Source organism: Tenrec ecaudatus, chromosome 9, assembly GCF_050624435.1.
Source record: "Tenrec ecaudatus isolate mTenEca1 chromosome 9, mTenEca1.hap1, whole genome shotgun sequence".
NCBI lineage: Eukaryota > Metazoa > Chordata > Mammalia > Afrosoricida > Tenrecidae > Tenrec > Tenrec ecaudatus.
In genome coordinates this window covers 1896993-2039886 of record NC_134538.1, presented here as the reverse complement: position 1 = coordinate 2039886, position 142894 = coordinate 1896993, and the positions used below count along the sequence as shown (strand labels likewise).

General features: G+C 50.5%; 2 protein-coding genes and 2 pseudogenes across 3 annotated transcripts; 2 read left to right on the top strand and 2 right to left on the bottom strand.

Moving 5' to 3' along the window:
- Positions 1–24900: 24900 nt before the first annotated feature.
- Positions 24901–25040, bottom strand: LOC142457567 (small nucleolar RNA SNORA3/SNORA45 family; annotated as a pseudogene).
- Positions 25041–47006: 21966 nt separating this feature from the next.
- AEN (apoptosis enhancing nuclease) lies at positions 47007–60348 on the top strand. Of its 2 annotated transcripts, none has more exons than XM_075557852.1 (4): positions 47007–47085; positions 50525–51102; positions 56905–57105; positions 58202–60348. In XM_075557852.1, the coding sequence occupies exons 2-4, from the start codon at positions 50590–50592 to the stop codon at positions 58427–58429; spliced, it is 942 nt and encodes a 313-aa protein (XP_075413967.1). In that variant the 5' UTR covers positions 47007–47085; positions 50525–50589; the 3' UTR covers positions 58430–60348. The 2 variants fall into 2 exon arrangements, with proteins under 2 accessions (XP_075413967.1, XP_075413966.1); XM_075557851.1 differs by lacking the exon at positions 47007–47085 and adding an exon at positions 47267–47458.
- Positions 60349–63489: 3141 nt separating this feature from the next.
- ISG20 (interferon stimulated exonuclease gene 20) lies at positions 63490–77308 on the top strand. The gene is made up of 4 exons (XM_075557850.1): positions 63490–63726; positions 63923–64173; positions 75132–75332; positions 77084–77308. Exons 2-4 carry the CDS (start codon positions 63946–63948, stop codon positions 77198–77200), a joined length of 546 nt encoding a protein of 181 aa, XP_075413965.1. The 5' UTR covers positions 63490–63726; positions 63923–63945; the 3' UTR covers positions 77201–77308.
- A 57143-nt stretch (positions 77309–134451) lies between these two features.
- On the bottom strand, positions 134452–135919 carry LOC142457042 (RING-type E3 ubiquitin-protein ligase PPIL2 pseudogene; annotated as a pseudogene).
- Positions 135920–142894: the final 6975 nt, after the last annotated feature.

The window sequence follows — 142894 nt, the reverse complement described above, 5'->3', positions numbered from 1 at the left end:
ACCCAGAAGGGGTCACAATGAGTCAGCATTGACTCAATGGAAGTGAGTGATTTTTTTTGAGGCAGATACTATTAAAATTATTTTAAAGTAATTTAAAATTATTAATAATTTTAATAATTTATTTAAAAATTAATTTTAAATCCCATATTTAAATTTTCCATTCCACCACAATATATAAACTAACAAATAAGTTTAAATGCACACATAGATATTCCTGATATTAACTATGTGTGCACACACCAAGAAAACAAAATACAGTCCCAAGTGAGCTTAATTGTAACTTGAAAATGTTACAAGTCAGAGGCAACCTACCTGAAGAGGCTTTCCCACTGGTGGACAAAGTGCTACCTGTTTAATTCCGTGTTCCCACATGCTTTTCAAAGTCTCTTCATCTTCATGGACCACGGAGGATGTTTCTTCTGCCCACAATTGCTTCTTGTGAGTTATTTTTATGGTTTACACTTTGTTTTGCTCACGAATCCTAAAGGTTATATCTCAAAGCTGGAAACAACTGTCTACCAAGAGGGAGCTGGTTTTAAACAAAATGCAGGTGGGCCTATCAAGCAATGCCTAAAAGGTGTAAGGTGGATGATGATGTGTTAAGATATGTATGCTGCATGACCTCTTGTGACGGCATCATAAACTGGACCCTCCACAGAACACAGCGATATCATCTTCCCTTTCTGGAGGTTAGAGGCCCAGAGATACCTTCCCGGCCTCTTCTGGATGCGGTGGCTTTGGTGGTTCCTTGACAAGTGGCGACAGAACTCCACGTCGGCCTCCATCTTCATGGGACGCCCTTCCCTCTGCATCTCTCTCCAGTGTCACCCCCACTTCTTGAAAGAATGCCAGTCACGTGTGGCTGGGGCCCACCCCACCCCATCCCAGTATGACCTCTTGTTAGTAGAGCTGATTACATCTGGAAAGATCCTATTTCCAAAGCAGGTCCCCGTCCCAGACACTGGCAGCAAGGACTTGAACATATCCTGTTGGGAGACACCAATGGAGCTACCGGGATCAGTAAAATTGGTACAGGTCCATATAGGTAAAATGTTTAAAATAAGAATAACAGTAAAAGTTATAACTTTGGGGGAAAATAACTGAATTGTCATGTATTTTTAATTCCCCCTTTGCCCTGAGAACAATGTCATTGGTGGGCAGCCCTGCAAAGACAGGTTTTCTTTCCTCGGTCTCTTGCATGCTGCTAAGTGCAATTCCACTCAACAATCGGGAGGTCACCTCGCTCGGCATTAGGGGCAGGAATTTGTGTGGGGAGTTTCGGGGAGGGACAAGATACACCTGGTCCTCAGTGTGATTGGAGGCCAGGGTGTAGTGCATGGTCTGGGTCGTCCAGTGCGGCTTATAACAGAACCACAGTGGGGGACTTGGACACCCAGACATTTCTTTTCTTGCAGTTACGAGACTAGAAGTCTGACCGCAGAGTGCTGGCTCTCAGGAAGGCGTTCTCTTTCCGTGACTTCTGATTCCAGGAGGTTTCCCAGCACAGGGACCCCGGGTCCAAAGGATGAGCTCCACTTCTGGGTCTTCTTTCTTGGTGGTATTAGCCCCCTCTGATCTCTGCTAGCTCATAATCTCTTTCACATATTGCAGATCCACAGCTGAATCCTGTAGATGATGTCCTGCTTCATGTCCCTAACTTCCACTGATCCTGGCTCCTTCACTTTATAGAATTAAGATCCACCACACAGTGGATGATGACATCAAATCACAAACTAGAGGATAACCACACAGTGCGGAGAATCCTGACCTAACCAAGTTGGCACATACTCTGAGGGGACATAATTCAGTCCACAACAGAGAGGACCCTAGAGAACTGTGGTCATCAAGACATGTGGCTGAACTTTCGGAGAGGCTGGAAGGAGCAGCTGTCTTCAGAGAGGGAAGGCAGGGCCAGAGTGCGATAGAGTCAGCGGTCCCGTTAGGAAGAGCATTCTGAGAGTGGTGTCAGGACTGGAAGCGAAGGCGGAGACTGGGAAACGAAGGAGCTGGGTCATCATTCCGGATGATGAAGGCCAAGCCAGGGAAGCATGGCAGGGAGCTTGCTCCAACTGGCCCGTAGGCTTCTCTTACATGTCGCTGGTAAAAGACAGGGTTCTCTCTCTCCCTCTCTCTCTCTCTCTCTCTCACGCACACTAACACTCCTCTCCAATGCCCAAAGAAGAAGGCACTCTAGGATAGTGGATCTCAACCTTGGCTGCCCAATGGACTCCACTGGAGAGCATTAAAAATGCCACGTCTTGGGTTCCACCTCTGGATATTCTGATTTCTTCGATCTGAAGTGCAGCCTGAACACTAGGATGCTGAAGAGTTCTCAGGAGATTCTGAGCTGTAGCCAACACTGAGACTCACTTTTCTGAAGGAGCCCTGGTGGCATGGTGGTTACAAGGTGGGCTGCTACCACAAGGTCAGCAGTTTGAAACCAGCAGCTGCTCCAGGAACAAAAGATGAAGCGTTCTACTCCAGGGAAGACTTACTGTCTCAGAAACCCACAGGGCAGTTTCACCCTATCTTACAGAGTCTTCAAGAGCCAGAATTGACTCAGTGACCATGAGTTTGCCTTTTCTCGGTTCTACATAACTCTGGAGCTCCAGGGTTCTACCCCCAGGCCAGCTCTTACACTGAGAGCAGCCAGCCACTCTCTCTGAATGTAGAACTGTGACGGACAACTGTGTCCTTGATAGATCTGCGTTTACTTCCGCTCAGTAGAACCGCGGATGCAATCCACCGCAATTGCTTCCTTTGGGAACTTTCTTAATTACTTAAGCCTTTCTTAATTACTTAAGTGGACTTTCTTCCTGTGGTCCTTCTTGTAATGGGTCAATCTCCTTCCCCATGTAGTTGTGAGCAGAGTAGAAGTTGTGTGTTCAGTGTGCCACCTGCCCTGGAAGCTCCTTCTGGGAACAGGAGAACTGTGGGGGAGGGGGGTTGTACATCCTGGGACACCAGCATTTCTGGTGACTCAGTGGCTCAATATGGAAAAAGGATACTCTCTTAGGAATATTCCTAAAGAAGCTGGGCTCGTCCCTGAGACAGCTGGGCTGGGCACTGGGCATGGAAAGGTGGGATTTGTGGTATGTAGCCAGTAAGCAGAGCCCTGGTGGCATGACGGCTTACACGCTGGGCTGCAAATCCAGGCCTTGGAACCCATAAGCCACTCCGCAGTAGAAGGATGAGACTCTGCCCTGCCATGAGTGCCGCCTAGGAAGCCCCGTTTCGCTCCATCTTATGCCACTGGGGGTCACCAGGCGTCCAAGCCAACTTGGTGGTAATGGGAGTGGTTTGAATTTTAACCAATAGCAACTCCCCCCTCGTCTGTGGCTCCTTCCCAATAGCAGTGACGTGTGTCTTGCTATAGTGATGGAAGAGATGTGTCCGATATTTCAAACAGCAGGATCACCCCACCAGAGCTCCCAGACTGAGATAAACCTGGCACCCTGTTTCCAGAGTCTAGCCAGGGAGAAACCCTGTGGCTCCCAATAGAATGCTGCCCCATGTAATGCTGACAGATGAGCCCTGCGGGCTAGAGGGTGTCCTACAATAGCTACAGCAACGAGCTCAGACACCCCAGCCACCACAAATACACGCCCCAGCAATGTCTCCTTCCATCGTCTGTGGGATTGCCAGCATTCGAGAAACTTGACAGCGATGAACAAGCAGTCACCAGAGCAGATGGAGATGAAGTCTGCCCACTGTCCCAAGAGTGAGACCATCTAGAAGTACTCGTCCTCCCCATATCCCTGGTAGGGTAGTGGTTACGTGTTGGGCTGCTAACAGCAAGGTTTAGCCGTTCAAACCTCCAGGTCCTCCTCGGGTAAAACACAGGGCTTTCTACTCAAATTAAATTCACACGGACAGTTCTTCTACTCAAGTGAAACTCACAAGGGCAGTTTTACCCTGTCCAATGGGGTCGCAATGAATCAGCATTGACCGGGTGGCAGTGAGCTTGGTTTCTTTTAGTCCCTTTATCCCCCCCCCCCCCCCAGCATCGACGAGGTGGCCGGAACGACAAGGTTAGAGGCCTGGGCACTGCCAATGAAGAGCGGGCTGCCAGAGCCCAGATGCCAAAGCGTGGGAGCTAGACGCTGCCCTGCTAGTGACTCCATCAGCCTGAGATGCGATACAGACCGAGGGGACGCTGCAGCTAAGACCCGCTGCAGGGTTCGCTGACCTGCTTGAGGCAAGACGAAGAGGTGGTAGGCAAGGGAAGGGAGCAGTGGGCTGCCTTCCCTGCGCCCTTCACAAGCCATTAAAACCATTAGCAATTGCTGGGCGGAGGGGGAAGGAGGGGGCAGCGCGCGCACCAGGGTACATCTGATAAGGTTGTTAAGTCGGCGCTGGAACACCTGCTCGACCATCTGGCACTTTCATCCTCCAAACAGGGCCACGCAAGTCCTCCTAGCCCATCTCCTTGGAGCCTGCTGGCTCCAGGGATCCCGGAGCCTCTCCTAGGGAGAGGAAGGCACCCCCAGACCCAAGAGTCACAGGCTGTGTGCTACCCTCCCAAATGATGCTTAGGCAATACAATGCTGATGAGGGAGCCGAATGCTGATGAGGGAGCCGGCTAGAGAGCCTCTCTAAGACACTGGGGAGTTTAGTTGACTGGCCGCCCTGGCCCTGCGCGAACAGCAGTGTGGTGGTGGGGGCTGGTCCAGGGAGAGTTTACACAGCGCGTCCTCTCTCCCTATCAGACAGAATCAGAGCAACAGCCCGAGCTCATTAATCAGCACAAATGCGGGGCTCCAGGGCTGTATCTGCTGGGCAGTCACCTCCCCCCATCCAGCTGGGACTCTGGAAACCACAGCATTTGGGGAGAAAATGCATTCACACATGTTAGCAAACCTTGTGAAGCTGGAGCTAGTGGTGCATGACTCATTAATATATATGCCTAGCTGTTCCCATAGAACTCTGGTGTATGCTAAGGAAAACACATCGTAGTGGCTGGAAATGCCCTGGGTGCTAATCGGGGTGGTGGAAGGACAGGCAGAATGGCGAGGTGCTCAACGTCAGGTTTAACCACCTCACACCTGGCCGAGGCTGCCAGTGCTGGGAGCCCGGCTTGCTTGAGGCGCGGAGGCAGCAGGTGGACAGAAGAGAGGTGGGCAGTGCTTGGGCCTTGGCTCTGTTCTCACCGGGCCCGCACTCACACAGACCCCAGGCACAAGGGAACTAGATGCCACCCAGTCCTGTGGCACCCCCATTTCCAGTTGTGGATTCGCCCCTTGCCATCCGGGGGGCTTTTCCTGGCTGATTTGGGGGGGGGAGGCGATTGCCAAGCCTTCCTTCCCAGCCTGCCATAGCCTGGAAGCGCAGCCGCAACTGTTTAACATCACAGCGGTAAGCAAGTAGCCGGCTGGGACTGGGCCGGGAGGCGGAGCCACCAAGAACTGGCCCGGATCCCCCACAAGAATCCTACAGCGTATGGGAAGAACACGCTATAACTTATCAAGGGTTCGTGAGGGAGGGCGTAGAAATGGGGAGCTGATACCAAGGGCTCAGGTGGGAAGAGAATGCTTTGAAAATGATGATGGCGGCATATGTGCAAATGTGCTTGACACGCTGGAGGAACGTATGGATTGTGATGAGAGATGTAAGAGCCCCCAGTAAAAGTGCTGCAACATCCAGGACCTCTTTCCCTTTAGGAAGCGCTTCTCGCCAAAACTCGCTGCCATTGAGTCAGTTCTGACTCATAGTGACCCTATGTCCAGGTGTCCAGGACTATAATTTTTTAAACAATTTTATTGGCACTTCATCCACATATCATACAATTCAATAGTTAGATCATAACAAGAAGAGCTGTACAATCTTGACTGCCATCAATTTTAGAACATTTCCTTCTGCCCTGTAATTGTTATTCGTGTAAGACGTTTTTTCACTTTGGGCAAAAATATTCACCACAAAACGCTCTTTGATTCAAAAATGTCTACATGTCTAATTCAGGGTCATTGATGATAGTCTTCGTGTTGTACAACCATGATCGATCTCCATCTCCAAATTGTTCCACCGCCGCTAAACTCAAGGCCCCCGAGCAAAAACATCTTCCTGCTTCACTCATGGTAGCCATATGGCAAGTTTGGCTTCTTTCTTTCCTTTTTCCAGTAGTTTTCTTGATATAATTAACATAGCATACACTTCCATAGTTAAATTGCTTTTAAAAATAGTCGTACATACATCACCACTATCCACTCTAATGCTCCCTTCCCCCACCCACATTCATTGATTGCTTCTCAATTTCCCTCTCTCTCCCCCTCCTCCTCCTTCCCAATAAACCATTACATTAATTAGTGTCTCCAGGCATCCACTCCATCTGTGTTTCTTAAACTGGGAGACCTAACAGAAACGAGGAAGGACAAAACGACACAGAAAGAAGAAAACAACAATAATAAAGATAAAAATAAAGAGTAAGAAAGAAAAGACCACTTACAATATTTGAAAAGCCAGAGAAGAAATTTCAGTCATGGAACAAGCAAGAAATCATTGAGCCTAGAGGAAATTCAGTCTGGGTCAAGCGGGAGATCGACTGTCACTCTTTATGGGAGTAGGAGGTCTCGTCTTTCTCCCTCAGAGTGGCGGGTGGTTTTGAACCACTGACATTTTGCAAACACACTCCTCATAATAAATTCAACCTGGCTTCTCCCAGGCCAGGACCTGTCTAATCCCTATGCTGCACTTCTAGCCTTCAGCTATCGGAAGACAATTGGGCCCCCATCCTCCCAGGAAGTTTCTCTCCAGACGGAAGGTCCCCCTACCCACTCCACAGCAGTGCAGACGCAAACCCGAAACACTGCCGCCTTGCTACGTCCTGCCCGTGTTCCCTCATGGAGGCCAAAAGAGGTGAGATTCGGATGATGTCTGTGGGTGATGTACAGACAGAGACCCTGAAGAAATCACGGCCATTATCACAACAGCTCCCAAGGGCTCGTGTCAAGGCCCCTCCTCTCTGCCCTGACGCCCTTCTTACTACCCTGCGTTCTCCACCCCTCAACCCACCCCTGTGATTGATTCCCTGACTCGTTATGTCTCACTTGGACTGTGGACTTTAACAGCAAGGGGAGCCTACTGCCATTTCTTTCAGGAAACCATGCGAGAGGCCAACCTGCTGCTGGTTGCCAGGCAACCCGGATGCTCCAACAGGAAGGACAAACTTGAGAGAAAGGCGAGCCACTGAGCCTAGTTAGCACCTCTTGGCTGTGAGTCAAGCTGGCCCTCAGAGAGGTGTGAAAAAGGTCTGTCAGGTATTGGCTGTCTTTTTAAAAGGAAGGGAGGGGGCGGACAGAAAGGAAGCTGGGAAAGACTAGTGTTGGCCTTTGAGGTTGAATCATTATGATATCATGTATTGTTCTATGTAATGAAGATAGTGGCAGGATGATCTGTTGGAATCTTATACTGCATCTGTTTACCCTTTAGTTTTCCTTCCTGCCTCCCTGAATCCCACTAGACACCGGGTAGACTGTGTAATTCCTCACCTTGGGGCAGGACAAAGGAGCAGGCAACCTATGGGTCCAGGTCTTTCCCAGGTTAAGCCATGGAGCAAGGGGTGAGGGAGGCATGGCAGAAGGGAGAGGGAGCGGGGAAAGTGTGACGTGGGATATGAGAGAATTCCCGGGGCCCTGGGAGGAGACCTGGAGTCCCTGGTGCAAAGGTAGCATGGAAGGCAGCTAACGGAAAGTGCAGCCAGGGTGACTCAGAATAAAGAACTGCCGATTGATCGACTTTCGAAAGATCGCAACCGTGGAAAGCCCTCGGGGGCCGAGTTCTCCTCTGACATGCATGGGTCCCACCGTGGGGATTCCACACCAGCTTTTCACCCATTTCCACCACCCAAGGGACTCCAGGAGACAGAAGTCAGTGTATTTCCCTGCCCTGGGCCCTGGGCGCTCCCCAGCAGTGATGCTCTCTTAGTCACCTAGTGCCACTAGCACAGAAACACCCCAGTGGGTGGCTTTAACAACAGAAATGTATCCTACCCCAGTCCAGGAGCCTCAAAGTCTGATTCCAGGGTGTCATGTCTAGAAGAGGGAGCCCTGGTGGTGTAGTGGTTACATGTTGGGCTGCAATCCACAAGGTCAACAGTTTGAAACCAGCAGCTGCTCCATCGGAGAAAGATGGGGCTTTCTATTCCTGTACAGAGTCCGACTCAGCAACTCCTGGGGTAGTTCTAGCCTGCCCTCGGGTTTGAAATGGACTCAATGGTGATAAGTCTTCGTCTCTAGAAGAAGCCTTTCTCGCTGTGTTGGCTTTGAAAGGAGGCTCTTGTCTCCTTTCCACATCTACAGGCCGGTATCCCTTAGAGATTTCCATGTCTTATCAGCAATCTTTCCCTGGGCCTAAGATTTCCTCAATGTACGGACCCCCAAATCCAAAGGACGCACTCTGCTCCCGGCTCTTCTTTCATGGTGGTAGTTAGATACCTCCTTTCTTCGTCAGCTGGTTTAATCTCTCTCATATCTCAAAAGAGATTGATTCAAACTACAACCTAGTCCTGTTGGTAATAACTTGCCTCATTAACATAATTGCCTTTAATTCTGTCCCCTCAATACTATAGGGGTTAGGCATTACAACCCATAAAATGACTCCATAATGTCACAAACTGGAGGATAATCACCTCATACTGAGAATCACATACAAATTCAATTCATAACAGCTCTGAAGTGTGTCGTGAACCCCTGTGCTGAGGCCCTAGGCATGACGAAGAACGGCTGGCCAGATCTAAATTAAACCTCATTTTGAATCAGACTACAGCATGACCTAAAAAGCTTTTCTACTGTTGCTCTGAAGAGACAATTCAGCATCTTGTAAAAGTTTAAATGCTTGTTAAACTCCCCAAAGGAGCAATAGCCATGATTTAGCTTGTTCCAGGAATTGTTTGTTTAAAAACATTATTTGTCGGAAGTGCTTGTGTGGCCTAATCCAAGAAGCATGCTTTGGTCAGCGTGTTCCAGGAGGCGAGGAGACAGAGGTAATATTAACAAGGACTGTAGTTTAGCCAAATTAACAGCACACAATAACAAAACGACAGAGCCGGGGACAGAAGGTAGGTGGGTGGGTACATGGATATGGATATGGATATGGGTATGGGTACGTACACGTTGTTGTTGTTGTTGTTAGGTGCAGCTGCGTTGGTCCCAACTCGGAGTGACGCTGTGTACAACAGAACAAAACACGGTGCTGTCACAGACACACACAAATCCAGTAAAACTCTACACACAGAGCGTACAAGGAGCAGTCTCACAAAACTGGCCCTGTCTTAGTTGACACATAAACTAGACAGATTCTAAAAAGAAAAAGGAATCTCTGAACACTGAAATAAAATGCAAAGTAAATACTTTTAATAGGAACACCCAAACTATCTGCCTAGAAGAAGTCTCCTAACTAGCCATTAAGACTAATCTTTGGGGCCCCAGTGAAGGGCTACCTTCAGGAGCATGCCACCTATTCAGACGGCCTCCAAGGACCTCGGAGTAGCAGGGCCTCGTACTTGATGTAATGTTCTGCTGTCCTCACATGGAAATTCTTAATACCTTTTTAACAAGGGGATCTGTCTGTTCAGCTTACACAGGACCCTGAAATTATATAGCCAATTATGTATACCTTCAACCGCTTTGACGGTGGGGTCAACAATTTTAAGGGGTGATAGCCAGGAGCTCTAATCCACTCCAGTAAAGATTTGGTTGTAAGTTTTGAGGTGCTATTGAGTCAGTTCTAACTCATAGCAACATTGGGTTCGATGGAATCAAACAGTGCCTAGTCCTACCCCAGCCTCACAATCACCACAGGTGAGCCCAGTGTGCACATGCTGTGTCAGCCCATTTCACGGAGGGGTTTTATCTTTTTCACTGATTTTCTGATTTATCAACATGATGTGCTTCTCCTCCTGATAACATGTCCAAAGCGAGTAAGATGGAATCTGGGTCTCTTCACTTCTGAGGAGCATTTTGGCTGTACATCCTCTAAGACAGACTTTTTGTTCTTCTGGCAATCCATGATCTATTTAATGTTCTTCATCAACACCGTTAATTCAAAGTCATCCATTCTTCAATCTTCCACATTCTTTACCAGCTTTTGAATATCTACTAGTTGATTGAAAATACCATGCCTTGAGTCAAGCACACCTTAGTGCTCAAAATAATATCTTTGTTTTCTTAATACTTTATTAAAATGTAATACTTTAAAAAATACTTTAATACTTTTTTTTAAAAAGGTCTTTTTGCAGCATGATTTTAAACATTCCATAGCCCCTTGTTTTATTCAAATGACTGCCTCTTGGTCCAGGTCTAGGTTCTGCAAAAGCACAATTAGGTGTTTTAGAATTCTCATTCTTCCCAAAACGATATAGTCAATAAAATGCAGGTAAACATCCATGTTCAGCCAAGTTCCATTTGATGGCAGCAACATCTCTCATCCCATATCCTCTCCTGAGTCTAACTTGAATCTCTGATCATTCCTTGTCAACATCCCACTGCGGTGGTTGTTGAATTAGCCTCAGCCAAATGGTACTTGCATGCGACATTCATGATATTGTTGGATAATTTCCACATTCTGTTGGATCACCTTTCTTTGCAACCGGGGTGGAAGACTAGGGAACCCTCCGGGGCAGTTATTTTCTGTCCAACAGGACTGACCTGAGTCAGGAGCAACAATAGTGCTATCAAGCAAAACCGGTAGCAATACAGAGATGACCGCAATGAACGACTTAGAATCGGACATGTGAACAATGTGAAGAGACGATACACGTTGTGTGACATGGACATTTATCATAAGAAAAAAGAGGAAGGGAATAAAGAATTGTTTAATTGAACACAAAAGACTGGGAGGAATGATATTGGGCTAGGTAAATTAAACATAGGCGTACATCTAATACGAATTCAGAAATGCTGAATGCTTCGTCATGATTACTGCAAAAGATTTCCCTATCTCTCCCGGTAAACAGGCTAAGAGAGGTGTGCAAATAAGGAAAGACAAGGAAGCTGTGGGGAAAGATGAAGCTATGTGTCTGTGTGTAGTTGGTATGAATCGTAAACCTCCAGTTGACCCCTGCTTCTCCTGGAGTCAAAAACTCACAAAGATCACTGAACCCGAGAGCCTGGAGGAAGAAGAAATAATTTACCAAGGGGAAATGTTATTTTAGAATAAAATCTTAGTCAAGGCTGCTCGGGGCTGTAGAACACAACCCCATAAAACCCAGGGTCCATGGAGCACTTAACAAGATTTCCACCTGATGTTGGGAAAACAATGACTTTATTGAGATTTCCCCCCAGGAAACGGGTTTCTCCCAATCAAGTTGAAAGGCTGAGATCCTGTTAGTAATATTGAGGATCAGAAGCAGTCTGTCACCCTCAGACTGTTCCACATCTCCTGTGCATATTAATTAATCCATCAAGTACCTCCCCAAGGGCAGGAGAAGCAGGCCTTCCAGAGCCCCCAGCTTTGCAAGTAAGTCTTCTTGTCCTAGGAAGGTCAAGAGCTCACCTTCATCCCCTTTCAAATGGGTTGGCTCCTAGACAAACTTGCACCAGCTGCCTTCAAATGCTGCCTCTGGCATTTTCCACTCAAAGGCTACTTTGATGGATGGGAGGATAGGCTAGCCAGAGCGATTTATCCTCACCAATGAGCCATCGGCCCTTATCAGCCCTGCTTAGAACACCCTGGGGACACAAGGGGGGGGATTGAGTACCTTATCTTTAGAACCTAATTCAAAATTAGTGTGTGCTCTCAATCGCAAATCCCAGATTGAGCTGCTCTTAGCTTATGTTTTGGCCATTTCATTTTCTATGATACAGCTGCACCGTGCCTTTTGCAGAATCTGTCCTTTCAAAGTGCTGACTTGTGTATGACAGTATTTGGGTCTCAGCAAGACCCTTGGAAGAGAAGTAAACAGGTGTGAGGTAGAGGTGAAAGTGCTCAGTAAGCTCAAGCAGCTCCAGGGCAGCGGTTCCTGTTTCCTGGTGCCCACGTCTTTGTCTTCGAGTGGTGTGCCTGAAGTACCAACACTCATCTCTCAGCCTGTTTCATGTGGTTTGTTTCATGTTGCCATGATGTGGGAAGCTATGGGACTGATTTTTCAAATACCAGCAGGATGGCCCGTAGTGCATAGACTTCGGTGAAGTTTCCAGACTGGCTAGGAAGATAAGCCTGAAGATCTCCGTCTAACTAAAAGTGAGTCAGCGAATAAACTATGAATCACAACCAAACATGGTCCATTATAGTGCAGGAAGATGAGACCCCTGAACTGGAAGAAATCAAGAATCGTCAGTGGTCACAGCGATCATGATCACGTGGGATCGGGCAGTATTTCATTCTGTTGTATGTGAGATCCCAATTCAGCAGTGGCTGGCGGAGAGCAAAAACTAAACCTTGATATTTGGAAGTATGGGGGGGGGGGGGAGTCTCCAACCTCTCAACCTCCTCTTGGCTCTCCTTGCCTTTTTGTCTTCATGTGATCTGTAAGATCACTTTGTGAAGCGTGCGCACACACACACACACACACACACACACACACACACACCCTAGCTTTGTATTACGGCTGTGGACATGTTATCAATTAATTTGGGGAAATGGACATTGCCATGTAATCTCTGTGATCTCTCCATCATTATGACCCTCCATCATTATGACCCTTTTAAAATGCAGTCGCTCCAAAAATTAGCACATCGTTGCCGGCTATCTTCCTAGACACCTCTGAGTTCTTCTTGTTATTGCCAAAGAGTCCATTGATTAGAGGGTCTTTTTAAACCAGCTGTTGCTCATATATAGAAGAAATGCTATTGAGTTTTCAAATTGAGAAATAATCTCATAATATAAAACTCATCCTTTCAAAGCGTACAATTCAGTGCTTTTCAGTACAGTTACAAGGTTGTTTAACCATAACCACTACCCAATTCAAAACAATTCCATCACCCCAAAAAGAACCCAAACAAACCCTGTCATGAAGTCCATTCTGAGTCAGAGAGAGAGGTTCTACAGGACAGGGTAGAACTGCCCCCGAGGGCTTCCGAGACTGTAATTTTACAAGCGTAGAAAGCCTCGTCCTTCTCTGTCTGAGCCACTGGGGGTTTCGAGCTGCTGACCTGTGGTTAGCAGCCTCATGGGTGACCCACAATGCCACCATAGATCTATGAGCACTCAGTATCAATAGCCCTACGCCAACCACCACCGGTCCCTAGGAACCACCGGTCTGCTCTTTGAATCTGATCATTAGTTGTCGCTCTCCCTATCTCCCCGTATCCTTCAGGTCTAAGCAACCACTAATCACCTACAGAGTCCCCTGCTCTGGACTTTCATATGAATGAAATCATCATCTGGGACGATTGGCGAAGGAATTCTTCCACCTCGCATGTTGTAGCATGTATCAGCCCTTTACGAAGGTGGATACAAAAGTATTGCTGCTAGACTTTCAGTTCATATTTGCAGATGGGTTTGTTTGCTCCAACCCAAACCTGCTTTAGTATGTCTCTGTGACCGCGGTGGGTGGCTGCAGATAAGTTCTCTCATTAATACACTTAGCTTCGTCTCAGTAGGTCACCTTCAGCAAAAAACCTCTAATCACACAGTGGTTGCCAAGGGAATGTGCTGGGCCAGTGAAAGCCAAAGCACATAGGTCAGCTCAGAGGCTATGGGGACTGCTGCATTGGTGGGATCCCCAAGGGGTAACCTTGATGGGTTTCCTCTAGGGGACACAGGTGGCCATGGGGGTTTCTTATGAAGAAAATGTTTTTAACAGTTTTATTAGCACTTTAGCCACATGTCCTGTAATCCCATAATTCAGTCACAGCAAGAAGAGTTGCACAATTGTCCATTCTAGAACATTTTCTTCTTCCTTGCACTCACACTAGCTTCAGGGGTTCCTCCACCCTCAATGGTGATGTAAAGCTAGAGGTCATGAGAATGTGAAATTCTGCTCTCCATCTCTCCCCCTGCTGGTCAGGATTCTTCTGCGAAATCTTTGGGGGAAAGGTACAGTCCCAGGTGCCAGGCACCATCTAGTTCTTCTGGTCTCACGGCAAATGGAAGGCTCCTTTCTATAGTGTTGGCTCATTCTCTTTCCCGGCTGGTCGTTGCCTCATTTTGGAACTGGACTTATTATAAGCAGAGGTTTTGCATGTGTCTCTTCTAAAACACAGAAGCTTTGCTTTACTTCAAACCTTACTTCAGGCTTGAGTCTCATATTTCAGCTGGGTATCCGTGCTCTGTGAGAAAGTATAAATTTAAACCTTACCAGAGCTCAGGTTTAGAGATCCGCTTCTCGTGGGGAGGCTTTAAAAACACACCTATGTCTCACTTGGCTATCTCACCACATGCCATTTTATATTTTTGACAAGAGTAAAAATTCTTCGTATGACGATGTTACACGTTAACAAAGTGTGGTAGTCATGAATGCCCAGGTGCGAGGCAAGAGTAATGCTGACTATGATGGTAAAATGCATGTGTCGGCTTGCCTGGGCCATGATTCCCATTGGCTTGGATGTAAATAATGATGCAAATTAGCTTTATATGCTGATGCAAGGTGGTGGTTATGTAAGCATGTGGCCACCGCCATTTGGGGACCATCCTCCCGGTGTGGTCAGCCTGCATTTTTGCCCAGTGCTGATTTTTACATAATGACCTGACCTCAAGAGCCTAACCGTGCTGATAAGTGAGGAGTACGTGTAATTTCTCCTGAAAACCTGAGTAATCAGTAAGCTCCTTACTATTTCCCCGACTCGATAGATTTTCTTGCTCCATTTGCCCTGAAAAAGCAACCATTCCAAGGTCCTAGCTTAACGCTGGCACCTTAGCTTCTGATTCTTTGCCTTCTTTGGGACTTTACCCACCGAGTCTGTTTACTACGTCTCCGTACTCATCTCTGTCTTCCTCAGAATCCGCACAGCGTCAGCTCCTGTGCTCACCATGGGCCAGCAGGCTCGGGTCTAGTTCTAACACAGGTATTGTTCATATCTTGCAACCTTGGCTAAGCACTTCTTCGTTGTCCTTACATTTCACCCACTAATTATGTGTATGTGTCTATTGTGGGGAAGGGGAGTCTGGCCCAGCTCACTCCGCTGTGATGGCTATAACTGATCCCCAGCCAGTCTTACGTATCTTTGAGTTTGAACCCCCTAGTATAGTCTCGGGCATATGCCATGTACTCAGTATTGTTGGAACAAATTACTGGGAAGAAAACCCGCAATGATTATCATTTGTCCACCCGAGTCCTCATTTGGTTTGCTCCCAAAAGAACAATTGTGGGTTTGATAGATGTTACAGTTACCGCCCTTGTAACTTTTCAAAAACACAGCAAGAAACGTTCTCCCACTGGAGACCAATGGTACGACCTCCACACATGACGGTGTTTCTGTTATCCAGGAACAACTCGGAGCCTCTTTTTAAGAGTTGTCCAAGTGAGCTGGACTGCCAAAAGTACTTGGGATACATTTTCACCAAAAAGAACACAATAAAACTTGAGTTATTAGAAACACCAACTCACCAAACGCATTCCTGATGCTCCGTTATGAGATGTCATCTGGATCCTACAAGAACTGTGTCCTTCCGGAAGTGGTGCCGTCCTTGCCAATAGCATGTTTTAGTTGAAAGATCAGCCTTCTCTAATGACCTTTGCTGGGTGTTGGGTTTGTTCTTAATATTAAATTGAAAAACTCTTGTTAACCTGGCAAAGCCAAGGCAAGACTTGGCTTGAGAGGGGAGAGGTACCTAATTCTCTGTGATGCCAAGCATGTGTGTGAAGTGCTCGTACTCCACACTCAGGTGGGCACTGCTGTCATGAGACCAGTGCAGTCTCAGCCCTCACGAAGCAAGAGGCTCTCAGCACCTCTGCTTCGACTGCCTTTCCAGAAAAACATTATGTTGAAATGTCAACCCATTTGGAAACCGGGCACTCACTAGCGACAGAAAATGCCTGACCCACACAGCATCGTCTGGGATCTAGTTCCAGGGCCTGTAAATTCCTAGGAAGGAAAGGGTCAGAGGACTGAAACCTGGCCCTGTCCAGGGTTATTGATAGCCGGTTGATAGCAATGAGGGTTCCAAACCGCACCATTTAAGCTCCTGCAGAGAACTGGTATTTCCACCAGATACACTGACTCAGAACCTGCCTTGGTAAGAAGACCTGAAGGTCTTGTTAGATCCTGTTAGATTCTTCTAGATCCCCAAGTGCTTCTGAAATACTCATAAATGCCTGGATATTTTGTTAGAATGTCGATTCTGATTTTGTATATCTAGGATGCAAAGGAAATTCCCAGCAAGGGGTTGAACTAGAGTGAACCAGTTCGAAGCCCTTGATCGAGAGAGAGGATCAGCTGAGTTGCCAGTCTAGCCTGCAATGAAAGCCGAATCCAAAGGGGAATTGCTCTCCGTAATTAACCTCTTTCCTCCGAAGATAAAGTGTCAAGGGTTCCAGTGGTGGGTGGCTCCACCGCTGTTCAACTTTGTGGTTGCTGCCAGTTACTTAAGCAGAAGTAGGAAGGAAAATACCTATCGCCACACCTGCCATCGCAGAGTTGCTGTGCCAGTTAAATGACATGTTACTTCTGCGTTCGTTGCTTTTTTATTTGCCGTTGTGACCAGGCTGTGTGGAAGGTTAGATGTGAGCACACCGAGAAATGTCAAGCACGATTAAAAATGTAAGGGAAATATTGTGATATTGTTATTAGTTCTAAGTGTGGAAGGGCATCCGTCAGCGAGTAGAGTACTAGGAAAAGAAGAAAGGACCAGCCCCGCTGGGCTGACAGTGTGTATTTACAGCCAGCAGCAACCAAGTGACCCTCAGCAGCTTTTTGCGAGTAAATCGAACCATTTCCTGCTCCCTAAATCCTCCAGGCAAGACTTGAACCAACCGACATCGAGTCAGAGACCCAGTCTCCACACTGTCCCAATAACTGGCTGTTTGAAACTCTACGAGATAAGTAATCAATACCAAATATATACCACCTGCTCTCATAGGCTTTACATACTACATTTTCATGTCAGAAGAATATATACAATCGCCGTGCAGAAAATCTGGAAATTCTGGTAAAAGAGAAGATATCAAAAGCCATACTTTCTCTGCACTTTAGTAGAACATTTATCACAATTTGATGTGCCTTTTCCTCATTTTTCCTACATGCGTTCTCTTCAAAGCCATTGCTAACTACATGCAATTCGGCAGTCAACTATTTTTCTTGCTTAACGTTACATTGTGTGTATTTTCCTTGCTCCTGTATTCAATAGGAACATACATATGAACAATATGACCAATATAGAGTTTGGGAATGGTGGAACACACCATTCATCCAAGAGATGATGTATGAGCCCCCTAATGTTGGGTATCTAGATTGCCTCCATTTTTCAGAAACGTCCAACAATGCTATAATGGAGGCCAATGCTTGGGCATGAGGCTTTTCTTATATTTAAGGTTATTTTATTAGAATAAATCTCCATAAGAGCAATCCCTAGCATCTTGGACATAAACATGCTTATAGCTCTTGATATAAATTGAAGAATTACTTTCCAATAAATTGGACCATTTTACACTCTCCACAAAGTAGGAGCACCCAGTTCACTACACTCTCTCTAGCACTGGAGAGGAGATTTTTTTAAATGTATTATTGACTCAGTATGTGGAACACTGTCCTATTTTCTCTTAATTTTTACTTCCATATATTTTAAATAAAGCTGGACACAACTTCCAACTTTCAATTGTTCTTTACGTGTATATAAAAGTATCTGGTTTTAATAAGACATTTTGATTATGAGTTAAAGGAAACCATTAGGTTTTTCCAGCAAAAAAAAAAAAAAGCACTGAAAACATAGCGTGGCTTAAACTGTGTAAGGTCTGCTTCTTCGTCTATAAAATGGCTTCTAGACTCAGGCCGAGATGTAGTATACAAAATATTTGGTGGAAGATCAAGTGCTTTATAAGGATAAAGTGGATGCAACTCTCATTTCATCTACGACCTAGCTTTGAAGCTCACAAATTGAAGAAACTGTGCGAGTGAATGGGTAAAACCAGGCCAAATGAAAAGGGGTTGGGAGAGCCAGGTACTACCTAGACACTTAAAAGATACCCATCAGGAGACACACAGCCTAGACACCCATTAAGAGATTGGCATAGATATGGCATCTTCTCCCCCTTCTGATTTTCCAGGATAAGCTAAAAATAATCCCTACCGAGTAAGCTTGTCAATCGATCAAGTCAAAATACCTTCTCTTTCCACCAAAATGTGCAGATACTTGGATAGGAGAGCAACTGTACTTGACCAATGAAAGCCTACTTTTCCTAAGAGAAAATTATACTGCTAGGGGAGGTGGGGAGCATCATCCTCTCCCCAATTGTTGCATATATTCAAAACGCATATGTAATAGTTTTCCCCAGGGTGACGGTGTGAGAGAGAATGCACAAGACAAAGTTAAATGGCTTGTTTATCTCTTGGTTTATTTCAGTCGCTTGAAGATTGTTAAAGCTGTGTTTAAGCTGCCAGCCAAACCACTGGACCAAACAAACAAACCTGATGCCATACCATTAATGCACAGTGACCCCATAGGACAGAGTTGCACTGTCCCCTAGGACTTCAAGGGCATAATCTTTATGGAAGCAGATTGCCACATCCTTGTCCCAGAAAGAGGCTGGTGAGTTTGAACCACTGACCTCTTTATTGGCTAGCAGCCAAGTGCTTAAAGCGCTGTCTGTCAGAAGCTGGCGAATATTATTGTGTTCAGGTGGAGAGTCAGAGTGTTTACAAACTGTGTTTCTCTGCCTATGTTTCTAGATATTGATTAATAATCACAGTAGCTAAAAATTTTTAAAGGGAAAGAATGCTTGTGTGTGTGACCGAATAGCTAAATGACAAAACAAAAACATGCTTTTGGGAAAAAAAATGTTCCCTTCCCGAACATTTTGAAATATGAAAACGCAAACACCGGAAGTGAAACAAAGCTGCCTGCCTAGCCGGCAGCAGGCGGCTCCCTGCGTTGTCCCGGTGTGCGACTGAGCAGCGCAGATGTCGTCGTGCCAGTCCACGGCTGGACCTCCAGGCACCAGGCAGGGGAGTGAGGCCATCAGGAGCTCCCACGGAGCAGACACACCATCAGTGGATAGTGTAGGGACAGGGGCAGATCGTGCAAATGATTACCAGGCCCGACAGGTGACACTTAGTGAAGTAAGTTGGGGAGGTAAGGATAAAGGCTTTCAATGTCCTTGTCACTGTAAGACCAAAAACAACAACAACAACAAAGCAGGATGCGGCTGATGGCAAATGTGTTCAGGTGACACAAACAGGAGCGAGAGGAAGCCTGGGTTGGATCACAGACCCCAGCCCTTGCCACAGGGAGGGAGTTTCCCAGTCCTAGGAAGAATGCCAGCGCCATGCTCAAGGGAAGGGGAAAACTGACTTCTGTGTGAAATCTTTGTATCTGTGGCCCCCTGGCCTGCAACGTGCAACCCCTGGATAAGCAGGCTCCCCAAGGGACTGGGTGGGTTTGGAGCCACTCTGCTGTGGGCCAGGGAGGTCAGGGCAGAGGGCTATCTGCCAGCGCTGCCTGGTGTGCCGCTCAGGCGGAGGGTCAGAGTAGAGCAGCTGGAGACAAGGAAGAGCATTCCCATCCTGAGTGCAGGAGAACGTGTCAGTGTGTGGTCCACATTTCCTGTCTGACCTGCGGGGTGTAGCCTGTGGGGTGAGGAATCGAAAAGGTTCCTGTGGGAATGAAGGATCCCGAGGGGTTGTCCTGTGAGGCCTGCAGCATCCACGGGTCATCTTCTTGAAATCAAGGAGCACCTCTCTCCCCATGCTCTGCTCGGGCAGAGGAACCAGAGGGGAGGGCCGAGAGGTGCACCAGAAAATGGCCCTGGGCCTTCCCTAGGGCTGGCATACTGGCCGGAGCCAGGAGTCTGAAACTCGGTGCCCACCGACCTTGAAAGAGAAAGAAGCCACTAGTTACTATCCCGCGGTTGCTGTGGCCACTGGGGACTTTTGATGTGAAGGGTGGTGACAGCCCCCCCCCCCACCTCCTTTCTCTGCATGCTCGCCTTCAGGGTGACGTCATGAACGTCAGTGGAGGGGACAGGCCACCTGTGGGTCGGTCTTGGCTTTAAAGCAGCGGTTCCCTGCTGTCTGCTGCAGTCCCGGCGACTCTGCTCAGAGATCACCTTGCTGGGACTCCTTCCGCACTGAGAGCGCCGCCGCTGCTCAGGACAGGACGGATGGCCCGAGACAGGTAAATATTCAAGGGGACAAGAACCCCAAAGAGTGTCCTTACACCTCAACTCTCATCCCACGCCCCTTCCCTGGGAGCCAGGGGTGGTCTGGGGAAGGGGTTTCCTTTCCGAAAGAAGTGGAAAGCAGCTGTCCTTCCTTGCCTGCCGTGGCGACGCAGGTCAGGTAAAATCGCCCCCAGGGCGCCCTGCCCAATCCCTTCTTCCGGAACCGGGTCTCCAGGATCGAATTGAGGCGCAGCCCTCTCCAGCTGGCTTCTGGCAGATAAGTCTGGGCTGGTAGGGTTTGGGTGGGGGGAGGGAGGGGAGACCTTTGCCATCTGTGCCCCATAGAGGGAAGAGCTTCGAAGGCGGGGTGCTCCTGATGCACAGGTGTTAGCCTACTAGTTGGGGACCTTCGGTTCTCATCCCCACCCACGGGGTGTGGGGGAGGGATGTGGAAACCTGGCTTGCTGTGTGTCACCTGGGTTCTGCGTCCCCTAGGAGGTGGGCGACCGCTCAGCTTCAGGAGTGCGCGCCTTCCTGGCCCGGAGCCGCCTCGAGTCCGCCACCATCCCGACACTGCGTAGTCGAGCCAGAAGCCTCAGGCCTGTTGCAAGCTTGGTATACAGGCTGCAGACCAACAGTCTTCCGGGAGAAAGGGAGGTAAGATGATAAATTCGAGCCGCCGGCAGGCCCCAGAATAGCCAGGGGGCTGAGGGTAATCACGCAGTGTTAAATTCTCTTCCACCGGCTGCAACCACTCAGAGAGGCGGTCGGGGGTGGGGGGGGGCGCCCTGCGGGAGCGTTCGATGGGAAAGTGCACCTGGCGCAGACTGCTCCTAATTTTACCGTTGCACGGGATGAACGCCCGGGGAGCCTACCCTCGGAGCCTCCACTTGGGATGGGTGAGGATCCCGCTGCGGAAGGACCCGCAGACACTCGAGCTTTCCGTTCAGCACCGGAGCGTGGACAGCGCCCACCTGGCTGCCTCTGGGGTAGGTTTCCTGCGCTCCGCCGCCCGCCGCCCGGCCAGCGCTCCCTGGCTGCAGGCGCCCGCAGTCCCTCCAAGCCCACATGGGGAGTTCTGGAGGCGAGCCTCAGCTTTCGTAGAGGAAGAATCGATTCATCGCCTCGGTTACATCGCCAGGTTTAGGTACCAGATCCTAGGAAAACATTCTGCCCTTTGATATAACCAGTAGAAAAATTGGGCGCAGAATGCTAACAGGTCGTCCTGGTGAAGAGGCGCGCCTGTGTGCGCTGCACGCTAGCGGCTGGGCGACTGGCGACCTCAGGTCTGGTGTAACCCCAAAGATCGGCACTACAAAGTCTTGTGCTCGCTCTCGCACGCTCTCTGTCTCTGTCTCCCCACAATCTGGGTAAGTCTTAAAGGGGAGGTGAGTTAAAAGTAGGACATAGGAGTGCAGAGATCATGTGGGAGGCGAGATAAGCATTTTTAGCTGGGCCCCCAACTGTGGATGAAATATGTTTAAAATGAACACCGAGATCCCCGTTTCTAGCCCAAGAGGCTCAAAGGACTCTTTGTATGAGGAACAGAGACCACTGCTTTGCTAGTAGGGCGGGAGGGGGGGGGGTTGCTAGAAGCCGCAGAGGGGAGACGCTATTGCAAAAGGGCTAACAGAGGTGGGGGAGGAGGAGAGCCGACCAGAATGGGGCACTAGAGTGTGGTTACCAGGCAACCAGATGCGAGCCTTGCTTCCTGTTGCCTTGGTTACGGCTAGTGGAGCTGCTTTGACCTCGAATTCTTCCTGAGCAGCTAGCTTCTTTTAAAATATCTGCTGGGGAGTCCCCAACCCCTTCCTGGGGCTGGGGGGGAGACACAATGGTTGCCTCGCGATCCACGCCCCCTCCCCAGGGGAAGGGGCATTAAAAAATTTTGGAAGGTTATATTTTTTCCATATAATTCAAGGTTCAAACCCCAAACAGCTACTTTTCCACGCTTGCAAAGGACTCTTTCTGTTAGAGAAGTAATGGCATCTTCAGTGGAGCCCTGGTGGCGCTGTGGGTTAGGCTGCTAATCGCCAGACGTTCAGTGGGAGTAAGATGAGGCTGTCTGCTTCCCTAAAGATTTATCGTAGCAGAGACTGTCGCAGAGACCTGAAGTAGCTTCTGGAATTTGCGATTTGGGGTTTCCCACAACACACACACACACACACACACACACACACACACACGCACACGCACGCGCACACGCACGCGCACTGAAACTAGTCTTTGCTCCACTTTCCCCCTTTTTTCCTCCAAATGAGGAAAGCCACATTTGCTCTATATAAACGAACAGAAGTGAGCAGAAATTGCCCAGGAGTATCCAGGGTAGAGAGAGGCTTTCCCCCTCCTAATATTGAAGTGGCCTGGTGGGTTTGGGTTCTAGAAAGGGCCTCTTCTCGCCTCCTTCCACAGATTGAGCCAATTGCACGCTCAGGGCAGCACCAGGTAAACAGCATCCGGCATCACCTACATTTATGCTGTTGCGATTCTCACATCTTTTCTTCCTCCCCAGCCCTGGCCTGACAGGACCAGTGCCTTTGCTCTTTTCCAATTCTGTTGATGGACAGTCATTCAAACGGTCTCTCCCTTGGCCAGCCTTGCCTGCCTGTGTCCAGTGTGACGTCTGGGTGGGAAATCAGTTGACTCATAATTTTCAGAAGGCAGCTGTAATGCTTTCAGAACAACGTACGGGGAAATCACTGCTAGCTCAATCGAACAACACTTCTGTTCGCCTTCATTCTATCTGACCAACCAGTCTCTTTGATAGGCGTAGGCTTTGAAGACAGAGAAAAATTATGGGGCACTGTTGAAGCCCAGGATGGTAGAGTGGGTTTTGAGCTGGGCTGCTAACTGCACAGTCCGAAGTTCAAGACCACCACCCATTCTCCTCGGGAGAAAGATGAGTTAGTTTTGGAAATCCATGAGGGCAGTTCTCCTCTGTCCTACAGGGTCACCATGAATCAGAATCAACTTGAGGGCAGTGAGTGAGGGTTTTTTATTTCATCAAGAGAATTTCTCTGTAAGAACAAGAGATTTTCTCTTTCCAAACCAAAGCAGTGCCTTAAATTGAGCTGTCACTCGATAGAGAAGACCCCGTGGCACAGTAGTTAAAGTGCAGTTCAAATCCACCAACCTGTCTTCTGGAAGGAGATGTGGCAGTCTGCTGCTATAAAGTGTGCACCACCTGGGGGACCCTGTGCGGCAGTTCGACTCTGTCCTCGCACACCCCCGGGAGCCAGAATGGACTCCTAGGCACAGAGTGTGGTTTAGGCTTTCACTTGAAAACACAGGGATGGCGGAAAGATCCAGATTCCCGGCAACAACTATTCTTTTTCTGTGATGCCCTTCACCAGCAAACAACCCCTATCTTTCCTCTCCTCTCTTTTGCCTTCTTCCTTCACCCATAACTAGAATAATTTTAAAAATCATTATCATTGTGATGTTAAGTTTAAGACAGAAATTCCCCCTGTGGTCTGACTAGGTATAGTTTTAGGCACATCGATATTAAAATATTTCTCCCCCGGTCATATGGTACTATAGAAACGTCTTGTTAGTTCAGGCCAGCTGGTCTGGTTTTGTTTGTTTTTATATTTTCTTCCCATAAAAAGGGCCTTCCTTTGTGTACTCTCAGGGGCAGCCACTGTGCCCCATATCATGAATATCTCACAATAACAGTGCTGGAAAAAAATAGTATTCCCTTTCTGCCCATTTTCTTTAGGGACAAAGGGCCTACTTTCAAGAAGAGAATTGGGATGTTATTGCCCAGCAGGGAGAAGCACTCTCTCATTGGTTAGTGTGTCCTGCTTTTCCAACCAATCAGAGAATGCCATTTTTCTCTTTCTGAATCCCTGAATGAGCCAGGTATCCAGCTTGATGGAATCTGCCTTATTTCAACCAGCGCCAAAAGGTGGAGCTCAAAGTTCAAGATCCAAGATCTGGGATCTGCTTTGGCTAATTCAGATTGCATTTGATCGGCAGGAATGAAATGTCCACCTAGGTATTTGTAATGTTCTTGAACATACCTGACTAATGCATTGTTATACTAATGCATTGTTAAACACACACATGCACGCACATGTGCGCGCTCCCCTAAATCAGTGCGTGTTAATGCACTGTGTGTCTAGGGGGCTTGGCTGATTTCCCCTAAAAGCGTAAACTTGACCTTCGCCCTTAACGACTTAGTGAAAACTCTGGGTATTGAAGATGGGAGGCTAAAAGGGGGATGAGCTGCTTCTCTTTGTCAAACAAATGTCTCAGCATTTTGGACCCTCTCTGCCTAGCTTTGGGGTCCTCGGATGGTTGCATGTGAGAACTTTCCCACTTACGTTATCTCCCTCTTCACAGCTCGCTGCCCTTTGACATCCATTTCCAGTGGATGGAAGGAGATGATGGTCCTGTCATTCGATATGAGCTGAGCCATCACTTCCCAGACAGGTTTGTGGCCTGTAGGCGTTGGGTGATCCCGGAAACGGGAGATTATCCTACTCCCTTGTGGACTTGGAGTTGAGCAGGTTGGTTTCTCTCCTTGTCCTTGGCACAAAAATCTTAGTAAGGGAAGCTGGCACTGGAGGCTGGTCCGCTTTTTCTTTTTTCCTTTTGATGCTAGAAAAACAAAGAAATGGATTTGTATCACACCACTGCAGGTGCCAATACTGATAGGCACAAAGAAAGATGCCGGCCACTCCCACGTCCCAGAAGCCCAGTCCGGCAGAGCACGTTTCTGAGCAGAGCACTAGTGGAGGCACTGTTTGCCCCCCTTCCCCCCCCTCCCCCAATGATCAAGGCCAGCAGATCCTCTCCGAGGACTCTAGCACACCAAGCCAAGAGTTGTGTCAGGATGTGACTCTAGTCCTCTTTTTCTAAAAGAAAAGAGAGAGAAGGTGCTATCCTTCCAAGACAGGTCATGTGACAGTAGGCAGACAGAACCTTTGCACGAGTAGCGAATCCCCTGGTAGTGGACCAATGGCTTGACCATGCTGATGCTGTCGGTAGCCCCTCCTTTCCTGGTCCATCAGTTCCAGGCCATCAGCAGGATCTGAGTCTCCGTGCTAGCAGCCTAGAAACCCTATTATGTCACACATGGAGTCCCTGAGTGGTGCAAATACCGAGCACACTCAGCTGCTAACCCAAAGGGTGGAGGTTCCACTGCACTCAGGGTACCTCAAAAGAAAAATCAGCCACTGAAAAATCAGCCACTGAAAACCCTACTCTCAAAGCAAGGGGACACCTGGAGTCAGAGTCACCGTGAGGCAAACTAGTTCTTATCTCATAGACACTTTGGAAAGGAGCCCTGGTGGTGATGCGGGTTAAGCAGTGTGCTGTTAAGGACAAGGTTGGTGATTCAAACTGACCAGTGGCTCCTGGGGAAAAAGATGAAGTTGTTGGTCCCCATGAAGGTATACAGATTTGGGACCCCCAGGGAGCAGTTCTACTCTGTCCTGCAGGGTGTCTGTGGAATAGACTTCACGGCAGTGGGTCTGTGGGATACACGTTCAAGTTCATTTTGAGGCAATAGGACTGTCACAGGAGGGTCAACAGGTCTTGGAATTGAACTCGCCTGGCCAGTATTAGGGCCCGTCCCTTCCCGAGAACAGGGACCCCAGCACTGGACCCCATTCCACTGCTGTCTCCCGCTGCTTCGCTTAAGTGTTGGTAGCTGCTGTTGAGACAACGTTTGCTAATAAAGCCCAATCAAAAAAAACCCCTAGCCCTCTTCACAAAAGATCAATGAAGGCTTAGTTAATTGTTTCCATGGTTATGTGGAGTCTCCGCATTGAAGATCCCTGGCACCCATTACCGTCCTGAAGTGAGCGAGATGAGAGGATTGGAGGCAACCATGGAAACAGGATTGCTAAGGGGACAGCTCTAAGTTCAGCGGAAAGGAGCTAGAGGTGGGGAGTGAAAGTGGGTGGGCTTAACATACTTTTCTTTGTGACCCTTGCAGCCTCTGGCTACTTGCAGGTTCTCCACACACAGACAGAGCCCCGAGTCAAAGAATTTTAAAACCTGGCACACAATCGGGTTTAAACCTATCTTCACTGGCTCACCACGGGAAAGGCCACTGGAAAAAGCCCCGCCTCTTAGCCACCCAGTCCCATCCACTATGAGTTAGTGTACTGGACTCTGTGCTAGACACGCGGACAGAGCCGTTAGCCAGCAGACACTGTTCTCGCGGGGAGCTTATAGCAGGACAGCGACTGGTTTGGAGCCGTAGCCAGAGCCCAAGCCCGAGCCCGAGCCCGGGCCAGCTTGGACAGGTCTGCAGGTCAGTGAGCTGCAGGGGACTGTCAGACTTCTCTCCGAATGCTCTGTGGAATACCCTCTGTGCCGGTCTATTTCCAGCTGGCGTTTATTTATGAACTCCCTCTTCTCCTGGAAACCCCAGGGGCGCTAACCTTTCCTGTGCCTCGTCCTTGTTCTCCTGGTCAGCACTGTGATCTTTGGCTCTGAAATGCTACAAAAGGTGTGCTGGTCCTCTCCCTGCATAGCAAAGAGACGACGGCTTATTATCATGTGGGTTTATAGGCTAGGCAACAAATCCTTCTCCCCTGATGCGTTCCATAAGTTTCGGCTTCCTAGCAGTTTAGCGTTTCTGAGCTAGGACTGGGAGGGGCTGTGGAAGGGGGTCCTGAAAACTTCCTGGGCAGCAATAGTCACCATGCCGGCTTCCCAATGCCGAACTTCAGGGATTGTTTAACCTCAGGCCCACCGCAGGTTGACAGCTAGAAGGTGCAGGGCCCCTGAGCGCCACCCCCACCCTGCTACGTGGCTCCCTCTGCCCCTGGGTTCCTCTGTCTCCCGGAGGATGCACCTCCACGCGGGATGAAGGGAACAGATCCAAGGATGGAGGGGCGAGGTGAAAAGGGAAAGCGCTAGCTAGCGATGAAAAGGAAGAGGGACTAAAAGCTGCAGTAACAGGAATGGGCCAATTATCCTTCAGTTGCTGTGGATATACAATTAGGGTTGTGCTCCCTGAGCCGCTGGATAGGGTGGCTTTTGCTAATTAAGGAGCGGATGTGTCCTGCCTGAGCAATTAGAGGCGGGCCCCTTTTGCCTCCCTCCCTCCAGCAGCACCCCAGGCTGGGGACGGTTAGAGGGAAGCCCAGTGAGCTGAGGGCGCAGAGGGGGAGGGCTGAGCCAGGATTCCACCCTCCCTTCCCACCCAACCATTCCCCCTATCCTTCCCTGGATGAGTTAGTTTATCACCTTTCTGTTCTGTTTGCATCGCCCGGGAAGCCCTGTTTAGTAAAGAAAGCAGACCAACTGAACGGGGTACAGATGGAAAAGTGGACGATCCTTTCTCCCCCATCTCGAGCCTGGACTCAGGAGAAGCCCCAGGTGTGGGTGGGTGGGTGTGCAGGGAAAGACCCGAATGTCATGCAGGCCTGGTGGGGGACCGACTTGTGGAAGACCCAAAGCTGGAAGTGGGGGGCGCGGGCCAAGACCCGGCAGAACCAGCCTGGATGGGCAAGTATGGCTGGCCCCATCTGGAAGACTAGTGATTTTGTTGTTGTCTCGCTACTGCTCAACAACAAGTCCCAGTCTGCCGCACGGGGCTGGCCACCACAGCGGCGGCCAGGGGGTGTGGGTGGGGTGGGGTGATGGGTGGGGTTCCCAGGTTTCTTTTCACCACTTTTTTTAACCTTGTATTGTGTACTGAGTGAAGGAGGTTTTGTTAGGCAGATAGGCAGGGATGGGATGTCCATTGACGCATGCCCAGGAGAGCGGAGCATGAAAACAAAAGCCTAGGTTTTCCCATGGTGGGCAGGGGTGGGCGCTAATCCTGGATCGGCCCACCTGGGCCAGGTGAATTCAATCCAGCCAATGGGGTCGATCTGGGGTCTTCCACCACGCCTCCCACTGGAATCCTTAAAAAGGCAGGAGCCAGGGGGAGAGAGGGAGAAACGAGAGAAATTGGAAGAACTGGGGAGAGAATTTGAGAAAGAACTTGAGACAGGTCTTTGTCGGAGGAAAACTTGGGAGAGAGATCTTTGCGTGACCCTGAGCAGTCTCTGCCAGGCCGCATGGTCAGAGGAATCCTATGGGTGCCGCGTTAAACCTGAAGCTTCTTGTAACTCTCAATAAATTCACTTGGATCATGAGCCAGGCTTCGGCGTGAATTCTTTCTCCTGTGGAGCCAAGGACCGAGGTGTAACTCTAGCCCCGAGAGAGAGATCATACAGCTTCCCCAGCAAATAAGCGTTACACTCAACACTGCATACTTTTCCCCCTGTGCTCGATTGCAACCCCCACAAAGTAACACCATGTCCCCCGCTTCCACCCTGTGTCACCCATGCTTCCATCCCCCGCTCTGTCCTCACCCTCCCTACCTTGTGAACGTGGTCCTTGGGCAGATGCCGCCTGTTAGATCTCAAGCGGCGGGCTATTCTGAGTGTATCCTGCCCTGTGCTACGGTTTACCTTACAAGCTGGTCTGGTGTTTGACTGAAAATTGAGCCACAGGGTGAGCTCAGTGTTAGGCCTGATGGACTGTCAGAGGGTGGGCACCAAGAGAGCCCTCACTGCTCGGTCACTGATGCCGGATTACACGACACGAGGTGGATTCGAAAGATTCTGCGTTTCCTCTTGACAGGAATGGGAAAGGAGACCGGAGATCCTCCCTCCAATTGACCCTTTGTTCTCTTAGGATGTAGCTCTCTTCCAGCCATCAGTATAGTTGCACCTTCACCTCTATCTGTGTGTATAGACAGGCTGAGTGAAACCGTTGTTTCAGACAGACAAAAATCTTGGAATGACAGGGACAAGGTAGGAAAGCAAAGTATGTTTTAATAAAGATCTTGTGGTACAGAGTTTCCATGACTTAGGGACCCTAAATCTTGAGGAGACAGAATGAGGATGTAAGAAGTCCTGGCTCTTAGTGAGAGGAGGGAGGAAGCCTGGAAGATCCATTAGCACTCAGATCAGAATTAGCTCATTGACTTGGCTAATACCTAAAGAATTATCCTGCATACTCTGCAGGATCGAGGGGGTTCACTCAGGGTCGCAGGTATGGCGGATTGTTAGCTAAGTTGCCTCTAAGCCAACTATATACTTCTAGTCAGCCCCATTAGGTGGCCAAGAGGTTCCACTCACTTCTGGCCAGTAAACCTGGCTGGTTTGATGGTTATGGTTTTGAGTTCCGTTCCCCTTTCTCCTCCCACCCGCTCCAGCTCCTTCTAATGCGGTCCCTTTCAGAGCACTTGGTCTAGGTAGCCGGGGTCCCACTTCTGATTCTTCTGGTCTCAGAGTCATGGACACTGACGTTAATGTTGTGCCTTTGTTCTTTGGGCCAAATGTTTCTGAGCATCTGTGACGTTCTTCAAGACCCCAGTTGCTACTCACCCAAGTTGGTTGTAAAACATGTTCTTGGTTCATTCTGTTGTGCCAATTGTCCCCCATGGCTTTGGCCCTGTGCCTCTCCACACCCCCGCCCAGAGACTCAACCCCTCGAGGTGTGTGTGGCGAGGAATTGTTCAGAGATTTGCCCCCTGGATGCTCTACTATATTCGTGGGTGTGTTTGCAGATGATGTAAGAGTCTGTGGATCTCCTTGCTCAAAGCCTATGCATATTCGTGGGCAGGGCCCATCCTTCGTCCCACACTGGTTGGGCTTGTGAGTCTATGTTTTCACTGCTAGGTTGTTGTCATTGCAAGGCTGTGAGGATAATAAAAGTCTCCTTTTTCCATTTATCAGGAAATACCAAGAAGAATGCCCCCTGACCACTCCCTGGCATCTGTGCCTCAGATGAATCTTCTAGAAGCAAAGACTCCAGTCTCCATAGATTCAAAACCAATGACTAAGGGGCAGGGAGAGGAAATTGCCCTCCCGCAACCACCTCACCACCATTTGCCCTTTTCGTTGGCCACCTGCAGTGTGAGGTTCTCGTGACCCCACACCTGGGGCTGTGGGGCCTGGGTCTCTGGCTGGCTGGCTGGCTGTGAAGGTCTGGGACACACATACTCATGCTTCAGAGGTCCTGGCAGCCGTGTGGGAGGCATGCCTATGTTGGCTGGTGCCTGTCGGCTTGGGAACAGACTCAGGGAGGCCCCCTCCTCCCAGAAGCATGTGTAGAGGAAACCCCGCTGACTCTTTCTAGACGCCCCAGTGCAGGGCACAGTCCCACGGGGAGACTCTCAGTGGAAATCTTTTTTTTTTTCCCAAGCAATAAACCCAAATTGCTCTGCTCCTTACATGTCTCCCCTCCCACCACAGCAATAGCCAGGGCCATGCTGAGGGCGGTGCTGGGGCCAGAGAAGGGAAGGATTGGTCAGAGGCCTTGGGAAACTGAGAAGGCTGGGAGTGGCTTCCCTCTGGAGTACTAAAGTATTCTCATACCTAAATTGGGCTTAAATGTGGATGCCCCCGCCTCCCCTCCCCCAGTGGCATAGATGGTTAAACACTGGGCAGTGGAGCTGTGATAGTTGATGTTTAAATTCATGTAGAGGCACCCCCCCCCCCACACACACACACGCACGCACGCGCGCGCACCGTGAGTGGGGACGGACTCCGCAGCAGCGAACAGGCACATAGGCATCATCCTTAATGCAGATCTCCCGCCCTTTACCACGTGCTCCCTGCCAGACCTCTCTCTGGTGAAGCCTCTCAGAACCAAGACCACCTGTCACTCTCACCTAGAGGCTGCTCTAGACCCTGGGCTGCTCCCTCACCGCCCTTACCTGGCCCTCTTCCTCCCCATTTCCTGCCTCTTCAATTCCTGTTTGCCCCTGACTCAGCCTGAAACCAGCGGGCAGTCGTTCCTATTAGAAATCTCATTCACACTCCAGGAGACTGCAAATTGGCGTCCCTCTGTGGGTGCCCGCCCCTACGAGGGGAGCGGCCTGGATTTGGTCAGAGTGGGCCAAGCTGGGGCTGTGGCCTGGAGAGGGGCCGAGTCTCGGGACACTTTCAGCCGCCTATGTGGATGGGGGTGGGAGTGGAAGGGGGTCAGACAGACAGCTGCGGAGGGAAGTGGGCACCCTGCTGATCTGAGAGGAGAGGAGGAGGTGCATGCACTAGCCTGTGCCCTTAGCTGTTTCCGACTTTGGGGGCCCCATCTAGGGCTTCGAGACTGTTTAAATATTTACAGGAGCAAATCTCTCTCCCGTGGGGCAGGTGGTGGTGTTTAAACCCACTGATTTTTCTGTCAGCAACCCAACGCCTCGCCCACAGTGGCCCACACCCAACCCAAGGCCATCAAGTCGACCCCAGAGTGTTCCATCGGGGTTCTGAGGCTGTAACCCTTCACAGGAGCAGACAGCCTCGTTTTTCTCCCAGGGAGCACGGGAGAGGCTTGAACCACGAATCTGGCTATTAGCAGCCCAGTGCTCAACGGACTGCACCACCAGGCCGCCGGTTGGAAAAGCAAACCCACTGCCCTTAAGTTGATCCCCAGTCATCTCACTCACCCCCATGGGGCTGATGCTGGCTCCACGTGGCTGTACAGGGCAGGGCAGAACTATGCCTGTGCGTTTCCCTGACTGTGACGCTTAGTGGGACTACAAAGCCTGTCCTTCTCCAGTGGTTTCCAACTGCTGGCCTTGGGGCTAGCAGACCAATGGATAACCACTACCCCACCAGGGCGCCTGATTCTCTCTCAGTCATAGGGACCCTGTATGGGGCTGCTGAGACAATAAATATTTGTAGAAGCAGTCAGCCTGGTCATTCTACCAACGAACGAGCCGTTGGTGGTTCGAACCACCGCCGGCCTCACAGGTCGCAGCCCGTGCTTACCTCAGTGTGTCCCCCACCACCCGGGCCCCTGTTGATAGGCACGGGATGGAGAACAGAGGAGACATGGCAGTCCCAAGGTGGGAGTGAACACACTGAATTCCCACGCTGGCTCTACCACGTGTTAGCTGTGTGACTTTGAGCCAGGTTCTTAACATCTCTGAGCCTCCGATGACCATTGTGAAATGGGGTCTACTGTACCTGCCTTACCTGGAAGATGGGGGGGTATGCAAATAGTTAAAGATTCAGCTATTAACTGAATCCATGCACAGGTGTCTCAGAAGAAAGGCCTGCTGGTGCACTGCAGAGACATCAGCCTGCCATTGAGAGCGCATGATACAGGCTACCCTGAAACACAAGTCAACCTGAGTCGGGCAGACAGGATAGCACGTGGCTTTCGGGTTGCCTTGCTTCGTTGCCACAACAACCAAACAGGAGCCACATGACAACACAATCCCAGGGCCTGCCACACGTGTCCACTGAATATTAGCCTCCCCTTTCATGGCCGCCTCCTACTCTAAACAGCGGGCACCCACAGTCCCTTCCCCTGAAGAAGGAACAAATGGGCGCCATCATTGCCTGTTATCTGGTCGTTTCATCCCGCTGAAGTGTTTATCCTTAGATCAGTCTGCTCGATATGAATTGAAAGAATGAGTACCGGGCCAAGTTCCCTACTCATTTAAAAATTGCAGAAATGTGGGCTCACATGTGACTGTCCTACCAGCGCCAACGTATTACTTCTTATTGTTACTTCCTATGAGCCACGGAGCACAGGAGTTGGCGATCCCAGTGTCAGGGTCTCAGGGTGCAGGGAGGGCTCGCATTCACTGCCTGAACTGAACCAGTCCAGCTGCAAGCCCCCTCCGCCCGCTGGCCGCTCCCTCCATGAGCTAGGGGACAGCGCATTCTGCTGGATGCTCCACGTAGCTGCAACAGCCACCCGGGGTTCCACCCTGGGCATCCCCTAATCTCCCGGGAACTTAAACATTCTCTGCATCACAGTGCCACCTCCACATAAGTTCAATCAGAATCTTGGATCCCGATGCTCAATCAGAGGCTGAGGACCACGGGTTGAAGTATTCATTTTACTTGTACGAGTGAACGAAGCTGAAGTTTCTAATGGAAAAACAGCACCAGTGGAGAAGAGTAATCTGTGGATGAAGTCTCTACTCGGCCATGAAACTTCGACTGTGTTGGACTTGCTCTGGGTCTAGGAATCCTGCCCACCCAAACGAGTTAGGGGAAGTCGTCCAGGTACAGTCCTGGAAACCCACAGGGCGGCCGCTACGAGGCAGTGCGTTTAGGAGTTGTTTTTTAAATTATTTCTCAGAAGTAGATCTCCAGGGCTGGGTGGGTTTAAACCACCAGTCTTCGTGATAGTAGCCATGCATGGACAGTCTGTGCCATCCAGGGACTGGGGGCAGGCGTCCGGGTGTTGCGATTGTCTTGGTGACAGGTTGTGAGCATGAAGGTGCAGGGCCCGTCCAGATGCACCTATAGAAGCTGCTCGAAGGCATCCCTTTGAGGACCCAACCCACGTCTGCTCACACGGAGGGTCCATCAGGACCCCCACCAGGGCTTGTTAATTGCTGGTTCAGTCGGTCTGTTGTGGGGTCCAGCCGTTTCCTTCCCAACATTGCCCAATGACGCCAATGCTGCCAGGCTCTACAAGATGGACACCAGCTTCCAGGCCACCAGTCCCAGCACTGTGAGAATCCCCCCCCCCCCCCCGTGTCCTAAACGGTTCTCAAAGCAGGTACGCATGGCAGGCAGAACGGGATCTTGATTGGTAAGCGCCAAACAGAGCCAGTGTCAGGAGACCGGAAGAACTCCGCCTGTTTTTGAAAAATCAAAACACAAGAAAATAGGGTTTGTTGGAGCAGTTAATCTATATACATACAGAGAAACCATTCTTAATCTGCAGAAACAAGGGACTGCACGTAGGCTGGTTGCGCTGAACCCTTTGAAGCCTAGGTTCCCAAATATATTTGGCCTACCGCCCCTTTTCAAACAATAAAAATTGCTCCACGCCCCCTGGGAATTAAACGCATCTGTACTATAGCCTATAATCCAGGATGCGGCGTAGGTGTCTGCCTTTTCAGTTCCCCCCATCATTCCAGACCGTTCGAGGGGGCGCAGTCGCTGTCGGGAACACTTTCAACGATTTAAGGAGGAGGCTTAAGACAGAAGATTGTCCACGTGTTTAACTGAGTCACGTCCCTCTCCCCTTACTGAGTTCTGCTGGCATGGGGATAACTAGGCTTGAGAGGTCAGGGTGGGGGAGCATTAATTTGGACAAATCTTTAGTGCTTATTCCATGTGGACAGGTTTTCATCATGACAAAGTCTCATGGCCCTTGAGTCAATCCTGACTCATAGTGACCCTGTAGGACAGAGCAGAACTGCCCCTGTGGGCTTCCAGGCCTGTAACTCTATGACAGTAAAATCCTCATCTTAAGCCCTTGGAGCAGCTCAGGGTTTCAAAGTGCTGACCTTGGGGTTGGGAGCCCAACATATAGCCACCACATCACCAGGGCTCCTTCTTGTGACAAAGTACTTACAGGTTATTGATGGAATTCAGGGAAGTTTGGCCCTTTACCTATCTAGAGCTAGGAGACCTCTTGAAATTAAAAATAAGGGTGTATACAATTTTCTTTTTTAAAAATCATTTTACTAGGGGCTCATACAACTCCTATTACAATCCATACCTTCATCAATTGTGTCAAGGACATTTGTACATTCATTGCCCTCATGATTCTCAAAACATTTGCTCTCCACTTAAGTGAGCCCTTTGCATCAGCTCATTTTTTTCTCCTCTCTCCCCACTTTCCCCTCCCTCGTGAACCCTTGATAATTTCCAAATTATTATCTTGTCATCACTGGCACCGTCGATGTCTCCCCTCACCCACCCCCCTGCCGTCCATCCCCCCAGTGAGGAGGCCACATGTAGATCTCTGTAATCGGCTCCCCGCTTCCACCCCATCAACACCCCACCCTCCCAATATCGCTACTCTCACCACTGGTCCTGAAGGGATCATCCACCCTGGATTCCCGTGTTTCCAGTTCCCATCTGTACCAGTGGCCATCCTCCAGTCCATCCAGAACTGCAGGACAGAATTGGGATCACGATAGTGGCGGGGTTGGGGGAGCATCTAGGAACTAGAGGAAAGTAGCATGCCCCATCGTCACCACTCTGCACCACGACTGGCTCGCCTCCTCCCCACGACCTCTCCCCAGGGGGATGCTCGACTGCCCACAGATGGGCCCTGGGTCTCCGCTCTGCAACTCCCACATCCACAACGACATGGCCCCTTGTTCTGATGATGCCGGACACCTCATCCCCTCGACACTTCGTGATCGCACAGGCTGGCTCGCTTCCTTCATGTGGACCCTGCTGCTTCCAAGCTAGATGGCCACTTGCCTACGCCAAGACCTCAGACACTATGTCTCCTGATAGCCGGGCACCATCAGCTCTCTTCACCACATTGGCTTATGTACCCATTTGTCTTCAGTGATCATTTTAGGGAGGTGAACACACAATGATATGATTTTTTGTTCTTTGATACCTGACAACTGATCTCTATGGCACCCCATGAGCACGCAGGCTGGTGTGCTTCCTCCATCTAGACCCTGCTGCCTCTGAGCTAGATAGCGGTTTGTCTACCCACAAGCCTCCAAGACCCCAGACACTATATCCTTTGATAGCCGGGCACCATCAGCTCTCCTCACCACATCTGCCCATGCACTCATCTTGTTCTCAGCGATTGTGTTGGGAAGGTGAGCATCATGGAATGCCAGTTTAATAGAACAAAGTGTTCTTGCATTGAGGGAGTACTTGAGTGGAGGCCCAATGGCCTTCTGCTACCTTAATACTAAACCTATACATATATGCACATAAATCTATTTCCACATCCTCATACATAAATATATGTACATATGTATGTACATGCCTGTATTTAGACCTCTATAAATGCCCTTTACCTCCTAGCTTTTTCCTCTATTTCCTTTTACTCTCCTCTTGTCCCACTATCATGTTCAACCTTTATTAGGGTTTCAGTAATTCCTCTCAGTTATATTACCCTTGGTCACACCCTACCAGGTCTCCTACACCCTCCTCATCACCAATTTGGATCACTTGTTGTTCCCTTGTCCCTGGGTTTGTTAACACCACTCCCTTTTCCCCCACCTACCCCTCTCCCATGTCCTCCCGGAACTGTTAATCCCGTTGTTTTCTCCTCCGGATTGTTCATCCAGCATATTTAATTTAGACAGATTTGTGGAGATAATAACATGCACAAAAACAGAACAGAGCAAAACCAAGCAACAAAAGAAAACAAAACAACAAGCCAATGACAAAAAACAAAACACAACAGCAAGAAAGAAAAGCTTGCAGTTAGTTTAAGGACTGTTTGTTGGCCTTTAGGAGTGTTTTCTGGTCAAGTCTGATGGGGCGCTGAGCCCTGGCCCTAAAGTCTGTTTTTGGTATTCCCTGGGGACTTCGTTGCTCTGTTCCCCTTGCTGTTCTGTTGCACGCCCTTAGTGTTTAGCCTCGGTGTGGTGGGATCAGATCAGGTGGAATTCCCACACTGTGTCTCCGGTGTTGTCCCCTGTAGGGCTATGGGTCAGTGAGGGATGTCGTGTCTCATAGTGGGGATGGCCATGTGGTTTTTCTCGGTGAATTGGCTGTTCTGAGTGGGAATCTCTTCATCAAGGATTGGTGGGCCAGGATGTGCTCCACTCTCTCTTCTTTCCCCTTCATTTGCTCCCGTGTGCTCTGATCAGACAGGTCCCTCTCCTGGAGATGCAGATTCAGTGCTGTTCTCTGAAACAAATTCTTCTGAGGGGAGAAGCAGGTGTCCATGTAGTTGGGATTGGGGCTGGCCCTCAGACCTCTCCACTGATTCCCTACTCCATGCCGGCATGTTGCATTCACACCTTGGAGCACTGGGGTTAAGTCTGGTCCCTCTTTCCCGTGGAGATTTAAACAATACCCTCCCCTTGGGTGGGTTAGTGGCCTGTGCCCCCGCTACCCTTTTCTTTTCTTAAAAAAATTTTTTTTTCCTTTACCCACCTCCTTTTTAGTTGGCTACCATATGTATCTCTGGATTTGGTTTGGCCCCTGCCATACTACCTGGTCCTCACCCCAAGAATGTTTGTATACAGTAGCTTTTCCCCTGTGCCCCTTTTGCATTTTTTTTAAAGCTTACCCCAGTGGACTCATGTTGTACTTGTCCTTTTGTGCTTGGCTTACTTCACTTAGCATGATTTCCTTCAGTATTTCCCATGCAGTGATGTGCTTCATGCATCCATCACTGCTTTTTAGTGATGCGTAGTACTCCATTGTATGTATGTAAAACAGTTTTTTAATCCACTCATCAGTTGATGGAAATTTGGATTGTTTCCAACTCCTTGCGATTGCAAACTGTGCTGCAATGAACACTGGAGCACAGATGTCTGGCCGTGGTTTGTTCCTTGCCTCTTCTGGGTATATGCCTACTAGGGGGATTGCTGGGTCGTATGGTAACTTGATTTCCACCTGTTTTAGGTATCGCCAGATCGATTTCCATAGTGGCTGTACATACTTACAGGCCCACCAGCAGTGGATGAGAGTTCCTGTCTCCCCACAGCCCCTCCAACACTTGTTGCTTTCTGATTTTTTGAATTGGGTTATCTTTGAGGGTGTCAGGTGGTACCTCACTGTTGTTTTAATTTGCATTTCTCTTATGGCTAGAGGTCGGGAACATTTTCTCATATGTTTGTTGGCCACTCGGATGTCTGCCCCTTACAATCTTCTTTTCATTCAATCCCTGAGAATGGATTCATTAGTGACTGCCCTTTGTCACCCAGAAAAGATAAACTAACAATGCTGCAATGCCTAGTGGTACACACACACACACACACAGAGTTTTACACAGGCTTCACTGTGGGTCAAAGAAACCCCTTGAATTTGCAGTCAGATGTCCATTTTGAATTTTGTTTCACACATGTATCTGCAAGTCGAGCAAGGCCTGGGGCCACCAGGAGCCATGGAGTGAGGCAAGGTGCACATCTTCCTCAAAGCCCTCTGAAGAAATCAACACAGCTCAGGCCATCCATCCAGATTCCCAGGGGCCCTGGTGGTACTAACAGCAGGCTCTGCTGAGAACCAAAAAGGTTGGTGGTTGGAGTCCACCCAGAAGCTAGGCCTGCTGTTCTACTCATAAAAGGCCATCAACCAACCAATCAACCAAATTCTCAGCCATTGAGTCCGTGGTGGCTCATAGTTCTCCTGTGGGACAGGGTAAAACTGCCCCTGAAGGCTTCCGAGACTGTAAGTCTTTATAGGAGTAGAAAGCCTCCTCTTTCTCCCTTGGAGCAGTTGGTGGTTTTGAACTGTTGACCTTGTCATCAACAGCCCAACTTGTACCCACCGGGGCTCCTCTCCAAAAGGCTGCAGTCACTGAAAACACCGTGGAACACAGCTCCACCCTGACACACCAGGGTCGCCATGCGATGGGCTCAACTGTCTGCAACCGGTACTCGTAGCTCCCAGGACAATGAGACCACTGCTTTCTGTTCTTTAAAGCCCAAACAGAAAGAAGCCTGATCAAGTCAGGTGGGGGCAGGATGTAGCTCCCTGACCACCCCTCACTCTGAAGGGGTTCTGCTTTAGAGGAGTCACAAACAAAGCCAAACTTGTCGCCATTGAGTTGAATGGGACTCATGTTGATCTGACAGGACAGAGTAGAGCTGCCCCTGTTTCTGAGGCTAAGTCTTTATGGGAGCAGACAGCCTCAGCTTTCAACCGCTGACCTTTCCGTTTGCAGGCCAATCTGTAACCCACCTTGCCACCAGCTCTCCTTAGAGGGGATCGATTCTCCCTCAGTCATTCAGTGAATTCCCTAAATTTGGGTGATTTGGGTGGGGGTGGAGGGAAAGGAAGGACACTGCCTTCCACAGTCAAGATGCCCATATGATGGCATCTTTAGTATACCTGGAAATGTCAACCTTATTTTGCCTGGTAAGATATTCCTATCCCAAGTCTAAGTAGCGATAAAGAATGTATTGTAAAAATTGGCATCTTGGACTTAAGTGGCGAGCAAATGCTTTGAGAGTGATTAGGGCAAAGAATGTATGGATGTGCTTTATACAATTGATGTATGTATATGCATGGATTGTGATAGAGTTGTATGAGCCCCTAACAAAATGTTTTTAAAAAATTGGCATCTTTAAAAAAGGAAAACACTTAAAATACTACCATTAACTTAATACAGTGGAGTTTGACTGTCATCGCAGTTTAATTCGTTTTAAAAGGACATGAAAAACTCATCCTTATTGACAGTGTTGCCTTTTACCTGAGTCCTGTACTGGAAAACAAGGAGACCTGGTGGTGTCGTGGTTACAAGTTGGGCTGTGACCCTCATGGTCGGCAGTTCAAAACCACCAGCAGCTCTGAGGCAGCAAGACTGGGCTTTCTACTCCTGTAAGCAGTCGCAGTCTCAGAAGTGCACAGGGGGTCGCTGTGAGCCTCCATGCACTGGGTGGTGGTGAGTACTAGAAGAGAGCAACGCTTTATATATTCCTCTGCTCCTTTTTGGCCCTGAAACAACTTCTAGAAACAAGCTTTCACTTATGATTTAGATAAGACTCACAGACATCGCTTGTTTACCAAGGTCAAGGTGGGATGCAGATCCTTCTGGTAAGAAAGGTGGGGACCAGGTCTGACCTCTGACTCCACATCAGTCCCAGGCTGATCCCTCGAAAGCTGTCAGGTCTCCATCCTCCAACCTTCTTTACCAATCATCTCTCTGAAACACTCTCTGCTGGGTTCAAAAGGCATTGTAAGGACCACAAAGAATCCAGATGATCATGGGGCTTATTACGTTAACAGCTTGCAATTCAATATCAGAAATGCTCAGGACACAGTGCTTCAAATCAGGAACACCCCTTTTCAACCATCCACCGAGGCACACCTTCATGGTCCCCAACTTCTCAGATCCATGACCCCTTGACCTCTGCCCTGCTTAGGTAATCTTACAGAGCTCTTTCAGCACCGCCAATAAATGTCCGAAGGGCATTATACTCCGCCACAAGCCCTAGTTTGCAGGCAGTCTCAGGTAACTCCATGGGCCAGCAACTCTAATACCCTTTCTTTATTAAGTACCTGAAGGCATTCCCCTCCAAAAGTGAACATCCCACTCAAAGGCTTTCAGCTTCCTTGCGCCATGGGTGAGAAGGTTCTGTTGCCACCCCTTTCCCACCGCATCACAGCTCGCTGTCTCCTGGAATGGGGAGATGCAATGTGCAGGGGTCTCAGGGTCCAGAAGATACGCTCTACCCCTGACTCTTCTTGCTTGGTGGCAGTGAGGACCCCCGTTCTAGTTTCTGAGATGGTTCATTTTATGCCCAATGGGGTGGCAAAGTAGACCAGTCCCTGCGTTCGAGTGCCGCACATCCAATTTGCATGTTTCCAGTCATTTGCTGAAAGTCACAAAGACTCTGGTTACAAGAACCATATCAAAAAATTCACTGCACCACGCTCCAAGTTCGCATTCTTTGCCTCCAATTATGAAGTGAACTGCTTGTCCCCACTGATCAACCAGAGCAGAAGGCTTGTTAGCCAAATGTGGCTTAGTTTCTCTCCTTTCCTAGGCTCCTGAATATTAAACCATGTTGACCCAGAGCCAACGTTCACTTGATCCCTAAAACACCCTCTGATCTTGAGTTGAGTCATGTCACCTCCACGACACAGACAGTCTCACGTCCTCACGCCACGTCCTCTTCCTCCTTTCCTCTCCTAGTAAAAGCAAACCCCTCTGACCTGTGGCCCCATGGTCAGAGCTGTCTTCCTACTGTAATAGTCTCAGCCCCGGCAATAATCTTCCCAAATAAAGGTTCTCCTGACTAAATCTAGATTTTTAAAAATTTTGTGTACAGCGGTCTTTATGCTCCCTGAACTTACCATATACACTCGTGTATATGCTGAGTTTTTCCAGCACATTTTTAGTGCTGTTTTGGTGGTAAAATTAGGTGTCTCAGCTGATGGTGAGTCGACTTACACTCGAGTATATACGGTATGTTGTCAGTCAGCTTCTGCTGTGGAGTTTCACACTCTCAGGGGCTCCTTGGTAGAAAGGCCTGGCCATTCACACCTTTCTTCTTAAAAAAAAAAAACCAATAGAACTTTTTATTGTGTATTAGGTGAGAGTTAACGGAATAATCAGTTTTTACATCCAACAATTCATACACGTTTTGTTTCCACTCATATACATACATAGGTCTACTGACATGTAATTCACACATCACACGCATCACTAGTTCCCTAGTGGGGCCATGCCAAAGAGTTGGACGATCGCCACCACAACCAGTTCCAGGAGATTGTCTTCCTTCTTGTACTCATTGCTACTAGCTCCCCATTTCCCTCCAACTTCCCCTCCCATACCCACAATAAACCGTTCCTCCAGTCACTATTTCTATAAAATTTACCTGTCCTGGATTTTATATACTGGAAAACACATTTTAAAAAGCCAGCAAAACTAACAACCCAACAATCACAAACCAGAGAAAACCCTCAATCAAAAAGAAAGTAAGAAATATTAAAAACCCGAACAAGTTTTAAAGGCGTCAAAATGGAGATCGAATGATAAGGTGCTAGATTTTAACTTAGCAGGTTCTGCAGCCACCCACGTTCCACAGAATAGCAAGGTTCTTCACATCCCTGGTCCGTGGCCCAAAGTGATTCACCAGGGGCTCAATGCCGGTGTATTTCCCACACGCTTTAAAAAAAACAATACAAAATAACTTTGAAGTGGGCTAAAAGGGAGATAAAATGATGAGGTATTATATTTTCACCTAATTACATCTGCCATACTTGAGTTCATCATGCTCTCTGTCAAGAGAAAGGTTATGCACATCCTTAAACCATGGTCAGAGGAGATTCACCTGCGACCTAAGCCACAGGGACCCTGCAAATGGATTGTGGGCTTCCACTGTTAAGCTCTGATACCATTCCCTTCTCCAGATTTGGATGCTATTATTCATAATCCTTACATCACACAGGCTGGCGTGCTTCCTCCATGTGAACTTGGTTGGTGCTTCCCTCAGACGGAGGCATGTTGGGAACAAGTCTTTAAGACCTCAGGCACTGCTCTCTTTGACAACCTGGCAATTTACTTCTGTTCCAGGGAGGGACAGACTCCACATTCAAATGTATTCTGTTGTTGTTATTGTTAGACGCTATTGAAAATGACCCCATGCACAACAGACTAAAACGGTCCCATCCTGTGCCATCCTCACAATTGCTCCTGTGTTTAATCCCATTGTTACAGCCACTGTAATGAGGGTCAATAAAACCCAAAGCCCAAACCACTGCCATTGAGTTTTCCCAACTCATAGCAGCCTCAAAGGACACAGTAGAACTGCTCTACAGGGTTCCTGAGACTGTCAACCTATTTTTTTAAAAAATCAGTGTATTGGGGGCTGTTACAGCTCTTATAACATTCCATGCATCAATTCTATCAAGCACATTTGTACATATGTTGCCATCATCATTTTCTAAACATTTACTTTCTGTTTGAGCCCTTCCCATCAGTTCCTCTTATTTCCCTCCCACCTACCTCCACCCCGTGACCCCTTGATAAATTATAAATTATTATTATTTTAATCTTACCATTGTCTCCCTTTACTCATGTTTCTGTTGTTCACCACCCCCACCCCATCCCCACCGCCGGGGTGGGGGGTGTCAAGTTATGTGTCAATGAGACTGTAAATCTTTATGGGAGCCAACAGCCTCATCTTTCTTCTGTGGATCAGCAGCTGGTGGATTTGAACTTCAGGCCTTTCGGGATCCCTTCATGAGGTCATAAACAGGACAAAGACAACCATCTGGATGAGGGAGACCATCAGCACAAGGCCAAGCTCGAGTCTGATGAATTCAGTGGGGGCCCTGAATGACAGATGGCAGACATCAAAGTGGAGCCCCACAAAACCATGCTTGGTGGCGGAGCAATTCATCAGTGCCTCCGGTGGGACTATAAAGAGGGGAAGAGATTGGCATTGGGATGAGGACACAATTGGTTCTGGAGCTCCCGTTGCTTGGATGTGTAGCGGTCAGTTGGGAAATGACTCATGACCTGTGGCACCAAGTCATAGCCGCCAGTACCCCAGTTTCAAATGGAAACTAGCGAACATGTACCTAATTTTTGAAAACCATTAAGGATGAGTGTCCCAGGGAAAGACAGGTGTGCCTTGCTCGCTCCCTGATTCGTCACATAGACTGGAGGGCAAGACGGATCCTCTCTGGACTTGGAGTGAAATCTACTTTCAAACACACTCTGGCTGAAGGCAAAACTGCCGCACTGCTGGCTGATGGTCAGGAAGAACTCAAATGGAGTCTGAAGTTCGGTCACCAGTCAAGGTAGAGTTAGGGCCCCCACTGTAGATCACAGCCGTCCACAAACCAAGTGCTGTAGAACTTAAGCTCTAGTCTGATGCTGCATAGTGTCCTGGAGCAAGTTTAGCATTATTGCCTGGTCCACCGTCAGTGCTCACGCACTGAATCTGCACTGCTTAGTGTTGCTCTTCTTGATCACAGGGCACGGAATGATATTGCCTTGGCTGTTCCCTCGCCAGGTAGTGACCATTTTCAGTTCAGAGACTGGGCTTCTTCTATATACCTCAGCACTAGGCCCCAAGTGGTGGTGGTGTTAGCTGCTTCCAGTGGGATTCATGACGATCCCATGCATAAGGAACGGACAGGCTGTGCCATATCTGTGACTGGTGGTAGATCAGACTGGTGTGATCCTTTGATGATTACATAATGTTGTGTCCACCTGAAGATATAAAAGTGTAGAGGTGAAGTCTAGCTGGTCACTGGGTATGACCTTCTCATAAGGAGGGTCCTGGGAGTCTCCCCTTCCCCGCCCCCCCAAATTTCACCTTCCTGCTGGCCAACCCTGATGGCAGCCAGAGCCCTGTGAGGCGGCCACCACCACTGGATCCATAAGACTTCGCACCCACCAGCCTGTGATTCTCCTCCATTCTGCATCATTGCATGTGGCTGTGTGAGTCTGAGGAGGGAATTATGGACTAACATCAGACTTATGGAATTGGGTTGGTCTGGGCTGGGATGTTTTCCTGATATATAAAGCTTCTTGATCTAACACTATGTTAGATGTTTTCCTGATATATAAAACTTTTTGATCTCATTTTAAAAATAATTCAATCATTTTGGGGGGCCCTGTACAACTGTAATCACAATCCACACATACATCCATTGTGTCAGCACTTTTGTGCATTTGTTTCCCTCATCATTCTCAAAACACTTGCTTTCTACTTGAGTCCTTGGTATCAGCTCCTCATTTTCCCCCTCCCTCCCCGCTTCCCCTTCCCCTTCCCCCATGAGCCCTTGATAATTTATAAATTATTATTATTTTGTCATATCTTACGCCAGCCGACATCTGTCACTGGATTTGTTTATCTAAGCCAACCGAGCCTAACACAGACACAGAGGGTTTTCAATGGCTGATTCTCAGAGGCAGATTGCCAGGTCTTTCTACCTAGTGTGCCTCAGTCAGGAAGCTCCACTGGACCCTGTTCAGCACAGTCGTAGCGGAGGAATAATCCAACAAGCACAAACTCATGTCATCGACTTGATTCAGATTCAGTGACCCTATAGGGCAGCGTAGAACTGCCCGAGGGTTTCAGAGACTGTAATTCTTTATGTGAAGGAGGAAAGAGACCGACCCCAAATTCAGATATAATTCATAGAGACACATTTATTGTCTTCAATGGGACCAAGACAAGGACAAAGACAAATTGTCTGGAAGAGGGAGACTTCCAGCCCAAGACCATAATAGCGTCCAAGGATTTACTGGAAACTGGCCACTTAAAACAGGACATGGGAGGACAAGGAAAACTGCTACCAAAGTATGATTAGCGTCAGATCAATCCAGAACAGTTGCAGGTAGGTCTACAGGACAGGGACTGGGACCATGATTGGGACATAGGCTTTGTTTAATAAATGGTTTGTTTACAAAGCTGGTTCAGGGGATCTTCAACCAAGGCAGTCAAAATGACTCATGACTATGCCAATTTCCATTAAGGGCATACCTGGGTAAGTCTCTAAGAGCTCTGTCCTGGACTGGCTATGGGAGTGGTAGTAATCCACTTTCTAATTTCTATTCCACATTGCCTGGCAAATGACCAGAAGGAATTCAATGGTGCCTGAATCTGAGTGACGATAAAAAATGGATTTAAGGCTTGCACTGTAAACAGGAGCCTTGTACCGACTTGGTGCTCAGGATTTAAGTGGTCACAGCATCATAACCACACCCAAGCCTCCGCTGACAGATGGGTGACGGCCACCATACCTCAGTGGTATTGGCCAGGAAGCAATGCCAGCTCTCCTAAATGGAAGGTGAGACTTTTGCCACTGAACCACGAGGAGGAGCTTTCTAAAACCTAGTTAAGGCCTGGGCAAAATCTCTCCTTGTCCTACACAATCTCATTTGGTGTCTTCAGGGCAGCCTGGTCCCTTTGTAAAAACTCCCAATGTACCTTTAATGATGTGTTAGTCTGGGTTGACTATAGAAACAAATTCATACACACTCATGTGTATAGGAAAGAGCTTTATATAAAGAGTTATTGTACATTACAAAAACATCCCAGTCCAGATCAAGTCCAATATTAGCCATATGTCCAATACTAGTCAATAGACTCCTCTTTAACCATGCAATAATGTCCAATGCAGGAAGATCACAGTTCAGTGAGTGGATGGAAAGCCTGTGCATCCAGTGCATCTCAGCGCTGGCAGGGACACGTGGCTCCTCCGGCTCCCAGGGTTCTAGTGTAGCTCCATGTGTCTTGTCAGAAGGAATGTCTCAAAGGGAGTGTGTGTGTATGTGTGTGTCCCACTTTCAGTGAGCTATTTATCTCCTGACTGCCTCCAAATGAGGACATCAAGCTGAGACCTGATTGGCAGGCTAAACCCCAACCCTTCACCCTTAGTCTCAAATTGACAACAGATTATGTAACTGTTAGGTAGTTTAGCCCAGGGATTGGGAAGTCCATTGACGCATGCCCAGGAGAGCCAGCATAGGACAAAGCTGGATTTTCCCGCTGGTGGGCACGGATGGGCGTTAAACCTGGATCAGCTCACCTGGGCCAGGTGACTGCAATTCAGCCAATGGGACTGACCTGGGTCGTTCACCACGCCCCCTCCCCACCCAATCCTTGAAAAGGCAGGAATGGAGAGGGAGAGGGGTCTTGTCTGGTCGTCTTGTTTCAGAGGAAAATTTGGGAGAGAGAGCTTTGCGTGACCCTGAGCAGTCTCTGCCAGGCCGCATGGTCAAAGGAATCCTATGGGTGCCGCGTAAAACCTGAAGCTTCTTTTAACTCTCATTAAATACACTTGGATCACGAGCCAGGCTTCGGCGTGAATTCTTTCTTGTGCGGAGCCAAGGACTGAGGTTCAAATTTAGCCCGGAGAGAGAGACCTTACATAACTACCACAAATGGAGATGCACATAGAAAAATACGGCTTTGGCCACCACGCTCTGCTAATCTCAGATTTGTGGTTAGAAATGGCCGATGTTAATGAAATTACGCAGATTCTATGGGTGTTAATCGTGTGACTTTAGTGACTAAGCTATACTCTTGGACACACGCCCTCCTAAATCACCCCCACCCACCGCGGGGAGAGAGCGAGAATACCACTCCTAATTTGCCTCTAAGCCACTGGGACGGGTGAGGAGCCTGGAGAGCTCAGAAAGGTGTGTGGTTGGCAGTCGGTCGGCTTCGGTAAAGGTTACAGTCTTGGAAACCCCAAGTCCTCAGTGGTCACTCACTCTACGTCGCAATCGCTTAGAAGGTGGCTTTTTGCTTTTGGTGGCACGGCCTAGAGAACCAAGAAGGGGGCCTAGCCAAAGCTGGCGTCCCAGACCCTATTAAAGTTTCCCGCCACCGGGGCGGGCGCCGTCGGAGAGCCACACCCCTTCCCAGAATCCCCTCCCCTTGGGCGGTCTCACGCCAAACCCAGAGTGGCAGGTTCCCGGCCAATCAGAAGAGGCCGGAGGCGGGCGGAGCTTTTCAGAGAGCCAATAGGCAGACAGCGGGAGCCGGTTCTGTCCTGGCGCAGGAGCGGGCGGCCTGGGGTCCACGTGCGGCGGGAGGAGACCCCTGCGAGGGGCTCTAGGTGAGTTGGCGGGGCGTTTCCGGTGCCGCCGGCATCTGCGTGGGGTGCCCCCGTGGCCTGAGGCGGGGACGTGGAGACGCGGGGCGGCTGGGGGAGGGCCCAGCTCGGCCCGGCGGGCGCCGGCGTGACGGTCGGGGCCTCTGAGGCACCAGCAGCGGTGTCTTCCCGGCGCCTCAGCTCGGGGAACGCCAGCCACACTCGGGCGGAGGGGGCTCCCCAACATTTCTAGCCCCACGCAGGAGCCTGGTTTTCTCCGATTTGGGTGATTGTCAGAGTTAGGAGTTCAGGGCTGCGACGGCTCTAGTTTAACGTGGATTCTCGGGCCGGCCTATGAAGGGCGGGGAGGAGTGCGTGCGTGTCCACAGTTCCGAAGGTGAGGGCCTGGGAATCGGGGCTTGAACCCGCTTCCTGGTTATTTCTGATTTCCTGCGCTGGTGAGCCCTCGGCCTCGGCTGGGATCAGGACCCTTGCTGACCAGCCAGCAGCTTGGAAGCCCCGGCCTCACGGTTGGCTGGTTCCGGGGAGCGTTTGTAGGCTCTGTGGCTGGGACTTTGCGAGGTGGGGCCTGGGGAGCGAGGGGAGACCCCCCCCCCCGCAAGACCCAGTCACCCCTGATTCCCCCAGCGTGTTGGGTCTCGGCTGCAGGGGGATTCATGCTTGTCCTTGCTGAAACACTTGAGTAGTTTGGGAGAAACTGCTTTGCCGCCTCACCCGGTAATTTTTGCTCTTGTGACATCTGTCAGCAAGTTTCGGGGCCTGCAGCAAAGGCCGCCTTCATCGCTCGAAACACAGAGCTCTTTTCTCCGGGAACCCCAATTTCTCGCTTCTTAGCTTCTCTGCCCAAAGACTTGTGAAGGCCACCATCACCTGTCCTGGTCGCCAATCCTGCCCACAGAGCCCTCGCTTCTCTAATGTACATTTGTGCCCCACAAGCCCATGCAAGGTCAATCGGAGAATCGACGTGGAATGCAAAAGCTTGGTAAACACAGCCTGTCTCCAGTCTGTTGTATACAAAGTGACTGGGGCTGCCTAGCAAATAATGGCTCAGTATATTGCACTTTCTAGAAATTCATATGCCCTGTATAGTCATAAGAAAAACCGCACTGTACTTTTTTTAATGTGAACTTTTCCCTACTGAAAAAGAACAAGCTTACTGCAGTGCTGTGTGTTTTCCAGCTCATAGCGGCAGCATCTCCCTACTTGAGCGTTGTCTTAATATTTTTGTTTGCTATTCTTTTAAAAAATAATTTTATTAGGGGCTCATACAACTCTTTGCACAATCCATACACACATCATTTGTGTCCAGCACATTCGTACATGTTGCCATCATCATTCTCAAAACACCTGCTTTCTACTTGAGCCCTTGGTATCAGCTCCTCATTTTCTCCCCTTCCTCCCCGCTCCCCCTGAACCCTTGATAATTTATAAATTATTATTATTTTATAAATCTTACAGCATCCAATGTCTCCTTCACCCACTTCCCTGCTGTCCATCCCCCAGGGAGGAGGTTATATGTAGACCTGGTCATCTGTTCCCCCTTTCTCTCCCTCACCTTCCCTCCACCCTTCCAATATTTCCACTCTCATGCTGTTCCTAAAGGAGAAGTGTCAGTTTGGAAGTGGAAGGAAAAAATGACCAAACAGGAAGGTGGAAAAATCATTGCTCTGGCTCACAATTGAGGCATGCTTGCACTACGCGGCGTTAACGCGTTAATAGAGCCCCGAGAGAAGCTCAGTATCCGGACGGTCAAGCCGCTTATTCCCGATGGCCATTTGGGATTCTGTATTTACCAGCCCAACTATGACGAAACTGCTGATACATTAAAGGAAGGGCCGAGCTAGGAGAGCATGGATGAGTCAGGATACTACACTGAGTCCGGCTCATCAATGCTGACCTCACCCTGAGCCCAGTAGGTCACCAAGGGCTGCCAGCTCACCTCGCATCCCACCCCCACCCCTTTTTCTCTTAGTGCTCATGATCTTCAGACCTAGCTGCAGGTGGAATCCGGCCCCCTCCATCTGTCAGCCCTTAGAGCAGTGGTTCCCAACCTTCCTCATGCTGCGACCTTTTAATAGAAGTCCTCATGTGGTGACCCCGCCAACCATACAGTTATTTAAGTTGCTACTTCATAACTCATTTTGCTACGGTTAGGAATCGGGCAACCCCTGTGAAAGGGTCCTTCAACCCCCAAAGGGGTCTTGAGAGCTGTAGGCAGGAGGGGGAGCTAGTGGAGGAGCAGCAGCACTGAGCTGGGAGGGCTGGTGGCCAACTGTGGGCAGGAATGGGCAAGGGGGAGGTGGGGTGGTGAGACTGCAGGTGGTTTTTGTGTCCCACTATTTGTAACACAAAGGGGTTTTAGCACATTCTGAGGGAATGGAATGAAGACTGGAATTTCCCCACTTTTGGTTTGAAGCAGCTTCCACCATGCAGACCCAGCACTTACATAGCATTGTTTCTCTGTAGACTGTAAAGGAGGGAGGGATCACTCACCAGGGAGCTGGGGGGATGCCCTGCTTGGTCTGCCTTCACAGCTCTGGTTTTCTGATCTGTTAAAATAATGAACTGGTGAACTGAACCACACAAATGAGAAAGGCCCTTTGGACGATGCAGGCCTTAGCGCGTGGAGTGATCAAACTCAAGTGGACTTCCTCCATTTCCTACAGGCATGGTTGGTCGGAGCCAGGAGGGGCAGCACTTCCCAACCGCTGTCAGGGACAGACCTTGAGCAGTGGGAGCCAACCACACCTGCTGACTCATGGGTGGGGACTCCCCGGGTAGGGGGTAGAAGTTTGCCCTATGGGCAGTGCTGACTAATGAACACACCCAGGATTTACAAGTGTTTGTGGAAGCTGTTGTGATTAATAGATAATAACTCATTTGGTTGATAAGCACCAAAAGTACAGCTACTGTGGGCTTCCTTTGAAATCCCCCTGGCCCTTCCCAACCCCCCACTCATCTACTAGGGATCTTGTGCTTTAATATTTCATTTTAAAAAATTTATAATAGGATTATATGCATGCAGTTCTTTTAACCATCATTTTACCGTAACCATACCTCTCTCAAAACACAAAACAAAATGACTGAGGTGGGGTTTGGCGTGGAGATTTCAGGGTTCAGACATCGGACTGCCTGGGGTCATGCCAGGTGTTTGGTTGCTGACCAAATTTGGACAAGGGAATCTGCCTGTGAGTTGAGGTTAATCATAATGCTTGATTAGTATCGTTGGGAAGATTGAATGATTGGTTGATTCCATGCAAAGCATTTAGAGCAGGGAGCAGGGCTTTGAACATGGTATTTACTGTATATATGTAATTATTATTAAAAATAATTGACCCCCTTCAAGTAGGCAATAAGAGATAAAGTGTGAGCGCCCTGCAGACAAGAGGGCAACCGCTGCCCGGCACACTCCTCCCAGTCCCTGCCTGTGTTCTCTCCCCAGAGTGCTACCTCATTGGAAGATCACCCCTCAGGATTCCCTTGCCCAGAGCCCTGGAGCAGGCTGGGATGGTGTCCCGGGAAGCTCCCGAGGCTGTCCAGTGCTTGCCCCTGCCCCTCACTGGGCTGAATGCCAAGGATGTACTGCGGAGAAAGCACAAGAGGAGGAGCCGGCAGCACCAGCGCTTCATGGCACGGAAGGCCTTGCTGCAGGGCCAGGGGCTGCTTAACACGCCCCCTGAACCCTGGTCCTCCCCACCACCCATGCCCAAGGCCCCACCAGGCTCCAGTGGTGGGGGGCCGAGTCCTCGAGCCCCCTATGGCAGGAAACCAACCCTTGGAAGTGTCACTAGGCCCTTGCCCAGCAAGTTAGTGGCTGTCGACTGCGAGATGGTGGGCACGGGCCCCCAAGGACGGGTGAGCGAGCTGGCCCGCTGCTCCGTGGTGAGTTACCATGGCGACGTGCTCTATGACAAGTACATCCGGCCAGAGATGACTGTGGTGGACTACCGCACCCGCTGGAGCGGCATCACGAGGCAGCACATGCACAAAGCCATCCCTTTCCAGGTGGCCCAGAAGGAGGTGAGGACAGGGTTGGCAGGGCTTTGCCCTGAGCTGGCTGGGCAGCTGGTTTGCTTGGGTTGGTGTGATGGGCTGGAAGGGGAGCCCTGAGTCCGGATCAGTCACCACTACCCTCTGGGGGTGGGGTGGGGTAAAGGGGCTGAGAGACCTGGGGAAAGTTACCGACCTTAGCCAAACCTTAGGTGCCTGCCATGTAGAATCAACAAATAAACACCCCACCCCCATCTTATAATGCAGGTCCCCTGGGTGTGGGCCGGGCTGCTGACCAAAAGGCTGGAGGTGGTTGAGAAGGTATGGGAGGAGAGGGTTATTCGAAATTGGACATAAGTTGACGCACCCGCTCCGCCTGGGTTCGGCCCTGACATACCTGCTGAACTGAGGTGGTGAGGTGTGTTCTTGTGCGGTGTGCCCACGTGGAATACCTCATCAGATGGTTTTCTCTACTCGCCTAGGGTTTTTCAAGCATGACTTTGTCCATAAGCAAAGGTGACATTCTCAGTCCTTAAATGGTCCTCGGGCCCAGTCTGGCTGTCGGGACAAATATGCCCGTCCAAAGCAAGTGCCCAGCAGCACTGGCTTTCTCAGCAAGCTCCTGAGCTGTGAGGTGCTTTGGAAATAAAGCACACAAACAAATGCTGCCATCAAGTCTGTTCCCTGTAGCACCTGTATCGGGCTTGGGTGGTTGTAAATCTTTACCAGAGCAGATAGCCTCAGCTTTCTCTCTAGAAGTAGCTGGTGAGTTTGAACTGCTGACCTTGTGGTTAGCAGCCCAGTGCTCACCCAACAATTCCACCAGGGCTCCAGTTTGGGAAGTCTGAACTCAGTGCTGTCGAGTCACTGCCAACTCATAGCAACCCTTATAGGACAGGGTACAACTGTCCATGTGAGTTTCTGAGATGGGAACTCTTTTTTTTTCTTTAATCATTTTATTGGGGATTCATACAACTCTTTATCACAATCCATACATACATCCTGTGTCAAGCACATTTGTACATATGTTGCCATCATCGTTTTCAAAGCATTTTCTTTCTACTTGAGCCCTTGGTATCAGCTCCTCATTTTTACCTCCCTCTCCCTCCCTCCCTCTCTCCTGAACCCTTGATAATTTATAAATTATTATTTTGTTATATCTTGCACTGTCTGATATCTCCCTTTACTCCCTTGTCTGTTGTCCATCCCCCTGGAGGGGGTTATAGACTGGTCATTGTGATCAGTTTCCCCTTTCTCTCCCACCTTCCCTTCCCCTCCTGGTATGGCTACTGTGTTTCCAGCTCTTATCTGTACCCATGCACATGCTCTGGTCTAGCCAGATTTGTAAGGTAGAATTAGGGTCACAATAATGGGGGGAGAAAGCATTAAAGAACCAGAGGAAAGCTGTATGTTTCATTGGTGCTATACTATACCCTGACTGGCCCTTCTTCTCCCCTTGACCCTTCTGTAAGAGGATGTCCAATTGCTTACAGATTGGCTTTGGGCCTCTACTCCGCACCCCGCCTCATTCACATTATGATTTTTTTGCTCTGAGTCTTTGATGCCTGATACCTGATCCCATTGACACCTCGTGATCCCACAGGCTGGTGTGCTTTTTCCATGTGGGCTTTGTTGCTTCTCAGCTAGATGGCCGCTTGTTTATCTTCAAGCCTTTAAGACCCCAGATGCTATATCTTTTGATAGCTGGATACCATCAGTTTTCTTTACCACATTTTCTTCTTCTTTTTTTTAATCTCAAAGGATTTACTTTCATTGTAGGAAAAGAAAACCCAACCCATAGGCTCAGACTAGTTATTTGAGGTATGAGGGTGCTCCTGCACACAGGTGCTGCTACTGTAGGAAAGTTCTTTTTTTTTTTTACATTTTATTAGGGGCTCACACAACTCTTATCACAATCCACACATATACATACATCAATTGTATAAAGCACATCCCTACGTTCTTTGCCCTAATCACTCTCAAAGCATTTGCTTTCCACTTAAGCCCTCTGCATCAGGTCCTCTTTTTTTTTCCCTCCCCGCTCCCCCCTCCCTCATGAGCCCTTGATAATTTATAGATTGTTATTTTGTCATATCTTGCCCTGTCCGGAGTCTCCCTTTCCCCCCTTCTCTGCCATCCATCTCCTAGGGAGGAGGTCACATGTGGATCCTTGTAATCAGTTCCCCCTTTCCAACCCACTCACCCTCCACTCTCCCAGACTTGCCCCTCACACCCCTGGTCTTGAAGGTATCGTCCACCCTGGATTCCCTGTGCCTCCAGCTCCCATATGCACCAGTGTACAATCTCTGCCCTATCCAGTCCTGCAAGGTAGAATTCAGATCATGGTAGTTGGGGGTAGGAAGCATGCAGGATCTGGGGGAAAGCTGTGTTCTTTATCAGTACTACATCGCACCCTGACTGACCTGTTTCCTCTCCTAAACCCCTCTGTGAGGGGATTTCCATTGGTCGACACTTGGGCCTCGGGTCTCCACTCTGCACTTCCCCCTTCATTCACTATGGTATATGTATATATACACACATATACACATATATACACACTCATATATATAAAAGTCATCATGCAAAAAAAGTATATATATATATATATTTTTTTTTTTGCATGATGACTTATACCTGGTCCCTTTGGCACCTCGTAATCGCACCGGCTGGTGTGCTTCTTCCATGTGGGCTTTATTGCTTCTGAGCTAGATGGCCTCTTGTTCACCTTCAAGCCTTTAAGACCCCAGACACTATCTCTTTCGATAGCCGGGCACCATCAGCTTTCTTCGCCACATTTGCTTATGCACCCGTTTGTCTTCAGCGATCGTATCATGGAGGTGTGCAGCCAATGATATGATTTTTTGTTCTTTGATGCCTGATAACTGATCCCTTTGGGACCACGCGATCACACAGGTTGGTGTGTTCTTCCATGTGGGCGTTGTTGCTTCTGAGCTAGATGGCCGTTTGTTTCTCTTCAAGCCTTTAAGACCCTAGTCACTATCTCTTTTGATAGCTGGACACCATCAGCTTTCTTCACCACATTTACTTGTTCACCCGCTTTGGCTTCAGCAATTGTGTCGGGAGAGTGAGCATCATAGAGTGCCAATTTAATAAAAGAAAGTATTCATGCATTGAGGGAGTGCTTGAGTAGAGGCCCAAGGTCCTTCTGCCACCTTAATACTAAACCTATAAATATAGACACATAGATCTATTTCCCCATCCTCATATATATATTTGCATGTACATGCCTTTGTCTAGACCTCCATAAATGCCCCTTGACTCCCAGCTCCTTCCTCCATCTCCCTTGACTTTCATCCTGCCCCACTACCATGCTCCGTCCCCACCTGGGCTACAGCTATACCTCTTCTCTACGCAACCTTACCCTTGATCCTTCCCCACCAGGCCTGCCACTCCCCCTTCACTACCCTTTTGGGTCCCATGTTGTTCCCTTGTCCCTGTGTTTGTTAATACCACTTCCTTGCCCCTCTCTCTACCCCTCCCCACCCCAAGTCCCCCCGGAACTGTCGGTCCCCTTGTTTGTCCTCCAGATAGTTCATCCAGCCTGTACTATTCAGACAGACCTGTGGAGACACTAACGTGCATGAAAACAAGACAGAGGAAAACAAAGCAACAGTATACAACCAGACAACAAAACAACAAAAACAAACCACTGACAAAGAACAGAACAAAACACTTCACAAAAGAAAAGCTTGTATATCTTTTGATAGCTGGACACCATCAGTTTTCTTCACCATTTTCTTATGCATCCACATTGTCTTCAGCAATTGAGTCAGGAAGGTGGACATCTCAGAGTGCCAGATTATTAGAACAAAGTGTTCTAGTGTTGGGGAGTACTTGAGTAGAGGCCCAATGTCCATCTGCTTCCTTAATACTAAACCTATAAATATATGTACATAGACTTATTTCCTAATCATCATATGTAAACATATTTATATATGTATGCCTGTATTTAGATCTCTATAAATGCTCTTTGCCTACTAGTTCTTTCCTCTCTTTCCTTTTACTTTCCTCTTGTCCCACTATCATGTTCAGCCTTCCTTTGGGTTTCAGTAATTCCTATTGGTTACACTGCCCCGGATAAAGCCCTACCAGACCCCCCATACCCTCCTAGCCATCGATTTTGGATCACTTGTTGGTCCCTTGTTCCTGGGTTTGTTAAGACCCACTTCCTTTGCCCCGTGTTGAATAAACCTCGCCTCCCACCGCTTCTCAACCACCTCCCTGCCCCTCTCCCTTGTCCCCTCAGAACTGTTGTCCTGTTTTTCTCTCTTCTGGCTTCTTTAGCCCACCTCTCCCATCCAGAGAGACATGCAGAGACAACAATATGCACAAACACAAGACCGAGCAAAACAAAGCAACAATAGGAAATAAAACAATAGCTGCTACAACAACAACAAAAAACGACAAGAAAAACCTATAAATAGTTTCGAGGTCTATTTGTTGTCCTTTAGGAGTGTCTTGAGACTGGAACTCTTTACCAGAGTAAAAAGCCCCACTTTTCTCCCCCAGAATGAGTAGTGGGAGCGGCTGTTGGTTTCGGCCTGCTGACCTTGCAGTTAGCAGCCCAGGGCTCCAGTTTGGGTACTAGTATTATCTGATGTCCTACTTTCCCCTGCGTCCAAGCATTTCTTTCCAACTCTGTGGAGGTGGTTTCTCAAACAAGCTACTCAGGAATAGAAGCAGCAGGAAGGAGGGTCTGTGGTCAATCTTGTGGCCCCTTGTCCCTTCTATCTGGCCACTTGCTCTGAAGAGCAGAGCCCCTGAGACCTGGCTTAAAGTATCACTCTCTGTTGCTGGCCCTGGGGTTTGCGTTAGACCAAGTGTCTCCAGCAGAGGGCGTTGGGAAGCCAGTGGCATGCTAGCTGATCAACCTTGGTGGCCTCTCATGAATCTAAGTTGGGTCTAGAGCAGGGAAGAGAGGCACGTGTGTGCAGAAGGCCCTCACTGAGCCAGAGGCCAGGTGAGAGTGTGATGGGGGAGTGTGGCAGAGAAGGAGACTGGGGGGCAGGTGTCCGAAGATGGGGCTGGGGCTGTTAGTTCTGATAGTACTCCCTGTTGGTGTGCAAAATAGAGCGGTGGCCTTCAGAGGTCATTGTCTTCTGGAATTCAGGCCTGTCCTGCACAGTCTCACGGAGGGTGTGTGAGAATCAATCACCAACCTTCGGCTTAGTAGCCAAGCTTTGGCCCATGTGTCCTTTGTCCCTTAGACTCAGGCACGAGTCTCCAGACTTGACCTAGCAGATCTTTGTTGACTGGTCCCCCCCCGGGTGCTGGACTTCCATTGGATCCTCACTAGCTGAGTCAAAGATGGCCCCGTGCTCACAGAGTATGTTTGTAGGGGGTGGAGGGTAGACCAGCTGCCAGCTGGGTGCAGTCGAGGAAGAGGATGAGGGTGGGAGACTGAGTTAGAACACCAGGCATTCTCATTTGGAGGGGCAGCGGAGTCAGAGAGAGGGCATCTGAGGAGGTAACCTTTAGCCCGAGAGCACAGTGTGACAGGAGGCAAGTGGGGAGTGGGGGGTGCTGTCCAGCAGGAGGCCATACCAAGGGTCCATGATTCCCAATCCCTACCTCATCCCCAGGGGTTTTCTCTACAGGGGTAGACAGAGAGTGAAGTGTTGAGAACTTATGCCTGTCTCTGGCTGCACAGCAAGCATGTGGAAGACCTGGGTGCAGACTCTGGACGGCTTGGTCAATGGTCTGTTCTCCCTGCTGGGGGCTGACTCCCACCAGGCACTGAGTGGTTTGGGAGCTCAGGATGGCTTCCTGACCCTGACAGTGGGGCCTGCCGGCTCCACTCTCCCCCCACAGATCCTCAAGCTCCTGAAGGGCAAGGTGGTGGTGGGCCACGCACTACACAACGACTTCCGGGCCCTCAAGTACATCCACCCTCGCAGCCACACCCGGGATACCACTTACGTCCCCAGCCTCCTCAGCCCTCCTGGCCTCCCTTCTCGGGCCCGGATCTCCCTGAAGGATCTGGCCCTGCAGTTGCTGCACAAGAAGATCCAGGTGTGTGGTATGGGCAGGTGGGAAGGTCAACCTGTAGGCACGGTCACAGATCACGGGAACCATAGCCAAGGCTGTGTGACTGGGCTTCCAGCCTCCTTCCATTCTTCCGTCCCCACTCCAGGTGCAGGGCATGGGGCATGGAGCATTGGTCTCTCCCGCTGGTGCAGGCAGCCTGCGGTTCTCTGCCACCTTCCTCCCTGGTGTGTGTCACATTAAGCAATAGCAGTGGTTCTCAACCTCCTTAATGGCGAGACCCTTTAATACACTTCTTCATGTTGTGGTGACACCCCCCCCCCCCCAACCACGAAATTATTTTTATTGCTACTTCATCACGGTCATTTTGGTACTGTTATGAATTGGGTGACCCCTGAGAAAGGGTCATTCGACCCCCAAAGGGGTTGCGACTCGCCCATTGAGAACCGCTGAGCTACAGTGTTTTAGGTGACCCTCCCAGATCTGCCCTTATCCCTCACCTATCAGCCAGGGAGCTAGGAGCTCCTGCTTCTGCAATGCTTCCCATACTGTTCTCCATAGACGCTTGAGTATGCAGTCATGTGTGCATGTTAGGCAGGTGTGTCAAGAGTGCATTTACAGGTGCTGATAAGCACAAATCCAGTGATCAGGCAGTAGGCCCAAGAAGCCATCTTGTGCTGAAACTGAGGTGACACAGCAGGGTGGACATCCCAGCAAGATGTCAATTTCCATGGTTGGGAAGCTCTAGTTTTTATACTTAGGCTAATCAATACTGGAGGCTGATGGTGTTTACTTATGGTCAGCTGACTTAGATGTTAATCATACGTATAAATAGGTTTATAGCCACATTGACCCAAGAACCAGGCCTCGGAGCCTCGTCGGGTTGCTACGTGTGGTTAACATCACATACTGCGGGGGCTTTGGAGCAAGTGTTTGCAGTCAAGGATCTCTTCCCTGTGGTTTTCTTGAGGAGACTGGCTGAAAGACCTTAGGTGGCCTGTGGTGAGGCAGCGATTCAGACTCCTTCCAGACTGACTCCAAACTCTGCATTCTGTTAGGGGGACAGTGTTTGGGGTCCACTCGCTGGAGAATGCCCTTAGTGAGTTTTGGCCCTTGCCCGCAGGTGGGCCATTGCGGACACTCGTCGGTGGAAGACGCCCTGACAGCCATGGAGCTCTATCGGCTGGTGGAGGAGCGGTGGGAGCAGCAGGAGGCCAGCCGCCCCCAGGCCCACCCCGAGGACCGAGAGCCAGACAGCAGTGCGAACTTGGAGCAGTACATGGAGGACCAGTACTGGCCTGAGGACCTGGTCATGGGCAGTGGAGGGGGCTCGGGGAAGACACAGGATTGAAGGCAGACAATGGGGAGACCCCAGCTTCCTTCCACGTGTACACGGGGGAAAAGAAGTAGGGGCCAGGAAGGCAAAAGTGGGGCTGACTATCCTGGGCAGGGTAGAGTGCAGCTGGCCCTTTCTCCTTGGCCCTGCGGTTTACTGACTGGCATTCACAGACACCCCACAGATGTCTGGTGCCCCCTGGACCCAGCAGGGTAGCGATGTGCAGAGTAAGTCTGCCACAGAGTTAGAGTCAGGGTCTCTAAAGAAGCCTGATCTCTCATGTCTTTGTACTAGTACTGTGGGTACAGAGAGCCCTTGTCACTTGAAGGACCCGGCTAGGTCACAGTAGATTGCCATCCGCCCACAGGGCACCCTGAGTTGTTCCCCCTCACATGTTGACATCAGAAGTCTGTACTCTAGAGGAGGGGGAGCGGAAGTTGGCTATGCTTTAGTTGAAGGCTATGACCCCAGCCAGGAATTGCCCTGCCTGGGGACACTAGAAGTTCTTGACTGGGACAAATATTTAATGTGCTTAGCTGCTAATGTAACTGACATCAAGGTGTGAAGGTCTGCATGTAACCTAGAAGTCCCTCAGAAGAAAGGACTAGCAATCTGCTTCCCAAGAATGGGCTACTGCAAACCCTGTATCGTGCATACCTACTGTGACCTATGGGGGTGGGCAGGTTGGGATTGACTTATCCCGTTACCTGGTTTGGCTTGGTTCCCCAGGCCTAGGCTCTCATAAGCAGAGGCCGGAGAAATTGGACCCTGGTCTGGATTCAGCAGATTACGCTGGGGAGGACTTGTGTTGGGTAAGAGTGAGGCTGTTGGGTAACGGAGTCTATGGGCACTCAAGCACTTTGACCAATGGCTACTGTGATTGTTTAATTTCCTCCTAATTCCTTAAAACATTCTCTGTCTGAATCACCTCCTCCCCTTTGCCCCCCGTGCTCCTTTTCTTGTTTCCTGAGGGCCAGTTTGGGGGTGACAGTAGCAAAGAGCTGGGGTCATGTAGATCTTGTTGCGATCCCTGAGTTTGCTTACTGCTTTACTAACCTTGAGACCTTATCCGAGTGTGTGGCGCCCTTGTGCGCCTGCATCCTCGCTGTGAAATGGGGCTGTTCGACCTCTGTGCTGTGGGGGTCTGCTGAGCGCTCAGCACAGCCCCTGGCCCAGGAAGCCTCAGTCAGGGTGAGCGGCTGTTTGTTTTGTTTTTTAAATCGTTTTATTGGGGGCTCGTACAATTCTTGTCACAATCCATACATAACATCCACTGTGTCAAGCACATTCGTGCATTTGTTGCCATCATTCTCAAAACATTTGCTTTCTACTTGAGCCCTTGATATGTTTGTTTTTAAGGATTGGTTTCCACTTCTTCAGCAGGAGGTTGGAAATCCAAACACTGCCCCTCTAACTGGACAGCCTTGGCCCACACAGAGCTGTTCTTCCCAGTCCAGCAGAGGGCCCTGGGCCAGGTGAGAGGCAGCCATGAGGTGTGCTTCTGCTCTCCTCAGGATTTAGAGTACCAGCGTGTGCCTGCAGCCATCGGCTGGCTTCCGGTCAGTGCTCTGTGCTGTGTGCAGATGACAGTGGCCTTGCTGGTGTGAGCATAGCAGGGGTGACCCTGGGCCAAAGGCACTCCTGGAAGGGCACTTGTTCTCTAAGGAGCCAGCTCTGCCCCGAATGTGTCAGGCTCTCCCACCCACCCCTTTCAGCACCAACTAGGGAGCTGCCCGCTGCTGGCTTGCTCCAGGGCGGTTCTGGAGCACCTGAAGTCCAGCTGAGCCTCGGTTGGAGAATGGCTGAATTGGTGATACAGGCGGATGGAGTGGGTGGGGAAGTGGCTTGTACTCGGCAGAAAGTCACCTTTGCTGTAAAACCCTTTGCTGTGGAATAAAACTCAATTGGAAGGTGGGGGAAGTGGTCTTTTCTGTGACCCCTCTAAATGGCAGGGTGGGCGGCTGGCTTGGTGGGAGGAGGGGAGCCTGGGGCACTGAGCATGGGCTTGAGAGGTGGCAGCTTTGGCCTTCTAAGTACATGGTCAGCTGTTCAAACCCACCAGCCCCTCTGGTAGAGAAAGATGAGGGTATCTACCCTTTAAGCTTCACTGCCTCAGAGACCTGAGGGAGCACCTTGCTGGCATCTGGTTGACACGATGAACAGAGGAGCCCCGACAGCCAGGGTGCAGTGTAGCACCAACGGAACACACAGCATTCCCGTGGTTCTTTAGTGCCTCCCCACCCCCACCCACACTGTCATGACCCCAGTTCCACCTTACAAATCCGGCTAGACCGGAGCACGCACACTGATACATAAAGATAAGCACTGTGGACACACGGAATCCAGGACAGATAGCTCCCTCAGGAACAGTAATGGGAGTACCAATGCTGAGGATAGAGGGAAGGTGGAGGTGGGGAGAGGAGGAACCGGTCACAATGATCCATGTATAACCTTCCCCCCCCAGGAGGGGACAAACAACAAATATAGCTGAAGGGATTGGAAAACAATTTTTTTATCAAGGGGTCACGAGGGTAAGAGGGGAAAAAGGAGCTGATACCAATGGCTCAAGTAGAAAATTATGAAAATGATGGCAATGTATGTACCAATGTGCTTGATACAATTGATGAATGGATTGTTGTAAGATGAAAAAGGAGTCCTGATAGCGCCGTGGTTAAATCTCCGGCTGCTAGTGGAAAGGTAGGTGGTTCAAAGGCCCCACTGGGAGTAAGCTGTCCGTCTGCTTCTATCACAGATACAGCTTTGGAAACTCTTCAGGGCAGTTGTACTCTGTCCAGGGTCACCATGAGTCAGAGTGGGGTCTAGGGCACTCAGAATGGTTTTACGTGTATTAAGTAGAACCCACATCTAACTGATGTGTGTGTGTCATAGGTTTATTGTGCCATCAATGCCTCCATAGGAACATGTGGGTGGAGTTCAATCATACACATACATTGTATACATACGTTAGGGGCAGGTCATGTGAAGGGAGTGGTAGCGCAGATGGCCGCTAGCAGTCATTCACTTGGCCCACACCCTGTGTCGGGTGCTGGGGACCCAGAGAAGGCCACGTGGACAGCCTTTGCCCCTGCTGGGCATGGGAGGGAGGGAGGAAGGCCTTGACAGGAGGTAATGTTTGTCAGTAGGCTGGTAGTTTGCTCTGAGCCACCTTAAGTCACCTGGCCCAGGATCTGTGACTGGAGGAAGCCAGTTAGACCTTGTAGGGACCACACCCAGGAAACTCAGAATTGTCCCCAGTTGGACTCAGGTTCCTCTTGTAGGTTGTGAGTCCCCAGGCCCTACACCCAACATGGGAGCATGGCAGTACATCAGAGAAAAGCACACGTAACCTGGGCTGGGGGTCCTGCAGTGCACCAAACACGGGAAGACAGTAAAGGCACACATCAATTAAGGGTTCAGATGGTGTGACTTGTTCGAGACATTGATGAAGGAGGTAAGAAGTACAAGTGTCGATAAGTCAGGGAAGATCTTGTGAGACCTGAGCGAGAAGGAGCAGACCAAGAAGGTCCTTCCAGATGGGGAACAGCAGGTGCCCGGCATGCTGGTGGAGTGAGGCAGCAGGGCGAGGCCCACCACTGCCTGCCTGCTGGCTGCGGACACAGCGGACTTAATCATCTCACCACCCTGAGGTCTGAAGGAGGCCAGGAAGGACCTGCAGGTGAGTTGGGAGGAGCCCGCACAGGAAGCAAGGGCCCTGGACTTGGGTGAAAACCTCACCTGGGGCAGGTGGACTCTGGAAATTGCTCTGGAAAGTATCCCCATCACAGCCACTTCCACATTTACCATTTAGAGACATTGATGACATTTGTCATGTAAAACTGACAAAGGGACTTAAAAAAGCATGCTGACATACATTCACAGGAACTTTACTTTATCCCTTGCCCCCCAGATAGCGTAGCAAACTAATACATCCAAATAGCAGAACATCGGCTCCAAACTGAATATCCAGCAACATTTGCTCATTCCAGGTGGGCACCCAAAAGAAGTCTCTTGAATCTCACACTTAAGCCCATGGCACATCAGGAGCAGTGCCTCCGCTGGAATTTTCAACACTTTGGGATTTGGTTTGGTTCTTGAAGTCAGATGTCCCACTTGGGGACCACACCACATTCCTTCCCCACCACCGCCTACCCCCCAGCCAGCCTAGCAACACAGGCCCCAGGGTGTTGATGCTGCGTTCCTGCCAACCCTCGGGGAGAAGGCAGGTATGGGAGCCTCTGAGTTAGCCCCCGAGGTGGGCTGCAGGCTTGTTCGTTTAGTTTCAAATAGGACTTGGTAAAGCTGAGCAGTCTTCTATTGGGTCTCACCAAGTATGCCCTTGACTGGCACCGGCATATATTTCTGGTTGAACAGTAGCACTGGTCTCCCCGGTAATGGCAGTGGGCAGGAAGGTTCAGCGGACTTCAGTTTGCTCCAGACCCTGTCAGGGACTTGAAGCGCCATCTCCAGACACCATGAAACAAGGCGGGAGGCACCGACTGCTCTGGGAAAGGCTGGTTCAGCCTGGCATTTTCCCCATCGGAAGCTGATCCCCTTCTGCCCTGGTTGTCACTCATCACACGGTCAGTAAGTTCCCTGTGCGTACTGTGTGCCAGGCACTGCTCTAAGCAGTGGTTGTGGCCTGGACGCGTCTGCACCGCAGGGGACAGTGTGGTCTTGGTGCAACGAGGACGCAGGGTCAGCACAGCTGTCGGAGAGCACTTGGGAGCTGCTGTTCTGAGGCCCCTCTGTACTCACAGGGGCCTCGGTCTTCCCGGAAATGTCTCCCCTGGGGCTGAGCTGGAGGCGGGCCCCACCCTCTTCTCCAGCCCTTAACAGTTCCTAGCTTCTGGTCCCCATGGAAGACACCCCCACCCCCTCCCAGCCAAGGTCAGAGTGGTGGCAGCCCCAGAACCTAGGGGACATTCCTGAGCTCCAACCCTGGGGATGTTTATTCGATGGGCGGAGAGGGAGAAAAGAAAAGATGTTGCAATCCATTCTGTCCAGTCAGAGCCATCACAGGGAGGAGGGAGGGGGCTGGGGAGAAGAGGGAGGGGAGAAGGTTCGGAGTGGGTGGAGGCAGGGGCCAAAGGGGGACACCCCAACACAGCCTACCAGCTCTGTCAGCCTGACTCATTGCACCTAGCTCCCCAGATGCCCAGCCTCCCGCCCCCGATTTCACTTCACAGCGAACCAGAAACTGAAACCTGCTCTCAGGATGTGCAGTTGAGAGAGCAACTACAGGAGCTGAAGAGTAGCACGAGACGGGGACGGCGAGCAGACAGACAGCAGCTGCTCTGGAGCACTTCGTGGAGGTAGCTGCGGCAGAGGCGGAGGGAGGATGGCTGCTGGGCAGGGCCCCAAGACTAGGGAGACGCCTGGGCCCGGCTGGGGGAGGCCAGCCACCCCAGCTGCCAGGTGGTGTGTCTGATACAGGGGGCTGGGTCATGGCAGAGGACACCTGGAAGCTGGCTCAGCCACAGTGAGGCCCTCCTGTACCCCTCCCCTCAGCGCACAGGGGGCCTCTGCAGAGCATGGCGCGAGATCTCGAGGTGGTGGCCATGGACTGCGAGATGGTGGGGTTGAAGCCCAGCCAGGAGAGTGGCCTGGCCCGATGCAGCCTGGTGGATGCCCGCGGAGGTGTGCTCTATGACAAGTTCATCCGGCCCGAGGGCGAGATCTCAGACTACCGAACCCAGGTCAGCGGGGTCACGCCTCAGCTCATGGAGGGAGCCACACCGTTCGCCACAGCCAGGCTGGAGGTGAGTGAGGGGCTGAGGCGGGGCGCTGGGGGCACCAGGGCGGTGACCTGGGTTCCCAGCTGTGTAAATGCCCCTAACCCGGCATGGGCGGCCATCAGCGCAAGTGGCCTGTCCAGCACATCCCCAGACTCCCCGCAGGCAGCTGCCTTCAGGCCACCTGGTCTTGGTCTACCTTGCTGCACTGTGGGGGTACCCTCGGGGCTCTGGCCCTGGGCTCCTAAGTGAGGCCTCTGGAGAACAGGCCAGAGTCGCTCTCCCTCCCACCCCCAGAGGGACGAGGTTGCTCTCAGACCCCTGCTCCGGCCCCTGGCAGGCTGCCCACTTGGCTCGAGGCCAGCGTGTGACCCCAGATTCCCACTCGCCGGGCCTTTGCCTTGCTGTGCTCGCTTCCACAGACCTCCCTTTCTGTGATTAGCTAAACAGAAAACAAAACTGAGCCACGCTGCGCGTCTCAGCAGGGTTAGTCACTTCTGGGAAGGCTGAGCAAGGCGCCTGGCACACGGATGTGGGGGCTGCTGGGACGGGTGGGGGGCAGGGTGGGAAATCCAAGAACAGGGCTGAGCCAAGTCGGGGAGGGGACTCACAATAGCCACTATTTGCTGAGAGCACTTTCCAGGCAAAGGACATCCTGCCCGGCACACGCCACTGCCCAACTCACCAAACTTCTGCTTCTGACCAAACTTCCCTCGGCTGCTGCTTTAGAACCCCACCTGCGGCAATCTCTGCTTGAAGCAGCCTCGGTGGTTCCCGCCCACCGTCAGGGGGAGGACTTCCTTCCTTGGCCCCTTCGCAGCCACCTGGAGTCCTCCCAGAGGAGCCTTGAAGCTCTGAGCCAGCAGGAAGGGGGAGTGATACAGGCCGCCCCCCAGGAAGCCTCCTCCCAGGCATCCTGGCTATGGCCGGGGGAGGGATAAGACAGCCCACCTTAGCCCCTCACACCAACATTATATCCGAGGGTGAGGCCAGCGTCACCGAACTGCCAGGCCATGAGACCCTGCATGGGAGGTCAAAGTCAGTCAGTGTGGAGGAAGGGCACAGCAGGGTGTAAGTCATTTTGAGGAAAGTGGATGGGGTTCCATGGAGAATAGAGGATGTGCGATGTTAATGAGGAGAGGTCAGACACTAGGCTGGAGTCACCAGCAGGTGACATACACTGGAGAGAAGGAAATGCTGGGAAAAGGAGGCCAGGGCAGGGTCACCGCAGAGGAGGAGGAACAGGTAGGGGTGGGGCGTGGTGGAGGGAGGGGCAGGTTCCTGTGGGGAGCCGAGGCCCTGAGACAGCCAGGAAGGGCCTGGTGCCCCGTCCTCATCAGAGTGAAGGGTGGGGACCCGAGGCCAGAGAGCAGTGCCTCTCACATGTCCCAGATGAGGCGTCCAGGTCCTGGCTGCCCAGGACTGGCTGGGAGTTTGGACTCCAGGGCCTTGGCCGGAGGCACTTTGATTTCTCCAGTGGGCATGTGCCACGCCCAGTGCTCCCAGGGCCTCGAGGCAGACACAGAGGGCTCTGGCGGGAGCGCACCAGGGACCGAGGTTTCCTACTCAGTCACCTAATGGTGCAGGCCATTCCCAGCACATTGACGACACTTTCTGAGCCTCTGTGCCCTTAGCACTCACTTGACGGCCGACTGGTTGCCGTCACCCCAATTCCAATGTGTAGTGGCCTCACTGTGTTCCATGGCCTCACTGTGTTCTGTGCGGTCTCCGGGGACTGGCTGTTTGGAAGTCGATTGCTGGGCCTTTCTTCTGCAGTGCCTCTGGGCAGACTCGATCCACCAACCTTTCAGTTAGTCGTCAAGCACTAGCTGTGTGCACCCAGGAGGGACTCCTTTCCTGGTCTGTGGGAAAGGGCAGGCACCGTGACCTGAGAGGTGGTCCTGGGCACCGCAGTGCTGGGCCCATGGAGAGAGGGGTGAACACCCCAGAACTTGGGCATAGACCCGTGCCGAGATCGATATCTGCTGCCCGCTGTTCCAGGTGCGCTGCCTGGCTCAAGTTGCAGCCCTCTGGTTCCAGTGTCCCCAAGGCTGTCCCTTGAGTAGCCCTCTTCGCCCAGCATATGTGGTGGCTCTCCTGTGCAGATCCCCCGTTGCCCACCCATGAGCCAGCCACGTCCACACCATCTGGGCCCAGGGATGCTCCCATTGTGACAGGTTTGGGTCAGAGGCACCTTTCTGTGAGGCTCCTCTGCCACCGGTGCCCAGTACAGCCTCTCTTCTACCTAGGTGTCATCGCGCACTTGGTTGTGTGCTAACCCACTCCCACCATCTGCCCGGTTCCGAGGTCCCACACTGACCTTCTATGTCCCCCAGACGGTATCTCAAACCCATTACAGCTGAGTCCAGTCACCCTAAACTGACGCCATCCAACAAACCTCATAAACTTCTCACGGCTGCCATCTTTCTGGAAGCCGACAGGCTGCCACCGTTTTCCACGACCATGTGATAAGCGGCTGAGCGCTTCCCTACTGCACAATCCAGGCTCCGTTAGGTGGTGTCTCCTCGCCAAGGCCTGGTGGTATTGTGGGTTATGTGTGGGGCTGCTAGCTCCAGGGTCAGCAGTTGGAATCCCCCACCTGCTCTGAGAGAAAGGTGAGTGTGCAAGTCCTGTTAAGAGTTAGAGTCTTAGGCACCCACAGGGGAGTTCTACCTGTCACTGTGAGTAGAAATCAACTCAGTGGCAGTGAGGTTTTTTTTCTGAGTGCTTCGTGTATGTTTGTGGGTATGGAGCAGAAAGTGATTGTCAGGAAATACAGGTGCGCTCTGGCAGCCATGCGGGGAAAAATCACCTCTGTCTTCCTGCCAACTGAGCTAGCCTTTGCTGTCCACGACCCCAATCCTAATCGCCAATGGAAACGCCAAACTCACTGCCATCCAGCCAATGCGGACTCCTGCTATCCTGGAAGGACAGGGTAGAACTGCCCCTGTGGGTTTTCACGGGCGTAGAAAGCCGTGTCTTCTCCCGCTGAGCAACGGGTGGTTTCTCACTGCTGGCCTTGTAGTGAGCAGCCCAGCGGGTGCCCCTAAGCCCCCGAGCTCCTCGATGTAGCTGCTAATGGAAAGGTTGAGGTTTGAGGCTACCCGGGGTGCTTCGGAAGAAAGGCCTGGTGATCTACTTCCTCCCAAATCAGCCATCGGAACCCCGTGGAGCGCAGTTCTGCTTGGACCCACAGGAGTTGCGATGAGGGGTACTCAACTCAATGGCTCAGCCCTTCCCACCCGGCCCTTCCCTTCCTGCTCTCTCAGCCCTGCGTGGCAGTGAGCTAGCTTGGGCTGTGGTGTGCACATCAATGCTAATTGGCTGGAGTGTGGCCTGGAGGTGCCATGTCGGGCCCAACTGGTACCAGCAACAAGCCAGTGTGTAGTGGCCAGGCTGCTCTGGGGGGCGGGAGCGGGGGAGGGCAGAGTCCCACCCCCCAGGAATGTTAACAGACTGGTGGGACACTGAGGTTGAGTGCAGATGACACAAACCCAGCCCCACTTCTTTGGTTTGTTTGTTTCAAAGTTTAGTGAACATTTATTATTTGCAAATCTCTTTTCTGGCCACTTAAAAAAATCATTTTATTGGGGGATCATACTACTCTTACCACAATCCACACATGCATCCATTGTGTCAAGCACATTTGTACATTTGTTGTCATCATCATTCTCAGAACATTTGCTTTCTACTCGAGCCCGGGGTATCAGCTCCTCATTTTTTCCTCTCCCTCACCCCCTCCCATGAACTCTTGATATTTTATAAATTACTATATTTTGTCATGTCTTACACTGTCGGTCTCCCTTCACCCACTTTTGTGTTGTCTGTCCCCCAGGGAGGGGGTTATATGTAGATCCTTGTGATCGGTTCCCCTTTCTACCCCACCTTCCCCTTCCCCTCTTGGTATCGCTACTCTCATTATTGGTCCTGAGGGGTTTATCTGTCCTGCATTCCCTGTGTTTCCAGTTCCTATCTGTACCAGCTGGATTTGTAGAGTTGGGATCAGGAAGGAAGAATTTAGGAAGTAGAGGAAAGTTGTATGTTTTATAGTTGCTACATCACACCCTGACTGACTCGTCTCCTCCCCGAGACCCTTCTGTAAGGGGATGTCCAGTTGCCTACAGATGGGCTTTGGGTCTCCACTCCTCACTCTCCTCATTCACAAGGATATGATTGTTTGTTCTTTGATGATGAAGGCCAATTTTCTAACTGCTGATCTTTCTCTGTTTCCAACTTTCAAATTCCAATCATCAGCAATTTTCAGTCCATCTTGATGGTTTATTTGGCCAATTTCAGACTGAAGAATTTGGTTGAAATCCTTGATTCCTTCACCCTTGGCTTTAGTAGTTGGTGTCTACATTTGAACAACTGTCATGTTAAGTGGCCTTTATATGTAAGTAGCAGCCATCCAAACACTGGTTTTGGGGTCTGTTCCTGGGGTTGTGTGGGGTGTTGATTCACAACATGTCATTGGATAGAGGGCGCATCAGCTCTAGTTTCTTAGATATGGTGTTCCACTATAGTTTTAGCTATTACCATAAGTTATAATGATGTATTAATTTATCGTCCCAGGTTTTAAAATGAGCAGAATTCAGACGCACAAATGTCAGGATAAGACAAATAAAGTAGAAATATTGGAAAAAGAATTGGGTATTAAGGAGCTTCCAAGGGGAGCTGCATATGAACCCATGGTGGCTAGCTGGACCCCCATTAAGCTACCACTCATAAGATTACCAATCACTAGTCACTCCGCAGCCTTTAAAAGACTCAAGGGTTTGAAAGCCCAAAGGGCCAGGTCTTCTCTGTCCTAGAAGATGACTGTGAGAATTGATCAGATGGCAGCGGGTTTTCTTTTTGGTACGGGAGGCTGGGCAGTGTACACAGAGACTCCCAGTCGGGTGCTGCAGAGCCAGGACACAGCGTGGAAGAGTGGAACACACAAAAAAAGACACTCAAAAGGGCACATATGTAGAAGGGGTGAGGGCAATGTAGAGTGTTGGAAATGTAAGACTTCATAGCAATTTACATAACTATTTTGAGACTCTTCATGAAATTATGCAGTAAACATTTCAGAACATATTTTCATACATTAACGTCAATGACTAGTTAATGTTAAATATTTCAGAGGTGTGGTTGAGTCCAAGCTTCTTTAGAAGAAAAAAATCCCAACTTTTCTTTGAAGAGTTTCATGCACAGGCGGAGAAATTGTGCCGCCTTACAAGACAAGAACGTGTCACCGCTAATACAGGCGTTTGACCTCTGACAGACCCATTGGGGTTTCAGATATCGGATCTCTATTTATTGTACCCAACTCACTGCCAGGCGGTTGATTACAGCTCATAGCACCGTCTGGGACACAGCGGAGCCCCTCCTGTGGGTCCCTGAGGCTGTACATCTGGACGGGGGCAGCGAGCCTCGTGTTTCTCCTGCAGAGCGGCTGCGGGGCTCCAATAGCCGGGCTTGTGGTGAGCAGTCTAACCCCGAGCTGGCTGTGCCGCCAGGGCTCCGTATTCATTGCACAGTAGCTGATTTCTGGGCCCTTTGGAAGATAACACACTGGAACGGCCTGTTCTTCAGTTCCTAGTAAAGGTGAAGTGATACTTGGGGGAAATTCCAACGTCATGTACTTTGCATTGTTCAAATCTACCTTTTGGTTAAAGGGCACCAAGTATAACCTGACCTCAATATTTATCAATAAAGCTAGTGTGCGTTTCCTCCCTGTCAGGCTAGCTAACACTGCACCACGATAACCTGCTTGTTTGTTTTAAGATGGGCATGCAGAGTGAAGAATGGAACTTGGCATATGTTCTATGTCATATAAAAACAGCCGACAGGGGAAACTGGTGCCACTCTTGGAGTCAGCAAGCATTTAGAAACAAGTCCAACACCGAGGCACCAAAACAAGCGTGTTTTGGCCAGTGTGATGATAAACAGACCCAGGCGTTACTGCTGTCAACTCACTGTCTTGTGACCAACACCCCCCGCCCCCCCCTCTGTAAAACAGGAGAATATTCTCCTTGAGATAAGGAGATCCCCTGGCCCAGTGCTGGGCTGATGGGAGGTTCACGTTGTCCTCTTCACCCCTTCAGGTCTTTCCAGGAATTGGGTGTCTCCACCCCCTGCAGCTGACAGTGACAGCGTCTGACATACCTGCCTCGTGAGTCTGACTCAGGGGAGGCCGGCAGCCAGCTGGCGCCTCCCCGCCTCTCACTGGACACTGGCAGGCTCTCCACCTTAACCTGTGGGGCGCTGGCCTTCACCTTAGGACTTGGAAACTGATACCCCTGAGGACAAACAAGGGACCCCGAGCTTTTTCTGACCAATCCTGAGCAGTTGTTGGTATTGTTCTGCCGCTCATATTTATTCATAGTCTCTCCTCCTTTCATGGTGACGTAGCACCGCCCTCCCCCTTCCCCCCTGCCGCCATCGTGGGCTTAGGAAGTGACCAATCTTCCAGGAACCCAGTTCACAGTGACCCTGACCTCTGACAGGCAGCCTGCGTCTGGGTCTGGGTCAGCTGACGAGGTCCTTTCAGGCTCTGAACTGTGCCTGAACCAAGCCCTGGCAGAGACCACCACAGTGCTCCGAAACACCACTTCCCGTCTGTGTCTGTGCCACCTCCCGGAGGGCAGCCCCTCCTCTGCTCCAGTCTGCCCGGAGGCCTTCCTTCCAGGAGGGTGGGCTGTGTGTGTGTGTGTGTGTGTGTGTGTGTGTGTGTGTGTGTTTCCTGTTCACTTGTCCTGGGCTCACAGCCACGCATCGGCATGACCTGGGAGCCTCCTAAAACAATCATGAACAAATAACCATAGCACCGAAAGAGTTGCTGTGGAGGGTGTGCAGCGGAGACTGTGCTCTGGCAGAGGTTTCACAAGAACGGCAGGCACCTGCTGTGAGCAGCTCGGACCCTTGGTACCGCCCAGGGTGTCTGAGCACGCGCTGGGAGGGCTGCGTCCTCTCCTCTAAGGTGGGGCTGTGCATCTCAGCAGCACCTAGGAACCGGACCGGCTTCCCAGCCTGGAGCACTGTCCCTCAGGTTCGCAAAGGAGCAGGGACTGTGTGGCCGAGCCTGTCAGAAACAGCGCATGTGGGTGTTGGTAACCAACCGAAGTGCACCCCTCACACACTCAGCACGCCAGCTTCCAAGGAAGGTGCTCGATTTCGCTCTCAAAATCCCTCTGTCAGCTCCAGGAAAGGAGAGGGCCTGTGTGCTTTCGACATCTGACTCTGAGCCCAGCCTTCCTCGGGAATCTCCATGTGTCCTAGCATCCATCTTGCCCTGGGTCTCGGGCGCTCTAGCCAGGGACCCTCCGTCCACTCCAGGCTCTTCTTTCTTGGTGGTGGCCAGGTCGCTCGCTCCCTTTTCCTCTCCTAAGATAAAGGGTGACGCAGGCCACACCCCAGGGAAATTCTCACCTTAACTCCCTGAAAACCAGCGAACTTATCACATCAGATCACTGCATGGGGGTGGTTCTATCATTATGTTACGACATTAGGTCACAGTGTAACTGACATCATATCATTACATCACTGCCCAGCCACTGGAAATCACGGGCCAGCCAAGTTCACACATTTTAGGGGGATACACTTCAATCCAAGACAAGCAATCTAGTAGAATGAACTGCCTGTTGACAAGCCCAGTGGACAGTACCGCCCGCCACCCCCCAACACTGTAACAAGACTAGGGGTGGACAGACCTGCTCCCAGCCCTGTAACCTGAGTAAGTCACTTCCCTCTCTGAGCCTCAGCTTCCTCTTCAGTACCATGGCCATAATGACCCTGTGGTCACCCAAGGAGAGGGTATAGGGAGACACTATGATGTCCCAGGAGGCTACAAACCATCTGGAAAGAAAAGGAGGATGCTAGAGGGCTTAACTACCCACAAGTCCCTTTATGGGCAATGACCGGTGCTTGGAGAGAGGCAAAGCTTGTCAGAACGCTGTCCCATGGTAGCTCTGCCCCTTTTCCGGTGCAGCCCACCCTGCTCTAGGTTCATGTCCTGCCTTCCATCCCTCCCACCACCGGCCATGTTGAAGGAAGATCACTGGCCTACTGAGGACAGCTTAGGAGGCTGTCTAGCGGCCACCAGGAGAGGGAAGGCCAGAGGAGAGAGTGCTGGGGAATGTCCAGGGTCCCATTGAAAACTTGGCAGTGGAGACCTGGCAGGCCTGCCTTTCCAGCCCAACATAATGGTGACAAGTGGACAGGGCTCAGCATGCCAGCTGTGGCTGTGTCTGAACCCTGGTTCTGACACGCCACTGCGGGACTGTTCCAGGTGTCTCCCAGTGCTTAGCACATTAGTGGGAAAATGCCTCTATTTATTTTGCTCCCCGAAGCTGTAGTTTAGACAGGGATGGCAGGGGATCGGTTGTCTGTTTCACTCAGCTGAGGTTGAACTCTTGGGTAAGTTTGCGCCCACGTGGGAGGTGCCAGGCCTCTTGGGCATCTCTCCATGTGGCCCCTCCAGCACAGTGGCTTGAGAAGGAGATAGAGAGATGAGCAGCGAAAGAGATACACAGTGACAGAAACAGAGAGACAGAGCATGGTACACACACAGAAGCAGAGATAGACCAAGGCAGACAGACAAGAGAGTGAAAGAAGAGAGTGAGAGCCATGGGGAGCTGACCTGGCCTTGGGGATCACATCACTAAACCAGCTGCCATAGGATCGATTCCTATTCATAGTAACCCTATAGGGCTGAATAGAACTGCTCCATTGCATCTTCAGGTATGTACAACTGAGCGACTAGACTCACGGCCACTGGGCAGGCCAGGGTAGAACTTCCCCTGTGGGTTTCTGAGGCTGTAACGCTTCAACAGGAGTAGAAAGACTCATCTTTCTCCCTTGGAGGGAGATGGCTTCAAACTGCTAATCTTGTGGCTAACAGCCCCATGCATAGCCACTACACCACCAGGGATCCAGCCTTGTGGTTAGTAGCCCAATGCTTAACTTACGGTGCCACCTGGGATCCTTAGGACTGGCACCGACTGCTCCTGCTCCAAGGAGAGTAGGATGCGGTCTAGCCTCTGAGAGAGGCCATCCTCACCGTTGCTCCCGGCCTGAGCCCACTGTGTAGCCACTGTATGTCGCTCCTTAGCAAGCGCCTTCCCCTTTGGTGCTGTGGGGATACGTAGGGTCACTATGGGTTGGAACCGACTTGACGGCAGGCTAGTGATTATGCTTTGGGCTGTGGTGGGCATGGTCAGCAGTTCAAAGACATGAGACACTCTGGGAGAAAGATGGGCTTTCAACTCCCGTGTAAGCAGTTAGGGCCTTGGAATCTCACAGGGGCAGTTCCACCCTGCCTCAGGGTCCCTATGAGTCAGCATGGACTCAATGGCAGTGGGTACTGTTAAGTAGCAACATGTAAGCGGAATGTCAAGGACCTTCTGAATGTGTTTAAAATCGTAATAACTCAGGAATGGTAACTCTTGAGAAGGCATTTGGCCACGTGGACCTGAACAAATTGTTGGTAACAAAGAACAGAAATTCCATAACACTTAGCTGTGTTCATGCAGCACCTGTACACAGCCCAGGAGGACATAGTTTGAACACCCGAAGGGGCTGCTACATGGCTTAAGGTCGGAAAAGTTGGGCATCCGGGATGTATCCTTTCCCGGCACTCGGCCAGGCTGTGTGCGGAGGAAAGCTGCTCAGGTCGCTTAACCCAAGAAGGGGGACTACATGAAGAAAAAGGCATGTCGGGAGTGGAAGGAGACTCACGAACAACTTAGGATATGCACACACAAGTCTTGAAAAACTAAGAGGGCCTGAAGCGTTTACTGATGAAGACGAAAGATTGCAGCCCCCGGGATGGGCTGCACCCTCAACTTCAAGAACACAGTCCCCACTGCTGGGTCAACAGGACACTACCAGCAAGCGATTCAGAAAAGATTCAAGTTGAAAAGGATTTAATTTGGTTGGATCTGCGGTCAACATTCACAGAAGCAGCTGTCGAGGGATGAAAGGATACATTCAGAAGCAAAGACGTCACTTGGTGGACTAAGGTGCACTGGCCCAAGCCAGGGTATTTTCAGTAACCTCGTTTGCACACAACACCTGGATAACAGATAGGAAGACTGAGGAGGAATTGATGCCTTTGCATTACAGTGTTGGTGAAGAATGGAGAAGATACAGCGGGAAGAATGTCCGTGGAAGTACAGCTAGCATGCTCGCTGAAGTGAGGATAACGGGATTTCCCATCAGTCACTTCGGACATGTTATCAGGAGAGACGGGAATAGCATCATGTTTCGGACCCTCTGCACCAGTCGGGCAGTGAAGCCGAAGACAGACCCCCAATGAGAGTAATTGACACAGTGGATGCAACACATTTATCTTACAGGTAGCATTTCTTCAACATACAAGGAGGCTTCAACAAACCCATTTCATGGAAAAACGGAACGAAAGGATAGTGAAAATATCCCGTGGACTTTTCGAAGCCCCCTTGTGGTTTTATTGAGCCCGTCTGGATGATCTAGGGAGACCCGATTTTAAGATCAGTTGATCAGCAACCTTCATGGTGCCAGAAAGGTGTGCTTGGCTGCTAACCGAAAGGCCTGCAGTTTAGACTGCCGCGCGGTCCCTGGGAGGAGGGATCCAATGATGTGCTCTCAGGAGTTCACAGCCCAGGCACCTTGATTGCACTGGTCTACTCTGTCATGGAGACTGCGTGAGTCCCCTTTGCCTCCCCACCCCACGGGCCATGGGGTCAGGGGATCAGGGGCTGGCCATTTCAGGGGGAGACATCATCTGTTGCCCGCAGCGGGATGTTGTAGGGATTAACCGACGGCGGCATGATAAGGGCTGGGGTGCTACCGTTGCCAGGAGAAGTCCAAGGGCTCCCAGATGGGACTCTGGCAAGACCTGAACTAGCGAGTGTGAGCAGGACCATGCGCCAGTCTCAGCCCAGAGAGGGGCCGTGATTTGTGCGGGCACTCTTGCGCATCCATGTGGGTGACGTGTGGTGGGCATGCATCTCTCTGTCCAGATCCTGCAGCTCCTGATGGGCAAGCTGGTGGTGGGCCATGACCTGAAGCATGACTTCAAGGCGTTGAAAGAGGACATGAGCAGGTACACCATCTATGACACGTCCACCGACCAGCTGCTGAAGCGCAAGGCCAACCTGGGCCACTGCAGGCGGGTCTCCCTGCGCGTGCTCAGCGAGCGCCTCCTCAAGCGGCGCATCCAGGTACGTGCCCACCTCCCGCCCACCCCAGACAGCAGGCAGGAGCTCCCCCACCATGAGGCAGAGACTCCTGGCAGAATTTTTTGCTTTGGCTCTTTCAGAAATAGATGGAGAAGGAGGCGCCTTTGGGTGCTTTTGAACAGCCAGTCACTGGGTAACCATTCACATCACGCAGGACCACCCAGTGGATAAGAGTCGCTGAACCCAACTGAGGAGCTCTGGGAAATGTGTGAAGCACACCCCTGGCTTAGTGGGTTCTGCACTGGGCTGTTAACTGCAAGGTCAACCGTTTGAAACCACCAGCCAGTCTCAGGGCGCGAGACGAGGCTTTCTACTCCTGTCAAATTCACAGTTTCAGAGACCCGGAGGCCGTCCTCCTCTCCATCTGCTTCAGTGAGGTCGCAGGCTCGAACGCCCTACCGGGCAGGGCTGTTCTGCACACGCCATGGGTCAGAACCACGCCAGAGGCAACTAATAGCCAGTCCTCGTCGGGCCGCGGGTGACCGAGAGCCAGCCCAGCCTGTCCTTGAGGCTGGCCTTGGCTGGATGGGTGGGGGGTGGTGGCCCCTCACATCATGACCACTCACTGTGACAGTGTCGGGTGGCAGGAAGGGCCTGGGCAGGGCAGAAGGACAGGTGGCAGGGGAGGGGCCCCTTCTGAACCGGGTGTCAGGAGTCTCAGTCAAGCTTCCAGGAGAGGAGCTCTCAGGGCAGGTTTACAGAGCCGGGATGGTCCTCTTGACCTCCTGCCAGTCCAGGCCTTCCCCAGGACCCTGTCTGCCCCACGCCTGTCAGCTTGGGCTGCTGCTGAGCCCCGTGAGCCTGACCCAGGCTTGCTTTTGGGCATGAGCCTCCTTTAAGGCTCTGTCCTTTCACCCCCGGGCTCCTGAAGTCTGGCTGAGCCGGAGCGTCTCGCCCCAGCTGTAAGACTTCTGGCTGCCTGGATGCTTCTAGACCCCTAGCTCGCCCCTTTGCAAGTGGCTGGTGACCCCGGCCAGAGCCCACCTGCAGGACACACCCACGTGACACAGGAGCTAATGTGTGGGCAGGGAGGGGATTGCCTCTACGGCCATCTCCCTTCAGAAGCAGGAAGATGATGGCCCAGCGGGAAAAGAAAGGGCCATCCCACAGCCCAGATGTCCTTGGGGGTACAACCTGGCATGCTCTGGGTCAGCGCTCGAAGGCAGATCTGACCAGACCTGTCTTCTTCCAGAAGCGAAGGCAAGCCCCACAGAAGAATGGTGGGAGGCGTGTCTGCCCACGTTCACAGGGCTTGTAAAGAGGGGAGCTGGGATTTGAACTTGGGTCTGATTCCAAACCCTGGGCTCTTTCTCACCACCCTCTCCCACCCCTGCGGATGATGTCGTCTTGTTCCTCTGGGAGTTCTTCTGGGTGGAGCAGAGTGGGCGAGGGCAGGCATCCTCTCTGTGCCAACCTTTCCCCATCTGTAGCAGTGAGGTGGTAATAAGGGAGGAGTCCCAGGGATGCCACAGGGGAAGGATCTCACTGAAGGCCCACTGCATAGGGCAAGTGCCCTCCCACATGCCAGCCAGGGCCCAAGCTGTCTCCTTAACTCTTAATAGTCCGGAGAGATAAGGCAGGAGAGGCAGCCCAGGTCCCAGGTGTGCCCAGTTAGGAGTGGCTGGAAAAGGAGGCCCTGTGGGGAGGAAGGGGAATCTTGGTGGAGGATGGAGCCAAGCTGAGATGCCCTGCACTGGGCCGCTGGAGCTCACAGTCCGTCCCTGTGCCCGCAGGACAGCCAGCAAGGACACAGCTCAGTGGAAGATGCGAAGGCAGCGATGGAGCTCTATCACATCTCCCTGCACCTCCGGGCCCGCAGGGGACAGCCCAGGCTGGATATCTTCGGCTGAAGCTCAGCTCAGTGCCTTCCACAGGGACTAGAGGATTTCAGGGACACAGTGACTCTCTTGTTTAGGGAAAATACATTTTTAGTAGTAAAATGACTTTATGTTTCTCTACTCAGTTGTCGGCTTGTCTTTTGTGTCCTTCTCCCTGGGCTGGGTTATGACAGGGGCCAGGGACCCGTCTGCTCCACTGGTGCCCCTAGGGTCCGTATCACCCCGTGCAGCAGCTCCTGATGTCAGCCCCGTGGATCTGCTCCAGGACCAGGCCCAGCAGTTCTCACCGTAGAATAAGTAATATGTGGGGGACACAGCTGAGAGATTGTACTTTTTCTAGAGTATATGAGTACGAGCCACAAAATTGTTGTGTGAAGTCTTCATTGAACTGCAGTGTTATTGGTCCCAGCATTATTAGTAACTGATTGGGAACTTTTCCTGATTTGTTTCCTCCTTTTCCTATAACTGTTTCACCCTTAAAAGAAGTTATTGATTATGTCCACAGATGTGCCAATATAATAGCCAAAACACCAGAAAGCACCTGTAGCAGGAACACACTGGCATCTGCCGTGGAGCCAGCAGACTAAGCCACGTGATTCACAGCGTCCTTGTGACCGGCTGATAGTGACAAAGGACCAACGCACATTAGAAGGCTCAAGTGAATTAGCATAGAGTTTTAGTTTAATAAGTGTGTTGATACACATAAGCTGAGCTTACAAAAATGTGCTTGTTGTTTTGACTACTACCAGGATATTTTTATAAACAATAATTAATTTCTGCTGAAATAACATAAAAAGGATTTTATAGAAGGTCATTTTGGTGCCACACTCCTGGACAGTATCACTTGGCGTGGGCTGGCCCCAGGGTTCCCCCACCCCCTAAGTGACATCACTGGTCTGCATTCACTGATGTGCATGCTAAGAGGGGGACGGACTTAGGCCCAAGGAGGGAGGGAGGTATCAATGTCCTCAACATTGTGCCTCCTGGGGGGTCCAAGAAAAAGCTACTGGAATCTAGGTGGCACATGCTTCCCCTTTGCTTTTATGCCAGAGGAGGACACTTTCCTGGATGTGATAGCTGGCCCAGAGGCTCATTTGTCCCATACTGAGATTGGTACCACTCTGTACTTGTGAGTTTCCAATCACAGGTACAGGGAAGGTGCTGGGTCTCACCTCTTTGATCTCAAGGAGGCAAGGCAGTGGATGCTGGGGTTAAGCAGAACCAGGTTGTAATCCTGCATCCCCGATTTATTAGTGGTGTCACAGTGAGTGCTTCCGTTAATATCTTTGTCCCTCTTTTTTCATCCGTAAAGTTACAATTTTAATAATGTGTTAGTCTGGGTAGACTAGAGAAACAAATCCACAGAAACTCATATACGTATAAGAGAGAGATTTGCCTATAGGGTAAGTGTACATTCAGAAAGCATCCCAACCCAGTGCTGTCCAAGCCCATAAGTCCGACACTGATCTACAAAGTCCTCAAACTCACAAAACACACACAATGACATGAATGCACAAGGGTCACAGGCTAGTGGTAGAAAGTCTTTGAATCCAGGTGTAAGCATCTCAGCGCTGGCAGGGGTCTCCACACGGCTGCTCCAGCACCCAGAGCAGCATCAGGGTAAGTCCATGTGGCTTCTCCTCAAGGATGTCTTGAAGGAAGTGAACCTTGCCAGCTAAGACTGGCCCAACCATTAAAGAGCAAGAGACCAGAGAACCAAAAAGGGCAAGGCTCACCAAGCCATTTTTCTCTCCGCCCTTCAATTAATCCCACATATGTTTATCGGTCAGGTTGGCACAATAAACCGTAACGGTCTCAAATAACTCATTGTGAAATCTTGCACTTAAAGCCCAGCTTTGTCTACTAGCTGTTGTCAAGTTGATTCCAACTCGTGAAAACCCTGTATGTATCAGAGTAGAACTGTGCTCCATTGGATTTTTCCAGGAGATGAGGTCTTTCTTCTACAGCACCTCCAAGTGGGCTTGAACCACCGACCTTCTGGTTAACAGCAAGCATGCTAACCATGCGTACCATTCAGAGACTCCAACTTAGTTTAAGCTCATAACGCTGGGTGATTCTCTAGACCACCTGTGGACTAGGGGCCCAGCCCCCTGTAGATAGTTGTGTCCGGGCGGAGAGTCTGCAGCAGAATGTCCCTGCTAATGAACTGACAGCCGCTTTCATTGTCACGAAGCCCCACTGCATATGCACTAGCCCAGGATCTCAGGGGGATGTCCTGGTCATTGTCATTCTTTTACCTTTCACGGGTGTTTTGGATGTAGGACTCTGTCATCGTTTGCCATGTTTAAGTAGCTCTCACGGCAGCCTGTGCCCAGAGACCCCTGGAAGGGTCCTTATAGCACACAGTGCAGGCACTTGTGCATACCCAGAGCTGATCCAGCGGGTCCTGGAGAGAGCGCCCCCAAATATGTGATTCTACACAGTTCCCTTAGAGGCTGCAGGTGCTGCTGGTTTTAGGGACCACACGCAAGAACCACTGCTTAAGCCCCCTGGGAGCCCTGGTGGTGTCATGGTTACTAGTTGGGCTGCGATCCACGCAGTCGGTAGTTTGAAACCACCAGCAGCTCTGCAGGAGAAAGACTGAGCTTTCTACTCCCATAAACGGTTAGTGTCTCAGAAACGCAGGGGGTAGGGTGGGGTGGGATGGGGTAGGGTGGTGGTGTCACTGAGTCAGCATTGACTCCGTGGCAGTGAGTTTGGGTTTTTTTCTGGCCTAAGCCCGGGGAGATTGCATTGTGCAGCCATGCTGCGGGGCCTGGAAGTCTTAGTCGAGCTGATGGAGCAGGCGGGTGCTTTTTAAAAACACTCGAGAGGACTGCTGACAAGCCGAGTTAAGGGGACGGTGGAAAAGGCGTCATTCAAGGTGGGGTGACTGAAGACTGGGAGGGACGGCCATCAACTCCCATAACCAGGACCGGGGAAGGGGAAGTTGGGCCCGAGAAGGATGGAAGAACTAAAAAGACACGCCAAAAAGGAAACCCGGCTCACCTGCTGCCCCGATCGCTGCCCAGGGCACGGCGTAGGGGTGGTCACTGAGGTTGCTGAGTGAGGGGCTGCTGCTTTTGTCGTCGTCGGTGGCCAGGTCAAGCAGTGTTAATGGCGGTTCAAGGTTTGGAGGGACCGACCGTCCACGGCTAGGCGCTGAGGGGCAGTCCCTACTTCTCCAGTGGCCCTGCTGACCGCACGATGGGCAAGGCTTAGTGGGTGGCCGGGATGTGGGCAGTGCTTAGCCCAGTGCCCTTCCTGGCCGCATATGAAGCAGGGTCCCAGTGGTGGGCGGTTAGTTACTGTTGACGTTGACGTTGCTGTTTGCTGGTCTCCTGACCCCTCCCTCCAGCCGGCCTCAGAGTGGCAACTAAGGCTTGGGCTTGCCAGCTTGCCCCCTGGTGGGCTCAGGGTTTGTAAGCTGCCTCAGCCTGTTCCTCTCGGGTGCTTAAAAACTTTAAATGCCATGTTTACCAGGTCACGATGGGAGTCCGAGGGCCATCGCAGCTTGAAGTATCATGTTAAGTGAGGTTGCAAGCCTGAGTAAGGCAGTGGAGCTCTTTAATAAAGGGGATGGGGTTTTGTGAGAACACACTTAGCTGCTTTTTTATCTGGGAGAGGTCTGTCGGGGGAGAACGGTGAATAGACCCTGACTGGCTTTTCTGCCCCGAAACCTTGTGGAGGGGACAGACAAGGATGTGGTGGGAATGGGAGAGGACAAACAGACAGGTGATGGGGATTGTGGAGTTCAGGAGGTTTGGGTATGCTTCAGAGGAGGTTGAGTAGGGAGGTAGCCGGGAAGCGGAGAGACTCTAGGGAGTTTGACAGATTTGGCTTCAGGGAGGGGACAGGTATGGGGGGGGAGGGGGGAAGGGGGAGCTGCCTCAGGCTCTGAGAATTGAGGGGGTCGCCGAGGGAGGTGATGGTGAGGGGCACCCAGAATATGGAGGAGGCTTTACTGGGGGTGCAGACAATGAGTCAGGGGGTTCAGAGAAAGACGATAGGACCTGATTAAGAGAGTGTTTGGCTAAGAGAACTTGAACAGGGTGACAGGCAGTACATAGAGAGGGGCGGGAGCAAAGAAAGAGAGAGACCTGAACATATGGGACTTTTGACCACTTGTGAGTTTGTTGACAAAACTTGTTGAGGTCGTGGAGAATGCTAAAATTAAAAGTGCTATTTTCTGGCTAAAAAAAAAAAAACACTCGAGCCTCTGGGCACCCAGGGTGCTCGCTGTCAGACTCAGAGGGCAGGAGGAGCAGCGTGCGCTTTCCCACCCTGAGCCTTGGGGATGGCGATTCCGTGCCATCTTGTTGGATGGGCTTTTTGAACTTTCCACGCTACGCTTGGCGTCTGCCGCGTCTGGCTGAGACTGGCCACATGGTGGTGCCCAAGGACCTCTGGTCTACCGACCACTGGTCCTCCGTAGTGGAGGGGTAGGGAGCGGGGCGTGGGAAGCACTCCCAGAGACGCGGGGCGCATCCTGAGAACCAGAGCACCGCTTGCTCTGGGCCAGGGCTTTGGGACTTGTCCCGAATCACACAGTGCTGCAGGCTGGCCTGGGAGGGCACCCCACACTGCTAGGTACCCCGGGCCACTCTTACCCCAAGGTGTTTCCTTGAACAGAGAAACAAGCCAAGGTTCCCAACCTCCTGCAGGAGCAGCAGGAAAGTTTTCAGCCAATTCCTGCCCCAGGCTGATGCTAGAGGCCACAGGGAAGAGGGGGCCTGAAGAGGCGCCCTGCCAAGTGTCTACCAGGCCTCCCAGGCACCTGGTGGGAAGCTGAAGGGGTGCGAGGGCCAGGCTCCCCGGAAAGCAGTTTGTGTGATCGGTCCGGGCCCCCCACGGGGCCCCTCTCCTGTGCAGCTGGTGGGCAGGCGGGACTGCGCATGCCCAGAGCGACGGTGGCTCATGTCTGTGAGTGACTGGGTCTCCTGTCTGTGAGGCCCCAAAGTTCCCGCCCATCAGCTGGGCTCTGCACCAGGCAGGGTTGAGCAGATCCCATATTTGGCCAACGAGTGGTGGGGTGGTGAGGGTCTCCCCCCTAACTGTACTGACATTCTAAAAATAAAAGCCGCCCCCCCCCCCTTCTAGATCCCTGACCTAGCTGGGCGCCAGCACCACTGGGTCAATGCTTGCCAGTGCTGGGTTTGCTGAACCATCGCTTTGGGGGAGAAGGTGGCTTGTCTAAGTGCCGCTGTGTAACAGGCTCCGTGCCCGGTGCTTCACCAAGAACCCTGCGCAGGATTCATTCTTTCCCTACTTTGCAGAAGAGAAAGCCAAGCTCCGCCATCCCCAGCCCACCTGCTCTTGCCAGTCTGGTGGTTTTGAGGGGGCAGCACTCAGAAAGCCCCAAACAAAACACAACAACAACAACAACAACAACAACAAAACCAGTTGCCACCAGCTGACTCCAACGGCCTGGTGACACCCTGTGTGCCAGAGTCAAACTGCCCCCATGGAACTTAGAAGGGCAGGTTTTCCACAAGTAGATTGCCAGGCTTGTCTTCCGTGACACTTGTGGGTGGACTTGAACCACCAGCCTTTCAGTGAGCAGCTGGGTATAGGAACTCATTGCTCCACCCCAGGACTCCTCTCAGAAAGTTCCCAGAGCCTAGCTGTGGACCTGGGGACTGGGCTCGTCCATCTCCGTGGGCTTATCTGCAAACAGTCATCTTATTCCTGAATGCCTGAGTGCTTGTGGAAGCATGTGGGCGCAGGGAGGAGGAGCCCGGCCGCTGGAAGTGGAGTCTGCAAAGCCCACCATCCCTTTCCATTCCCTCAGTTCCGAGCGCTGCACAGCGAGCTCTGCCCCAGGCGCAGGGAGGGGGTAGGCGGGCTTCCTGGCACAACCTTGCCCTCCAGTTTCTCCTGCTCAATCCTTTTAGTTTCCTTCCTCAGCTTCTCCGGCTTAGTCCTTCCCAATCCGATCTCTCATGCCCACTGAAGCTGGAACACTTCCCTGGTTCCTGAGGGCCTGGGCCTCCACTGGGAGTGAGGGTGGCAGGGAGAGAGGCCATCTTTCTCACCTGACCCCTTCTTCTCCGTGTGCTCTGCTCCTGCTCCCAGTAACCTGCTCCAGGGTTCCGGACTCCCTGGGTGGGTGGGCAGTGATGGTGTTTCTCCTGGGGGCAGGAAGGGCAGGCAGTGGGGCAGTGGAAGGACAGCGAGAGGAAGGGGGTCCTAGGCAGGAAGGAGGTCTACCTAGCGCCCCAGCTTTACACACTCTCATTCTTACCTGGTCTTACCTGAGCCCAGGTGCTGTGTCCTCCTCCTGCCCAGACAGGCCTCTAGAAGAAGGGAACATGGTCAGGAAATCAACGGCTTCTGTCCCCAGAGCCACACGCATCCTTCCCCAAAGGGCCAGTTCAATAAAGCAAGGATGCACCAGCCTGACGTGTCACTTGGGCCCAGTTCATGGCCACTAGACACATGCTGTCTGGGCTCTGGATGGTCCACAGACCCCTAGGTTGAGACCTAAGCTCTTGTTGCACTCCCACCTGACACCCAACTCCCTTCAACTAGGGGTCATCCACTCTGGCCTGGATGTACCCAATGACAGAGCATTCCCTGCCTTGGAAGGCACTCAAGCAAAGCCCGGGGCCTCCTTGTGCAGACCCAGCAGGGCTGGCCCTTCCTCATTCAGCAAGCCGATCCCATTCCCTCTGAGAGACCTGCCACGTGTCTGGAGCTTAGCCTCTCCCATTGCGGGCTAACAACAGCAGCAGCACCGTGGCTATGGCAGCAGCACCATGCCTCTCTAGAACTCTGTGCCACGGTTTGTTTTGTGCACATTGGACCCATGGCTATGAGTCGTCGCAGAAAACACCAAACGAAACGAACCCGGCTCATGGAAAAGTCTGCTGAGGCAGGGCCCAGAGGAACCCCAGCACCCGCTTACACGAGCTTCATCGCCCCAGTTACAGATGGGGACGATGCTCAGGAAGTGTCCTACGACAGGGAGGCCCACTGGAGCCCTGGGGTTTCCAATGCCTGATTTTGGGGAAGTGGATCACCAAACCTGCCTTCCCAGGCACCGCTGGGTGGACCAGCACCACCGAGTTTTCAGCTAGGGGCCAAGCACATTTGCTGTGCACACCCCCCAGGGCCATTTCCCCGATGTCGTCCACATGCCCTGGAGCGCACTCCCCACTCCACTGTCCTCAGACTCACCACCAGCTCACCCTCCTGTCCCAACACCAGGCCTTTCCTACCCTCCCCAGACACCCCCCACCCCACCTACAGCTCAGCCGGTCCTTAGCAGATCCTGTTATGTCAAAAAGGGGGTTCATGGAAAGAGAATCTAGGGCAGGGGTCCTCAAACTACAGCCCGCGGGCCACATGTGGCCCGCCCAGGACATTTATCCGGCCTGCTGGGTGTTTTTGCCCCATTTGTTTTTTTACTTCAAAATAAGGTATGTGCAGTGTGCATAGGAATTTGTTCATAGTTTTTTTAAACTATAGTCCGGCCCTCCAACGGGTCTGAGGGACAGTGAACTGGCCCTGTTTAAAAAGTCTGAGGACCTCTGATCTAGAGCAATTCTCTCTCACCCCCTCCCCAACCTCGGACCAGCAGGAAGCCCAGCCCGCTCATGGGGCACTAAAGGATGAACTGAGCCAGCTGGGAGGAGCCACTTCTGCCACCTAGTCCTGACAGGCGCCAAGAATAACGTGTGTGTGTGTGTGTGTGTGTGTGTGTGTGCCTGCACCTGAGTCACTTCTGACTCACACCCAGACTCCAGGGCCCAGACTGATGGATAGGAAACGTCTCCTGCCCCCCCCCCCCCCGTGGCCTGCCCTCCCTCCGTCCTCCATCCCAGCCCTAGCCCAGAAGGAAAAAGGAGTTCTGTTAAGAAAAGATGTCCTCCTGCTCCTGGTCCCCTGCTCTGCGGATTGTCTTCATGCCCCTCCAAGGCCCTGCACTCCCACCACCTGCCTGCTGGGGGCCCCATTGTCTTCTGGCCAGGGGAGCCCGGCCAGTCTGGGTTCCAAGCTGCTAACCAATGCTGCCTGCTCTCTGCCCGTCCTGCGGTGGCCCCGGGCCAGCTCCACTGCCAAGAGGCTTACTCACAGGTGGAACAATTTCTCCTCTATATTGAAGGAGGTACATTTTTCCTGCCCATGGAAGAGAGGGCTTGCAGAGATGTGGAGGGAAAGGCAAAGGCTGGCTTGCCCCCAGCACCCTGATTTGGAGTCAGGCATGTATGTCTTGTGGCCCAATGCTCTGGCCTGTATTTCCAGCTCAGGGTGAGGCCCAGGGACCCCTGGGCGGGACCCTTGGTTGTGGACATTGAGGTGGGCCCTCGCTCAGCTCTGGGTGCCCTCTGTGTCTTACTCCTGTTTCCATGTCTGAATGTTAGAGGCCGGGCCGGCAGAAGGGATAGCCCCAGCTGTGCCCATGAGAGGGAGCTGGAGCAGCTGGCTGGACTGACCTCCAGCCAGGATCCTCTCTCTGGGCTGGCTCCTTGGGTCTGGGCCCCAATTTGGGCTTGCTTGGCATCTAAAGTCCCTTTCGGAGGGGTTGACTTGAAATCAGAACCCGTTCCATTCCAGTTAGCCTCTTCCTTCCAAGGGATGTGAGCAGGCATGTAGATGGTGGCAGACCTGAGTCCAGAGCAGCCGGGACCAGGCAGGGTCTTGGAGGCAACAAGGCAGCTGTTTCCCTGCTGGGGGATCCCAAGCAGTCACTGGCTTCTGATTCCTGGTGTGTAGACTGGGGATACCAACCCCTTCTAAGGCAAGGACTTACGCTGGGCTGGGGGGAGGGGACAGGGGTCTTTCCTGAGAGAGCATCTTTTATCCCTGCCCTGCGGTACCTGCACCTTAGGCGATGGCTGGAAGAATCATCCCAACTCCACAGACTCAGATTGTGTTTCCTGGTTCGTGGCTTCTTGTTAGTAGCCATCAATGCCAGTGCACAGCGACTGCTTGGACAGCAGAACAAAACAAGGCCAGCCAGGCGTCACCTCCGCAGTGTGTGGGGCGCCCACGTCCATGGTTGTAGCCGCTGTGTACTCAAGCCCTCCCAGTGAAGGGGCGCGTCTTCTAGCACCACATCAGATGGTATGCCAGAAGGCTTCATGGACTGAATTTTGGAAGTAGATGACCAGGCCTTTCTTCCTATCTTAGGCTGGAAGCTCCATGGCAACCCACCTCCCACCTTGCTGGCGTTTGAACTACCAGCTTCCAGCATCACGGCAACACACAAATCAACACTGTGTGACAAGCAGGTGTGTGGTCAATATACGCTTGGATCCAGGGTAGTACAATGAACGGGAAAGGATCTAGGTCCAATTCTGTCAATTTAAAAAAAGCAACAAGAAGAAGAACAACCCCAAGCAAATGGGTTCACCTCTCCCAGCTCACCTCAGACAAGGTGGACTTCAGGGGCCTTTGCGGCCCACACGTCCGTCCAGGAGAAGAATGCCCACCCCAACAAAGGTCAGCTGTGGAAGCCATTGGGGGTGACGGCTGATGAGTTGACGGTGGCTCGTGGCGAGCTGTGTGTCACAGAGCAGAAGCGCTCCGTGGGATTGTCTTGGCTGAAATCTTCAGCAAGCAGCCCCCACATCTGTCTGTCCACTACTGAGTGGGTTAGAACTGCCAAACTTCAGCCTAGCAGTCCTAGCCAAATGGATTTCTCTACCTAGCTAGAACCTATGAATGATAACTTTATTTGGGGGAAAAAAAGGATTTGAAGATATCATTGAGTTAAAGATCTTGAGATGAAGGGCTCACCCTAGAAGGTAGGATGGTTCCCAAACTTATGGGCCGACTGCCCCTTTTCAGAAAAAAAAAAAATCACTCAGTGGTGTCCGCACGGGGGCAGTATTGCCCACCTTGGGAAGCTCTATAGGTGGGCCCTAAATGCTATCAAAAGTATCCTCCTTATAAGAGATGGGGGATGGACACACACACACACACACACACACACACACACCCCTCCCCCCAGAAGCTAGGAAAGGCAAAGACTAGCTTCTCCTCCAGAGGGCATATGCCTTGCTAGCTGCCAGCACAACAATAAACTACATTTCTGCTGTTCCGAGGCACCAAGGTTTGGGGTCCTTAGTTACAGCAGCCACAGGCAACTGCTACCCCGCCCACACTCCACACTCCCCTCTGCACCTGAAAGCCTGCTTTTCCTGAAGTAGATCCCATGATTTCTCCTCTGCCTCTCTAACCCCCCAAATCTCTCGCTCTCCCTCCCCAGCTTGTTCTAACTCTTCTTCCACTGATGAGGTTCTTCCAACACCCCAGGGGGAACCTCTGTCTCCTGCTCTGTCTCACTGTCTTCGACACCCCACACCCGTCCCTGAAGAGCAGTGTTGTGAGGTTGCTGTTTCACATGGCCGTGGACTAGTTGAGGTGGTTGGGGTGCACAGGTAATGTAACTGAGGTTCCTATCACCTGAGGAAAAACATTGAAAACAGGTGAAACCCCTGCTGACTCCTTCCCAACTCCACCTGCCTGTCTCCCCAGTTGCATTTGCGTATCAAAAATTTACCTGAACTTTTTTTTTTACATTAAATAACATGGCAAGGCTTATAAGAAACCAAAATAAAACTCCTGGACCATGATAAAATATTTCCCATCACCAATAATTTTTACTCAAATGTAGCCAATGTCAAGGAGCCCTACTGGTGTAGTGGTTATGAGTTTGGTTGTGATCTGCAAGGTCAGCAGTTCCAAACTACCAAGGGAGACAGATGGGGCTTTCTAGTCCCGTGATGAGTCACAGTGTTAGAAGCTCACAGGGGCGGTTCCTCCCTGCCATCCGCGTCGCTGTGAGTCAGCATCAACTCTACGGCAGTGCATGCCTGAACCGGCAACTCACTTAATTCTGCTGGTAGTTACCCCTGTGCTGCTGTATAGACCCACTACGGCTGAGTTGATGCTGACTCAGAGAGGCCCTAGATAGGGTTGTGGAGACTAAATATTTCTAGAAGAAGACAGTCTACTCTTTCTCTCCAGGAGCAGACTGGCATGCTTGCTGTGGTGTCTACCTGGGTCCACTTGATGAGCAGAAGCGGGGAAAATGCAACAGGGGAGAGCCAGGCTGAGTTCCTTTGGCAGTGGTTGACCTGGTCCACAGAGGCCAGAGATGAGAGAGATCAGAAAGAGCTGTCTGGCTGATGTTGAAAAACCAAGCTCCAGACTCACGGCCATCGAATCAATGCTGACTCATCTTGTCTCGGAAGACCTTCCACCGTGCGGCCTCTCTTCTCTGTGCCAAGGATTTTCCTCAAACAGCTCACACACTGGTCTCCAGGACCTTCAAATCCAGTGAGCCCTTCTTCCCCACGCTTCTCATGTGCACTTCTCCTTCTTTCCTAACCAAGGAGCCCTGGTGGTGACATGTTGGGTTGCTAATCCCAAGGTCAGCAGTTCAAAACCAGCAGTCACTCCACAGGAGAAAGACAAGGTTTTGTTTGCCTCTAAACAGGCACAGACTTGGAAACGTGTGGGGGCAGTCCTGCCCTGTCGTCTAGGGTCATGGCGAGTCAGCATCAGCTCGATGCCGGTGGTTTAAGTTTCTTTCCTAACCCAGCATTAGCTTTGCTCTCTCTGTGTGCCACATCAATCATTGCTATTAATAATTGCTTCATTTTTCCTTTGATTTAACTTTCTTTTTGTCTATCAGTCTCTTGAAGGAGTAATTTTTAGCTTATCACAGGGAGTAATTGTTCCGAAGGGATCAGTTATCAGGCACCAAAGAATAAACAATCATATCATTGGCTGCACACCTCCATGATACGATCGCTGAGGACAAATGGGTGCATAAGCAAATGTGGTGAAGAAAGCTGATGGTGCCCGGCTATCAAAAGATATAGCGTTTGGGGTCTTAAAGAGGCTTGAAGGTAAACAAGCGGCCATCTAGCTCAGAAGCAACAAAGCCCACATGGAAAAAGCACACCAGCCTGTGTAATCACGAGGTGTCAAAGGGATCAGGTACAAGGCATCATCAGAACAAAAAAATCTTACCATAGTGAATTAAGGGGGAAGTGCAGAGTGGAGACCCAAAGCCCATTTGTTGGCCACTGGAGATCCCCTTGCAGAGGAGTCTAGGGGAGGAGATGAATCAGTCAGGGTGCGATGTAGCACCAATGAAGAATACAGCTTTCCTCTAGTCCCTAAATGCTTCCTCACCGCCCCCCCCACCTACCCACCCCAGCCTACCCCCCCCAAATTCTACCTTGCAAGTCTGGATAAAGTAGAGGATGCACACTGGTGCAGATAGTAGCTGGAGGCACAGAGAATCCAGGGTGGATGATACCTTTAGGACCAGGGGTGTGAGTGGCAATACAGGGAGGGTAGAGGGAGAGTGGGTTGGAAAGAGGGAACCGATTACAAGGATCTACTTGTTACCTCCTCCCTAGGGGATGGACAACAGAAAAGTGGATGAAGGGAGACATCAGACAGGGCAAGATATGACAAAATAATAATTTATAAATTATTAAGGGCTCATGACGGAGGGAGGAGCAGGGAGGGAAGGGGAAAAAAGAGGACCTGATGCCAAGGGCTTAAGTGGAGGGCAAATGCTTTGAGAATGATGAGGGCAATGAATGTACAGATGTGCTTTATACAATTGATGTATGTATGGATTGTGATAAGAGTTGTATGAGCCCCTAATAAAACATCTTAAAAAATGGAAAGAGAAGATTTTAGATTATCCTCCAAGAGAAATGTAATAAAGAATCAATACAACGGAATAGGGAGATTGCTGAATAACACGTGGCTGAATCAAATGAACCAATATGAGTATTTGGTTGTTGTTGAATTCTTTCAACAAAACTGATGGATGCAATTTTATGCCAAATACAGTTTTGCTTTCAGTGACTTTCTTGTCATTTTGATTAGTGAAGGAGTTAAAACATTTCATTAGGGAATTTATAAATATATGGTACAATGGAGGGAAAGGGGAGTGGAGAAATATAATTTGGGTAAATGGAAATATAGTAAAGCCTAGACATACATATACATTTAAATTCTGACAAGCAGATTTAGAGGCAACACATCTCCTAAGAGACAAAGAAACATCCTGTGAATCGATAAAAGGAGCGTAAGTCAGGAAGACATAACAGGCATGTAGATATATGCTTCGAACAATATAGCCCTGAAATATAGAAAGCAGGTCAATCCAATAGAACTTTCTACAACGAGGGAAATGGTTCATGTCTGCACTGTCCCATTTGGCAGCCATGAACAACATGCAGCTATTGAACACTTGACACGTGGCAAGTTTAATTAAGAAATCAAAATTTAAATTAAAATTCTCACATGGCTGAAATACTGGATGGTGCAGGTAAAATAAAGTGGGAAGAATTATGAGGTGAAATTAAGTAACTACAACAGGTGGAGATATATGTGAGGGAGCACCCCCAGCCCCCAAACCAGAAATTATTTTTTTCAAAGCTATGTATTTTAATTTTCTACAGAACAACCTTATCACCATCAAAGTACTCTCCATGACACTCAATACATCTGTCAAGTCTGCGACTCCATTCTTGGAAACATGTTTCAAACTCATCTGTTTGGATGGCTGACAGCACCTCCCTCGGTTTTGGGTTTGTTTTTCACCTCTTCGATGTCATCAAATCGTTGTCCTTTCCTGTCCCTCTTCATTCGTGGAAACAAAGAGAAGTCACAAGGCGTGAGGTCAGGTGAGTAAGGTGAGTGTGAGCAAGAGAGGCATGCTGTGTTTTGGAAAATTTATTTAAAGATCATTTTATTGGGGGCTCTTCCAGCTCTTATAACAATCCATACATCTGTTGTATCGAGCATATTTGTACATATGCTGCCATCATCATTTCTAGATGTTTACTTTCTAGTGAGCCCTTGGTATCAGCGCCTCTTTTTTTCCCTCCCTCCCCACCCCACCCACATGACCCCTTGATCAATTATAAATATTATTATTTTCAGATCTTACACCAACTGCTGTCTTCCTTCCCCCTTGGTTTCTGTTATTTGTTCCCCTGGAGGGTGTGTGTGTGTGTGTGTGTGTGTAGTTATGTGTCAGTCATCTTGATTGGTTCCCCCTTCCTCCCTCCCTCTCCCCACTTTCCCCTACCCTTCTGGTATCACTGCTCCCATTCCTGTTCCTGGATTCCTTGTGTCAGGGGCTCGGCTGTATCTGTGCCTGTGCTCCAGTTGAGCCTGCAGCAGAAGGCAGTACTGGGGTCACAGTGGAGGCTGAGGAAGCCTCCAGGACCTAGAGCATTGTGTGTTTCTCCAGTGTTTTACTGCACCCTGATTGACTCACCCCTTCCCTGTGTCCCCTCTGTGAGGGGCTGTCCCATTGTGAACAGATGGACTTTGGGTCTCTGACCCCTCACCCTATTTCTCAACAACATGGCTTTTTTGTTTGTTTGTTTGTTTTTGGTCTTCTGGTGCCTGTTACCTGGTCCTGGCGACACTTCATGATCGCACAGGCTGGTGTGCTTCTTCCATGTGGACTTGTTGCTTCTCTGCTAGATGGCTAGATGCTTCGCTGTTAGATGCTTCTCTGTTTAACTTCAGGCCTTTAAGACCCCAGACGCGTTCTGTTTTGATAGCCAGGCACCATTAGCTTTCTTCACCACATTTGCTTGTGCACCCATTTGGTCTTCAACAATTGTGCTGGGAGGGTGAGCATCACAGAATGCCAGGTTGTTAGAACAAAGAGAGGCATGCTGTTTTTTGCCCAAAACTGGTACACTGAAGATGCTTTGTGTGGGCAGGTGCATTTTTCCTGAGCAGGCAACAAAATCTCACAGCCTCACATTCTTCTCTTAAATCGGCCCTCACAGAAAACGAGCTTTGAGTGAAACTGGTTTTAAGAAAAAATTCACTGTGACCAGAAAGAACCTTCCCAGGCAATGCCACTGGGTGCACTAACTCAGAGCTAGGTGCTCGATGCTCACCCAGCAGGGAAAAATGCATACTAGGAAAGTTTTGCCTAGTGGAGCTTTTTCCTGTTTTCTTTTTTGGGGGGAGCACCCCTTTTCCACTCTGATAACTGAATTAATGAAGCAAGCAAATGATGACTTTGAGTTGGTTGTGGAAGATTTCGGCACAATAATAATCTTTACGGTCTTTGCTTTTATTTCCTGTTATGACCCCCCCAAAGTTGGATTGTTTACACCTTTTCACAACAAACAGGTGTATTCCACTATTTACATAGCTGATTTCATCTACTGCCATCATGATTCATACTTTATTATGTTTGGGGCACTGAAAAAAATAAACTCATTGGCACTCTGGGTCAATATTTGGGTGTTCCTTTGGATTAAGGTCACAAAACAGTGCGTTCCCAACCCCTGCACCCCTACATCCGTATTTCCTTGACCTTAGACTCTTCCCCAGACACTGTCTTATCTACCTTCCTTTATACCCCATCTTGTCTCAGGAAACCTTTTTCCTGTGTGTCCTCTTCCTCTGCCCGCTTCTCTAACACGCTGGCTCTGTCCTCAGGACATGACTGAAACAGCTACACACGGCGATCTTCAGGACCTCAGGATGGTCAAGTCCAATGACCTCTCTTCAGAGTGTATCCCATGTGGTTTCTCCAAAGCATGTAGCAGTGTGGCCCACCCCCCTCTTCGAAGTGCTCTTTCATTCCTTTTGGTTCATCTCGTCTGATTCCTTCCAGCTCTCTGCCTACTTCTTTCTGGATTGCAATCTACCCACGACTCAGACATTATCTTTCCTTAGTGCTTCTAGTTTTGCTTTTCGACACACTCTTCCTCCATAACTTTGATGCTCCTGCAGAGGGCTGTCCCTTCTAAGGATGATGACTGTCAGCAGCCTCTCTCCTAAACTCGGAATCTGCGTGTTCACCCATACAGTTATAGGTACTCCAAACTCAACATGTCCAGAATTATGCTCAGCATCACCATTCTTATTCTCCTAAGACCACTTCCCACCTCGGTTTTAGGACCTCCAGTCATTCACGCCAGAAATTGGAGTCTTCCTGGGCTGCCCCTCTCCTCTATCTCCCACAGCCAGCCAGTCTCTACATCGCAAGGAGTCTGTTTTCCAAATATTTCCTGCACTCATCCCGACCGCACTTTTCATTGTATTAGCTCGTGGCTCATCATCACTACACACACACACACACACACACACACACTCACACACACACTCACTCACACACACTCACTCACACTCACACTCACACACACACTCACACTCACATACACTCACACACACACTCACACACACACTCACACACACACTCACTCACACTCACTCACACTCTCACTCACTCACTCACTCACTCACTCACACACTCATGGCCAATGAGTCATTCCAATTCAAAAAGACCCTAGGGGGCAGAGTAGAATTACTCCTGTGTGTTTCTGAGGATGTGCATCTTTAGGAGAGCAGAGAGTTGCTGGCAGGTTCAAACTGTGAACCTTTGGGTTAGTAGACAAGCACTTCACCACTGTGCTACCAGTGCTCCTAATCACACTCCTAGGTTATTGAAATGATCTTCTATGGCCCTCTTCCCACAACCTTGCTTTCCTTTTTAATTTATCACACACTGCCTTACGAAAAATCAAACACTTGTCATTGGAAGCAGTTGTATGATAAAGTCGAGTGGCTATTTGTTACACACTATTAACCCCCCCCTTAGAAGTAATACTTTCATGTTTTGGGGCGATAGATCTTCACCATAGTACACAGATATAATGGGCTCATAAATTAAGAATCCCTGACTTTTCCCAAGCCAAACAACTGGTTTCCGACTCCGAGGGCTTGGATCTTGTGTATTGATTCAAGAGCGCAGAGTATCGCTCATTTATTACACAGTGACACTCTCCAATTCCCGTGATCCCAGCGGGGGGCACTTTCCAAGTCCCTGTTCTTTTCCAACCCTAACTTATGAGCCTGTCCCCACCCTCCCCGCCCCCTCCACCTCCGCATTCTCGAAGTCACCAGACAGTGTCACCTCAATCTTTCTTCTGCTCGAATTAGCTGAAATATATTTCTGCTGCCTGAGACTAGGAAGCCTATTCCCAAAGGCAAATGTGCTAACAAGACACCCAAGCCCCTCAATAACTGTTCCCCACCTTCTTTTCCGGACCCATCTCTGGTCATAGACACCATGCACCGTTCCCTCCAGCATGCAGAATGACGTGCTGTGCCCCCACCACCCCATGCCGACAGGACGCCTCCTCTTTCACCTCCTTCTCCATGCCTCAGCTTGTACCTCCTTCTCTGGGAAACTTCCCTTGCCATCCCCAGGTTCCCTACCTCCCAAAAAACTTTGCACACCCCTCTATTGCATTGCACCGAAGCAGCTTCTTTTTGTGTCTAAGCCCCACTGGTTGCAGGTTGGAGCACAGCCAGGCACGCAGTTGGTGGGAAATAAATACCAATCTCAGCCTCAGTTTCCTTGACTGGAAAATGGAGACAGCCACCTCTGCTGTCAGAGGTCCTTCCTTGTAGCCAACAGACATCATCTCCGACAAGGTAAGCAGAGGACATCTCTGCCCCAAAGATGTTGGTACCTTGAGAGTCTGCAAGGAAGGCTGGAGGAAGAGGCTTGGAACGCAGGCAGGAAGGAGTGGGGTTAGCCTCACAGGGCAGCCCAGGGAAGGGCTGGTCAGGCCTTGAGCCCACTAGCAGCAGAAACTGGACACCACTTCGAACCCAGCATATTGACTTCCAACCTCAACTTCCATCCATGTTTCACCTGCTCCTTAGGCTAACATGTTTGCTCTGCTTCCAGGACAGATACTTCCCTGTATCTTTGTCTGTATCTGTACTGTGAGTGAGTGCTGGCATGATCGGGAGAGAACTCAGGTGCTCAGTAAAACCCCAACAGGAAAGTGTCTATCACATGTACCATTGGGCTGTGTTAAATGTGGGAAGAAAAAAAAAGTATCTTGTGGTGCTTCTGAAATGTTTATCCTAGAGATCGAGGATAGAATGTTTGTCTCTAGGCCAGGAGAGATTACAACATTTGGGGTGGGGGGTGCAAGGTCAGTGTACTTTCAATGTGGCTTTCTTAGCCAAAGTCTCTAACTCCCCCCAAACGACCTTCCCCTGCGTGAGTCTGGCAAGGAGGTTGGAGAAGATACTGAGAGGACTCAGGAACCATGCTGCTGGGTATAAAATGAGCCCTCTGACAAGCAGGAAGAAGCATCTCATGTCCAGAAACAGCCGGGAGAGGAGCAGTCCTCTGGACCCGCGATCCCTGCACAGTGTCCTCCTGGATCCAGAAGATCCCATCAGAGGAGCCACGGCAGAACCAGGAGCCAGAGCACAGACGGAGGGGAGTGCTTCCCAACCCGCGGAGCAAGTAAGGCTGAGTGTGTTGGGGCAGGAGGCCGACCTGTGGAGTGTGATCAGAAGAGCTGGGCTTGGCTGAGGCTGTGACAGAGTAGCGTGCCCCTTGGACACTCATTGGCAGCCCTAACTGAGGCTTGTGACAGTGGCCCAGCTGAGGGCTGGGGGAGAAGCCCGCCTGCAGGGCCGGCAGAGAAGAAGCTGGTCTGAGCATTTCCCACAGGATTGGAACTTGGGAACTCCCTACTAGGCACCATACCTGTGAGCGTGCTCTGTGAGTCCCTTACGTCCAGTGCAAGAAATGATTCAAATGCCAGTGGGAGGGACCGTCCATGAAGCAATGCTCTGTCCAGCCTCCTCTCCCTTCACACCGGCTTTGCGCGGATGCCACTCTTGGTGATTCCCCGCTCCCTGGAGTTAGATGAGTCTGGCAAAGGCACCTGGGTTTCATAGGGGCTGACTTGTCAGCAGCCAACATCACTCCACAGCGGAACCATAGCAACGCATCCACAGCACATCACGGTAATGGCTGCCTGATGAAGGGTCCACACCGGACGGGCCGGGAGCTGCCTGGACCAACCCGCTGGCAGACAGAGAGAATGGTCCCTTTGTGCGCCGGAGGATGTCGAGCTTCGAGTGGACTTGTGGGAGAGACAGGAGAAAGCTGGGGGCAGAGGCACTATGGGAACTGGGTGGGGTGTGAGAAAGATGATGGAGGGAACCAGCCCCTGCCAGAGTCCATGAGCAGAATATTCTAGAAGTTCTTCTGTGGTCCGGGGCACCAGCAGGAACTGGGCCCTCTTTGAAGGGGTTTGTGTAACAAGTACTCTGGTGAGCAGTGAGCGGGATCCGGGCTCAGCATGGACCTGCACACTGCTCACCCGGAGGTCCTGGAGACAGTGCCTTGGTTGCTGTGCCTGGCAGGAGCTTGAAGGGGTGGGCAGGCTGCAGCCAGAGGGAAGGGCTGGGTCTCTCTTGGAAGTGCTGCTGAGAGGGTAGTGAGGGCCCTAAGGTGTGCCAGGACCCAGTCTGGGTCAGAGCCCGGAAGGAACCACCCACCCCGTGAATAGCCTGGTCTCCTAGGTGGGTGGTTCTAGAGAGCTTTGTTGCCTAAGGAAACTCCCTGTCCTTCCCAGGCATACCATACCCCTGGAGGAGTTATGGAAACCAGGTCCTGGGAGGCCGGGGCCCATGGAAGCCTGGCCCTATCTATATGTATGTGTGTGGTGGGGGAGGTGCGGGGGTTAGGGTAAACTGAGCCTCCCAGAGCCCCCCATGGTCAGGAGACCCATAAAAGACCAGTTGGAGAAAACTTTCCTCTGTCCAGCCTGGTTAGAGAAGAGGCCCTCAGATTACAGCTCTCACATACGTTTGGTCAACTCACCAAGTGTCTGGAAGGACTTGGGCTGAAGCAGGGCAGTTGTTGACACACAGTCAGGACACAGAACACACTGGATGCTCAGAACTAAGCTCCTTGCCTGCTCCCAGCCGTGGTTTACGGTATGAGCCCTGCCTCTCCATCTCCAAAGGCACAGAGAAGTCAAGCAGCTTGCTTCAGGTCACACAGCCAGGGAGCGGCAGAGCTGGGATTTGACCCTGGCAGTTGGCACCAGGATCATAAAACCTGGCAGACAAGGACCAGGCTCCAGATGCCTCAGACAGACGGTGGGCAAAGACTTTTCACCACCAACTGTCTGTGTCATACTCCAAACTCACCCAGTCTATTCTGACCCATGGCAACCCTACAGGACAGGGTGGAGCTGCCCCTATGAATTTCTGAGACTGACTCTTTACTGGAGTAGAAAGCCTCCTCAATCTCCCATGGAGCAGCTGCTGGTTTCGAACTGCCGACCTTGTGGTGTGCAGCCCAACATATAACCATTACAACTGCCTGTGTAAGTGCTTTATTATCATCACATCACCTTATCTTCAGCGAAGATGATGGTGATGGTCGTCCCCTTTCCATAAAAGATAAAACGGAGGATCGGAGAGTAACGTGCGCCTGGATTTGAATATGAACTGTCTAGCACTGTGAGGCCTGGCACCGAACAAACAGTACCTTCATAACTGCTGAATCCCTTCCCTCTTCCCGTCTCAGGTCTGTCCTGTTCAGGCTGCAGTGCCTCACTCAGGGGCCTTGTTACAGCTGCCATCACCCCCCAACCCCACCCCAGCCAGCCACTGAGCCAGACCACTTCTTGTTGGCGGCGCAGCCTGGAAAAGCCAGAGAGACCATGGAGGCTTTTAAATGGGGTCTGACGGAGCTTCAGCCCACTTGCTACTCTGCAGCGACCTTTGGGCCGGAGCCAGCACACACACAAGGGCCGCATGGACCATCAGCCTGTGGCTGGGCCCGAGGGCACGATGCCAGGTGCCAGCGGCTGCTGGGAGAGAAGGGCTCTTCTCTCCATTCAAAGGTGGATTGAGGAAGGCTGGCTCTATGTTTTTTCCAAGAAGCTTGTCCGGAGCCAGAGATTGGGAACATCTGTGTCCCGGACTCTGTCCTGGACGAGACTCAGGCCACAGTCTGGGGCTGGCGTCAGCGGGAGAGAGTGCTGTTGGGAGTCGGCTGCGTCCCACAGGACCGCGGTGGGGCTGCTCCCTGCCGTCCTCAGCCACAAGCCAGGCCCACAAATGGGGCAAAGGGCCTGAGCTTAGCCCCAGGCTCCACGGCTGGTGCCCCAGTGCTGGGGGAGGCCCCCAGCTTCTCTCAGGACCCACCCCTATCGCCTACCCGCCCCAAGGCAGCTCCCTCCCCATGGGCTTTTGCTTCCCAGCATTTCTCAGTGTCTGTAAAGCCTGTCACCAGCCTGCCCAGTTAGACTGCAAGGGTATTTAGAGAATATGCATTCCACCAGTTCTCCCCCTGGCCCTTAGTTATGGGTATGTTTTAAAAATATGCTTTTTTCCCTTTTCTTTCAAGCCCGCAGACATTAAAATGCTACTACAAAGTACAGAGAGATAAAGCTCAGACACCCATACAGGGTTGCTCTCCCCTTCATCCCCCCAACCCCCCACTCCACTACATGTGTTAATCTGTGCAAACCAGGCATATGCAGATATGTATATTTTTATTTATTCCCTCTTTTAGCATATGAAAAGTAACATATTATACAACACTTTCTATCTTTTAGAAGGTTCCTTGTATCCGGGAGCTAGTTCCTTATCCTTACCTCCAGAGTGTCCTTCTAGGTTCCAGCGGTCTAATATATTCTGAGACTCCCTGGGGACCTGAACCCAGCAGCCAGCCCCTGGGGGACAGAGCAGTCTGCTTCCCTAACAATTCAAACCCAAATTCATTCCAACACAGAGCGACCCCAAGGAAAGCGCAGAACTTTGCCAAGGCGTTTGCAAGGGCCGGGATCCTTCACAGACCTGGGCTCGGGCTCCCTGTCCCACGGGGCTTCCATGGTCACTTCTTCCATTGCTGGGGGGCAGGGGGACGCCCCTGAGCAAGCCCAGCTGAACGGACTTCGTGCTCATCAAACAGGATGTGAGAGTTAGGCCAGCTGAGCCGGACCCTTCAAAGTGGACAGTCAAGAGGAGCAAGGGACTCTGGGAGACGTCAGACCATGGAGCCACACGTGAGCGATTTATGTGTTTGAAAAGAGACACTGGAGAGCCGTACAGCCGCTAAGTGACTAAGGAAACGCATTGGTAAAAGAGGAATGTTTACAGCCAAGCACAAGTTGTGGAGAAGGCGGGTCTGCCTAATCAGGGAGGATTTAAGCAATAAACAGGATCCCATCAAGCCAGGGGAACACAAGCAGAGAAGGCCCACAGGCTCCGAGGGAGGTCAATTTACATCTGATAGGCTCAGTCCCTAGCACAGTGTAGACACACAGGGGAGAAGGGGGTCTCTGGGGAACCAACCGTCTCTGCCACCAGCTAGCCCCACCCTGGCTGGCCGAGCAGGGAGGTGCCTTCTTCGGGAAAGCCTGGACCGTTTGCAGCAGATCCACAGATGCCGCTTCCACAGTTGTAACAAGCGGAGAGCTGTGGTGGAAAGACAGTGGCCTGGAAGCCAGGGCGTGTAGCTCCTACCCTTGCCTCTAGGGGCAGTGGTGGAACTCTGGAGCACTCTCCCTCCCTTCCCTGTGGAATACCCAGTGTGACTCCTGGCCAGCACTGCAGCCTACCAGCAGGAGGGTGCTGTGTTGCAAGGATGCTGAACTTGACCCAGCAGAGCTTCCAGACAAAGGCAGGCGGATAAGAAAGGCTTGGTGCCCTATGTCCACACACAGACAATAAAAATCCCGTGGAGGCTCGTCTGGAGCCATCCGCACAATAGATATGCCGGAGCCTCTGTGTCAGTCTGTCTCCTTGATGCGTGGAAGAAGCCAGAAGTCCACCTGCTCTCGGAGAAGGCACACACCCGCTCCCATTCTCCTTTCACTGTCTGTGGGCCCAGTGTCCCATGTGTTATATGCCAACAGTCTTTCCTGGGTCTAGAAGGTTTCCATGCAGGGGCCCTGGGTCCCAAGGACATACCCTAATCCTGGCTCTCCTAACTAGGAAGTAGTTGGAGGTTCCTATTTCTCTACCTGCTCCCTTTCCCTTAAAATCTCTTCTAAGATTAAAGGTCAAGAGGGCAGGGAAATAAATGCCCCTTACATGGAATCAGGTTATGGCCTCAATAAGGGGCTGCATCCTTCCGTAATCTCTTACAACTGATTGGCTGATCACATCAGATCACACACTGAGCGATGGTCACATCATCACATAACTGCCGGACCACTGAGGATCACGTCTCAGCCAAGTTGACACATATGTTGGGGGGATGCAGTTCAATTCATGACATTCCATTTTGGGGCCCCCCAAATTCACACCCTTGCGTGGTCTAGGGAATTACTCGATGTGGTTCTTCTAGGCTTAGTCTTTGAAAACATGCATATTGGGTGTATTTCCTCTTTTCCTGTGGGTCTGGATAAGAGGTGCTGGAGGAATATGCGGATAGGATTATATCATTCCATTGTGAGTTACTGTTAGCAGAGTTAACTGTGATTGTAAACACTTGAAATTCTAACAAGGTTACAAGTCAATTTAGCTATCCTGTTTCGTATAAAATAAGCCATCCGAGAAACAGGAAAGGGAGATGTCGAGAAATAACCAGAAAGAGGAGCCTCCTCAACAGTAGCATGCCTTTGTTGGACACTGAGATCCCTGCACATGGAACCTCCTTAATGCCGGGACAGAGACGTGACACCGGAAGAGCAGCCAAAGCAGAGGCATAGTGTGAGGCGGAGCCGTGGGTTTCCTGGGCCGTGGAGGTCAATACAGCCGAGGGCCTTCGCCCAGGGAGTGCACTGACAGAGCAAGCTGCCTCCAGGTACTTAATCAGGAAGCTAGGCTTGCTGACCCATGGAGCTAGAGCTGAGTATCTTGTGACTGAGGTTTATGGAAGAGTAAGATGCCCCTCAGGCATCTACCAGCAGTGCTAAAAGAGGTTTGTAACATTGCCAAGCCGGGAAGAAGTCAGGCCAAGGGGCTGAGGGTCAGAAAGGTGTGCCTTTGGGCACAGCAGAGAAGAGATGGTCCTGACCAAAGAACTGTCTCCTGAACACTTCTGATCTTGAGTTGTAAACTATTACCATAACTTCCCTAATAAATTCCATAAATCAGAAAAAAACAAACATAAAACATCACTGCCATTGAGTTGATTCTGTCATGGAGACCTTATAGGATAGAACTGTCCCTATGGATTTCCAAGACAGTAACTTTTTTCAGCAGTAGGAAACCTCATTTTTGTCCTCTGGAGCAGATGGTGTTTTTGAACTGTCGACCTTGCAAATTGGCAGCCCAACAAGTAACCACTGCGCCACCAGGGCTCCTAATAAATCTCACCCTCATGAGTATATTCTGAGTTCTGTGTACCCATTGGAAGGAATGGCCAAACCCAGCAGAGAAGCAAAAAGGTTCCTCGGTGGACTGACTGGTGTCAATATTGTAAGAAGGCTGGATGGTGGAGGCTTGTCTGACTTCTGCCCCACAGGAGCCGACCTTGGGCTGATCAAGATGGGTTTGATTCTCCTGCTCCATGGGTAGTAGGAGGAGCGGAGAAGCCATCCAAACTCCATGTTTTCAAATCCATGACATTCCACCCCTTGACTTCCCAAGCTGTGGGCAAATACTTACAAAATTGCTCTTCCTCCGTGAACGGAGAATACAAGGTGCCTGGTTGCAAAGAACAGTGGCAGACTAGGCACAGAGCCGACATTTCCATTACGGATGGGAGGAAGGGAAGGGAAAGAAGAAATGCCGGCCACCGAACAAGTCCAGAACCAAAGAGAACTTGTACAGTAGCTTTCAAGTCTGGAAAACCATCTGCCGGTCTCTGACATGGCTAGGCGATGGCCCTGCATGGGGGGCGAGGGGAGTTTCCTCAGCCCTGGGCTTTCGCTCCACCCTTGAGGCCCTTTGGCTTGGCCCATCTGCTCCCTTGACATTAGGAAGACCCATTCTCTTAGTGCACGTGAGTGGCAGCCCAGTCCCCTGGGCTCCAGCAGGCCCATTTTCTGCCCTTCAGGGATAGCGGCTCTGGCTCCTCAGCTTGGGGGAATTGCTCTAGCCCCTCCCAGGCACTCACGAATAGCAGCCCTACCCTCTGAGATCCAGAGCACAGAAGCCAAACAAAACTCTTCCGCCTCTTTTGTGAAAGTTATGATAGACAGTACACTTGTCTTGGATGTTGTTCTCACCCAAGAAGGAAGTGCTTGCACAGTTACAAATCCTCCTTTTTAGATTTAAGTAACTGCTTCAAAAGAAGAGGTCTCAGAAATCCATAAATCCCCCAAAGGCTGCCTCACTTCAACGGCCTCCGACGCACAGCCCCCTGTTTCTTGATAGTGTTAGCAGGTTACTTACTAGGATTCGTTCTTGGCTATGTTCAATCCTGCAAGGGGGACTACTTTGTGGTTGCTGTTGTAGTCACGATCATGTTGCTGTTAGGTGTGGTGGGTCAGTCTGAAACACCTCCTGGCCTGGGTCATTCTCACAGTTGTTCTGACGGTAAGGCAGTTGTTGCCGCCACTGGGTCAGCACATCCTGTCCAGCGGTTTCCTGTTTTCCTGTCCTTGTACTTTATCAGGCGCGATGTCCTTTCTGGGGGCTGGTGTCTCCCGACAGCATGTCCAGAGTGTGTGAGACAAAGTCTTGCCATCCTTGCCACTAAAAATAATTCTGCCTACACTTCTTTCTAGACAGATGTTTATCCTTTAGCAGTCCATGGTATTTCCAATATTCTTCTCCATGCCACAAATTAAAATGTTTCAATTCTTCTTCATTTTTCCTTATTCAAGACTCAACGTTCTCATGCATACAAGATGTAGTCGTTACGTAATTTTGTGTCAACTCGAGATATATAAAATGTATGTGTGCTTTACGCAATGGATGTATGTATGGATCATGATAAGAGTTGCATGAGCCCCTGTCAGCAGAGGGCAGAGGGCATCGGGATGCAATGGAGAGGCATGGGAATTCCAGCAGGGTGCCTCTGTGGAGCCGGACATCCCTCTTTCCATTCAAGTCCAAGGGCATGTACATGATGCTGGCATCAATCTATTGCAGGGTGGCACCAAGAGGGCCCGCATCGCCAGGTCACCACTGCCAGATTACAGGAACCAGGTGGATTTGAAAGATTCTAAGTCGATGTTCACACGCCTGGGCAAAGAGCATGAGGATCCTTCTTCCCAAGGCTGGTCTCTGTCTCGTTTTCCTCACCGGCTAGAGAGACAGGCCGAGTGAAACAGTCCTTTCAGACAGACACAAATTTTGGAAGGACAGGTACAAGCTAGGAAAACGAAGTTTTGTTTTTAACACAGGTTTTGTGTTACCGAGCTTCCGTGACTCAAGGACCCTCCGTCTGAAGGAGACAGGCCAGGTGTGCAGACCCTGGCCCTCAGTGAGGGGAAGGAGGCCGATGTGCTTCTTCTATGTGGACTTAGTTGACACTTTATTGAGATGGCTGTTTGTCAGTGGACAAACCTTTAAGACCCCAGACATGATTCTTGCTGCTAGCTGAGCACTATCTGGTTTCTTTGTCACACTTGAACATGCACTTACATTTTCAGTGATCAAAGCCCGAGGGGCTGAGTATTGAGCAGGGTCACATCCTAAGAGTAAGTTGTTCATTCCGAGCAAGCAGTGAGATGTCAACTAAGTCCCATACGGAAGAAGCACCTCAACATCAGTGACCAAAGGATTGTAAATCCTATCTTCTGAAGCCAAAGGAGGGAATAGTGTCAGAGCCTAAATAGCAAGATTCTGGTTTGCAGAAGGCTGTGGTTGACAGTGGAAGACCTGGATACATTTGTGAGATCTACACAGGATAGAAGCCTCTGGTGATTTCCCTCTTTATTTATTTATTTATTCATTCATATTGAGGTTTCTCTGTGATCTATGTTGTCATGGGGTCAGGGGGTGGTGTGGGTAACCCTCTTGACTTTTTGTTATATGTTTTTCTGTATCTGAAACCCAGGATTGATGACCTACAGAGACGGGCCTCTATAAGAATAAGGGTTCCAGGGGATGCAGTGGGGGAGGGGGGAGGGGAGCAGACATCAAGGAGTTCTAGAAGGAAGAGAAGGTTTTGAAACAGATTTGGGTCTGGCAGTTGTACAATGCTGCTTCATGTGATTGAACTATGGAGTGATCAGGTAGCTGTACTAGTTTCCGATAAAATAGTTTAAAAAACGAATAAGTTATTCTTAGGCTAGGGCTTACAGCAAGTGCAAGTTCAAGCTCCAGTCATACAGGCGAGGTATATTTATGATATTTATGATATTTATGGTCCACTCTAGAGGCCCCATTCCCTATCTGCTTGAGACAGAATGTAAGCAAACCTCTCGGGGACATTTGGTGTCTATAAGAACAATATTCACTTAGCCAATGGTATAGAATCTAAACGCCTGTAGTCCTTTAATGCGCGAAAGTCCACCGGCACAGATTCCAAACTAACGGCAGGACATGTTCAAGACAACAAAACAAAGCCAAGGGCGAAACGATGCGTCTGCAGCACTAAGACACATCACAGACAGCAAGAAACTGGAAGGTCTCTCTCTCTGGGTTAAATTCCAACCTCGGTCCTTGGCTCCACACATGAAAGTTTCGCGCTGAAGCGGGGCTCGTGATCCAAGTGAATTTAATGAGAGTTAAAAGAAGCTTCAGGTTGAATGCAGCACCCATAGGATTCCTTTGACCATGCGGCCTGGCAGAGACTGCTCAGGGTCACGCAAAGATCTCTTTCCCAAGTTTTCCTCCCACAAAGACGACCAGACAAGATCTCTGATATCTCTCTCTCTGTCTCTCTGTCTCTCTGTCTCTCTGTCTCTCTCTCTCTCTCTCTCTCTCTCTCTCTCTGTTCCTGCCTTTTCAAGGATTCCTAGGGAGGCGTGGTGAACGACCCCAGGTTGATCCCATTGGCTGAATTGCAATCACCTGGCTGATCCAGGTGTAACGCCCATCCAAACCCACCAGCGGGAAAATTCAGCTTTGTCCTATGCTGGCTCTCCTGGGCATGCATCAATGGACTTCCCAGTCCCTAGGCTAAGCTACTTAACAGGACCTGTGAACAAAGGTGACACGCCCCCTACCCCCCACTCCCCCCCCCCAAAAAAAAAAAAACAACCCAAAACTGGATTCCAAAATCCAGGCAGCCGACCCCACAAGGCCCAGACAAAGGCTGCAGCGCTTCCTGCGAGTTTGCTCACACAAGCGCGACCACTGTCTTCCTCTGGTGATGGAGTTCAATGCTTTCACTTCCATGAAAACTGGCTCTGACTGTACTGCGACCCTCTGGAAAAACGGTTCTAGGAAGCACAAAGATGGGAGCGACAAATGGGCCAGAACCACTAGGCAGACGCCCCCTATCCCTGCTGCAGAGTCCACCAAATGCTGTCTACCTGTCCTCAACTCTAGGGACTGGTCTGCTTCCCCTTCCTGGAGGCGCTTTCTTCAATGGAGCACAACACTCTCAGCAAAATGCTCCACTGGCTTGGGGGCTGGCATTTATATTCAAAAAGGCTTTCAAGTGCCTATTTGGGGGGCTTGCTTTTAAGATTCAATGAAAAACTTAAGAGAAAGCATCCTAGAGCAAACAGTTCACATAGGAATTATTTTAACTTCTAAGGGAGCCAGAGACCAAGCAGAGCTACTAAGACTTGAAGCTTGATGATTGGAAAGAGTCCAATCTGCATCACAAGGTGTGCGTCTACACTCAGCACTAAGAGCAGCTACCACCAGGTAAGCTTCAGGTTCTACAGGAACAAGCACCTGGGCAGGACATTTGATGGTTTGTATATTTTACAACCTAGAGCCCTAAATTTACCAGCTTCTCTCACCATGATTTTATGAATTTAGTCAACCTGCCAACAGAACCTTTTGATCTCAAAGTCATGATATTTTCAACTTACAAGTTAAACAATCTCAGAGACGAGACAAAAATAGTTAGTTACATACAGAGATATATATTTTTTAAAGGCCCCAGAATTTCTACATTTAGAACTAATAGAAGCATTCAGTCTGGTTAGTAGCTAAGTATTCTTGGCACATTTGGGATTGGTTATAATCCACAATCTCCTCACCCTCCAGAGTTCCAGAATCCTGATTTAGACTCGTGGGTGCCAACTGAGAATATTAGTCCTTGAGGTGGTTAGTTTATTGTGCCAACCTGGCCGATAAACACATGTGGGGTTAATTGAAGGGCGGAGGGATAAATGGCTCGGTGAGCCTCACCTTTCGAGTTCTCAGGTCTCTTGCTTTGTGATGATCACACCAGGGTGCACCTGCCTTAGCAGTTTCCTGCTTTAGCTGGCAAGGCTCACTTCCTGCCAGACATCCCTGAGGACCTACCACAATGCAGCCCTGGGTGCTGGAGCAGCCATGTGGAGACCCCTGCCAGCGCTGAGATGCTTACACAGTCACTGACTCAGTTTTCCTCCTGCAGTCGGCATCATTGCGTCTGTTTTGTGAGATGGAGGAGGACTTTGTGGATTGGTGTTGGACATATGGGTTCATGTTGGACTTGTGGGCTTGGGCAGCACTGGGTTGGGATGTTTTCTTGATGTGCACTTACCCTTTATATAAAACTCTCTCTTATTCAAGAGTTTCTGTGGATTTGTTTCTCTAAGGGACCCAGATTATTACAGTCCTTTTAATAAGTCCAGTATAGTCCATTTTCCACCATGAATTTTGGCCAGTATCCCAGTGGGTCCACAGGTCAGAAGCTCATTTGGAAGTGACAGAGTCTAACATGGCCAGGGTTTTTACTGTTGTCGCTCAGTTGAGAAATTGTTGGAATGTTCTATTAGCAACTTCCACCTAATATGGTCATTTGCATTTACTATTAGGACATACAATCACCCATGAAATATTTTTCAGTGATTCACAGCCTTTCTTTATTCTAAGAAAAAAACATATTATTCCAAGAATAACTGACTCAATACCACCAAACCGAAGCTCACTACCGCCGAGTCACTGTGACTCATCATCCCTATGGGTTTCTGAGACTGTCCCTGTTTCCAGGAGCAGAAAGCTGTCTTTCTCCGGAGGAGCTGCTGGTATTTTCGAACTGCTGACCATGCGGGTAACAGCCCAACGTGCAACACAACACCACCAGGGCTCCTACTCAGTACCACAGAGGGTTTGGATCTTTTTCTTGCCTCTTGTTTTTTACATCCAAACAAAGTTTACTTTTAACCATGTTCTTCAACTTCCTCAAGCACCACGCCAGTACTTACTGTCTGTAGCATTCTGACACCACCAGGCATTCTGTCCCAAGACTACTTTGGTTTTCCTTCTCCAAAAAAGCAAAGCACAATACGAAAACTTACTCTTAGTCACTCTATCTTCTCGTCATCCATTGAGCCCAGGTCACATTAAATTCCCTCAGTGGGCTCATGACCTTTAATGCTAGACTTTACTAATTGAATGTGATACACACATTTCAAACCAAGGAAGACCCACTAACCTGAAAAGCCTCCAAGTCAAAAGATAAATACCAATCAAGCCCTGTAGGGAAGCAGAGAGGTCCAAGAAGCCAGCAATCAAAACCCCACCGCGTTATTAGACTATCACCAGATGCATCCACTCCAGCACCCACACATACTCGCTTGGCCACCATTCCAATGCTTCCACAGTCCTCCTGTAGGCGTTACGGACCCATGGGTGGAATCATTTCAAACTGTCCTCCAGGCCAAACTACAGAGATGCTGGACCACCTGCCCTGTCTGAGAACATGTGGTTTGGTCCCTGTAATCCACCCTCCACCTGGAAACCCGGTCACTCAAAGAATGCTTTACATGTCTAGACTAGCAACAAGACCTTTTTCTTTATGGCCTGAAACTTAACTTTTTTGTTAATACCATCAGTTAATATTTCAGCCAGACAGGTCAAGTTTTAGTTATATTTAGCAATGACTTCTTCAGCCATTGTTCTTATAAACTTCTTATAATAACTTTTTGTAGTTAGGAAAAATTAACACACTATTCACCAAATATATGTATGTATGTATGTGTATATATGTATATTTGTTAATTGCATACTCTTAATTACAGCGAATTTTTATTAAGTGTAATATCAGCAAATAACTTTAAAGAATTTAAAACTGTCTATGTACTATGAGCCGTTACTGAAATGTAAGTCACTCAATTTCACTTTTTCCTTTCTATCCAAATTCAGCTTCCTTAGATTAAAATGAGGTGATTAAGATGATTTCAACTCCTAGAGTAACCTCTAGGATGGAGCAGAAACTGCCTCTGAGGTTTTCTGAGATAGTAAAATTCAAACCAACTGGTCCATCTTCCCCTTCCGCCTCATTTCCTTTTTCTAAACGGAGAGAGGAGACTGCCCACACTCTTACAGAGGCAACTCCCCAGTTCACTTTACAAGTAGACTGACCACTGGGGCCATCGACACAGGACCTTTCTCCAGAAGCAGGCAAGATAGTTTCTCAGTAAGTAAACTAGCAGTTGCGGAGGGAAATCTTTCTAAAATAGGGATGCTACACACAGGTGGCTGGCACAGGGCTAGCCGGTCAGATGCAAGAAACCTGTCCCCAAGGAGATGGCTAATCTTAAACCAGCCCTCTGAGGGAAGGTCCCTTTCACACGACACAACCATTAATGAACTGACAGTCCTAGAACCATCAGCCCCCAGATGAAAGACTTCTCTACCCTAGCAGTAGACTAGCCCACCAAGAAACTAGAATTACAAACTTACTTCAGTAACCAGCTCGACAGACACAGGTGAGATCGCTTAACCAGATTGCCCATGCACAGATGAGATCTCCCTGATTCAGCCTTCACGTCAGCACATATCTGAGGCCTTTACAGGCACAGAAGCATCCTTACCAGATACAGAGAGTGCACTTACCCAGAAGGGTGCCCACAGCAGAGGCTTAAAATCTTGAAACCCGGATGAAGGTGGCTGGGAGACGGAGGAGCAGCAGCCTGGAAGGCTCTCAAGGACTAAGAGCCCCTTGGCCATCACTAGAGGTCTGCGGGGCTCCTGTCCCCCACCTCCCTAGTGCAGGCGGGGTCCTCCCAGCCAGCAGGGAACCCCCCCCCCACTGGGGTTTCTCAGCTTACCAGAAGGCTCCTGCAATTATCCCTTTGTGATCCTCAATAGGTTGTTGGGGGATGAGTGGGTGGGGGTGGTCTACACGGCCCAGTCCCATTGCTAGATCAGAGACACCTGGTGGAGTTAAAAGATTCTCGGTTTCAATTTCACAGGCATGGGAGAGGAGTACAGGGGATCCTGCCTCCAGATGTTGATCTCCCGTTCCTTTGTTCTCACAGGACATTTTATATATATAGACAGACTTTATATTTATATATATAAATATATATAGACAGGCTTGGTGAAACCATCCTTTCAGACAGACACCTATCTTGGAATGACAGGTGCAAGCTAGGAAAAGAACCCTTTCTTTTAAAAAGATCTTGTGTTATTGAGTTTCTATTTCTTAAGAACTGACCCTAACTTTCAAGGAGACAGGCCTTGGCCCTTCACGAGGGGAGGGCAGAAACCTGGACACGATCTCAGGATACTCTGTGAGACAGAGGAGAGGGGTTAGCACAGCTATGGAGACTCTCCAGCCAAGTTACAGTTAAACAAAGTATATATGATTCGCCTAACTACATTATATTTCCACCACAAAATGATAGCGGGTTGATGCGCTAGGTCCCTCCCTATCAAGTGCACACTGTAGACTGGTCTATGTCTCTCTTGCTTCCATGCATACACACTGAACTTGGCAAATGGGGGCTTGAAAGATAAAGGAAGGGGCAAGAAGAGGAAGGACAGAGGTGAGGAGGAGGAGGAGGAAGAGGAGGAGAAAGAGGAGGAGGAGGAGGCGTGCCCTGGAGGAAAGGTTTCAGTGTAATGCCAGCTCCAGATCTTACAAGCACGTGAGCCTGCCCAGGGCACTTGGCAGAACCTCAGTTTCCCCCGTCCAGCTGCCTTTGTGTCAACCCCCACCCCTCACAGCCCTGTGAGAGTCAGAGCAGATGCGTGCACCAGGCCCATGGTCAAAAGTGGATCGCCAGAACTTTCTTTCCAGGAGCCTCTGGGAGGGCTTAAACTCCCTGCCTCTCTGTTGGCAGCGGAAAATGTGAACTGTTTGCACCCAGGGAGCTGCCTGGATTGGCCAGGCTTCTGTTCATCACACAGCAGTGGAAGCGGAGACCCAAGGGCGCACGTCTTGTCCAAGAGTCCCCAGCTGCGATGTCCACTTCTCCCCTGGGCCTCCACCTGTAGCAGGAAGTGGTTCCGGAATGGAAATTTAGCCTGAGCTGGGAGGGCAGCACGGGCTGCAGGCGGCCGAAGGGACAGACATCAAGGGACAAACAGCCTCTCCTTTACAGTGTGAACGGACACGGGACGGCAGCACCGCCCAGGATTCCATCTCAGCGCACATCAGGAAGTTCAGGGCTTTCACTCCGTGTGTGTACTTGAAGGCGTAGGCAAATCAGTACAGGTCGGCTCTGCAGACAGTGAGGCCTGACTTTCTAATTTGGCATGAAGCTGGGAGATGATCGTGTCACACTGGCTTCACGCCCCCCTTTTACTTGGCTTGCCGCTCCCCTCACTCACAGACACCTTTACCCCCCTCCACCCAAATAGCAGCTACAGAGTCAAGCTCATGTACTACGGTCAGAGGAGCCCTGGCCGCACAGTGGTGATGTACTGGGCTGCAATCCCCAAGGTCAGTGGCTCGAGACGATCGGCCACTCCTTTGGAGAAAGATGTGGCTCTCTACTCTCGGAAAGAGCTACACAGTCTCAGAAACGCACAGGGGCAGCCCTGCCGTGTCCTGTAGGCTCATTGTGCGTTGGGATGCACTTGATGGCGGGTGCGTTTGGTGTGGGGTTCATACCACCTTCTATATAGATCACTTGCTCCTAAGCCATGCTTGGACACCTATGCGCACATAGACCCTCTGGTGGACCAAACGGCTTGCACTTGCCTACTAACCTGAAGGTTGCTGGAATCCATTCTGTAGTGCCATGGAAGAAAGGCCTGGCAACCTGCTCCTGCTAAGGTGACAGCCAAGAAAATCCTATGGGGCAGTGCTACTCTGTAACCCAGGGGGTCACCGTAGGTCAGCAAAAGGCGGGCTGCAAAGGCTTAGTTTCTGTCCAGTATACATTATAGATTTCCCTCCAGTAGGGGATCATGTTAGATACCCTTGTCTCCTCTGTGTGTTTCCACTGCCCCAGAAATGCAGCTTCTCCGCTGCAGCTGGCTCTAGCCTCCTCTGCTCTCCTTTATTTGCTTCCACCCCCAACCTGGGGTCTGGGCTGACTAACCTCCCACGGGAGGACTCCACAGGCTTAGCAGGATGACAATGTCATTGTTCGTCTCTAGAAACGCATCGGAGTTCTGGAGCGACCGTCCTTCATGTGGGCACAAACGACCACACACTTGGCTTCAAATCAATGTGCCCCAGGGATTCCCAACCCATCCTTAGAAGGTGTCCTGCGTGCGTCACAGGCAAAGGACTCGGCTGCTCACAGAACAGTTAGAGCTTTGAACTTTGAGCTGTGAGCAGCTCTGCAGGAGAAAGGACCTGCCAAGACATCCTCTTGGTATCCTCGGTCACAGAGGGCCTGTGTGTCGCAGGGTGATCTCACCGGCTCCTCACACACTCCTTCTGCAGAACCAAGGCCTGGAGGCAAGGCACCCAAGAGCTGGTCTCCTGGCTCCTTCATTGGCGGCGTGTCCTTGACTTGTGGAGACAGCCCTGTAATCTCTGCCTCCATTTGCCCCAGGGATCTAAATCTCCCCTTTTCATCTTAAAAAAATCATTTTATTAGGAGCTCACACAACTCTTATTATGACCCATCCATGCATCAATTGTGTAAAGCACATTTGTACATTCATTGCCCTCATCCTTCTCAAAACATTTGCTTTCCACCTAAGCCCCTGGCATCAGCTCCTCATTTTTCCCCTCACTCCCCACTCCCCGATGATCCCTTGATAATTTATAAATTATTATTTTGTCATAGCTTACGCTGTCCGACATCTCCCTTCACCCACTTTTCTGTTGTCCATCCCCCAGGGAGGAGGTCACATGTAGATCCTTGTAATTGGTTCCCCCTTTCCAATCCACCCTCCTTCTACCCTCCCACTATCGCCACTCACACTGCCCTGGATTTCCTGTGTTTCCAGTTGCTATCTGTACCAGTGTACATCCTCTGGTCTAGACAGATTAGTAAAGTAGAATTGGGATCATGATAGTGGGCGTGGTGGGGCTGGAGAAGCATTTAGGAACGAGAGGAAAATTGTATATTTCATTATTGCTACATTGCACTCTGACTAACTCATCTCCTCCCCGAGACCCTTCTGTAAGGGGATGTCCAGTTGCCTACAGATGGGCTTTGGGTCTCCACTCCACGTGCCCCACCTCATTCACAATGATATGATATTTTGTTCTCATGATGCCTGATACCTGATCCCTTTGACACGTCGAGACTGCACAGGCTGGTGTGCTTCTTCTATGTGGGTTTTGTTGCTTCTGAGCTAGATGGCCGCTTGTTTACCTTCAAGTCTTTAAAACCCCAGATGCTTATCTTTTGATAGCCAGGCACCATCAGCTTTCTTCACCACATTTGCTTATTCACCCGCTTTGTCTTCAGCGATTGTGTAGGGAAGGTGAGCATCATAGAATCCCAGTTTAATAGAACAAAGTATTCTTGCATTGAGGGAGTACCTGAGTGGAGGCCCAATGTCCTTCTGCTACCTTAATGCTAAACCTATAAATATATGCTCACAGATTTATTTCCCATCCTCATATATAAATATACTTGCATGTGTACATGACTTTATTTAGACCTCTATAAATGCCCTTTGCCTCCTAGATCTTTCCTCTATTTCCTTTGACTTTCCTCCTGTCCCATTATCATGATCAGCCTTCATTTGGGTTTCAGTAATTCCTCTCGGTTACATTACCTTTGATCACACCCTACCAGGCCTCCTACACCCTCCTCACCACCAATTTGGATCACTTGTTGTTCCCTTGTCCCTGGGTTTGTTAATACCACTTCCTTCCCTCCAACTTCCTCCTCTTCCATTTCCCCTGGAACGGTCAGTCCCATTGTTTACTCCTCCAGATTGTTCATCCAACCTGTCCTATTTAGACAGACCTGCAGAGATAATAACATGCACAAAAACAAGACAGAGCAAAACCGAGCAACAATATAAAACAAAACAACAAAAACAAACCAGTGACAAAAACAAAACAAAACACAAGAAAGAAAAGCTCGTAGTTAGTTCAAGTACTGTTTGTTGGCCTTTACGGGTGTCTTCCAGCTGAGTCTGTTGAGGCACCACGCCCTGGCCCCAAAGTCCACCTTCAGCATTCCCAGGGTACCTCGCCACTCCATTCCCTTGCTGTTCTGTTGCAGCTCCTTAGTGTTTTGCCTCAGTGTGGTGGGATCAGATCAGGTGCAATTCCCACACTGTGTCTCCAGTGTTGTCCCCTGCAGGGCTATGGATCAGTGAGGGGCATCATGTCTCATAGTGGGGCCGGCCATGTGGTCTTCTCTGTGGATTGGCTGCTCTAATCGGGAACATCATCCTCAAGGCCTGGTGGGCTAGGATGTGCTCCACTCTCTCCTCCTCCCCCTTCATCTGCTCCCGTGTGCTCCGATCAGACATGTCCCTCTCCCGGAGCTGCAGCTTCAGTGTGGTCCTCTGAAATAAATTCTTCTCGGGGAAGGGGCAGCTGTCCATGTAGCTGGGATTGGGGCTGGCCCCACAAATCGCTCCACTGGTTCCCTACTCCATGCTGGCATGTTGCATTCATGTCTTGGAGCACTGGGTGGAAGTCTGGTCCCTCTTTCCCTGCCCTTTGTGTCCTTATAGAGACACCAGTAATTGCTTTAGGGGCCATCCGAAACCCAGATGGCTTTATCTGAGGGTCCTGAATGGATTTCATCTGTGAAGACGTGCTCTCCAATCAGGCCACATCCTGAGGTCTCAGGCAGATGAGGATTTGTGAGTGACCTTGTTCAACCTGCTCCACCTCTTTGAAATCTTCCTAATGCGGTGAATCATAGGAAATATATTTATTTGCAGTGTTGTTCAAATCAGGTCCTGTTCGCTGATGTTCTTGTGGCCGTGGCCCCCCTGGCCTTCACTTACAGGATGCTGTTTCCTCATGCATGTGGTCACCCTTTGGGTGGTGAGCTCCGTGTCGGCAGGACTCCGTGGTTTTCTATGAGGGCCCCTTGCAACCTGCATTTTGGGGGCTCCCATCTGGAAGGCTTTGCATTTGCTCCTCTGCCAAGTACATGAGGCCAGACCTAGACCCCAAACCAAACCCAGTGCCGCAGAGCTGCTTCTAATTCATAGTCTCCCTCTGCAGGGTTTGCGAGGCGCTGGAAATCTTTACAAGAGTGGATAGCCTCATCCTTCTCCCTGAGGAGCAGCTGCTAGGTTTGAACTGCTGACCTTGCCGTTAGCAGCCCAGTGCTTACCCAACAGGGCCGCTGCCCTGTAGGACATGGATTCGTCTTGATGTCTCACGCTGGGCATTGCTAGGCCACAGAGCTCCTGAAATTCTGCCCAACCCTGTGAAGAGCAGATCTGAGATTCTGATATCTCCTGAGAAGACCTTTTTTTTTTTTTAAAAAAAACAAAAACAAAAACATAATAATCCAAAGCTGATGCAGAGATGGAAGTGCAGCCTTGCCTTTCCCCCTGCTGATGGCCACGGCTCAGCTCCCTTCGTCTGAGGCGGCTGAGCCACGTGGGTCTGACGCAGGGCCAGTTCTTTTCCTGCGCCATCCAGAGCCTTGTTTCCTGAATACCCTCCCTACAGGTCACCATGCTCAAATGTCCCTTCCTCCTCCCCCCACACCCTCCCACACTCACCCCCATCCCCCCTACTCACACAGGCACACACTCACACTCAGATACACTGACACACACACTCATACACACAGTCCCATCCATACGCATACACACACGGACACACCCACACTCACGTGCTCATACACTCATATGCACTCACACACACTCCACTCACACACACACACACACTCTCACACACTCATTCATCCACAGTCATATTCACAGAAACACACATTTACACTCACACACATACAAACACGCTCACACACACACACTCCAAGATGCCATCACATCAATTCTACCACTGAGATCTGGGGACTTTGAGCAAATCCCTGAATCCCCAAACCCCTCGCTTGCTTCCCCCTCTCCCTCCCCTCCCCCCGCCTGGTTAGCCTCTCCTTTCCCTTTGACTCCGACATCACCTTTCCTGATGGCATGGCCCCTCGCTCTGCTCCGGGCTTCGCACTCGAGCCTTTGCCCTGCTGCGAGCAGCACCGGACAACGCGTGCTTGGCTTCGAGACCCTGGACGCCAGGGAAGAAGTCCGGTTTGAGCTGTCGAGAACTGTGCTTTATGAAGCGTTCCAAGGAGAGGGTGACAGCCTGCGGGTGCAGATGGTCAGCCCGCCCTAACTGCACAGCTGGAGGCTCCAGTCCACCCAGAGGCACCTCGAAAGGAAGGCCTGGCAGTCTGCTTCTGAAAGTCTGTCATCTAAAGCCCTGGAGCACAGTTCTGCTCTGACAAGCAGGTGGCCACCAAGAGCCCGAGCAGACGCAATGTCCACTGGTGCTTAGGGAGGGCTCATTCAGCCAGGTGTCCACGCTGGAACCGCACGCTTTATGTTCACCGAGAAAGGAGACTGTCCTTCTGGCTGCCGGGAGGCAGGTCTGGAGGACCGATGGCCAGTGAGGAGGTCAACTGCACAGTCCGGGCGTGAGCTGACCACAGGTCTGGAGTGAAGGCAGGTCGGGAACGGGGGGCAGTGGGCAAATGCACGAAATGCTTAGGCAGCTAGCGCTCAGCAAGTCCTGGCAATGTGGCGCCGGCAAGCGTGCCAGGCGCCATAACCTCCTCTCTGTCCGGCTCTCTTCCCCACCCTTGGGCCAGCCTCCCCCCTCCCCCCTCCGAGCAGGGAGACACTGGGTGGCTTGGGTCAGAAACCGGAGCCCGGGGCGCACAAGTGGAGGCCTGAGTGCTGGACTTGGCTGCAGCCTTCTGCGGTCTCCTGGACGAGCCTTCCCGAATGCTAGTATTCATCCTTATCCTACCTGCGCCCGGGCGCCTGGTCTGTGCGCTGCAAGCTGGTTTGCTTTTTTAAAAAATTAAAATTCTCGGACAGGTACCCCAGTGGGCGACCACAGTGGAATGTGACAAGGGCGTCTTTCACAGGCCCTGGCGGCCCTGAGTGAGCCAGGTGGTTGGAGGCAGCTCTTCATGAATCAGCCTGTGTTGAAAGGACAGTGACACGGAGCCCTGTCCTGCCTTGGACATCTGAGTATGCCAAGACGTGGACGGGGTCCGTGCGATGCTGTCTTGTGACAAGATCCTCCCTGATTTTCATTCAGCAAAACACTCATGCCGCCCAGGCTAGGGAGGAGTTGGTGTGAACCTGGAAGTCTTTGAGCGGCTCCCCAGGAGAGGAGCAATCGTTGGACAAGCTCGTAAACAAAGACCGGGACAACACAACTCCCAACTGTGACAAGGACGTTGAAGAAAATCAAACAGGTGCCTAGGGCTGAGAGTCGCAGAAGGATGCTCCTGTTGCAAGCCTGCTCTGTGGAGGACGCACTGTGGCCGAGAAGGAAACGATGAGGAAGTGGCCGGCACGTCCCAGGCAGAGGACACGACATGCACAAAGGCCTAGAGGCGGGAACAAGTTGGCCATCAAGAGGTGCTATGTAAGACAGGTGGGAGAATTGCAGACTTGATGAGGACAAGAATGTACAAATGGGCTTCACACAATTGATGTGTGTATGGATTATGTTCAGAGTTGTATGAGCCCCTAATAAAATGACTTAAAAAAAGAAGACACGTTTTGTATTAGAATAATTAGATGGAATTTAAATCCTTTGACTGTATTGTTGACATATACATGTGCTGTGACTATAGCTAGCAATATAGCTTGTGCTTATCTGGCTTTCTTTCCCCTGTTTTAAAAACTCTGACATTATCCCTACCCATGGTTCCCCAGCAAACACGACTCCACCAGGCATAGAATTTTAGTGGTTTGAGGGTGGAAATCAGGTTTATGATAAAAAAAGAGCTGTAAGGGCCCCCAATAAAATGATTTATTAAGATTTAAAAAAGGGTGTCTGGGGGAATCACGAGCAGTTGGAGACTGAGTGTAACAGGACACACAGCACCAGCTTGTATGACTCAGCAGCCGCAGGCACTGAGGACGGCAGATCCAGACAACCGAGAGCAGCTTCGTGGGTTGCTACTGTGGTTGGCATGTGCCCTGCATGAGCTGTGACTTGAAGTCCCTTTCCGTGTACCAGAATGAAGGGCTGCCCAGCCGGGCACTATCTTTGCAATCGTTGTTGGGTGCGAGCCCACTGTTGCAGCCACTGTGATGGTGCATTTGTCTACGGGTGTCCCTCTCATGTGCTGCGCCTCGACTTTACCGAGCATGACGTAGCTCCTGGTGACGTGTCCGAAGGACAAGGTTTCAGCATGCCCACTATTCAGGAGCATTCTAACGGTGATTCCTCCAACTTGTTCATTCTCCAGGCCGTCCCCCTGGGCATCGTCTATCTTCATGACCTGTGAGTGAGTTAAACAATGAAATGCAGCCTCATCTGGCTCCCGTTTTTCATGTTAGCGAAGGCATATTAATGCAGGGTGTATTTCAATGCCATCTCTTAGAAAGGAGAAGATGTTTCCATACAGAAGTAAGCAGGGACAATTTGGGAAGAGTGCGGTCACCTGGAGACCACTAAGGAATCCAGGAGCAGAAGTGGAACAGAGACAGGACCTTCTCAGAGCCAACAGAGCACCTTCCCCTCAGGGTGGCTCCCTGACTGTGGATGGCGCTGCGGATTAGGGGCTGAGCTGCTAACTGCCAGGTGGGCGGTTCAAACCCACCAGCCACTGCATGGGCACAAGAAGAGCCTAGCGGCTCCCATCAAGATTCCCATTCTGAAAACCCTCTAAAGAGCCACTAAGAGTCAGAATCAATTGATGGCAGTGGGCTTGGTTTGGGGGCAACTGAGAAGAGGCAGTCATCCAAACAGAGCAAGGGGCGACTACCACATGGCTTCAAGTTAACGGAGGCGTGGGTAAGTATTGCACCTTTCCCCCACATGCACTCACGCCGGATGCTGAGCACATAACCCCAGAAGCCGGACTGTTTGGAGACGAAGGCAGCATCGGGACGGGAGGAAGACACAGGCAGAGCCTCGCTTGCTGAAGACAAAGAGAAGTAGAAGCACTTGCTGCTGAAGGTGTGCGTCTCCAGCGCTCGCTGTGGATTCCCTCTGAAGACAAAGACAACAAGGATCCTCACACCGGGCCAATTAGCAACATCAGGATAAACCGGAAAAAAGATGATTGAAGTTGTCAGGAGATCATTTTACTTGGACCTACAATTAATACCCATGAAATCAGCAACCAAGATATCAAAGTACGTATTGCATTGAGCAAATCTGCAAAACACTTCTTTAGAAATAGAGGAAAAAACTAGCAGGCAAAGGACATTTATAGATGTATAAATAAAGACATGTAAATATGTAAATATAAAATGATAGGGAAATAGATCTATGTACATATATTTATATGGCAAATGTTAAGGTAGTAGATGGACATTGGGCCTCTACTCAAGTACTCCCTCAAGACAAGAATACTTTGTTCTATTAACCTGGAATTCTGTGATGCTCACCTTCCCAACACGATCGCTGAAGACAAAACGGGTGCATAAGCAAAAGTGGTAAAGAAAGTTGATGGTGCCCAGTTATCCAAAGATATATCATCTGGGGTCTTAAAGCTTGAAGGTAAACAAGCGGCCATCTAGCTGTGAAGCAACAAAGGCCACATGGAAGAAACACACCTGCCTGTGTGATCATGAGGTGTCGATGGGATCAGGAATCAGGCATCAAAGACCCAGAACAAAAAATCATATCAATGTGAATGAGGAGGAGTGTGGAGTGGAGACCCAAAGCCCTTCTGTAGACAATTGGACACCCCCTTTCCGAAGGGTCATAAGGAAGAGTTGAGCCAGTCAGTGTACAGTATAGCATCAATGAAACATACAACTTTCTTCTAGTTATTTAATGTGTCTCCCCAGCCCCCCCCCACTATCATGACCCCAATTCTACCTTAAAAATCCGGCTAGACCAGAGCATGTACACTGGTACAGATAAGAGCTCTCAGCACAGGGAATCCAGGACAGATAAACTCCTCCGGACCAATAATGAGAGTAGAGATACCAGGAGGGGAAGGGGAAGGTGGTGGAGAGAAAGGGGAAATCGATCAGTGATCAACATATAACCCCTCTCCCAGGGAGACAGACAACAGAAAAGTGGGTGAAGGGAGACAGTGGTTAGTGTAAGACATGAAAAACAATTTTAATAAATTATCAAGGGTTCTTGAGGGTGGGAGGGTGAGGGAGGGGAAAACTGAGCCGATACCAAGGGCTCAAGTAGAAAGAAAATGTTTTAAAAATGACGACGGCAACATAAGTGCAAATGTGCTTGACACAATGCATGGATTGTGATAAGAGCTGTCAGAGCCCCCCCATAAAATTATTTTAAATAAAATCACAATAATTTTATAGTAGTAAAATTATAATGATTTTTTATAATACTGAAATTTAAATAAAATTATAATAAAATTATTTAAAAAAATAAACACCTCTTCCTGCTTGCTCCGACTGCCTCAGTTGCATGTGAAAGCTGACAATGAACCAGGAGCACAATGGTCGCAGTCCTATTGGCTGGGTTGTCTAGAGAAACGAAACCAGCGGAGCTCAGCTAGGTACCAGAAAGAACTTCCTATCGAGAAGTCTTCTTATATCAAGAAGGCAGCCCAGCCCAGTCCAACTTAAGTCCGCGGGTTTGATGCCAGCTGGAGCCCTCTTCAGACTCTCCCAGCCGCAGGCCGATGAGGCAGAAAGGTGAAGGAGCATGCGGGGCGACCTCAGGCTGGTGGGTGCTGAGCTGCTTGCATCCAAGGTCCGTGGAAATGTGGCAGGACTCCAACAACTCTCCGAGTCAGGGGATGCACGTGGGCCCACCCCTGGAGGCCACACCTCCCAAGAGGCCTTAGCAGGTTGCAGCCTACATGCCAGGTTGCACTCCACCCCTCCGTAAGGATGAGTGACATAAAATCTAACTGCCACAGAGACCAAAGAAGGACCGATACATCTGCATAATGGTGCCGGTGAAGGACATTGAATGTGCCCTGGGCTGCCAGAGTCATGAACACTCTGTGTTGGAAGAAAGACGCCCACAGTGAGCCCCCTTAGAAGTGAGGAAGGCAAGGCTCTGTCGCACCTACTTGGGGGATGTTCTCAGGAGGGACCATTCCCTGGAGAAGGCCATCGTGCTTGAGAAAAAGAGTCATAACAAGGTGGACAGACATAGGGACAGCACAATGGACTCACACATTGCACTAGGATAGACGACACCGAACCTCAACCGTGAGCAAATCAATGCTAGTCATTGTGGTATTTCTGTCACAGCAGCACTAGGTAAGTAAGACAACCAGTAGCAGCAGGTTATCACACGCCACAGAGTCAGCTCTAACGTGTGCCAGCATTGTGGGTAATCAAACGAGACCTCGCTCAGTCCTTGACCTTCTTCATGACCACCGGTATGCTCAAATCAGTGTTGTGACCACTGGGCCAGTCATCGAAGGTTCCCTCATTTTCCCCAACACGCGACTCACCATAAATGTCCTTCTCTAGCAAGGGGCCTTCCCTGATGATGCGTTCTAAGTGAGCCAGCTGAAATAGCACCACTTTTAAAGAACATTCTAGTTGTTTCTTCTGAAAATTATGTTTTTGGCAGTCCACAGTATATTCAATATTCTTGGGAAACACCAAAGTTCAAGCACATTAATACTCCTGTCTTGGTTTTTCTTTTTGTTTTTTTTCCTGTGAAAAATCTATGTTTCTGTGGTGGGAGCACTCAGACGTCGAGGTCTATGTGACTTGAGCTCAGTTTCTGTGCTCACTGGCTCTCCAGGACGTCATGTTGGTACATGCTCTGACTCATTCCCTACTTTACTCTGCCTCCCCTTTGTCTCCACCTGGGCACCGTAGAATCCAGGTGAGATGCTTGTGACCCTTCCCAGCTGCCCAGGCACCTCCCTGGGAGCAGCTCAGACCCCGCCAGGAGCCCGCTGGAAATCCCGGTGATTTAAGAAGCCAATCCTTACAAAACCGCCTGCACTTCCAGATATTGTGTGAGCAGAGCCAAGTCCTTCAATCTTGGAGAGCCAGCACACAGTGACAGAAGTCAGTAAGTCCAGTAGGTCAGATGTAAGTTAGAGGCTCCTCCTGACCCATGTAGCTGCAGGAACTGACAAACAGGAAGCAGGAAGATGAAGCGGGAGGTGCGAGGGGTGTTATCACAGGCTGGTGGGTACAGAGCTGAATGAATCCAAAGTCAGTTCAGTGGATCGAGGTGGGCAGTTCACTGATTGCTCCTGGGATCTCCTGGATGGCCATGATCTTACTGGCCAGGTGTGGGCCGCACAGTGTGGGCCAAGGCAAGGTGGGGCGGGTACCCGGCAGGAGGCTGGAGGACCCTGTCTTGGTTTTCCCTTACCCAACTTTTGCATGCATCTGAGGTGATTGAAAAGACCATTGCTTGGGTCAGAAGCATCTTAGTTCTCAGCCATCATAGTGCCATCTGGGAGAAGAGGGAAGCGATTGGATTTGTTCTGTGCGCCTCCAGAAGGGAGGAGGCAAATGAGCGTTATGCAGCCACCACAGAATCAAAGTTCCGAGACCTTGAACAGTGTCATGCACATTATAAAACTGCTAAGCAGGGAGCTCTGCAGAAAGGATCATAGGTTTCCCAACATTTAAAAAAAAAACATTTTATTAGAGGCTCGTACACCTCTTATCACAATCCATACATATACATACATCAATTGTATAAAGCACATCTGTACATCCCTTGCCCTAATCATTTTCAAAGCATTTGCTCTCCACTTAAGCCCTTTGCATCAGGTCCTCTTTTTCCCCCCCTCCCTCCCCGCTGCCCCCTCCCTCATGAGCCCTTGATAATTTATAGATTTTTATTTTGTCATATCTTGCCCTATCCGGCGTCTCCCATCACCCCCTTTTCTGTTGTCCGTCCCCCAGGGAGGAGGTCACTTGTAGATCCTTGTAATCGGTTCCCCGTTTCCAACCCACTCACCCTCCACTCTGCCAGCATCGCCCCTCACACCCCTGGTCCTGAAGGGATCATCCACCCTGGATTCCCTGTGCCTCCAGCTACCATATGCACCAGTGTACAACCTCTGCTCTACCCAGTCCTGCAAGGTAGAATTCAGTCATGGTAGTTGGGCGGGAGGTTTCCCAACTTTTGTACAAGCAGAGAACTCTTTCTTCTCTGAGGTGCTAGTGCTCCGTGGAGCACACTTGGAGAGCCAGTGGCCTGCAACATGAACGCCCCCTCAGCATTGACTTGAGTGGCTCCCACAGTGGTGTGCTATTTAAGGTCTGTTAACTTATTTTTTTTAAGTCATTTTATTGGGGCCCATACAACTCTTATCACAGTCCATCCAGACATCAATTGTGTAAAGCACATTTATACATGTGTTGCCCTCACCATTCGCAACCTTTGCTTTCCGCTTGGATTCCTGGAATCAACTCCTCGTTTTCCTTTATTCCCTCCATCTCCCTCCCCACTCCCCCACCCTCATGAACCCTTAATAATTTATGTTATTATTTTATCTTATCTTACACTGCCCAGGATCTCCCTTCACCCACCTTTCCGCTGCCCATCCCCCTGAGAGGAGGCTATATGTAGATCCCTGTGATGGGTTCCCCTACTCTATCCCCCCTTCCCTCCTGGTATCGCCCCTCTCCCTGCTGGTCCTGAGGGGTTCATCTGCCCTAGATTCCCTGTGTTTCCAGTTCCCATTTGCGCCTCTGTGCATCCTCTGGTCTAACCAGGTTTGCAAAGTAGAATTGGGATTATGATAGACGGAGGGGAGGAAGCTTTCAAGAACTAGAAGAAGGTTGTGAGTTTCATTGTTGCTACACTGAACCCAGAGTGACTCATCTCCTCCCCACTACCCCTCTGCAAGGGATACTTGCCAAATTTGTTTGGCCTTGAGACGCTTTGTTCATAATAGCTATTGTGGAGCAGTTAATTACTAGACATGGCCCCGCCAGGCATGGTGCTCAGTGCTGTTGGTATTGTAAATCCTAGCCTCTACACCTGTGGGCATACTCCCGTTTTGGAGTGAGTTATCTGTTATGATAATGAGGCAGGATTAAACTCAATGCCATCACGGAAACACTACAGGGCAAAGTTTCACTTCCCCCATGGATGTCTGCAGCTAAACCTTTAGGAGTAGAAAGCCTCATCTTTCTACCATTGAGCAGCTGGTGGTTTCTAACTCCTGACTTTCTTGTTCACAGCCCAAAACATAGCCCACTCTGCCACCAGGTGTCCCGAGACAGGATTAAGTCTTGCCTTAGCAGAAGGTATGATTCTGTCACCTACCTTCGTTTCTTTGGGGGAGTGGTCTTCAAGTTAGCCATATCTTTGACATCTGTGTTACCACAGGACTAGCTACCCTTCCCTTAATCAGCAAACCACCAGCTCACTGCTTAATTAAGAACAGCAGGAGGCTGGAGTCACAGAATTGGCGGAGACTAGATCTGGCCTGCCTAGAGCATCCTCTTCCTCCCCTTTGGGCATCAGTGGGCACAAACAACACTTGCGGCAAAATCTCAGCTCTGGGAAAGGCACCACCACTGTGATCCCTCCCTTCCTGACTGAGCCAAAGACTGGTGCTGAGTCACCCCTAATGAGCACCAATCAGACTCCAGTTATCACCTGGTCCAGGCCTCAGGCCTCACCTCGGTGGTGTGTGCTCCTTACCTGGGCTAATCAAGGAAGATGCTCTTTTTTCACCATTGGTCAGCTGGGATGCCTGCAGCTGGGCTGGACGAATTTGGTAAGTTTGCTCTCTTGCCCTGGATCTTACATCTGGGCTGGCATGCCGTCCTCGTCACCTGATCTCTAGTTCTGGCGACTTGAGCTGGCAGCCTGTCACCTGATGTGATTCACCAACTTCCATTGCCAGGTGAGTCAACACCCGGAGTTGGAGTGAGTGAGTGAGTGAGTGAGTGGAATCCTCCAGACTGATGTCTGAACTATGGCTTTGGGACTAGCCAGCCTCCACAACTGGGTGAGCCATTTCCCTTGGGGTTTATGGGTTCTGTGACACATTGTAGCAAGTTGCAGGACCCTGGGGCATGGGGAGAAAATGAAGTAGAGGTTGATATCAGGGATGGCGTAGAATTTTGAAGAAATCAGACAATGAGGATATCTTTAAGTTCCGCCTCATACGGATCAGCCCTGTGCTGAGCTTTCTAAAGGAAATTATTCCTTTACCTGCGAACATACTTGGGACTTGTTGGCGCAGACCAAATAGGGAATTTGGGGTTTGTTTTCTTGTTTTCCATCTGTCATAGACTAGAGCTTTCACACAATAAAATAAAAATGATATTCTAGAGAAATAACACAAATAAAAACCCAGATGTTTTATTCATAACTCAACACATGCAGATGGGCAACGGGTTCTGAACAAATGCGCCCTTGCAGTCAGCGGGGGAGGAAGGTCTGCTTAGCAAATTGTGCTAGAAGAAGTAGAGATCCCTTTGGAAAACCATAAGATAAAACTTGCTCTTGACCTCATACCACGCACAAAAATTAGTTTGAAATGGATCACAGACCTAATGTGGCAAGATATTCTATTTTCTTAGATAATACAAATTTAGAATTTTTCTGTTATAGTTTGATGTTCTACTCAACTTCAGAGACCGGGTGGTGTAGTTTGTTAGGCACTGGCCAGCGAACCCCAAGGTCAGTAGTTTGAGCCCACCAGCTGCTCTGCAGGAGCAAGAGGAGGATTTCTATTCCTAAAAAGAGTTACAAGTTTGGGAAACCCACAGCGGTAGTTCTACTTTGTCCTATAAAGTTAGTATGTGTCAGAATGGACTCAATGGCAGTGAAATTATTCAAGGTTAAAATTTGTTCCAGGGCTTCTGGCTCTGTGGGAATGACTATTTGTGTTGATATATTTTTAATGAGAATTAATGTAGGAAATAAATGATCTAGATTATTAAATCAATAATTATACTATCTTGGGAGAAAGAATAAATGATGCCAATTGACGATTGTGATATATTGGAAAATATGAGTTAAAGAGTAAATTATTTTGTTTAAATGCTTTCACTTGATTGAAAAGGGAATATGTGGGACTTCAAAGAGTTCATGGAAATCTTCCATTAACTTCTCTAAAAATATCATTTTACTGGGGGGCTCTTACAAGATTTCATACAACAATTGTATCAAGCATATTTGTGCATATGTTGCCATAATCATTGTCTAAACATTTACTTTCTAGTTGAGCCCTTGGTATCAGCTCCTCCTTTCCCTCCCTCCCACCCTCGTGACTCCTTGATAAATTATAATTGTTTTCATACCTTACACTGGCCGCTGTCTCCCTTCACCCACATTCCTGTTGTTCTTCCCCTGGAGTTGGGTGGGTGGGTTCTGCGTCAATCATTGCTATCAGCTGCCCTTCCTCCCTCTACCTTCCCCCTGCCCCCCCACTATCGCTACTCCCATTTCTGCTCCCGAGGGGTTTACCTCACCTGGATTCTGTGCGTCCTGAGTTCTTACCTGTACCAGTCTAGCCAGAACTGAAGGCAGGACTGAGATCATGATAGTGGGGGCTGAGGAAGCCTCAAGGAACCAGAAGAACATCATGTGTTTCATCGGTGCTCTACTGCGCCCTGGTTGACTCATCCCTTCTTTGTGACCCTTCTGTGAGGGGGTGTTCTATTATCTACAGATAGGTTTTGGGTCTCTTTCCATTGTCTTTTAATTCAAATTTTCCATGAACTTTTGAAGCCCCCCCTTATATACTGAAAGTATTGTTGAAAAATCATAGACATTTTTATTATTCCAAAATTTCAAAATGTGAAGCTATTGTTTCCTGACAAGCTTCTCGTCTAAGTCTATACATTTCTCGAAGAGGCGGTTCCATCTCTCAAACCATTTCCAAAAGTGGGCTCTACTGCTCTCTGGAGGGCACTGGCACAACCCAGAGAAGCTGCAAAGACAGATACCTACACTTTACTCTAGATTATGGGCTATCGTCCAAAAGGTTTTAATTGCTGGAGTCGGGTACGTTGCTGAGTAATTGGCAGTTTGAGCACCTTCATGGGATTCCAATCACGTTCCTTTGATTTACTCTGAGTGTTAAACCAAAAGAAGTCTGAACGCTGACTGGAATAACGTTTCCCAACAGAATTCTCATAGGACATCCCTTGCTGCCCTTGAAGAATGAGCAAGGATATCACTGTGATGGAAAACAATTCCTTGACACGACTTCCCTGGTCTTTCCCTTAGTAGTACATTTGTCTTAGTCTTGTTAGGGTACCTTAAAAAAAATGCCCACTGAGTAAACTGAATTCTACCTCAGACACACTTGTAACCTGAGGATTTAAGCCAGTAGAGACACGGTGTCTGAGGAAGCAGAAGGCAGCTGAACCACGAGTGGTGAACTGCTGGTTGGTGGACAAACACCAGCTTGCGACATCAACTCCCTCCATGCTGTGTTAAGATATGTGTTATTCCAGCAATCTTGTGATGATCGCTCTGTTTCATTTTTGTGTCAGTCCTGGTAGACTAGAGAAACAAATTCATAGACACTCATATGGGTCTAAGAAAGAGCTTTCTATAAAGAGCAATTGTACATGAAGAAAACATCCCAGCCCCGTCCAGATCAAGTCCATAAGTCCTATATTATCTCATATGTCCGATACCAATCTATAGAGTCCTCTTCAGACTCATAAAAAACATGCAATGATGCCGAATGCAGGAAGATCGCAGGTCAGTGGGTGGGAAGTCTGGTGGATCCAGTGGTGGTGTAAGCATTCTCAGCACTGGCAGGGGTCTCCACGTGGCTCCTCCAGTTCAGGGCACTAGTGTAGCTCCATGTGTCTTGTCAGCTCCAATGTCTCCCAGGGAGTGAGCATGTGTCCTGCCTCCAGTGAGCTGTTTGTCTCCTTAGCGCCTCCCAATGAGCTCATCAAGCTAGGGCCTGATTGACATGCTAGACTCCACCGCTTCACTCTGAATCGTTAAAGTGACAGCAGTGATTATACAACTACAATTTGGTTCACGTTTGTTGATAGGGTGTATCTCAGAGGTGCTATGCCATTAGGGGTCACCCTCTTGAAGTTGAGTTGTTTGTTTTTCTGTTTTTTCGGAAAACGAAACCTAGGATTGATGAGCCTCTAGCGACAGTAGATAGAACAAGGCTTTTGGGGAGATGGGGGGTACAGGTGAGTGGGGGAGATAATAGGCAGATGATGTCAAGGAGTCCAGGAAGCAAAAGCATGTTTGGAAATGATTATGGAAACAATCATTCAATTCTGTTTGACGTGAGTAAACTGTAGAATGGCATGACATATGTACTAACTCCCAATTAGCAACAAATTAAAAGAAAAAGCAGAAAGGTAGATCTAGAAATGGATTTGGGGCTCGCACTAAATGCTCGCTCCAACTTAAGAACAGTCAGTTCTTGCACCATTGCCCTCGGGAAGGGAACGCAGAAGATCCAGGTGCTAGAGCAAGAATTTAGACGGCGCCCGGCAGTCAGATCAAATAGTATCTGGGGCCTTAAAGGCTTGTCTGGAGACAAGCCTTTTTTTCGGCGTATGGAACCCAGGCTTGATGAACTTGTAGGGACATCGACTAGAACAAGGGTTTGGGGGGTAGGGAGTACAGTGGTGGGTGGGTGTGAGAGGAAGATGATATCAAGGAGTCCATGTAGAAAACCAACGTCTGGAAACGGTGGTAGCAAACGTACGATTCACACGACTGAACTATGGAATGATACGACGTCGTGTATCATTTAGCAGAGCAGACATCTCCTCTTTCTCCTGGAGCGGTGGTAAGTCTGTACCTCACTACCCGCTCCAGAATCTTCTCCTGGAGAGTTCCTCCTGTGCTATCAGCGCCCACACCCACAATAAAACGTAACTCTTTGTGGGACTGTGATCACACACCTGGACTCAAGAGCCTTACCCTCTTGGAATCAGTTTGCTCTCAGAGGGTCAGAAGGGGACGTTGCTGAATCCTGGTGGGAGGGCCCCTGTGGAAAGCATGGAGAGATTCCTAGGGCTCAGGGGCTCAGTTCATCCAAGGAAAGGCTACCAAAGGGACCCAAAGGCCTGAGCGTGGGCAGCCTTGGCTGAGGTCCCGTGTAGGTGGTTGGATTGTCTTTCCGAGGGCCATGGTCACGTAGCCAGCACCAGAGTGGGTGTGAGTGCAACTAGCAGGCTCTTGGGCCGCCTTTGTGGGTTAGTCATATACAATAGCAGCAAGGGTCAGTGGGTACCTGGGTCTTCCTATTGGAACAGAGTAGGACTGACTGCCTGGCCCTTTTCTCCACTGTGTCAGCCAGACATGCTGGGCAGGAAGAAGTACCAAAGGATGATGGGGACGGCCTGTCAAAAGTGTGAGGCGATGCGGGCGAGGGGGGGAACCCATTTACCACCCCCGCTCCCCTTTATCAGGAGACACTGTCCATGAGGAAGCGGAGACTTCAGAAAGGCTGTACAATCAGCCAGCCGTCGTGTTTCAGTCAGCCCGGAGGCCGGATCCAGAACCTGCTCTTGTCCTTGTTGCTTCTGCTCCATCATAAGCCTCCACGCTTGTTATCCGGCTTCTCCAGCACTGCAAGACACGGTAATGAGCACCGGGGAAAGGCCTTTCCCGGACCAGCCGGATACTGGCTGGTCAAGGCTGCAGGGCTTCTTCTGCCAGCTTCCTGGCCCTTCCCAGGAAGCACGGCCCCTCCAGGTTCAGATCCCGTGTAGCTCGGAGCTCCGAGCCCAGGGGGCTGCATCTCATTCTCCTGCCCTCTTCCATGACTTCTGCTGTCTTCGCAGCTCTCCTTTAAATAGTCCAGGGAGCTGCTCCGTGCAAGCCAGCAGTGTTGCCGGCACATGTGCTAAGGACCCCGTGTCCACGGTGCTCCCTCGCCTTAGACACATCGTCAGGATGGTTGAATCACTAACAAAGGATGTAATCGTGGGCAAAGGGGAGGCTCAACTAGCAGAAGGTAAGCGTTACTGCTCTGTCTCACACAGCTCTCTAGTTTTCACCTACTGCCTCTTGTTCAGCGCTCTGTACCTTTCCGCCAGCTACTGGGTTGGATAATTCATCGCCGTGGCCACACAAAACTCACAGACAGTGCTCACGATGGCGGTGTTTAGTAAGGAAGTGAACAGATCACAATCCCTGTCAAAATCCTCAGGATCCAGCTGTTCAGCCAGGACATACTACCAAGTTCTTTTAGAGTTGCTAATAACTGCCCCACTCTACAATAAGCCTCAACCGGAAGTCACCCACCTTCAGCTCTGTGGGGCAGCAACCCCAGTTCCCTAAAGTCCATACCCAGAGGCACCCCAGTCCACAAGCCAGCCTCCGTCCTCAAGCACAGAGCGCTACTCACTCTGTTGTGGGAAGTCCATCACTGTCTCAGGCTCCGGCTTCTGGTTCTGCTGGGGCTGATTTTCTGTATTTCCTCAGGAAATGAAAGTTGCTCAGAACGACACCCGACCTTGCTTGGTACAAGCCACCTGTTCAGCGAGTTCAACTTAATCACCTCTATTTAAGTTCATGAACACAAATCGCGGGCACGGGGTATTCACGTCGACTTCATGGCCCTCAGCGGGCGCCATGACTGGCAAAGCTTGATGGTAGAGGTGAAGATAGACACCCCATCATTCTCCTTTGCAGAGGTGTTAGATGATTAGCCAGAGACACATCGTTACTAAATGACACAGCCAGGCCCAGACCCTGGGCTACTGGACTCCAACCCACACCTCATTCTACCTCTGAGAACACCAGACCTTCCATCACTGTGTGTCAGGTAAGAGATGGCGAAAACAACCCACTCAAAGACTAGGCACACCCAAGCCCTTTGCAAACAACAATGGCCTTTGCAGAAATACTCAAGGGCCCCCACAAGCCACCCGCATCCAGCTCATCCCAGTAAAGTTTATTGTAAGCTGAGAGTGTCCCCAGTAATGAAGATATCTGGTTTTGCCCTGAGATCTGAGTGAGAATAAGGAAGATCAGGTATTTGCATGGAACAGAATTCATGCCCTAGAGAGAACCAAACTTCTATATCTCTATATATCAAGCCAGTTGGTGTCCAGGCAGTTCTATTATGGCCAGCCCTTGTGTGCAGAGCAGAACTCCTTTATAGGGCTTCTAAGGCTGTGACCTTCTGGAAGCAGAAGTGCCTCTGTGTTTGAACCACTAACTTTTGGGCTAATAGTGCTTTGCCAATCACACCACACAGGGACTCTCCCTCAGAAAAGGCTCCGTGGAATTCCTCTGAAACACCACCAACATGGGAACTCACGGGCAGGCCTCTCCACCTCAAAATGCCACGCTCACCCCTGTGTCTTAGAGCCCCCTTTGTCCCTTTCCCTTACCTTGAGTGTCCTGGAATACCATGCATCCGGGGGATATCTTCTGCAGACATGGCAGAGCCAGCCTGGCCCCCGGTCAAGGTGTGGTGTAAAGGATTTCCGCCATAGCGATCACTCACACAAACCACCCATCCCAGGGCCAGAAGGGCATCAATTATTTAAGTATTCTTGGAAACCTTGAGCATTTCTTTCTCTTACTTCGTCTGTACTTACTTTTTCCTCTGGCTTTCAGAACAGACTAGCAATTGTCAGCAAAAGTTCCCTCACCCCCCTTCCTCTCCACGCTCCCCCCGCCCCCAAAACCATGTAAGCAGGGTCTCCTGTGAGTTCACAGAGAGCCTGCCGTCCAAGCGCATTGCAACCTTTCTCCATGACACCTATTTCGCATGGCAGGCCCGTTTCCAGCAAGATGCCCACGGTGGTGAAACCATGGGTGGAGGAAGTGCCGGCCACATGACTGGAGAGGAGTGTCCCCTTCCAATAGCTCAGCCCCCTGGGACAGGGCCTCAGCAGTTTGGCTGGACACATCTCCTTTGTCCACTGGCACCCACCGGTTCCCGTGGAACCCACTCCATCTCATGGCAAACCCATAGGTGCCGGAGCAGCGCTGCGGCGTTCTTTGGGAAATCGCTTGCTTTGGAAACTCTGAGTGGGTTTTGCACCCACTCTTTGAAGGCACATCAAAACGGACTCCACCCTCCCACCGTGAGGTTGACAGCAGAATGCATTAATCCTGTATCAGCATCACAGTGGGGCCCATGAACAAGCGCCCTGGTGGCCTGTGGGTGAAGAGCTGGTTGGGGACTTTGTGCGGTGGCCCACGCCAGTGACAATTCACAGTCTTGGACGCCCTAAGGAGCAGGTCTGCTCTGTCCTTTTGCAGGGTCCTGATGACTCAGGACCAGGGGAGCCACCGTGTCTGGTACCCAAGAGGGTGGTGACAGAGCTCCGCCTGCCTGTCACCTGGCGGAGGGGCTTCTGCGCCTGCCGTACCTCTCTTCCCCAACGGGTGACCCGGCAGACGACGTCCCTGCTTCGACTTGGCGCTCGGGTGGCCTCACTTCCTCTGCTCGCTCGCCCTTCTCCGGGAGTGGTGCGCAGAGCTAATTGGAACAAGACGCGTTCCAGTCGCCTTGGCTGGTGGGCAGCGCAGGGCTGCTGCTGGAAAAGGTTAATGCTTTCCTGTGGGACGCCAAGCCCACTTGGAACGGAGCTTCAAACGAAACCTCATGGGGAAATGAAGGGGTTGGCCTGCTGGAGACCCATTCTGTCTCTGTCGGCTTCGCCCGCTGTGAAAGGGGGGCCCCGAGGGCGACTTCTGGTTGGCACTGGGGCTGAAACAAACAGTGGCTGTGAATCAGCCTTTATTTTAGGCCCGTACAGCTGATAGATTAATTTGTATTTTATGGGTCATGCTCTCGGCATCCTTGCCAGAAAATTATTCCATCAGACACTCCACTGACGTCACTAACCACCAGATAGGAGGCCCCAGACTCCCAAACCTCAGGCCCAGTCACTGTTAGAAGACTTGGCGCCAGGTGTAAAGAGGCTGTTATGGCCAGCCACCTCCCCCCTCGTTGTCATGGAGACTAAATCTCTCCATCCTCCTATGACCGTGGAGAATCAGCAGGTTTCCCATGGGTTCCTCCCGCAGGTTTGAACGTAAGGGCTCCACTCTCCACTCTTGGGTCAGGCAAGTCTGTCCTGTGGCAGAGAACTTGACGCAAAGCTGAGTCTCACTACCAGGCGGCCGTGCGGACTCACTGTGGAGGGTTTGCCCTTCATTGCCATATAATTTTGTCTTTGGGGTTCATTATTAATTAATTTATTCACTTGCTGTGGGATTTTCCCATGCGGCACAGACCTAAGCTCTTTCTGTAGAGAATAAAGCTTAAAAATGTTTTTAAGGCAGAAAGACATGCTAATTGTCAGTTATTTCAGTTAGAAGATTAAAACAAATGAATAAAGAAATGGGTTCCAGGGGGACCAGAACCAGGGATTAGAGAAACCACAGCTAAGACCAGCAGATGGTTTATATCGTGAAAAATCAAGGCACGTTCTCTTTGCACCAGGGCGCTACGTTGCTTAGAATCCTGGAATCTCAAGGTTGGGAAAATCCTTGGAAGTCACTCAGTCCATCTGCTGGCCTTCTGCAAGTCTCCTTTGCTTCCTTCTTGACAATGGATTCCCTGCCCTCCTCATGGAGTGCCAATTCTGTCCTTACGATGGGATTATGCTAATACGACATTATCCTAACTGATTATTCCAATATGATTATCCTAATCAATTATTCTAATACGAGTATTCTAATCAAACAACAGCAACTACTTCTTTCTCCCGTTTCTGAAACTGAGCTGACATTGATTGATCTCCAAGCTCTGTTCTCATGAGGCCCAGGAAGGGAAAAAGGTAAAACCTAGTTCAAGTTGTAAACCTTCCCAAACCCTTCAGGTGTCCACCCACTGGCCACTATCTTCAGTGCCCACGGCCCGTCTACCCACCCTCATGATGGTCACTTTCGGATCCTTTTCCATGCCGGCCACTCTTCTCTGGACACCATCCGAGTTGTCAGCTTCTCTCTTACACCATGGCTGGGGCCCAGGCATGATACTTGCTAATTGTTCCCAACTTGTTGGTTGAGGGGCTGATGGATAGAAGGACAAGCCCCAAATGGAAGCTGCAATCCAGGTGCCATCCCAGAAACTGGCCACAGGACCCAGCTAACCATTTCACGGGGGATCATGTCAAACTTCTGGAAAACACTGTGGGATTTTTGGGGGGTCAATTTCACAATATCTTAATCTTTTTCATATTCATTGTTGTTAACATCTCCTATCTTCCCAACCTCTCCAGCCAAGGCCCTAGGGAATTATTAATCTGTCTCTATAGATTTACCTATCCTGTATTTCATGCACTATAAACAAATCAAAAAACCTCAGGAACAATGACAGGTCAAAACATAAGAAACCCTAAATAGAAAAGAAACAGAACATATACAAAGTAAAACAATTTTTAAATGGGTCAAAGGGGCAATCAAATGGTCAGGTGTTACATTTTACCCATGGTTCACTTTATAAGTCCCGGGACTGTGAGCAGAAGAGATTCACGGGAGGCTCAATCCATGTTCGGACCCTGAAATGGACTTTGGGCTTAGACGGTCATCTTTGGGCTTTCTGCTGCCATCTTCAACTGCCTGAAAAGCGGTGTTCGCGCTGTGGATCCGAGTCCAGGAACCAAAGGTTGGGGCACAGAGCCTTCCTCCCTAAGCCCCCAGCCCTGTGGGGCACAGGAGCGGCCTACACCAGGCCTATGGAGCAGGGCTGCGGGGCTCAGGCCACCATGTCCATTTCTGTAGGCCTGCGAATACAGCTGTCCATGGGCGAGGACATTCCCTCAGAGGTGGTGCTGACTAAAGAGGCACGCACCATGCGCTCCTACTGCAGAGCTGTTGGTCCAAATGATGTAAGCGGGGCAGCAGCCACCAGACTGGGGTTCAGGTTGCCCTCCCCTCACCCCATACCTGGTGCCCCCAGCTCTGTCCATGACTGGCTCCTCCATGTGGATACCAGCCACAGGGCAAGGGACCCAGATGTCTGTCTGCAGGTGGTCCTTGAAGTGGGCGTGGGTGGGGGGGGGAGCAGAGGAGCTGAGTGGAGGGCAGGGTGAGCAAGAAAGGCATGAGGGCCCAGACCCACTTGAGAAAGAGCGCACAGTGGGGCCATGCAGAGAACAGAAGGTCTTGGCTAAAGGACAGGAGAGAAGCGGGCTGGCAGTGCTGACCCGGCATGAAGAGCTGGATGACAGGCTGAGGGCGCCGGTGCTGGTGCTAAGGAGGATCATTGGACAGGCACAGAACTGGGGGGCTCACCGCAGAGGGGTGCAGGACACAGAGCTTTCTCCAAGGGGCAACATGGCCTTCAAGAGCATTACAAGGAGCTGAGGTTCCCGAAGCCTTGCCTGGGTCTCTTCTTGGCCGTGGGGGTAGCTATGGTTGAGGGGGGGTGGCTCATCCTGGGCTGCCCGCTTCATGGCTGCTGGACTGATGTACTTGACCATGCCCTGGCGGGAGGTCTGCACTCCCAGGGGGGCTCCCGTTGGGGCTGGCTGGTCTTTGTGGTAGGCTCCACACCTGCTCCTTCTGCTGGGTCTTTTTGGCTCCTCGGCGAGCCGAGCATTGGTTGGTGTCCTCCTAGGGGTTCAGAAACACCACACTGGCCTCTGCGGACCTCCTCCTTGGGGCTGTCGGTTTGGGGGTCACTTTCCACATTCTCCAGGGCCATCGGGGTGTCCAAACCCCCGAAGACCCGCCCGAAAATGGTATGCTTCTTGTCCAGGTAGGCGCAGGTGGGGAAGGGGAGGAAGGCTGAGCCTTGGTGCCGTTGGGCCCAGAGTTGAGTTTGCTGAGGACCGCCCAGCCTGTGCGTGATAGGGTGGGCTGGATGCGCCCCCGGGGCCAGGGTCGGTGGGGTCACCCCCTTGGATCTCCAGGTTCTGAATGGATCTGCGGGAGATGGTGTGGTCATTGTAGTGCTTCTTGCACGGCCTGATGAAGTTCTCATAGGTTTAGGGCGACAGGTTGCAGTGCAGCTCCAGGTTGAGGTGGCCCCTTTTGGGGTGCAGCCACGCAGAGCCCTTCTTCACCAAGTGGTCCTGTAGGATGTCTTCGTCATCTCCGGGGCCCCGGCCGTGGAGGTGACGGAGGCACTGACCTTCCTGGTAGAGTCATGGGCGGCATTCAGTCCGTCCACTTTCTCCCCCTTGGGGGCCTTCAAGGTGGCCGCCAGCACCTGGTCCCCTTTGAGCTCCTAGTAGAGCTCCTGCCGGCCTCGCGGGTCCCTGTGCCATGTTCTTCCGGTGGTAAGACCCATCTTGCTTGGCCTTCTCATCCTCTGGGTCTGTCTGCTTCATGCTATTCTGCATGTTCAACGTATCCAGGTGGACGGGATCCTGGAGGGTGAAGAGGTACTGCCGGGAGAAGGGCTCATTGGTAGGCAGATCCTGGAAGTCCGTAGGCTCCACTGCCTCGCAGGCACGGACATTGCCATGATGTGGGTGTCGTTGGGGAACACGGTGATCAGCACAGGGCAGTGGGACTTGCCTTCGCGGTTCTTTGCCACTTTGAGGTCAATCAGGGACTTGGGGTCTCATTTCTCTCCAAGGCTGGGGCTGCCCCCGTATTTCTCGAGCCAGGGGCAGAGAAAGGCAAGCAAGGCAGAGACGACGCCTTCAGGGCGCACACTGGGTAGAGGAAGGGCTGCAGGGAGAGACTACAGAGGCCAAAGGCAAGAGGCGGAACTTTGCTTTGGGGATGTCTGACATCCTTCTGCCATAGACGTGAATGTGCTCAGCACAGGCAGTGCACACCTTGTCCTTCTGATGCGGTCGCTTCCCCATGGCAGCGACAGACGGCAGGGCGATATGACCACAGGAAGCTCCAACACTGTGGGATTTTTTTCCTACCATGGGAACCTCACTGCGACATATCCTTAAATGTACCGGACAGAGCTGGAAATGACTTATTTGTTCTTTCAACTCACATTCAGTGTTAATCTTCTGGGATCCTATCACCAACCACAGACAAAGGTTATGGACTCTCATCAATAGCCTAGTGGCTGCCCTCAAGAAGTTTAAGTCAAATAATCTGAAGAAGAGCGATGGATCCAGGTGGCCCGCTCTAGGACAATTTGGAAGAACTCACTACCAGAGATGCTTTCGTTCCCATACCGAAGAACTCACCTCCATTGAGTTGGTGCCGATTCACAGTGACCCTTTCGGACAGGGTGGAACTGCCCTGGTACTGTAACGCTTCATGGGAGAGAGAGGCCAGTTCTTTCTCCCACAGAACAGCTCATGGGTTCAAACTGCCGACCTTGCAGTGAGCAGCCCAGCCTGTACCCACTATGCCACTAGGGCTCCTGCTCAATTCACACAGTTCCTGATTTATTCCACGGGCAAGCTGAACTTTAGAATTCATTTGTCATCCATCCATCCATCCATCCATCCAACACATGCATTCATTGAGCTTCTACCACGAGTCAGCATCAAGGGTTTTGCTGTTTTACTAGGTTCATGGTGATAGTTTTGGGGGGAACCAATGTGAGATAGACATCGGTCACATGCCTAAAGCACTTAAAGCCAAATAGAGAAAATAGGATTGGTTTTGTTTTCCCCAGAAAACTTAAAAAAAAAATTTCTTAAAGCTCTTCCATGAATTTCTACCAAGGGCCGATGGTCACCTGCCATGCTTGCACCAGAGGATCTGTTTAGCTGACTGTCTGGCCATCGGCAGACCAGTCCAGAGAGCTGCTCTGTGGTGACTCGGCCTTGCTACTGGTGCTAATCACGTCTTGTTTCAGCTCATCTCCAACGATGCTGCCTTCTGAGACCCGCGATGCTGGGGGTCTGTGGTGGTGCAGAAGCAGTCGCGGTTGGGACTGAAGCCCAGGGCGTTGATGATGTACCTACCATCAACGGTAGTCAGGTGCTTGCCGTCGTTAGTTCCCACGGCATGGGCGGGCCATCCTGGCCTCCAGACACACAGAGGGCTCCACCTGGAGAGACACTCACAGTGAGGAGGGTCGCCTGTGTGGCTGAGGTGGTTGGTTTTTAATTTCTAAGTAGCCAGGTTCCACACCTTGACCCAATTGTCCCAGCCGCAGGAGACAATGATGAGGCTGCTGCCCTTGGAGCGTCTTATACTCATTCTGAGCCGCTTTCCTCCTGGACAGGGAGCTTGCAGACATCCAGAGTATTCCACAGCTGGATGGTTGTAGCTCGGGAGCCAGGGGTAATCTGCTGGTTGTCAGAGATGACCACAATCAGCACACCCTTGGTATGGCCTACAAATCTGCAGCCTTCCCTCCCAGGAGCCTGAGTGGACAAACTGGTCATCAGAGGAGACGGTCGCTTCTCGAAGCGAACGTGACCACGCACAGCATGCTGGGAATGCCACAGCCGGTCTCATCCCCGATGAGCTCCCACATGAAGATCAGCTGACCTCGAGAGGAGGACGCTCACATGTCTGGGAACTGCAGGGTGGTAACCATCTGGGTGGCCCAGCCGTTGCGGCCATTGACAGGTCTCCTGACACCTATCACAAGCCTCTCTCCAAGGCCTTTACGATTCACTAATAAAGGACCAGTAGGTGGATGATGGAGCTTGTCTTATTTCAGGGAACCTTGTCTCGATTGAATTCCATTTCAACATTCTATGCACTATGGATGTAATGTGCTGTCTGCACAGAATCAACTTTTCACCACTGAGAAGCAGGATGCTTCTTAAGCTATTGGCCTGGAGCCTGGCCAGTTCCTCTTTAGCCTCCGTAATCATCGCTTCTTGCCAACTGTCTACCAGGGATTCGCCAGAGAGCCAACCCAACTTGCCTTTCTGCTGTTTGATTTCTCTTGACTTCCAGAACTGTCTCTCCTTTTTTTTTTCTGAAGAGGCTACAGGCTCCCCTTTGTACAACTCCCCTGCAGGCTCCCCTTTATCAGTCCCCTTGATCACGGCCTTCATTCCTCTTATCTCACTTTGCTTCTCTCTCCTTTGAGGACTGACCCATTCATCTTCAGCTGTCTATGTATCTGTATGTATGGAACTTCCACATCTGCCTCCCCCTGACCAGGGACCCTTTCCCAAGCTCCGATTGCAAGCTGGGTGTGTCTGCAGGGGCTCTCCCGCCATGGCTTCAAAGTCAACAGCTTCCACATTGAGCCATCCTCACCCACCCCACCCTCCTCCATGCCAAACCTTCATTTCCTCCCTGCAAGCCCAGCCAGCAAGCCATCGAGCTCAAACTATTGAAGTAAAATTTAGGTTTCCCTTCTCGTTTATATGCTTAATTAGATATGCATATATAATTATCATTATACATGCACATATATAATTAGCTGTCATCGAGTTGGTTCTAACCCATAGCGACCGTATGCTCAACACAAGGACACAGTGCCCAGCCCTCATGATGCTCCCTCTGCTTGAACCCGTTGTTGCAGCCATGGTGTCACTCCATCTCGTTGAAGGCCTTCTATTTTTTGCTGCCCCTCTGCTTTAACAAGCCTAGTAGCTTCTTCCAGGGACTGGTTTCTCCAGAAAGCATAACCAACATGAGACAAAGTCTCGCCATCCTTGCCTCTAAGGAGCATTCTGACGTTCCAAGACAGATTTGTTTGTCCTTTGGCAGTCTGTGGTGCTTTCAATATTCTTTGCCTACATTCTCCATCCAACACATCGATACGTCTTCATTCCTCCTAACTCAATGTCCGATGTTCTCATGCATATGAGGTGACTTCATTCTCAGAGACATCCTTCCTTCTCAACCCTCCTGTTCAGCAGATTTACCGAATGCCAATGCATCTTTAGCTCTCTCAACTGTTGTTTCCATGAGAACTGATTGTGGGTCCAAAGGTTTATAGGTTAGTTAGCTAGGGAAAAAGAGTCCAGATTCCCAAACTCACCGAAAATCTGAACTGCGAGGGCTCTCAAAGACCAACAATCAGGCCCCATTGGGCAGAAGTGGAAATCAAGGCTCAGTGCCTCCCCAGGTCACCCAGGTCCAGTAGAAGCAGAGCCGGAATGAGAGGCCCCCACTGGGAGGTAGGGCAGCTGCAGGCATGGCTTTGTTGACATGGAGACCCGATTGTAGGTGGTGGCACCAGAACTTCTCAGGGCCTCCAGCTTGGGTCAGACAAGCTCTGCTTAAGGGAGCTGGGCAGACACTGAGAGTAGAATGGTGGAGGACTAGGGAAGGGTGGGGCAGGGGAGGGAGAGGTTGAGCAGGGGCAGGGGGCACATTCCATGAGAGGCAGCCTAGACTGGGCACAATGGGAGATGCCAAGACAGACAATGACTAAGCGAGGATTTGAATTTCATGTTCTCTACAAGGAACCTGATCATCTGGGAACCCAACTAATCTTGAGGAAGACCCCTTTCTTAGCTTCACTCGTGGGGCTATCTGATCAGGAAGCAGCCCTTGTAATCTCCCCACTCTGCCTCATGACTGCAGATGCAACTCCCTGCCTGCTGACCTCACATGGGACTCCTCCCATGCCACACAGCCTCAAGACTCAGCCCCGTCTGTCAAGAGCTCTTAACGGTCCACAAAAATAGATCCAATTCAATCCAGAGATTGAGACACACATGATACAGAAAAAGAAAACAAGGCCGAGCCAGGGTTTCCTATGAACAAACTAACACTCTTTACACACACACACACACACACACACACACACACTCATACACACTCCATCACACCAAATATAAGGCAATGTAACCACTATTCACAAAGTAATCAGAGAAACTACACAAACATGAATGCAGAGAGCTTAAAGGCAGTGAGGTCTAACATTGAACTTGACCTTAAGTTGTGTGATGAGAGTCTCCATTGGGGAATCTCTGGGACTGACTGTGAAACGCCACTCAATGGAATATCACAGTCTATATTCGAAGCCCTCTGAGAAGGTAACCAAAAAACACACCCTCTGGAATGGACTCAATGCCAACTCACAGCAAACCCTTAGGACAGGGTAGAACTGCCGCTGTGAGTTTCTGAAACTGTAACTGTTTACAGGAGTAGAAAGCGCCATCTTTCTCCCTTGAGAAGTTGTGTTCATCTGGGGAGACTAAAGAAACAAATCCAGTGACGTTCATATGTGTAAAAGCGTTTTATATAAAGAGTAATTGTATATTAAGAAAGCATCTCAGCCCAGTCCAGTTCAGGTCCGTAAGTCTGATATTAGCCTATATGTCCAATGCCAATCTGTAAATTCCTCTTTGGACTCACACACCACATGCAGTGACACTGAATGCAGGATCACAGGACAGAAGGTAGCAAGTCTTGTGGAGCCAGTGGCAGTGGAAGCATCTCAGCGCTTTGGGGGGTCTCCACGTGGCTCCTCTGGCTCCAGAGCTCTAGCATAGCTCCATGTGCCTTCTCCACAGGAATGTCTTGCAGGGAGTGTGTGAGTGTCCTGCCTCCAGCAAGCTATTTATCTCCGTAGTGCCTCCAAATGAGGTCATCAAGCTGTGACCTGATTGACAAACTCCGCCCCTTCACTCTCCAGTCTCAAATTGACAACAGATAATGTAACTACCACAGACGGTAAACACAGTACCAAATAGTTCCCTTGTGTCCCATCCGCATCCCTTAGTTGACTCCTCTCCTGAGATCAGTAGGAACCCTGTGCTGAGATGAGCTAGGACACCCGATGTGAGCAGCTGATCCTCGCCTGAGATGAGCTGGCTCTTTAAGGAATGCGCTGAAGATGGCTGCTAGTCTCTGCCCATATATACTTTCAGCCCCAAGCCCTGCACCTCAGCAGAGAGGGAAGCCTGCGCAGGAGCCTGGGGCTACTTTAGGGTGTTGAGGCCCTGGCTGAATGGGGCCTTTTCATATCACACCAAGAAGGGAAAGCATAAGCTCTTTCCAGCCAGAGACCTCTCAATCCTGCCAACAGAATGCACCGTTCACACAGCACAGAAAACAAAATAAATACGTTCGCCTCCAAAGACCCTACAATAAGGCTTTTTCATCAGAAACAGCCCGCGCTCTCCACCTGACGGGAGGGTGCCCATCTTTTGTCCTACCTTTCCTGGGGGCTCTGGTGGTACATGGGTTAAGCTCTTAGATGCTAACCACGGGTTGGCAGTTCAAACCTACCAAGTCACCGAGAAAGAAAGAGGTGGCAGGCTGCTTCCATAAAGGTCCTGACCGTGGGACCCTTATGTTGCTAGAAGGTGTCGTCAAGTCAATTTTGACTCATCGTGACCCTGTGTACACATAATGGAGCACTTCCAGGTGCTGCGTCACCTTGCCATTGCTGTGTGAAGCCGTCGTTGTAACCGCTGGGTCAATGCATCACATGCAGGCTCTTCTTCCTCCCCACGGACCCTCTGTTTTACCCAGCACGGTCTTCTCCTTCAGGCACTGCCCTGGCTCACAACTTGCCCAAAGTATGCCAGACAAAGTCCCACCAGCCTCACTTTTTTTTTAAACCAGTCTCTCTTCTAAGGAGCATTTTGCCTGTAATTTTCCCAAGATATATTTTGTGGGATTATAATGAGACTTCCCAAGCTTTGTCTCCCCCAAAGACATGCCAAACATTAGAGGCTTTTTGCCAGCAGATGGTGGGAGGTCAGATGCTTAGAGACATCCTCCCTGAAGGCAGTCAGTTGCCAGACTACTGACTGCTCCCACCACAGGTAGGCCCCGCTCCCTGCTGTTAAGGACCATGGGCTACTTCTCCCTAAAGGCTTGGGACCATTAGCTTGGTTCCTGTAGGTGGGGTTTACACCCAACTGATAATGGTTTCTATGGTGGGCCAGAGAACAGGTCAAACCAGACTCAGTGACATCCAAAGTTAGGCTGCCATCCTGAATCTAGGATCCCCCCTTCTTGGCACATGTATACCCCCAATCCCTCCTCTTACTATTGCGTGTATATCCCTAGATTGTCCCCCTCTCATTGCTGTATAACCTATAGTGCAACCCCTTCCTGTCACGTATGTCTTTACCTGTAATTAGTGGGCTTGCATGCAGACATATAGGCCTTAGTTAGCAATAAAGAACACTCTCAGACTCCCCTCTTGGCCTCTCATCGGGTCCCCCTTTCCTCTCCCACCCTCGCTCCCCTTTCCCCTTGTCCTCCTTCCCCTCCCCCTCTCTCCATGAGGAACACCAAACGGGGCTGAGGTGAGCATGCTACTACGAAATGTGTGTGACTCCACTATTTCAATCTCTTTTTTCTCATGCTCTCTATAACTTTAATATAATATTTATATCTCTCAACCATATAATTGCGCTTATCGAACCCATGATTAGTTGTGGGGGGCTGGCATTTTGCCCTACAATATTTGTTTGTCATTCTGGCAGTCCCTGGCATACTCACAATTCTTTGCCAACACCATAAACCAAATGCATCAGTTCTCTGGTTTTCTTAAGTGGTGTCCAGCTGTGGCCTGCATGTGAGGCTACTGACAATGCCATGGGCTGTGTCGGGTGCCCTGTACCAAGTTTTGTTAGGTAGCGAGAAATAGGGACAAGGGATTCCACCCCCCTCCCCGCATGCCTGAAGGCCCCCAACAGGAGTTTGGAAGAGAATCAGGCGAGCCCTTAGCTGGGTAAAGACTTACTGGGCAGCCCCAACTAGGCCCAGGTGGGCTTAATTCAGCCAGTGGGGTCAACCGGGACAATACCTTTGACCACGCCTCCCAGCCAAAGGCCTCAAATCCCTGTATCAAGAGACCCCCTTTCCCTCTTCTTCCTCACCCTTCCGCCCAGCTATGCCGCCATCTCTCTGGCCTCAGGCCACCACGTGTGGGTGTACAGTGCCACAAGGCTGCCGTGTTCAGTGGCTGTAAAACCTGAAACTCTTCC

Coding starts and splice junctions, on each gene's coding strand:
- AEN (XM_075557851.1), top strand. CDS start 47,416: ATGAAGGGCGGGGAGGAGTGCGTGCGTGTCCACAGTTCCGAAG. Junction 47,459..50,524: donor GCGTGTCCACAGTTCCGAAG/GTGAGGGCCTGG, acceptor TTCTCTCCCCAG/AGTGCTACCTCATTGGAAGA. Junction 57,106..58,201: donor TGCTGCACAAGAAGATCCAG/GTGTGTGGTATG, acceptor CCTTGCCCGCAG/GTGGGCCATTGCGGACACTC.
- ISG20 (XM_075557850.1), top strand. CDS start 63,946: ATGGCGCGAGATCTCGAGGTGGTGGCCATGGACTGCGAGATGGTGGGG. Junction 64,174..75,131: donor TCGCCACAGCCAGGCTGGAG/GTGAGTGAGGGG, acceptor CTCTCTGTCCAG/ATCCTGCAGCTCCTGATGGG. Junction 75,333..77,083: donor TCCTCAAGCGGCGCATCCAG/GTACGTGCCCAC, acceptor CTGTGCCCGCAG/GACAGCCAGCAAGGACACAG.